Raw genomic sequence first — 109,208 nt, 5'->3', positions numbered from 1 at the left:
AAACCAAATGGAACTTTGTTTTCAACCTGACCATCTCAGTTGTTTATTAAATTTGATAGGATGGTATAAGGTCAGACATGGAGTAACTAACTACCATATTTAAGCCCTCACGGAAATGGTCAGGATGGGATATCTGATGATTTCTGGCGTGGAATGAGGACCTTAGGGGAGACGTGGGACTCGGTCATGTGGAGAATTCAAAATTATGTTAACATGGATGAGTATTATTTTTTTATTCAGCATCAAACTCAAGAGCAGGGTAACCAAGCTTTGGCAGGTTGACTTTTAAAAAAGCCATTTGCTCTAAGAGCTGGGGGAGCAATTGTGAGCTCTGAGGGCATAAAATATTTCCTGTTACAGAAAACACCCGCTCACTCTGGACCGTGGTTGAGGGACAGGAAAGAAGCTCCTGGGCTACCGAGGACAAAGCAGGCCACACACCCTTCTTCTCATCCCAAAAACTTAAGGGATCTGTACTGGGGGGCAAAGGAGGTTCCGCTAGGTAAGCCCTAACTATGTCACCAGCAGTTTTTTCTTTTCTAGGTGGCTGTTTAGTGGGTCCCACAAAACTGTCAAGTGCCTCAGCCCAAAAGGCTGATGCTCTGGAGGAGTGAGCACTGGCAGCAGTGCTGCTAGTATCAGCTAACAGAGTATCATCAGACATATCCAGCTCATCTTCTTCTCCCTCCTCTAACTGTATTCCCATTTTCCTTTCCCTCTCACGTACCCTCTCTATCAATATATCCCTCCAGGTGGTGAGAGTTTTTTCCTGAGTGCTATCTTGCCTTTTATTCTGGGGTCACAAATTGTGGCTAACATGAACTCGGGGCGAGAGTTGATGAGCTCTTTTATGCACCAACTGAGTTGCTCCTTCAGTCTCCTCAGAAGGGCATCAACTTCAGCAAGTACATTGCCACCAGGCCATCGTTCCCTATTGGAAAGGAAGGAATCAATTTTATTTGAAAGGTGTGCAAAGAGGGGAACCACTTCTGCCAGGCTAGCACTCTCTTTGCTTAAATTGTCAGTGACATCTTTAAAAGGCCTGAGCACTGTGACAACTTGGTCAATCATGACCCAGTCCTCCCTGCCTAGTGGTCTGGCAATACCAATAAAATGTTCACATGACATTGCATGAATTGCCCTCTGTTGCTCAAGTATACGTTCTAGCATATGTAAGGTGGAGTTCCACCTCGTTCCAACATCCTGTTTGAGGCAGTGCTCCACGAGGCCTGCCTTTCTCTGTTCCTGCCTGAGAAGGTGGCTATCCTTCACACTACGGTGGAAGTGACCAGCAATTTTGCGGCACGACTCTAAAAGTGCTGATAACCTTCCACTGTTAGTATTATCATCAAGAGCACACCTAACGACTAGATGCAGGATGTGTGCACAGCAGCGCACACCAACAAACCTTCCATCACGGATAGCCTTTGTCATGTTAGCTCCACCATCACTGACAACAAATCCCATTTTGACATTCGTGCCTGCCTGTTCCCTTAGCCACTTCCCTATCATTTTCTGAAGTGCATTTAGTATATTCTGTGATGTGTGCTGCTGATCCATCACCTCAGCATGGAGGAGGAAGGAGTGCAATCCTGTCTTGTGCACTGTGGCAGTGGCCACAGCGCTTGAGGTTTTTCTTGACCTTGCAGTTGTTTGTGGTGGTGGTTGTACATCTTACGACACATTGGGCTGCCACCAATGGGCAGTCAAGGACAGGAAGGCATGTAGCACTCCATAAATCAGTTGTAAAGTGAACTGCTTAGCCAGCAGCCTTCCCCAGCAAATCCTTCAAAACCCCAACACATGACCGGTACAGTGAGGGCACTACCATTCTACTGAATGTGGTGCATGAAGGGACCTGGTATTGTGGTGCCACAGCCTGCATCAGCTGCTTGAAGGGCTCTCCTTCCACAAAACTGAAAGAAGCCCCCCCCAACAGCTATAAGTTGTCAGATGAGGCGCGTAAGTTTACGGGATTGCTGTTTTGACATACCCCGGTAATGTACCCCTCCAAAATGTTCAATAGTGGGCTGTATGGATTTCTTTACCATTTTAGTATGACCTGCAGCTGCAGAAGTGGCTGTGACTTTGACACTGCTGCTGGTAATGGTGGTGGTAGATGGGGGAGCCACACCCATTTCTTCCCTCAGCACCACTGGCCTTTGGTGGGTAAGCATGTGTTGCTTCATCACAGCGTTCGTGAGATGACCCAACAGTCTCCCACGGCTGACTTCTCTGCTGCATAGTTTACATGCAGCTGTGCGGCCATCACCAACTGTCACAAAATGCTGCCAAATTTTAGAACGACGGGTGCTGCCACTGTGTGGTGAAGATTTTTTAGAGCATTTCCTCTTCAGCTGCAGATGCTGAAGCAAGTTGCTTAATTTGGGTTGTAGCCTGGCCTGTGCACTCTGCTATGCTGCTGTGTTTTTGTTATAAAACGGGAGGTGGCCTCATGTCAGGGATAGTGAAGGAGGTTACTTGACCAACAGTTTTGCTGGCAGCTCTAATGTTAATGGGAGACTCAACCGGAACAGGAGAGGCAGGTGCCACCGGTGCTGTTCTTTCAGGGGAATACAACAGTGGGGAATCACATTTAATATGGGAAGGAGAATATTCTGTCACATCAATATTTGGTTCCTGATCGAGATTAACCACTTGACGACCGCCTCACGCCGATATACGTCGTCAAAATGGCACGGACAGGCAAAATCACGTAGATCTACGTGATCTGCCTTCCGCGGGTGGGGGTCCGATCGGACCCCCCCTGGTGCCCGAGGCGGTCGCCATTTCTTCCCGGGCGATGAGAGGTCAGGGGGAGGCCATCCATTGTTGGCCACCCCCTCCCGATCGCTCCCGGCGAATAAAAACGCTTCCTTTCCCTCTGTAATGTAAACAGAGGGAGAGGAAGTGATGTCATCCCTCCTCGAGCCGGTCTTTTCGATCCGGCGCCGAGGAGAGAAGACATCAAGTAAGTCTGCACAACACTACACTTCCAGTAGAACACGCCAGGCACACTTGTCACCCCCCATCACCCCCCGATCACCCCCCGATCACCCCCCTGTACCCCCTGTCACACTGACACCAATAGCAGTTTTTTTTTTTTTTGCATTGGTGTCAGTTTGTGACAGTTATAAGTGTTAAGGCAGTTAGGTTAGCCCCCTTTAGGTCTAGGGTACCCCCCCTTAGGTCCAGGGTACCCCCCTAACCCCCCCTAACAAAGGTAAACCCCGTGATCACCCCCCATCACCAGTGTCGCTAGGCGATCGTTTTTCTGATCGCTGTATTAGTGACACAGGTGACGCTAGTTAGGGAGGTAAGTATATAGGTTCGCTGTCAGTGTTTTATAGCGACAGGGACCCCCATATACTACCTGCTAAAGGTTTTAACCCCCTGATTGCCCCCTAGTTAACCCTTTCACCAGCGATCACCGTATAAGTGTTATGGGTGACGCTGGTTAGCTAGTTTGTTTTTTGTAGTTTATTATAGTTTATTATAGTTTATTATAGTTTTAGGGCCGTTTATTACCTTATAAAGGTTTAACCCCCTAATTGCCCGGCGGTGACATAAATGACGTTTTTAGGGTCAGATAAGGTCTGCGTCGCCCCAGGCAGCGTCAGGTTAGCGCCAGTACCGCTAAAACCCACGCACGCAGCATACACCTCCCTTAGTGCTATAGTATCTGAGCGGATCAATATCTGATCCAATCAGATCTATACTCCCCAGCAGTTTAGGGTTCCCATAAACACAGTGTTAGCGGGATCAGCCCAGATACCTGCTAGCACCTGTGTTTTGCTCCTCTGCCCAGCCCTGCCCAGCCCACCCAAGTGCAGTATCGATCGATAACTGACACTTACAAAACACTAAGCACACATAACTGCAGCGTTCGCAGAGTCAGGCCTGATCCCTGCGATCGCTAACAGTTTTTTTGGTAGCGTTTTGATACAGTCGCTGACAGTCAACAGCTTTTTTGCCTGTGAGTCTCACTAGTGTACCCCTAAATTTAGAGCCCAAAATGGCAAATCGAAGGTACACTAGTGAAGAGGCCTACACGTTTCTGAGCATGACAGATAGTGAAGAGGAAGTCACTCATCTGTCAAGTTCAGGCTCAGAATACGATCCTGTAGAGGACAGCGGCTCCATGACAGATAGCTCTGACGACGGAGTTGTGGTCCCTGCTAAGGTCAGGCGTACCAGACCCCAATTTTCTTCTTCTGTCCTTGAAGTGCAAGAACCGCAGGGCTCTCGTATGGAGCAGAGAAGTACTAGCGCCGCTATTCCTTCTGGTGAACTGGCAAGCACCAGCGGCCTAGTACACCCTGGTCGTACATCCAGCACTGCAGTATCACGTGGTGACGTGGCAAGTCCCATAAGTGCAGTTCAAGCTGGCGAGGTGGCAAGCACTAGTAGTGTCCTGCTGCCACCAAGAAGACAAAGACAGGCCTGTCGTGTCCATAGTGCCCTTCCTGCTGCATTCGCCATTTCGAATTGGGAACCCACCACTTCTGCAGCACCCGTACTTCCCCCTTTCACTGGCCAACCTGGAATTCAGGTGGAAACAGTTGACTTTACGCCACTGGATTTTAATTCACTGTTTTTCCCCGAAGATCTCTATAGATCTATTGTGGACCAAAGCAATTTGTACGCTGGTCAACACATCGCCACTATTCCCCAGTCTTCCCTTGCCAGAGATTGGAGACCAATTACGGTCTCCGAATTTAAGATCTTTCTGGGCCTTTCCCTCCTCATGGGCTTGAATAAAAAGAGTAAGTTGCGGTCATATTGGTCCACTGACCCAATTTACCATTCGCCCTTGTTCTCTGCTTCCATGGCCAGGGCACGATACGAGCAGATTTTGCGGTTCATGCACTTCAACGACAATGAACTCTGTCGTCCTCGTGGAGACCCTGCATACGATCGGCTCTACAAAATTCGGCCCCTCGTAAACCACTTCAGCCAATGTTTTGCAGACTTGTGTACCCCCCCATCAAGTTGTCTGCGTTGATGAGTCCCTGATTAAATTTTCTGGCCGCTTGTCATTCAAACAGTACCTTCCCAGCAAGCGTGCCAGATACGAGGTCAAGATGTATAAGCTCTGTGACAGGGCCACAGGCTATACATGTAGATTTATGGTTTATGAGGGCAAAGATAATCACGTAGAGCCGACAAACTGCCCTGACTACATAGGAAGCGCTGGCAAGATAGTGTGGGACTTGGTGTCACCCTTATTCGGAAAGGGGTACCACTTGTACGTGGACAATTATTACACGAGCGTGCCACTTTTTAGTCACTTGTTTGATCATCAGATTGGAGCATGTGGCACCCTGCGACCTAATCGCCGGGGCTTTCCCCAGCGGCTTGTAGATTCCCGTCTTAGGCTGGGGGAGAGAGCCTGCTTGCAGTGTAATAATTTGCTCGCTATGAAGTGGAGGGACAATAAGAATGTTTTCGTTCTTACCTCCCTTCATGCAGACACGACGACCCAAATTACTACGGCGACTGGTGTTTTGGAGAAACCCCTCTGTGTCCACGAATATAACCAAAATATGGGAGGGGTGGACCTCAACGACCAGTTGTTGGTGCCGTACCTAGTTGCCCGTAAGGCCAGACGCTGGTACAAAAAAGTGTCTGTTTATTTATTTCAATTGGCTTTGCTGAACGCTCATGTGCTATACAGAGCTTCAGGACGGACTGGATCCTTCCTTAAATTCCAGGAAGAGATCGTCAGAGCCCTTCTGTTTCCAGACGGTGCTCTACCTCACCTTCCCCAACCAAATGCAGTAAGCCGGCTGCATGAGAGGCATTTTCCTTATGCCCTCCCAAGTACCCCTACCCAAAAAACCCCCCAAAAAAGATGTTGTGTCTGCAGCAAGCGCGGATTTAGGCGTGACACCCGGTGTTATTGTCCCTCCTGTCCTGGCAATCCTGGTCTTTGCATGGGTGAATGTTTTGAACGCTACCATACACTAGTTGAGTATTAGCGTAGGGTACAGCACTGCACAGACTAGGACACACTTTCACAGGGTCTCCCAAGATGCCATTGCATTTTGAGAGACCCAAACCTGGAACCAGTTACAAAAGTTAAAAGTTACTAAAAAAAGTGTAAAAAAAATAAAAAAATAAAATAAAAAAAATAAAAAAAATAAAAACACAAAAAAAATATAAAATAAAAAAAACAAAAATAGTTGTTGTTTTATTGTTCTCTCTCTCTCTATTCTCTCTCTATTGTTCTGCTCTTTTTTACTGTATTCTATTCTGCAATGTTTTATTGTTATTATGTTTTACCATGTTTGCTTTTCAGATATGCAATTTTTTATACTGTATATTTTTTCTTTTTTCTTATTTTTTTTTTTTTCTATACTGTTTACTGTGTTTTGTTGGTAACCATTTTATTGTTACTTTGTTTTATTGTTAACCATCATTTGCTTAGCAGGTACGCCATTCAGTTGCAGCGCGGATTTATTTATCTTGACAGCAACAGCGTTTGCTCCCACGATATATAAAGCCGTGACTCCAGCGCTGTCGGAGGTGATTTCACCACCACAGTTACATACTTCAGCATATATGCCGAAGCGTGGGGGCAGCAGTGGGTGGAGGAGCGATTTGCTCCTGCCTTTTGCGGGAGGATGCCCCCATGCTCGGCATATATATACGGTGCATGTATGCCCATAATTAGAAGTGGGTGGATGAAGGGAGGTATTCTAATGGTGGGCATACCCACCGATCAATATCTTTTTTTCGTTCAGCCCACAGGCTGCATGAAAAAAAAAGTTTACAATGTATGCCCAACAAGGACCAGCAACGTACTGGTATGTTGCTGGACTTTGAGTGGTTATACCAGAATGATGCCTGCAGGTTTAGGTATCATCTTGGTATCATTCTTTTCAGCCAGCGGTCGGCTTTCATGTAAAAGCAATCCTAGCGGCTAATTAGCCTCTAGACTGCTTTTGCAAGCAGTGGGATGGAATGCCCCCCCCCCACCTTCTTCCATGTTTTTCTCTGGCTCTCCTGTCCCAACAGGGAACCTGAAAATGCAGCCGGTGATTCAGCCAGCTGACCATAGAGCTGATCAGAGACCAGAATGGCTCCAAACATCTCTATGGCCTAAGAAACCAGAAGCTACGAGCATTTCATGACTTAGATTTCGCCGGATGTAAACAGCGCCATTGGGAAATTGGGAAAGCATTTTATCACACCGATCTTGGTGTGGTCAGATGCTTTGAGGGCAGAGGAGAGATCTAGGGTCTAATAGACCCCAATTTAAAAAAAAAAAAGAGTACCTGTCACTACCTATTGCTATCATAGGGGATATTTACATTCCCTGAGATAACAATAAAAATGATTAAAAAACATAAAAATGAAAGGAACAGTTTAAAAATAAGATAAAAAATCAAAAAAATAATAAAGAAAAAAAAAAAAAAAAGCACCCCTGTCCCCCCTGCTCTCGCACGAAGGCGAACGCAAGCGTCGGTCTGGCGTCAAATGTAAACAGCAATTGCACCATGCATGTGAGGTATCACCGCGAAGGTCAGATCGAGGGCAGTAATTTTAGCAGTAGACCTCCTCTGTAAATCTAAAGTGGTAACCTGTAAAGGCTTTTAAAGGCTTTTAAAAATGTATGTAGTTTGTCGCCACTGCACGTTTGTGCGCAATTTTAAAGCATGTCATGTTTGGTATCCATGTACTCGGCCTAAGATCATCTTTTTTATTTCATCAAACATTTGGGCAATATAGTGTGTTTTAGTGCATTAAAATTTAAAAAAGTGTGTTTTTTCCCCAAAAAATGCGTTTGAAAAATCGCTGCGCAATTACTGTGTGAAAAAAAAAATGAAACACCCACCAACCATTTTAATCTGTAGGGCATTTGCTTTAAAAAAATATATAATGTTTGGGGGTTCAAAGTAATTTTCTTGCAAAAAAAATAATTTTTTCATGTAAACAAAAAGTGTCAGAAAGGGCTTTGTCTTCAAGTGGTTAGAAGAGTGGGTGATGTGTGACATAAGCTTCTAGATGTTGTGCATAAAATGCCAGGACAGTTCAAAACCCCCCCAAATGACCCCATTTTGGAAAGTAGACACCCCAAGCTATTTGCTGAGAGGCATGTCGAGTCCATGGAATATTTTATATTGTGACACAAGTTGCGGGAAAAAGACAATTTTTTTTTTTTTTTTATGCACAAAGTTGTCACTAAATGATATATTGCTCAAACATGCCATGGGGATATGTGAAATTACACCCCAAAATAAATTCTGTTGCTTCTCCTGAGTACGGGGATACCACATGTGTGAGACTTTTTGGGAGCCTAGCCGCGTACGGGACCCCGAAAACCAAGCACCGCCTTCAGGCTTTCTAAGGGCGTACATTTTTGATTTCACTCTTCACTGCCTATCACAGTTTCGGAGGCCATGGAATGCCCAGATGGCACAACCCCCCCCCAAATGACCCCATTTTGGAAAATAGACACCCCAAGCTATTTGCTGAGAGGTATAGTGAGTATTTTGCAGACCTCACTTTTTGTCACAAACTTTTGAAAATTGAAAAAAGAAAAAAAAATACATTTTTCTTGTCTTTCTTCATTTTCAAAAACAAATGAGAGCTGCAAAATACTCACCATGCCTCTCAGCAAATAGCTTGGGGTGTCTACTTTCCAAAATGGGGTCATTTTGGGGGGTTTTGTGCTGTCTTGGCATTTTATGCCCTTCAAAACTGTGATAGGTAGTGAGGAGTGAAATAAAAAATTTACGCCCTTAGAAATCCTGAAAGCGGTGATTGGATTTCGGGGCCCCGTATGAAGCTAGGCTCCCAAAAAGTCCCACACATGTGGTATCCCCGTACTCAGGAGGAGCAGCAGAATATATTTTGGGGTGTAATTCCACATATGCCCATGGCATGTTTGAGCAATATATCATTTAGTGACAACTTTGTGCAAAAAAAAATAAAAAATTGTCACTTTCCCCGCAACTTGTGTCAAAATATAAAATATTCCATGGACTCAACATGCCTCTCAGCAAATAGCTTGGGGTGTCTACTTTCCAAAATGGGGTCATTTGGGAGGGTTTTGTGCCATCTGGGCTTTTTATGGCCTTCAAAACTGTGATAGGTAGTGAGGAGTGAAATCACAACTTTACGCCCTTAGAAATCCTGAAGGCAGTGCTTGGTTTTCGGGGCCCCGTATGCGGATAGGCTCCCAAAAAGTCCCACACATGTGGTATCCCCATACTCAGGAGAAGCAGCTAAATGTATTTTGGGGTGCAATTCCACATATGCCCATGGCCTGTGTGAGAAATATATCATTTAGTGACAACTTTGTGCAAAAAAAAAAAAAATTGTCACTTTCCCGCAACTTGTGTCAAAAAATAAAATATTCCATGGACTCAACATATCTCTCAGCAAATAGCTTGGGGTGTCTACTTTCCAAAATGGGGTCATTTGGGGGGTTTTGTGCCATATTGGCATTTTATGGCCTTCAAAACTGTGATAGGTAGTGAGGAGTGAAATCAAAAATGTATGCCCTTAGAAATCCTGAATTCGGTGCTTGGTTTTCGGGGCCCCGTACGCGGTTAGGCTCCCAAAAAGTCCTAAACATGTGGTATCCCCGTACTCAGGAGAAGCAGCAGAATGTATTTTGGGGTGTAATTCCACATATGCTCATGGCATGTTTGAGCAATATATCATTTAGTGACAACTTTGTGCAAAAAAAAAAAAAAAGTGTTACTTTCCCGCAACTTGTGTCAAAATATAAAATATTCCATGGACTCAACATGCCTCTCAGCAAATAGCTTGGGGTGTCTACTTTCCAAAATGGGGTCATTTGGGGGGGGTTTGTGCCATCTTGGCATTTTATGGCCTTCAAAACTGCGATAGGTAGTGAGGAGTGAAATCAAAAATTTACGCCCTTAGAAATCATGAAGGAGGTGCTTGGTTTTCGGGGCCCCGTATGCGGCTAGGCTCCCAAAAAGTCTCACACATGTGGTATCCCCATACTCAGGAGAAGCAGCTAAATATATTTTGGGGTGCAATTCCACATATGCCCATGGCCTGTGTGAGCAATATATCATTTAGTGACAACTTTGTGCAAAAAAAAAAAAAAAATTTCACTTTCCCGCAACTTGTGTCAAAAAATAAAATATTCCATGGACTCAACATGCCTCTCAGCAAATAGCTTGGGGTGTCTACTTTCCAAAATGGGGTCATTTGGGGGGGTTTTGTGCCATCTGGGCATTTTATGGCCTTCAAAACTGTGATAGGTAGTGAGGAGTGAAATCAAAAATTTATGCCCTTAGAAATCCTGAAGGCAGTGATTGGTTTTCGGGGCCCCGTACGCGGCTAGGCTCTCAAAAAGTCCCACACATGTGGTATCCCCGTACTCAGGAGAAGCAGCAGAATGTATTTTGGGGTGCAATTCCACATAGGCCCATGGCCTGTGTGAGCAATATATCATTTAGTGACAACTTTTTGTAAATATATTTTTTTTTTTGTCATTATTCAATCACTTGGGACAAAAAAAATAAATATTCAATGGGTTCAACATGCCTCTCAGCAATTTCCTTGGGGTGTCTACTTTCCAAAATGGGGTCAAGAAATGACATAGGCAGTCATAAACTAAAAGCTGTGTAAATTCCAGAAAATGTACCCTAGTTTGTAGATGCTATAACTTTTGCGCAAACCAATAAATATACGCTTATTGACATTTTTTTTACCAAAGACATGTGGCTGAATACATTTTGGCCTAAATGTATGACTAAAATTGAGTTTATTGGATTTTTTTATAACAAAAAGTAGAAAATATCATTTTTTTTCAAAATTTTCGGTCTTTTTCCGTGTATAGCGCAAAAAATAAAAATGGCAGAGGTGATCAAATACCATCAAAAGAAAGCTCTATTTGTGGGAAGAAAAGGACGCAAATTTCGTTTGGGTACAGCATTGCATGACCGCGCAATTAGCAGTTAAAGCGACGCAGTGCCAAATTGGAAAAAGACCTCTGGTCCTTAGGCAGCATAATGGTCCGGGGCTTAAGTGGTTAAAAGGTAGGGTATAATCTGAATCTTCCATGTTTACGAAGGAGGATGTATCACCATCAGATGTTGGGGGGTACTGCTGAATTCCCGTTTCTCTCAGATAGCTAATGGGAAATGTGCCTAAAAAATCTCCCTCATTACTTGTATGACCTGCAGATGTCATTTTTTCAGTGGTGATGGTGGTGCCAATGTGAGTGGTGGTGGTGGAACTATGAGCACGCAAAATGTCTTGCTCATATTCTATTATTTCACGTTTAGGCTGCTTAGATGGATGTTCAGAATCAAAAGCCTATGTTGGTGGTACTGTCAGGCCTTTCCTGTAAAAAAGACTTGGTGTCACCACATTTCTCAAAGTGCCCATAGCGGAGGTGGTGGTGACACAACTGGCACTAGTAGTAATTGTGCAGGTTGTTTTTTGGGGAAGATCCTGAAAAAGGCGACGACATGCAATAGATGCTTACTGCTTCCTGGTCTCAGAGCAGGACCTCTTAGCCCTGCTAGTAGGGGATTTTGAACCTACAGTTTCCCTCTCTGACCTTTTCTGTTTGGAGGGTAGCCTTAGCACAGCACTACTGCTAGTTAAAGTATCAGAGTTTGGCCTTTTGCAGCTGCTAGCTCTGCCTGAAAGCTGTGGCTGAGGCACTGAAACAGGACAGGCAAGCTGCTCCTCCTGCTTCATTTGCCTCCCCTTTGAAAAGTCACTCCTGTGAGACCTAACAACACGACTACTGGAACGTTGTGTAGTACTGGTGGTGGAAGTACGACTGTCTGGGCCTGGCAATACAGATGCTGACATACATGACACAGACAATGGTGGTACAAAGCACTCACAGGTGCTGGTAGTGGTTGTTGTTGCTGTGTCATTGCTGCTGCTGGTAACAGGAGGTGGAACCTCATGTTGAGAGCTTGAACAAAAGACTGGACTCTCTTCTGCTGCTTCTCAAATGTCTCCCCTCCTCTGCTCAAACTCCCTTTCTCACTCAGTTACCACCAGGCAGGAATGCAGTAAAGTTTTACCCTTAATCCAACCTCCAGCACAAAATAAAGCAGCTGATTGGACTGTAAATTACTCCATGACAGTAATCCAGCCCCCAAGGAATCAAGTGATTGACTTAAAGAACTGTACGTTTTTAATATCCGGAATAACAAATGAATTCGCACTGAAATTGAAATTCATATGAATTGTGCAACTCTCAGACATTCGGATGCATTCGTAAGCATTCAAATTCGTCTGTATTTTGCAACTTTCGGACTTTCGGATGCATTCGTAAGCATTCGAATTCGTCTGTATTTTGCAACTTTCGGACATTCGAGTGCATTCGAATTTCCGTTCAAAACGATTACGAATGCATTAGGCCGCGTTAAAGCATTATTGAATTATGCCGAAGACATCCGCTATTTATGGTAGAATTTAGTTCGGATTCGGTTTTATTTGTAATTGTTTTGTTCGGATATTCAAATGCTTCCGAATGTCCGAAAGTTGCTATATTCGGACGAATTTTGATTCGTTACGAAACGAATTGCACAAGCCTAATGTACAGGTCTGCCCATTTGCCCAGTCATGCCATTCTGCTGACGTATAAGTACATACGGCGGTCGGCAAGCGGTTAAGTTGCATTAGTGAAATAAATCAACTTTTGCACGATATTCTAATTTTTTAAGTATCACCCGTATGTGGCCATAGCACAGAGTGTTCCTGAGTCCAGAGGTGTTTTTAGCCGTCTAAAGGCCGTGCACACGATCAGACTTTTTGACAACAAACATGCAAATTAGCTGTTTTGGAGCAACATCCGTGTGTACGCTCTATCGGACAAATTTTTCTGTTTTCATCGGACTTTTGTTGGCTTTGCGAACGCACAAACTTTCCGGCAACAAAAGTCCGATGGAGCAAAGTCTGATCATGTGTACACAAAACCATTGGACTTTTGTACAAACTAGAGTATGCAGCCGCCAGAATGTTTCCAGCGCGATCCCATCGCGCTGGTTCTTGGCGACAGGGTACTGTACATCTCGCGCTGGCTGCAATAGGAAAAACACATTTTCCTATTGCAGCCAGCGTGAGAGGGAATTCCCCTCTGGGAGCATACCAGGACCTTAGGTTTGGTATGGATTTTAAGGGGAACCCCCTACGCCGAAAAAACGCCCCAAAATCCATACCAGACCCTTATCCGAGCACGCAGCCCGGCCGGTCAGGAAAGGGGATGGGGACGACCCCCCCCCCTCCTCCTGAACCATACCAGGCCGCATGCCCTCAACATGTGGTGGCGCCCCCTCACCCCAAAGCACCTTGTCCCCATGTTGATGAGGACAAGGGCCTCTTCCCGACAACCCTGGCCATTGGTTGTCGGGGTCTGCGGGCGGGGGGTTTATCGGAATCCGGGAGCCCCCTTTAATAAGGGGGCCCCCAGCCCCCCACCCTATGTGATCGAGTATGGGGTACCCCTACCCATTCACCTAGGGAAAAAAGTGTCAATAAAAAAACAGACTACACAGGTTTTTAAAGTAATTTATTTGGCAGCTCCGGGGGTCTTCTTCCGACTTCAGGGGTCTCTCCGGCCTCTTCTCCCGGTGTCCGGTTCTTCTCCGCTCTCTCTGGCCTCTTCTCCCAGTGTCTGGTTCTTCTTCCGGGCTCCTCCGCTATCTTCTGCTCTTTTGCCGCTCTCTTGCTCGCGGTGGCCCGGTCTTCTTCTTCATCTTCTTCCCTCTTCTTTTCTTCCTATGTTGACACGACACTCTCTCCCGCTGTAATGCTGTGTGAGCGCCTCGCAATGACTTATATAGGCATGGGGCGTGGTCACCGGGTGATGTCATCTGGTGACCCCGCCCCCTTATGACATCACAGTCCCAGGGCATGCTGGCACTTTTTTCCCTAGGTGAATGGGTAGGGGTACGATGTACCCCATACTCATTCACATAGGGTGGGGGGCCGGGATCTGGGGGCCCCCTTATTAAAGGGGGCTCCCGGATTTCGATAAGCCCCCCGCCTGCAGACCCCGACAACCAACGGCCAGGGTTGTCGGGAAGAGGCCCTTGTCCTCATCAACATGGGGACAAGGTGCTTTGGGGGAGGGGGGGGCCGCAGGGCCCCCCTCCCCCAAAGCACCCATCCCCCATGTTGAGGGCATGTGGCCTGGTACGGTTCAGAGGGGGGGTCGCTCACTCGTCCCCACCCCCTTTCCTGACCGGCCGGGCTGCGTGCTCGGATAAGGGTCTGGTATAGATTTTGGGGGGGACCCCCACGCCGTTTTTTCTGCTTAGGGGGTTCCCCTTAAAATCCATACCAGACCTAAGAGCCTGGTATTCCCCCGGAGGGGAACACATGCCGGTTTTTTATTTAAAATTTGGCATGGAGTTCCCCCTCATGATTCATACCAAACACAGATCCAAGTCGGATCCCCGCACCAGTGTGAACCCGGCTCGCAAGGTGTCAATCTCGCCGATAAAAGCGGCAAGATTGACACAATATCAGACAATACAGAAGTTGACCAAAGGGTGGTGGTAAATAGCTGAAAAACCATGTGATTTGGTAAAAATTGGCTGAAAAGGTTCTGCCGTGTGTATGCAATACAAACTTATGGCCAACGCCCTTTGTACAAAGCCACGGGAAAGTTTGTACAAAGTCCTATTGTGTTTATGAGGCTTAAGAATGCTGCAAACTATCTGCAGATATGTGCCTGTGTGAATGTTAACTAAAATGCTAACATTCACAAGGGAGAAAAAAGAATTGGGAACTTCAGGGTTAAATGATTCAAGCTTTGCGGTGTACTTTGATTGGACAGGGTTGGTTCTGGCCCAGGTTGGGCTTGTTAGTGCAATCAGCTATTTAGTGACTAAAGCCCATGAACTATATAAATCAATGCAGACAGACAGGCCTGTGAAATTATTTTGGTGGAAATGGCTTTGTTTAATATGATTGGTAAGTGATTGACAAGACCTGTAAATGGTATCTATGCGTGCAGCTACAAGTTTTTGATTTGTGTAAGGCTATAAGAAATGTTTACCCATGTCATATCTGTGCACACACCCACTTTAATTTTGGCAGCTCTCCCAGTATCGTGCTGTGATATTCAAGTGTGGTAGTTTGCCTTGCAGCTTTGTATTTTTAGGTTTAACGTCTGCTTTTGTATTTGATAAAGTTATCTGAGTCCTAATAAATGTATTGTCCTTTTCCATGAGTGCTGAGGCCTGTAGCCTGAGACTGTTCTATAAAGACCCTATACTTGTAGCACTACCCCAATAGGAGTTGCTGATGTCCCCACTGCTGCAAAGCCAGTCACACAGTATTTCATCCTTTCATACAGACACAGAAATCCAGTCCTTTTTGGCTGGGTTTTTTTTTTTTTTTTTTTATATGGGGGATAACTTGGATGGGGTAAGGTATTATGGGATGCCCACCTTTAAAAATGTTCAATCAAGCCAGAGACAACTTCCTCCCTATTTACAGATTCCTCCTTTCCACCTGCACAAACTTGGTTCCCTTGTACAGCTTCTGCTGGTTCTGGACAGTGGCGGATTTATAGGGGTCGCTGATATCACCATGGCGACCGGGCCCCTTGCTGCAGGGGGCCCTTGAGGGCCCCCTGTACTCTTCGATAGGAGGAACGGCAGGGTCGGCTGAGACCAAGCTCCCCAATCGTCAGCCGAACTGTAATCGGCACTGACTTTGCAGGGAGCTTGTCAAAGTGAGTGAAAGCAGTGTGTGCTGTGCTCTTTGACTCCCCCTACAGTGCAGTACCCGCCAGGAAGAGCTAAGGTAAAGGTCTGCCTTTTTTTTAAGACTACTGTATGTATGTGTATGCGTGTGTTTATCAGTTGCGGTGCGTCCATAAGGGCGCACAGGCGCCACTCCCTCTCTAGCATGAACCTATCCATGGCCATCGCTGCCACCCCCATATTTAGGTGTCCGGCCCCTTGCCGGGCCCCTGAATTACAGCGGCGGGGGGTGTTTTTGAAGCACCTGATTAGAGCCATAGGCTCTAATAGGCTTCAAAATAGGTGAACTGCGAGTACCATGCTTGGCGCTCAGTCCACCCAGGTGTGTTAGAAAAGCGAATTAATATTCACTTTCTAACACTGAACCACCTTTCCGCCAATCAGGTGTGTGGGTCTGTTACCCGTCACCTGATTGGCTGAAACGATAGGCGCGGCTATTAGACATCTATCTGGAGGAGAGGACGGCAGGAGACGCATGGAGGACCCCGCTCATGGCCGTTACCTGCTGCCCCACCGAGACAGGGTAACGGCTGGGCAGACAGTGGGGGGTGGGGGGGGGTGTGATTCACACTGGCCGCTTTTGGTGGGTACAGTGGCGGCAATTTTTTTTTTTTCCTAAGTTTCTCAGTTTGCTTGCGCCTCCCTAAAAAAAATTTTGAGCACCAGCCCGACACCCAACACTTTTTTAGGTATATGCTCTTAATCCTGACCCCCCAACTCCCCCCCCCCCCCCCCCCCCCCCCCCCCATATATGTGTACAATCAGAACCTTTTTTTTTTTAATTTTTTTTTTTTTTTTTCTTCATAGTACCAGCAAAAAAATATGCTGTTCCTCCGAAAAGCGATCCATGCTCAGTTCGCTTTTCAGAGGCATTTGACAGCCGGTAAAGAGGCAATATGTTGCCTCCTGACCGCCTGTTTTAACCCCTTAATCACTTGCCGACTACTATACTGCGGCAGAAGGGCTCGTACAGGCAGAATCACGTGCCTGTACGTTCCCCTTTAAGAGGCAGGCACGCGTGCACCAAGCTCCGTGAGTCGGGTCGCGGGTCCTGCGGACTTGATCGCCGTGGGGATACCCGCAATCGCCTCACGGGGAGGAAGAACGGGGAGATGCTAATGTAAACAAGCATCTCCCCGTTCTGCCTAGTGACAGTGTCGCTGATCTCTGCTCCCTGTCATTGGAGCAGAGTTCAGTGATGTGTCATACAGCCATGCCCCTCACAGTTAGAAACACTCCCCTAGGACACGCTTAACCCCTACACTGCCACCTAGTGGTTAACCCCCTTCACTGCCAGTGTCATTTACACAGGAATCGGTGCATTTGTATAGCACTGATTGCTGTATAAATGACAATGGTCCCAAAAATGTGTCAAATGTCCACTGTGTCTGCCATAATGTCGCAGTCACAATAAAAATTGCTGATTGCCGCCATTTAAAAAAAAAAAATTTATAAAAATGCCATAAAACTATCCCCTATTTTGTAAACGCTATAACTTTTGCGCAAACTGATCAATAATCGCTTATTGCAATTTTTTTTTACCAAAATATGTAGAATACGTATCGGCCTAAACTGAGGAAAAAAATTGTTTTATATATTCATTTTTTTTTTTCAAAATTGTCGCTTTTTTTGTTTATAGCGTAAAAAATAAAAAGCACAGGGGTGATTAAATACCACCAAAAGGCTCTATTTGTGGGAAAAAAAGGACGTCACTTTTGTTTGGGAGCCACGTCGCACGACCGCGCAATTGTCAGTTAAAGCGACGCAGTGCCCAATCGCAAAAAGTGCTCTGGTCAGGAAGGGGGTAAATTCTTCCGGGGCTGAAGTGATTAAATGCATCATCGCTATCCCGCAACTACATGCAATGCACACAGTTGCGGAGTGGTTGCAGTTCAGACCCATTCACCTAGGGGTATACTACAAGGGTGCCCTGACGGGAAAAAGATTGAGGGACACCGACAGAGGAACAGATCTCTCCATTTTTTTTTTACTCCTACAGCCGTTGAATGCCTGTGGGAGGGAGAGGAGGAGAAGTGGGGGGAAATGGAGAAATTGATTCCTTTATATGCAGCCACCCACTTGTGACCGGGCCCTGTTCCGCCATTGGGCTCGGAGAAAAGAGCCCTGTCAGGGGGGCCCTCCATGGTTTCTTGCATCAGGGCCCTGAAGGTTCTAGTTACGCCAGTGCTCCTGGAGGAACTAACAGTGTCTGGTTCAGCGACAGCCCATTAAGGCTAGGAACTTGCAGTGCCTTGGTAAAGTAGCCCATGTGCAGCATCTTGCACAACCTCCTGCTTCCCCCATAGACATTGAACCCAGTTCTACTGCTTGCAGAAGTGCTAGCCCACCTGGCTGTTTTCTCTTCCTAGTCTCTCTCGATGGATATACACCGCTGTCTTTAAGAGCGCTGCTACAGCTGGCAGTCTTTCCCCTTGTCTGTGTGCACCATGCTAATCCTACTCACTGTCTCTCCTTGCTCTCTGGTTGGGGTCCAACTGCCTCCCGTGGTGGGATCTTTCCAGTCCAGCCTCCCGAGCTCAAGCCTGAGGTAAAACCCCCCCCCCCCCTCCCCAGCAGGGGACCCTCAAGGGTCACTGACCGATTCTCCTCAGCACTGCTTCTCCATCTTCTGAATCCCCTGCTAGCCTGGCTCTTCCCTGCCAGGCCCCTAAATATTCAAGGCAAACCCTTCTTTTTTTTTTTTTTTTTTTTTTTTTTTTTTTTTGGGGGGGGGGCGGGCACAGAGTAACAGTTAATGGGGTGTGTTTTACCTTTTTAATGTAGGGAATGCATTCAGGTAGTGACATTAGAACCCCTTTTAATTGGCTGGAGCTGCCAAGTGCTGCTAAGGCCTCATTCACATGGGTGCTGAGGCACTGTCTGCATTTGTGGCTGCTTAACTGGAATGAATGGCTGTGTCTGTTGCCATAGATTTGAATGGGCTGCCTGCACACAGCAATTGGCTCCAATCACCTGTTTCTCGTCGCTGACCAGCCCTTCCTGCTGCTATTCGGCCATGTGAATGATTCCTGCTGCTGTATTTTTGAGTGACTAGCTATGGTCATGGAGTTCTTTCACTTCAATAGGCTGCCAGTGGCTCCATCTATTTGTGGCTGTTCAGATGAATAAATGCGGGATACACACATGCATGCAGTGGTAATCGCTGGTTGTGATTCACAAATGGCTGTGGCCGCTGACAACCTGTTAAAGTGTAAGGGCTCCTTGGCCACAGCTAGCTGCTCACACATGTCAAACACAGCAGTGAGAATCAATAGATCGCTACCGCTGGCATTCACGCTGTTGCTGATGTAGCACCCTGATGGTTAGGCAGGGTTGCTAGTAAATCTACCTGCCAGGTATAGTTGCCTTTGCCAATTAGATCAATTGTTTCCACCCTAGTTCTGAAATTGCTGCACTTATCTTGTCACTAGATGGCCTGGTATCTGGTGACATTAGATAGGACAAGGACAGGTTAAGAATAGCTTGGGTATCTCAGTCAATGGGCAGGGATTTTCTTGGGTCCCTTGGCCTGCTGGGAGAGCCTATTTGGGTGAGGTCAGGTGATCGGGGTGTTAGGCTGCTAGGCCAGAGTCTGAGGCCTGTCCCAGGGACATCTGGCTGCTAGACTGTCTGAGGGCTTATCCAGAAGCAAATAGCAGCGTAGGGTTGGGACTGCGGCTTGCGATCCAACCAGAAGTAACGGTTCTGCCGGGTGATGAACCTGTCTTGGTCGGAGGTAGAGGGGAAGCCATTGCCACGAAGGAACCCAACCACCTTATTACCAGGGACCACAGCAAGTACCGGAGCAGTATTCTGACCAACCTGGGACGGTGAAGAATTGGGAAACTTCAGCAGGTGTCAAGCGAGAGACCCAGCCAGCAGAGGTGATGCTTGCAGAGCAGCCTTGTGTACCAAGCCAGGGACCGAGCAGGCCAGTGGGGTGACACTTGAGTATCTGAGTGCCAAGCTAGGGACTTAGCAGGGAAGGGGGGGTGACGCTTGAGGAAGATACTCGGTGAGAAGGTTGGAAGAGCTTGGAAGATCCAGTGGCAATGGATCAGCAAGTCTAGTGAGAGACTGGGAGCTCAGTGGAGTGAAGATCTACAAGAAGTGATTGTAGAGGAGTTACTGAGGTTCGATACAACTTGTGTTAGAAACTGTCCTAAGACTGTGCCATAGGAGACAGCAATCCTATACATGCAGATGTGGTGTCCTGCTGGGTGCTTTTCCCTGCATGGCTATCTATAGAAGTCTTGGAGTCTGCTAATTAACATTGCAACTACTAAAGGGTGTCCTGGCCCTAAACCCCCTCTCCCACAGTTCTGTTCAAGAGAAAATAAATCTTTGTATTCAAGAAGTGTCTGGAACCCATGAATATACCTTGTAACCCACTCTACACAGGATATCGGCTGTCCCTAACTCTGTAGGTTCTCATTAGACCAAAGGGGACCCGGGACCTTGCTACACTAATGCCCCGTACACGCGGTCGGATTTTCCGATGGAAAATGTCCGATCGGAGCGTGTTGTCGGAAATTCCGACCGTGTGTGGGCTCCATCTGACATTTTCCATCGGATTTTCCGACACACAAAGTTGGAGAGCAGGAGATAAAATTTTCCGACAACAAAATCCGTTGTCGGAAATTCCGATCGTGTGTACACAAATCCGACGGACAAAGTGCCACGCATGCTCAGAATAAATAAAGAGATGAAAGCTATTGGCCACTGCCCCGTTTATAGTCCCGACGTACATGTTTTACGTCACCGCGTTTAAAACGATCGGATTTTCCGACAACTTTGTGTGACCGTGTGTATGCAAGACAAGTTTGAGCCAACATCCGTCGGAAAAAAACCTAGGATTTTGTTGTCGGAATGTCCAAACAAAGTCCGACCGTGTGTACGGGGCATAAGTGTGTGGTGTTTGTTTTTGGTTTGGTTTTTTTTTTTCTTTTTTTTTTTTGCTGCTGGCCATGTTGAGCCAGGACATGCAGAAGAGTTGGTGGAGTGGATAACAAAGCCGTCCTTATCCTCCTCCTCTGTCACCCAGGCTCAGAGTAGTTTGCCTTCCTATGCAGCTGCCAAAGAGGCCTATTCCACCGGCTCCTTGTCCAGTCACTCCTTCTGTAGCCCCACCATCTTACACAGAGGAGTCCCCCAAACTATTCGATCAGTGTTGGGTACATACTGCTGGAGGTTGGGCAGCGATGTTGGTTCCCAGGTTGAGGAAGGGAGTAATGTGAGCCTAGAGAGGGGGTGCCCAAGAAGGACAAGAAACTGGCAGTCATGTTCCAGCTGCAGCATACTGCCAGGTTTGCTCCAGAGATGAGGGAGGGGATGATGAGGTCACTGACTCTACTTGGGTGCCTGATAGAGAGGAGGAGGTGGCACAACTCCAAAGAGGCAGGATGTCCTCTAGGGGGCAGCCACCCTACTGCATCACACGGCAGAGCTCCGCGGGTGCAGGGCGCTGCTGACTCGCCACTGATTTTGAAAAGTTCCTTGGTGTGGGCCTTTTTTGACACTTGTGCAGCAGATCACATTTCTGAAGTGGATCAAGCATGGCCAGAACAGCAGCCGCTTTGGCACCACATGCTTGTCCAGACATATGACAACCTCCCATGCAGTACATTGGCAACAGCACTTGAAAGACCCACATCAAAGAAAAAGGCAGACTTCTCCTTGCTCCTCATCTGGGATCTCCAACCTCACTATACAGTAGGGCAAAAAAGTATTTAGTCAGCCACCAATTGTGCAAGTTCTCCCACTTAATAAGATGGAAGAGGCCTGTAATTGTCGTCGTAGGTATACCTCAACTATGAGAGACAAAATGTGGAAACCAATCCAGACAATTGGTCTTATTTCCCCTAATTGTCTTTCAAGACAGGCACGAGAGACCTTGGCTCCTCCCCTCTGTAGGAAACACTGCGCCATCCATCTATAAATTTCCTCCTCCCCTGCTGGCTTCTCAGTTATTTGTTTCCTCCAGAGGGGAGACACCACTGGAACCAAGCCAGGAGAGCCAAAGGGGGGGGGGGGGGCACTCAGGCAGCATGTCCTAAAAGTGGAGTAGTGACTCCTTGGACAAACCGGAGAAAGATTTGTTGTGCAGTTTCTGGGACCCAGCTATGGCAGTCAGCACAGCAACTAACCTGGTTAAAAGTTTTGTTTTTGTTGTCACCCCCGCATCCCTGAGCGCAGGTGGAGGTGGGGGGGGGGCACCTTTTCAGCACCGAGCGCAGTGGGATGAAGTGCAGGTCTAGCAGTCCCATACCCTCAGCAGTGTGTTAGCAGCAATACAAACCACGCCGGGTATTAGGACTGCACGGCCTGTGGTGGGTGACATCATGTCTGGACAAAGGCGTGCACTTTTGGGTTCGCGGCTTCTGGTTCCGACCACGAACTATGAAAAGGAGCCAGGCATGGGCTGGAGAGGAGCCGTACATGCTGTAGAGACAGCAGAGGCTCCAGAGGTGACACTACAATGGCGGACACAGAGGGATCAGACCAAACTGCTCCAGCAGAGACTAGCTCCAGTCATGTGAAGGTAAGGGGAACCTAGGGTGGAACTCCCCTGGCCTGAACCCACCACCCCCTCCCCTTAACAATGGGGGGGGGGGGGGGTAAAGGACCCTCTGGTGTCAGAGGGTGGTTCATAGGGCCCCTGGTGAGGCAAGCCCATATGAAGATGCTGCACTCCTGCAATTTTGCAGGGGAGGGTGCTAAGTATTAATTTTATGTGGGGGTTTTTCTTTTATGTCTTTTCAGAAAACAGACAAAACCAGGGCCCCTCATAATTCAAAAAGGAGGTGCCCTTCTTGTAAATCTACCCTTAGAAATTCCTGGGAGAAAGCATTATGTAAAGAATGTATTAGTAAATTAGTACAAAAGCATTCCATGGAGCAGAGTGAGCTAGCGGCATCTGTTAAAGAATTATTCAGTCCTTTCGAATCCTTAAACCTTTTTTGAAGGGTTTCAGATACTACAGCTTCAGACTGCTCCTCCCCCAGTACAGGCAGCGTTACCAAAGACGCAAGCAATACCCTCCACTAGTGCAGGCCGTTCAGTAGCCCCTAGAGAGCAAGAGGAACCTGACAGTGCAACATGAAGCTCTGGATGGGGATTCCAGAAAGCCATCCCAATACAAACTCTCATTAGAAGAGGTCGACCATCTTTTAGGGGCCATTTATACCACATTAGGTATACAAACTGAAAAGAAACCTCTATCCTTGCATGATCAGATGTATGAGGGCTTAGGAGAACAGGAAAAGAAGAATTTTCCTGTTCATGAGGTCTTAATAGAGGCAATTAGAGTCATTTTTTTTTTTCTTTTCTAAGGCCTTAGAGATTGTTTCCCTTCAGAGGATCCAGCATCAGTATGGAACAAAAATCCAAAATTAGATGCAGCTTTCTCACAAGTGTCGAGACACACGGATTTAGCATTTGAGGATATGGGGGTACTATCTAAGGCGATGGATAAAAGGATGGACTCTTTATTAAAAAAGTCATGGGACTCAACAGTGGGCAGCCTAAAGCCAGCTATGGCGGTCACTGTGGTGGCTAGGAATGTAGAGTTCTGGTTGAACCAAATACAGGCACACACTGAAGAAGGAACTGAAAAAGAGCAGATTCTATCTTTTCCCACACTCCTGCGAGGCATTGTGTATATCGCAGACGTATCAACAGAGCTGGTTCAGATGGCAGCCAGATCCTCCGCACTAGCCAACTCTACGAGAAGGGCCCTATGGCTAAAGACATGGCGGGGGACTGCGTGTCCAAAGCCAAACTCTGCAGGATTCCATTTACAGGGGACCTGGTGTTCGGGCCAGGGTTGGAGAAAGTGCTGGACCGTACAGCAGATGGAAAGAAAGTGTTCCCATTGAAACGCAAAGCAACTTGGAGTCAACCACAACAGAATAAAAGGAGGCAAAGAAGGGACACAAGATCCCACTTTACAACACCCAAGGCGGATAACCAGAGCAAACCTTGGGTTCAGAGAGGGAAAGGCAAGGGAGGAGTGATTTTTCGTCCTCCTGAGCAAACCCACAACAAAAAAATGACAAGGTAGTCAGTGGGAGGAAGACTGGGGGCCCTCCTCCCACAATGGGAAGTAATATCCTCCAACCGATTTATTTTGAGAACAATAAAAGGGTATCATCTAGAGTTCTCAAGATCACCCCCAAACAGGTTCTATACCACCAATTTCCAAAAAACAAGGAAAAGGCCAGAGGGTTAATGAGATCCATAAAGGAGCTCAAAGAACAAGGAGTAATTGCCAAGGTACCGAAGAAAGAGGGCAGGGTTTCTACTCCCACATATTCTGAGTACAAAAAACCTCAGGGAAGGTCAGGCCAATCCTCAACCTCAAACCCCTAAATGTGTTCATAAGAGGTTCAGAATGGATTCTATATATTCAGTGAATTGCGCTATTGCCTCCAAACTGTTATCTGGTTTCCCTAGACTTAAGACGCGTACCTCCACATCCCAATACATCAGACATTTTTAAGGTTAACAATAGAAACAGAAAAGGAAATCATGCACCTTCAATTTCAAGCTCTACCCTTTCCTCCTCACCCAGAATTTTTACAAAGATTCTGGCTGAAGCTCTGGCACCATTACGAGTCAAAGGCATATCCATTATTGCCTATTAAGACAACCTTCTCCTTTTTGCAGAAATGCCCAGGAAATTACCAGAAAATCTCAATTGCATGCAGATATTCTTAGAAAGTCTAGGTTGATAAATTTAGAAAAAAATCCAATCTGCAACCCACTCAACAAATAAATATACCTAGGATATAGCAAAGACTCAGCTCAACAGTGTTCCTACCCAAGGAGAAAATAGAAAAAATTCAAAGGGAAGTAAGCATAATACAGGCCAATCTACCATGTGCCATAAGGCAGATAATGTCAACGCTGCGGTTACTAACGTCTGCAATCCCAGAGGTACAATGGGCAGGCCTGCATTTTTGGCCACTGCAGATGTTCCTGTTAAAGATATGGATACCAAAGTTCTAATACCAGCAAAGGTAAAAAGAACCTTGTGGTGGTGGAGAACAGGAAGTGTGAACAAAGGACTGCTATGAAGCCTACCCATTTCCCAAATCTTAATCAGACGCAAGCAGCGTAGGGTGGGGAGCACATCTAGGCTCTCAAATAACGCAAGGGACTTGGGAAAAGGAAGAGAGGATGAGATCATCCAACTGGAAGGAATTGAGAGCAGTATGGTTTGCACTTCAAACCTTCCAGAAGGAGTTGAGGACATCATTTGCAGGTCTGGTCTGACAATTTGTTGGTAATCTCCTACATAAACAGAGGGGAACAAGAAGCGGAACCCTGTGGACTTAAGCAGAGGAAATCTTGAACTGGGGAGAGGAAAACCTACACTCATTGTCAGCAGTCCACTTGAAAATGGCATATTTCCTCGGCAGGAAAAAGTGAGAGTAGGCGATTGGGTACTAAAACAGGAGGTATTCAAGCTGATTACTCAAAAATGGGGAATACCTCAGATGGACTTGTTTGCCTCAAAAGAGAGCAGAAAAGTCAGTGCTCTCCCTGAAAAGAGGATGGAGCGCTCGGGGTAGATGCGTTAGCACAGAGGTGGGCATTCAACAAATGTTATGCCTTTCCCCCACCAGTACTGCTACCAGCAGTAATAAGAAAATTGCGTACAGAGAATACAACACTAATTCTCATAGCACCTCACTGGCCCAGGAGACCGTGGTCCTCTATGCTCAAAGAACTTGTGGTAGAACCCCCCTGGTCATTACCAATCCAGGAAGATCTACTCTCCCAGGGCCTTGTACACTGCCCCAAGTGGAAAGGTGGAACTTGGCTGCATGGTATCTGAGGAGGAGCTGCTGGAAGCAAAAGGGTTCTCAAGCCGTTTAATAGATACACTGCTGAAAAGCAGGAAGGTTGAGACGCGTTACCTCTACCAGAGGGTATGGAAGTGCTTTAACAGATGGTGCACAGACAACCATTTCATCACACAAAGCTCAATGGCAGTCTTATGCCGCGTACACACGGTCGGACTTTTCGTCTACAAAAGTCTGACGGACTAAAGCTGGCTGGTAATCCGATCGTGTGTGTGGGCTTCTCCGGACTTTCAACGGACTTTTTCAGCCTCAAATCCGACGGACTTTAGATTTGAAACATGCTTCAAATCTTTCCGACGGACTCGAGTCCGGTCGAAAAATCCGCTCATCTGTATGCTAGTCTGACGGACAAAAACCCACGCTAGGGCAGCTATTGGCTACTGGCTATCAACTTCCTTATTTTAGTCCGGTGTACGTCATCACGTAAGAATTCAACGGACTTTTGTGTGATCGTGTGTAGGCAAGTCTGTTCGTTAGAAAGTCCGCCGCAAGTCCGCCGAAAGTCCGTCGGACAGGCTGTCGGACTTTTGTAGCTGAAAAGTCCGACCGTGTGTACGCCCCATTAGAGTTTCTACAGAGCGGTATAAACAAAGGACTAAGCCTTAGCACATTAAAGAGTCAAGTGTCAGCACTTTTGGTTTACCAGGAAAAAAGATTTGCTTCTAATCTGTGGATAATCGGACTCTTTAGATCTGTGAGCAGACAGGATACACAGTACAGTCTTTCCAAAGTGGGATCTGTCATTAGTGCTGCAAACTATGACAGCAGACCCCTTTGAGCCATTAGATAATTTCAGCCTGAAGATGCTGACTCTTAAAGCAGTCTTTTTGGTAGCAATTACTACAGACAAATGGGTCTGTGAGAGGCCCTATCAATCAGACCCCCCCCCCCCCCCCCCTTTAAAAAAAAAAAAAAAAAAAAAAAAAAAAGATTTTTCCGGATTGCATAATCTTTAACATGGATCCAGGAAATTTCAGAGGCCAAGAAATTGTGTGTTGCCTTCACTTTTGTCCGAATCTCTCTAAGGAACAAGAGGTAAAGTTTCATAATTTAGACGTCCGGAGATGCGTCTTGCATTATTTAGAGGTAACAAACTATTAGGAAGACGGATTCCTTTAAGTTCTGGAGCGAAGGGCACAAGGCCTCAAAACACCATAGCCAGATGGCTAAGAGAAGCCATTGAACAGGCTTATAAGTTAGGAGGCATGCAGATCCCTGAGGTTATCAGGGCACACTCCACAAGGTCAATGGCAGCGTCGCAGGCAGAGACAGCTGGAGCAACGCCAGAACAGATTTGTAAAGTGGCAACCTGGTCCACCTTTGCCACCTTTTTGTAAGACACTATAGAGTGGATCTTTGGTCAGCTAAAGATCAGACCTTTGGACACAAGGTCTTACAAGCCATGGTCCCGCCCTAGGGGTAAGTGCTTGTTTATCCTCTCAGGTGGCTGTCCTGAAAGACAATGGGGGGGAGGGGGGGGGGACAGTTACTTGTAACGTTCTTTCCCGGAGTCAGGGGTAAACCGATAAGCAAAGTTGATGCTGAGTCAAGGCATTTATGCTAAACCCAGGCACCCTTCAGAATACATGAGCCTATCCAAACCAATTTTATGGACCTGATGCCTCATACTCACGGGGCCACAGTGTTCTAAACAAACCTTATATAGCAATCAGGAGGCTCACTTATTTTGCATGTGGATCTCACCAACTACTGGGAGGGGATGTAATCCCATGGCATGAATGGACATCACCATTGTTCCCGAATCACAGATTGCATCCCAGAGGATACACTAAGGCATATTTGTTTTGCCGCTGAGGTGAGTGTTCTGTGAGCACTTAGCGGTGGTGTGTTTATCACAATGTCACAAGACCATCAATCAACTTTGTTTTTGTCACGGGAACATCCCACACTCAGCTTGAGTGCTCCGATCATATACCACTTCCTCCCAGTCTGGATACAGATATCAGCTATTCCAACCGCTCATAAGCATAAAACAAGGTGACACTTGTTTCACTGCTAACATGGACTGTTCATTTAGACTCAAAATTACAAGACTTTATATGACGTTAGAGGAGGTTCCCCCCTCCTGCTCATATTACTCTAACAATACAACTGTAACCTAATTAAATTGCAAAATTGGTAGCCTGATCCCCCAACCAGGCTGCCACAAGAAAATGAGGGCAATTGGACTATCACGGTACAGTAGAAACAATACAACTTGGAATAATATAACAGGATATAAAAAATTACAGAATTTTATTGATGCCAAAAAACGGTCATTTACAGATAAAAAAAAAAAACATGGTAGTGGTACAAATATATCATCAGTGAAAAGATTAACCCTAGAGGGGGAAAATCATAATAGGACAATAGATCAGATGTCATTTTCCTCTACTAGTTTCGTGGGCAATGGCCGCTTCATCGGGAGGGTATCTGTGACAGGATCAGAGAGACAATATAATGATCAAAAGACATACAGGTAAAGACTTGTAAAACAGCATCATGATTAAAAGGGGTGTTAATGGGGATAGGAAGGGGGAAGGAGCAAAGCTGCTTACCCATGTCCCAGCAGCCACCAAGCGCAGAGTGCCGCCACCAAGGGAGGTCTCCCACGGCGTGGGGGGGGGCACAAATAACGACTAAAATCTGGATACATAGAGTAAAAAGCATGAATATCGTGTGGCCTAACCAAGCCAAAAGTGTGGGCCAATGAGGAAGTGAATGAAAGGGTGAGTGACTGTGGGGTGAACATCAAGATAAAGGTAATAGGGTGATGGTGAAGTGTGCATTTGAACAACGTGAGAAATTTCAAATATGAAGTGAAAAATAAGTGAAACGGGAGGTGCATAGATGGATTGTGAGGTACATGGGAGTGGAGAAGTGAAAGGATCCTTTCACTTCTCCACTCCCATGTACCTCACAATCCATCTACGCACCTCCCGTTTCACTTTTTTTTTTTTTTTTTTTCCATTGGCCCACACTTTTGGCTTGGTTAATCCACATGATATTCATGCTTTTTACTCTATGTATCCAGATTTTGGTCGTTCTTTGTGGCCCCCCGAGTCACCGTGGGAGACCTCCCTTGGTGGCGGAACTCTGTACTTGGTGGCTGCTGGGACATGGTTAAGCGGCTTTGCTCCTTCCACCTTCCTATCCCCATTAACACCCCTTCTAATTATGATGCTGTTTTACAAGTCTTTACCTGTATGTCTTTCCATCATTATGTCTCTGATCCTATCAGATACCCTCCTGATGAAGTGGCCATTGCCCGCGAAACTAGTAGAGGAAAATGACATCTGTGATCTGTAGTGCTGGTAGATTTTAATCTACCACTGATGGTTAAATCTAGTTGGTTACTTATTATAGGAAGTTATATTTGCCTCTGTTCCAGCTTGGCTGACGTTGCGTGTAGTGCCACACTGTGCCGGAGGGTGTCGTTGTTGCCATGGGCCAGTGTTGGAAAAGCAATGCGTTGAAACATATGAGTGCTCCTCTGTCCCGGAGATAATTCGGTGGAGGTGGTTCTCCGAGTTGCATTCTGGGAGAGGGTATTTACGGGACAGACGCCATGTTCTGGGGTTCGTTTTCAGCCACCTGCTGGCCCTCCTGGCCGACAGGTATGTGTTAGGAGTACCACCTCGTGGTCCTCCGTTCCGGAGGCCCACGTCGCTGCAGCATGTGGGTGGGCCCAGAAGCCTGTCTGGGGCCTACCACAGCAGCAGAGGAATGGTCCTGAGCTGTCTGTCCTGAGTGAAGAAGCTGGGCAACTGGGAAGATCCCAGGGGAGGACCCGTCATGGAAGGATCATGCAGAGTGCTGGTCTGGAGAGGGGCCTGGTGACTCGATTGGAGGACGTATCCTGAAGTAGTCTTAAAGCATAGTACTGCCAGGTTGCCTTGAAGGTTCAAGTACTGTGTGACATTTATCACAAACCATTACATCCTGTGGCAGAGGATCATACGGCTTTTATTCCAAACAAGTCTGTGGCAGAGACTTTTGTTCGTGCTATGTACTGGCTGCTAGACAAGTGAGAGAGGTCTGTCCAGGCGGGCAAAGATTGAATCCCACAAGGGGAGCGCATTCAACTACAAGTGTTCAATTACAAAGAATGTTCTGAAGAATACGAAGGAAAGGTATTTGAGCTTCCCTGCAGCTTTCTTTCTGCCTCTTTCCTGCTTCTTCCTTTATTTGTTCATTAAAGCATTGGAAAACCTACTCAAGTGTTTGGTGCTTATATCGTCCAGAGGTAAACTCAACGGAACCCTAGACCCGGTGCAACGGAGGTATCGAGAGTGACGGTAACAAGCCTGCTTTAAACCAGCAGCTCCACTGAGAGTTAGTGCTACAGATCTATTGTCCTATTATGATTTCCCCCTCTAGGGTTAATCTTTTCACTGGTGATATATTTGTACCGCTACCATGTTTTTTGGCATCAATAAAATCTTCTGTTATTTTTTTTATATCCTGTTTTATAATCCAAGTTGTATTGTTTCTACTGTACCGTGATAGTCCAATTGCCCTCATTTTTTTGTGGCAGCCTGGTTGGGGATCAGGCTACCAATTTTGCTATTCAATTATTCCTGGATGATGGTACAAGTTCTTATCAATCCCTATTCTGGTACCCACCATAGAGGCCACATTTTTCTTTCTGTAACCTAATTAACATGAGCTAGCTAACTAATCCCTTTAAGCAGCTGATGTGACTCTGTGCCCATCAGGATTTCACGACAGGTCAGACTTGTTGTCACCGAGCTTCACACAGTACATTAAACACAATAGCAGGAGCTAATTACAATTAACAATACAAACACCAATGAGTTGAATACTCTTAGAACCTGTGGTAAGCCAGACTAGACTTATTTACATTAAACACATTATAGCTGACACCAGACAGGTGAGTGGAGTTGATGACATTAGCATCTCCTCACAGTATGAGTCCCAACAGTATGACTCGGTCACTATTGCTAATATGGCAAATACAGGGTCCCCAGAGTCTGTCCTGGGGGACAAAGACCTGAAGCCAAAGTAACACCTCAAGGGTACCCCAAATGCCAGGGCCCATAATCAAAAGGCAAGAGGCTTGCATTCAGTTCTCTCCAAAAGCCTGTCCCGGCTAGGTCTGTCAGTTTTCTTTTCTGTTGAAGTTGATCAACATCTTACCTGCCACACAGTAGCACTATTGGACTTTTATTAACCTTTTTATTTTTCTTTAATACACCCTATCTTGGACTTGCTTCATCCAGTCACTATTGTGATACATTTTTTACCATCACTATCTTCACTATTCTATATTACCATCACTGGACTTTTACTTATTGAACTGTATACACTTAAATAGACACCACTGGACACTTTCTCAAAAAAAAAAAAAAAAAAAAAAATTTATTTGCAAAATATGGTGGAAAATAAGTATTTGGTCACTTATACTGATAAGTTCAAAGTCACACTCCAAACTCCACTATGGTGAAGACCAAAGAGCTGTTGAAGGACACCAGAAACAAAATTGTAGACATGCACCAAGCTGGGAGGACTGAATCTGCAATAGGCACGCAGCTTGGTGTGAAGAAATCAACTCTGGGAGCAATAATTAGAAAATGGAAGACATACAAGACTAGTGATGATCTCCCTTGATCTGGGGCTCCACGCAAGATCTCACCCCGTGGGGTCAAAATGATCACAAGAATGGTGAGCAAAAATCTCAGAATTACACAGGGGGACCTAGTGAATGACCTGCAGAGAGCTGGGACCAACGTAACAAAGGCTACCATCAGTAACACCCTACACCGCCAGGGACTCAGATCCTATAGTGCCAGACGTGTCCCCCTGCTTAAGCCAGTACATGTCTGGGCCCGTCTGAGGTTTGTTAGAGAGCATTTGTATGATCCAGAAGAGGATTGGGAGAATGTCATATGGTCAGATGAAACCAAAGTAGAACAGTTTGGTAGAAACACAACTCGTCGTGTATGGAGAAGAGAGAATGCTGAGTTGCAACCAAAGAACACCAGACCTACTGTGAAGCATGGGGGTGGCAACATCATGCTTTGGGGCTGTTTCTCTGCAAAGGGAACAGGACAACTGATCCGTGTACATGAAAGAATGAATGGGGCCATGTATCGTGAGATTTTGAGTGCAAACCTCCTCCCATCAGCAAGGGCATTGAAGATGAAACGTGGCTGGGTCTTTCAGCATGACAGTGATCCCAAACACACTGCCCGGGCAGCAAAGGAGTGGCTTCGTAAGAAGCATTTCAAGGTCCTGGAGTGGCCTAGCCAGTCTCCAGATCTCAACCCCATAGAAAACCTTTTGGAGGGAGTTGAAAGTCTGTGTTGCCCAGCGACAGCCCCAAAACATCACTGCTCTAGAGGAGATCTGCATGGAGGAATGGGCCAACATACCAGCAACAGTGTGTGACAACCTTATGAAGACTTGCAGAAAACGTTTGACCTAAGTCATTGCCAACAAAGTATTGAGATGAACTTTTGATATTGACAAAATACTTATTTTTCCACCATAATTTGCAAATTCTTTCAAAAATCAGACATGTGATTGTCTGGATTGGTTTCCACATTTTGTCTCTCATAGTTGAGGTATACCTATGATGACAATTACAGGCCTCATCTGTTTAAGTGGGAGAACTTGCACAATTGATGGCTGACTAAATACTTTTTTGCCCCCCTGTACGTCCAGTCTCAAAAACATGCACTGAGGAATGGAGGTATAGCAATAGGTGTTCGAGGTACTTGCAGCCAAACTACTATCAGTACACTGCCATCTGATTTTTAGTAGGGAAATTTCCCTACCCCAGTTGCTAAACCGTAAATTCGGTCCCAGCCATCCACATGCTTGGAGTCTGAATGCTAGTTTTGGCCAAATTGCTAGCACTGCAACTGCTGCCTTTTCAGCTAGTAGACGCTGCCCCCTTTCGTTAATTTGTGGAATGTGCTGTACCTCAGTGGCAGGTTCCAAAACACCATTTCTTTTCATGGAAGGCCATTCCGGCATGTGGAAGGCAATGTTTTGGCCTCGTTGGACAGGGCGGTCAACAGTAAGGTGCATATTACCACTGACTCATGAAGGCATGGGCAGGGACATTACCTTTCCTATATCTTGCACTGGGTAACTGGCAGCTGGGAAGGATGCAGGACAGGGTTCAGTATTGTTGGAGCTTGTTCCACCACGCCCCCAAAATGCTAGTGGTGATACTGCCACAGCTCTCTCCTCCACCCCCTCTTCTTCTTCCTCTATGTCTATGGCCTCTTCTGCAGATTTGTCCTCTGAACCAGTGTTGCTCCGTAAGCGTTCAATGGCTTACGCAAGCACTCAAGCAAAAAGATGCCATTGCAGTGCTTGAGTGGGTCTGCTTAGGGGACACAAGCCACACTGGGGCAGAGATTCTGTCAGCTCTGCAGGGGCAGGCTCAGAGGTGGTTGATGCCACGCCAGCTTCAGCCAGAAATGGTTGCATGCGACAATGGCACCAACCTGCCCTCAGAGGGACACTTGTCCCATGTTTGGCACACGTCCTGAATTTGGTGGTGCAGCGTTCTTGAGCAGGTACCCAGGCTTACAGGATCTCCTGAGGCAGGCCAGAAAAGTCTGGTCATTTCCGCCAGTCATACACCAGTGCTCGGCTGGCTGACATTTAAAAGGAATGCAACCTGCCTACCAACCGCCTCATTTGTGACATGCCCGCCAGGTGGAACTAAACGTTGGCAATACTGCAGCAGCTGCACTCACAGCAGAGGGCCATCAATGAGTACCTGTGAGTATGGCACCAGGACAGATTCAGGGGAGCTTAGCTTCTTTTCGACACGCCAGTGGCTACTGATCAGGGATGCATGCACTGTCCTGTTACTATTTGAGGAGGCCACAAGGATGATGAGCAGTGAGCATGCATGCATCAGTGATACTGTCCCTCTTGTTTTCCTGTTGGAGCACATGCTTAGTGGAATAATGGACAGGGCACTTGAGGCAAAACAGCGGGAGGAAGAGGAGGACTTCCTGTCAAGGCCCCCTTTATCCAGATAGTATTCCTGCGGGCCCGCCAAACACACAGGAAGAGGAGGATTGTGTCAGCATGGACATGGAGGATAACGCTCAGCAGCAGTCAAGGCATGGTTTTCAGTCCCCAGAAACCCAAGGAGTTGTACGTGGCTGGGAGGAGGTTGTTACAGATCCTTATGCCTCGTTTCCACTGAGCGGTTCGGGTCAGTACAGTTTGGCCTAGAATGTTCCAGTCTATTCTGGTGAGCGGTTCCACTGCAAGTGGGACCACAAGGGGCCATACAGGGTTTAGAAAAAATGCCTCAGCATAGCACAGCAGAGGGTTTTCTGTCAGCCAATCAGTGGAATGTATTGTAGCTCCGCCCTAACCGAACCATTCCATTTTCTATGGCCCCACATCTGAAGCAGGACACTGAATGGAGCAGTACGTTTCGGTTGTATGGGCCGCTTTTATAATGGAAACACCCAAAATAGCGTACTGTACCGAACCGATCCTCTCAGTGGAAACGAGGCATTAGTGACCCAGAGGACTTGGAATCGAATGTCCGTGCAAACTTGGGCTGCATGGCCTCCCTGATTCTGAAAGCCTGTGAAAGGACCCTAGGATTCGTGGTATCAAGGAGATGGATCATTACTGGCTGGCAACCCTTCTTGATCCATGTTACAAGGGTAAGGTTGCAGAAGTCATCCTGCCTTCAGAGGGAGCAGAGGATGAAACCACTTCAGGTGGCCTTGAAGGGTTTGTGCAATGAGTTTCCAGACCCTGGGAGGTTACAATTTCCTGGTGCATGGAAACGTGTTGCTGAGGTTTTGTTCAGTCAGAGGAAGAGCAGTGGAGAAGGTGGCCGGCTGACGCCTTTTAGACCATTTTTCAGTCAATGCCAAGGTCTGATCGGTTAAAGCAACAATCTCCAGTGTCTGCAGTACATGGTGCAGCAATATCTAGGGGCAGGAGCAGACTTGGAGACCTTTCCAACAGACCATCCACTGGGTTACTAGGTCTTGAGGATGGACCACTAGCCAGTACTTGCTCAATATGCAATTGGGCTGCTGGCCTGTCCTGCATCCAGAATTCTTTCTGAACGCACATTCAGTGCTGCTGGAGGGTTTGTAATGGATCATTGAGTGTGCCTGTCCAGACTCCATTGATGGGCTCACATTCATAAAAATGAATCGGTCTTGGATCAGCAGCTATCGAGCACCTGATGCTGATATAACCAGTTGATTTTTCTATGGATGTGGGATCCCTTGAAGACTGCCTGTGCTGAGTGATTATCCTATTCCTCCTCAATCTTGATGCTAGCTTCCAACAATATTTTTGGTTTAGGGCACCACTGCCTAAGGCCCAATTTTCCTGTTCCTGTTTAACAGGGGCATGTAATTACAATGTTTGATATATTTCACAGCAGGGCCCATTCCTGCACCCACCAAGAGTAACTGGGGAGGGGGGGGCCCCATGCATTTTTCTCCAATGATTTTCATCTATATTGCTGGGACCCAACAATACATTACAGCCGCAAGCGGTTTTAAATGACTTTTTTTCCTTTTTAGAAATGTCATTTTGCTGTGGTATTGTTCTAAACATGGGAAAACTGCTACTTTTACAGGCATACTATAGACGCCCCCCAGGCACGATATTTAAAGGAATATTTCATTTTTTTTTTGTTTCATTTTAAGCATTATTAAAATCACTGCTCCCAAAAACAGCTTTTTTTTTTTTTTTTTTTTTTTTTTTTTTTTTAATGGCAATAACTTGCACATAAGCCTTTAAAATTAGCACATTTGCACAAACTTTTTGCATGTTCTGCTGCAAACCGAACCAGGGGGTGTTCGGTTCATCCCTAATAACCATCTTCTGAAGGCTTTGATCAGTACTATCTGCTAAACAACTATTGATGCTTGAGGCATTTGACTTGGTGATCCACCTTAAGTCTGCTCTTCAGCCTTCCTCTAGGAGGAGGCCTAAGTATTCTAGACCTAACCCAGGCAAAAATTTTTACTTTAGCAAACTACTTGCCTCTCTAAAATCCCATGCTCAGACCCATAAGATCAAGTACATCCATCTGAGAGATTCTCCTTGAGGGTGCTGGGCCTAATGGTAGCCTCATTCCAGGCTGTTCTCTTGATTTAGTTCCAATAAACGCCTCTTCACCTTCTGTTGGCCTAGTACAAACCCATACCTCTTGATCTGTCCATGCTTCTCTCTAATCAAGCAAATTCCTTAGTGGGTTCAAAGTGGCTGTCTTGGTGGCTATCATAGTTTGTCAGACATGTTTCTAAGTTGACGGCTCTTAACAATGCAGGGAGTCTTTCCTGATTCTTCACAATAAAGTGGTCTTATGTCAAAGATCATCTTTCTACCCAGGGTGGTCTCAGGCTTCCACCTTTAATGAGGACACTGTCCTTCTTTTTGCTACCTGCTTCCCCCATTCTGGTCCTTCTCTAATGTGATCTATGCAGTGTATATACCACATGATATTTTAAAAGAGTGGTTTCAATCAGGCACTGTCTTCTACTTTTAGTGAAAGGGTTGGGCCCCCCTTTAGAGTTTGCCATACTAAGTATCGATAATCTACCCTGCTGAGCTTTTATGTCCTGACCTTGGCTCATTTTCAGTGTCATTAGCTGTGTGTGTGATTTTATAATTTTTTTTATTTTTTTTTTTCTCCTATCCAAAGGTTCCATATTTCAGCCATCAGAGAACAGACCGAATTATGCACCCATTCATTATTCTTCAAAGGAAAACTCTTTGGGGAGGGCTCATAAAGGCAAGCTGAGTAAATCGGACATTGGCACACCTAACAACTTCAAGTGAGTATTTCCTAAGGAGGTCTTCTCTAATAATTTGGGAGAAATGACACTGCTGCTCCTAGCAACGGACCCCAGCCAACATTACATTTTAGTGCCAGCTGTGACAAAGGCGCATTTTAGTGCCAGCTGTGACAAAGGGTATCGCTGGAAAGGAGTATCAATGAGTTGGAGCCCTCTCTTGTAAAGACAAGGTCACTTAGGCCTAAATGTGCTAAATGAGTGTCTCTTTAAGGCAAACTCTAGTACTAGTATGATTTCTTAAATACAAAAGTTGCATGGTATGTCAAATTAAACATCTGTACCGTCCCAAGCTGTTAGTCCAGATGTGGTCTGTTGTGTTGTCTAGCAAGTCTGTGCTCACAAAAATTGGGTAAAAGCTCTACAGGAAGAGGAGATATACTGATGGTGGTTACTGGGTGCTGGGGGGGCTTGGATGGGTAGTGACCTATAGGACAGACTCTTCTTCTCTTTTTTCTTTTTCTTTTTCTTTTTCTTCCTAACCTTTAAATACACATACAGCAGGTAAAATTATTGAACAAGTCACCATTTTTCTAAGTACATCTATTTCTAAAGGTACTATTGCCATGACATTTTCACCACATGTTGGTAACAACCCATGTAATCCATATGAACAAAGAAACCAAAACAATTGCATTCATAAATTAAGTTATGTAATGAGATGGGGGAGGGGGGGGGGGGGGGGAGTATCAAATGCATGAAGTAAGGGGGGTGCAAAAAAGACATGGAAAGCCAAGACACCAGCTGAAATCTATCAGTTTTTTTAGAAGGCAATCCTGACCCTTGTTAGTTATCCTGCAGCAGGTTGGCTTCCCTGCATGAGCTGTAGTAGCTATACGTCGGGATAGCAGGCGCATGCCCGCTGCACAGCGAGGTCGCCGATGCTCGTGGCCGTCATTATGACCGTCAGCCACAAGTGATCGTGAGCAGGAGACAGAACAGACGAGTGTGTGTAAATACACACTTCCCTGTTCTGTTCTGACAGGAGTGACAGATCGTGTGTTCCTATTAGCCAGGATCCGTCACTTCCTCTAGTCAGTCCCCCTCCCCCTTCAGTTAGAATCACCTCCCAGGGCACACAGTTAACCACTAGATCGCCCCCTAGTGTTAACCCCTTCAATGCCAGTGACATTTTTACAGTAAGCAATGCATTTTTATAGCATTGATTGCTGTATTAATGCCAATGGTCCCAAAAATGTGTCAATTGTCCGATGTGTCCGCCATAATGTCGGTCATGATAAAAATCGCAGATCGCCGCCAGTACTAGTAAAAAAATACTAAAAATGCTATCCAACGCAAACCAATCAATATACGCTTATTGCGATATACATATTGGCCTAAACAAAAAAATTGTTTAAAAAATATGATATTTTATTATAGCAAAAAGTACAAAATGTGTTTTTGAAGAGGCGGGGAAAATTGTGGCTTTTTTTTTTTTTTTTTTTTTTTTTTTTTTTTTTTTTTTTTTGCGCAAAAAATAAACCAGAGGCAATCAAATACCACCAAAAGAAAGCTCTATTTGTGGGGAAAGTCAACTTTGTTTGGGTGCAACGTCGTACGACACCGCGATTGTCAGTTAAAGTGGCGCAGTGCCGAATTGCAAAAAGTGCTCTGGTCAGGAAGGGGGTAAATTCTTCCAGGGCTGAAGTGGTTAATATCCACTAGTTCAGTCTCAACTGATGGCCTTTAAAGAGGTGTCTCATTATTAAGGTGTCACACAAACCTCCCATGATGGGTAAAGGCAAAGAGCACTCAAGACCTTTGCAACCTTGTTGTTGCAAAACATACTGATGGCATTAGTTACAGAAGGATTTCTAAACTTCTGAATGTTCCAATGAGCACTGTTGGGGTATTCCTGGTAAAGAAGCCTTCAGGGAAGTATCACTTGATCTTGAACAAATCAATACGGTACAAACATTTCAGGATGGATACAATCTTTTTGATTACAAAGTTACTGACTCCAGGCTGTTTCATGGCTTGTAAAGACAAGGTCACTTAGGCCTAAATGTGCTAAATGAGTGTCTCTTTAAGGCAAACTCTAGTACTAGTATGATTTCTTAAATACAAAAGTTGCATGGTATGTCAAATTAAACATCTGTACCGTCCCAAGCTGTTAGTCCAGATGTGGTCTGTTGTGTTGTCTAGCAAGTCTGTGCTCACAAAAATTGGGTAAAAGCTCTACAGGAAGAGGAGATATACTGATGGTGGTTACTGGGTGCTGGGGGGGCTTGGATGGGTAGTGACCTATAGGACAGACTCTTCTTCTCTTTTTTCTTTTTCTTTTTCTTTTTCTTCCTAACCTTTAAATACACATACAGCAGGTAAAATTATTGAACAAGTCACCATTTTTCTAAGTACATCTATTTCTAAAGGTACTATTGCCATGACATTTTCACCACATGTTGGTAACAACCCATGTAATCCATATGAACAAAGAAACCAAAACAATTGCATTCATAAATTAAGTTATGTAATGAGATGGGGGAGGGGGGGGGGGGGGGGAGTATCAAATGCATGAAGTAAGGGGGGTGCAAAAAAGACATGGAAAGCCAAGACACCAGCTGAAATCTATCAGTTTTTTTAGAAGGCAATCCTGACCCTTGTTAGTTATCCTGCAGCAGGTTGGCTTCCCTGCATGAGCTGTAGTAGCTATACGTCGGGATAGCAGGCGCATGCCCGCTGCACAGCGAGGTCGCCGATGCTCGTGGCCGTCATTATGACCGTCAGCCACAAGTGATCGTGAGCAGGAGACAGAACAGACGAGTGTGTGTAAATACACACTTCCCTGTTCTGTTCTGACAGGAGTGACAGATCGTGTGTTCCTATTAGCCAGGATCCGTCACTTCCTCTAGTCAGTCCCCCTCCCCCTTCAGTTAGAATCACCTCCCAGGGCACACAGTTAACCACTAGATCGCCCCCTAGTGTTAACCCCTTCAATGCCAGTGACATTTTTACAGTAAGCAATGCATTTTTATAGCATTGATTGCTGTATTAATGCCAATGGTCCCAAAAATGTGTCAATTGTCCGATGTGTCCGCCATAATGTCGGTCATGATAAAAATCGCAGATCGCCGCCAGTACTAGTAAAAAAATACTAAAAATGCTATCCAACGCAAACCAATCAATATACGCTTATTGCGATATACATATTGGCCTAAACAAAAAAATTGTTTAAAAAATATGATATTTTATTATAGCAAAAAGTACAAAATGTGTTTTTGAAGAGGCGGGGAAAATTGTGGCTTTTTTTTTTTTTTTTTTTTTTTTTTTTTTTTTTTTTTGCGCAAAAAATAAACCAGAGGCAATCAAATACCACCAAAAGAAAGCTCTATTTGTGGGGAAAGTCAACTTTGTTTGGGTGCAACGTCGTACGACACCGCGATTGTCAGTTAAAGTGGCGCAGTGCCGAATTGCAAAAAGTGCTCTGGTCAGGAAGGGGGTAAATTCTTCCAGGGCTGAAGTGGTTAATATCCACTAGTTCAGTCTCAACTGATGGCCTTTAAAGAGGTGTCTCATTATTAAGGTGTCACACAAACCTCCCATGATGGGTAAAGGCAAAGAGCACTCAAGACCTTTGCAACCTTGTTGTTGCAAAACATACTGATGGCATTAGTTACAGAAGGATTTCTAAACTTCTGAATGTTCCAATGAGCACTGTTGGGGCCGTAATCCTGAAGTGGAAAGAACATAATTTCAGTGAAAAGAATTCAGAAGAGTTGTCCAAAAGCCAAGGGCCACTTGTGGAGAGCTTCAGAAAGACCTGGAATTAAGTGTGACGGACCCCCGTACTCAAGAGGATTGTCTGACATATAAGCTTCCCTTGCCTGGTACCAGCACGATCCAAGGTCACTTGGCCCATCCGGTCACTTGTTGAAGTGTGAAGAGAAGCATTAATGCAGGCACAAAGATGTACACACAGGGGACACCCCCCCCCCCCCCTCTTCTTTGCATAATTACACGGGGGTTTAAACTTTACCTCCACCAGTAACATGACACACAGGTGTATTCAACTTTCCAACACACTGTCTTTTGAAAGGGTTGCTGAAGAAACTTCCCATGGCCCCCCCCTCCAGGATCTAATGCACATACACATACCAGAATACTTTCTTATCGTACATCATGGGACACAGAGCCATAGTTACTATGTGGGTTATAGGCCACCTTCAGGGGATGGACACTGGCACGCCCTAAGACAAAGTCCACTCCCTATATAACCCCTCACCCTACTGGGAGTACCTCAGTTTTTCTCAACTCGCCTTTCAGGACAACCTTGGAGAGAGCGTAGCTTCACAATCACAGGAAACACATGCAGCCTTTAAATCCCTCCTCTTCCACCATGGCCTCAGTTTCCTCCGCCATGGTGGAAGCAGGTGCAGGGAACCAGGGAGCTATACTCTCTCCAAGGTTGAGGAGTGTCAGGCTTACCTTCTGCTTTCTTCTACAGACCAGCCAGCAACCCCCCCCAGGGGCGGGGGGTGTCCCCGGTCTCTCCATCTCAGGGAAGTTAGGGCCCTCAGGAGGTGCGGTGCCTCTGTGCCCGGAGTCCGCTGTATCTGTTAGCCCTGGAGATGGCTCTGGTGCTTGAGCGGGTGCCGCATCTCTGCTCCGGGTCCTGGCCGGCGACAGCATCAGTTCCAGTGACGCAGCTTCCTGAGGGGGCGTGGCACTGCTGGTTCTGAGCGCCTGGAACGCAGAGACCAGAGGGCGGGTCTGATGCCCATCATGCCCATTTCCGGCCCTCGCTGATGCGGGGGCTGGGAAAATTTAAAAATCCTGTGGGTTTCTTTTTGGCTGCTGTTTTCCCTTTACAATGGAGGTGAGCAAAACAGCCATGGTATATGCAGATGCCCTGAGCACTGGTCAAGCCCAGGTAAGTGAGGTACAATGGTGCCTTTTTTCTGACTCTTGTGGGCTTTGATTTGTCCGTTTCCTCCCTGAGTGGAGCCTGTAGCTGCAGGGTCAGATGTCACTTCACTCGGACTCTGCAGCGTGGACTGGGTGACTCCCTTTAAATTCTGCTTGGGGGTTTTCTGTCTCTCTCTGGCCTGGTGATGGGGTCTGTTAGGCACTAGTGTTCCATATTGGTAGGGACACTAGGTTTAGTTACATTTGTTTGTCGTTGCAGGAAAAAGCATTAGGAAAAACTAAGCATGTAAATCCACCAAGCCAGAGGAAATGTCCTTCTTGCAAGAACCTTCTTAGAGATTTGTGGCAGAAGGCTATGTGCAGATCCTGTATTAAAGACCTGGTGGAGGAAGAAACATCCCAGCAATGCAAGGACTTATTCTCCTCTGTAAGGGAACTTACAAACTCGTTGAGTTCCATCAGGTCCATTTTGGTACAAAACACAGCAGCTCAGGTTGAGCCCCAGAATCCACCACCTAGTCAAAGCATCCTCATCCAGACTAGTGGAAATGGAGGACTTGGGTGACGATGGAGGAAGTACTCTTCTCTCACTCAGGGACTCGGATAAGGAGGAGGAAGACGATAGCTTGTACCGGAGGTTCTGCTATCTCTAGAGGAAGTGGATAACCTCTTAAGAACAATCTACACTACTCTTGAAATTCAGGAAGAAAAGGTACAATTGTCAGTACACGATAAAATGTATCAGGGTCTGGATGAATCTAAACAGTGTTTCCAGTTCATAAGGTCCTATCAGTCAGTAAAGAGAGAATAGAAGAACCCTGAGAGGGCTGCTTTTTTTTCTCCAAGACCCTTAGGAGAAGGTATCCATTCGAAGATAAACACTCTGAAGTTTGGAACAAGAAACCACGGGTAGATGCGGCCTTCTCGCAGGTTTCTAGACGCACAAACCTTGCGTTTGAGGTCATGGGGGTATTGAAGGACCCAATGGACAAGAAGGCAGACTCCCTTTTTAAAAAAGCTTGGGATGCTACATCAGTCAGTCTCAAACCTGCTTTGGCTCCCATGGTTGTAGCAAGGAACCTGGAATGCTGGGTGGAAAAGCTGAGAAGCCATGTTAAGGCAGGTACACCGCGTAAAGATTTGTTAGATTCTTTTCCTTTGATACTAAAAGCTGTTAAGTATATGGCTGATGCATCAGCTGAGTCACTTAAGTTGGCGGCAAGATCATCAGCACTGGTGAACTCAGCCAGATGTGCGGTCTGGCTAAAGACCTGGTCTGGTGATACAGTTTCCAAGGTTAAGCTGTGCAGTTTACCTTTTTTCAGGTGATTTTCCTTTTTGGTCCAGACCTTGAAACACTCTTAGATAGGACAGCCGACAAGAAATAGGCTTTCCCAGCCAAAAAAACAGCCGATTAAAAATTTTCATGCTGTTCAACAGCCCCATAAGAGTAAGAAGCAGGACCGCAAGAGCCATTGGGTCTACCAAAGGGGTAAGGGAAGAGGAGGAGTTCTCCCCCCCCCCCCCCCCAGACCAGCCCTCTAAAAGTAAGTGACAACCTCACCCTAGTAGGGGGGAGATTGTCAGCTTTTTACCTACAGTGGAACATTACATCTCCAAGTCTGTTTGTAAAAAGCATCATAGCTCAGGGATACAGGCTGGAATTTTCAGAGTCACCCCCGAGCAGATTTTGTTACAGCCCTACCAAGAGATTGGGAAAAAGCTTCTGCAAAGATGAACCTACTGCAGGATCTGATCCAGCAAGAAGTAATTATCCAGGTCCCAAAAAATCAAGAGGGCAGGGACTTCTACTTTTATATTCCTGGTAAAGAAGCCTTCAGGGAAGTATCACTTGATCTTGAACAAATCAATACGGTACAAACATTTCAGGATGGATACAATCTTTTTGATTACAAAGTTACTGACTCCAGGCTGTTTCATGGCATCTCTGGATTTAAGAGATGCTTATCTTCATGTTCCAATAAATCCGTCTTCTCAACGTTTTCTACGCCTGGCAGTGGATCTGGGGAACTCAGTATGGCAACTCCAATTCAGAGCTCTACCATTTCATCCTCCCCCAGGATCTTCACAAAAATTATGGCGGAAGCTCTGGAACCTCCTGAAGTTGCAAGGGATTTCAGTTGTCTCTTATCTGGACGACCTGTTCTCAGATTCCTAAGAACGAGTCCTATCAAATCTCCGGACGGCCCAGGATCACCTGAAGAACTTGGGGTGGCTCCTAAATTTGGAAAAATCCAATCTGGAACCCTCACAGGAGATGAACTTCTTGGGGTACACCATAGACTCGGTGCTTAAAGTCTTTTTACCGCAGGAAAAGATCCAATCAGCAGTGAAACAGGTTCAGAACAACCTATCAGTATCAGGTCAGCTATGGTGGTGTTGGGTCTTCTTACAGCATCAATTCCCGCCATTCAGTGGGCCAGATTGCATTCAAGGCCCCTCCCAGTTAAACATTCTGCACAGTTGGTCATACCAGGAACCATTAGAAAAACAGGTAAACCTTTCCTCAAAGGTCAAGAGGGCTCTCTGGTGGTGGAGAAATCCACCCAACCTGACCAAAGGCCTCTCTTGGGTCTTTCCCCTGGACAAGTGTCTGATGGACGTGAGTTCCTGGGGCTGGGGAGCCCACCTGGATGGTCAGACCTCTCAGGGGGTCTGGTCCAAGTCGCAAGCCCAAAATTCCTCAAACTGGCGGGAACTGAAGGCAATTTTTCTGGGTCTCCTAGCCTTTCAAGATTTAGTGAAGGGCCATCATGTTCAGGTACTGTCAGACAACACAACTGCAGTAGCCTACATAATAAAAATAGAGTTGGGTACCTGGAAACTCTTTTTCTAAGAAGTCTTCCAGGGCAGCATCTGAGAGATAGGCGGCTCCTCCTCCCTGAAACAGGAAACACATTAGTCCACCATGATAAATTTCAGTCTTGCCTGCGTGCCTCAGTTGTATTAAAGCACCGAAGGAAATCTCAGTAAATCCTAAAAGCTCCCCCGTTGTACCTGGTATTTGTCTTTTCAAGGGTGGGAACTAGTGCTGCCCTGGAAGACTTCTTAGAAAAAGAGTTACCAGGTACCTAACTCTATTTTCTCGAATCGTCTTCCAGGGCAGCATCTGAGAGGATGTATCAAGCAATACTTACTAGGGTGGGGATAGAAACTGGAGCACCTTGCGACCAAGTGCCTGGTCTTGGTCAGACAGTTGGTCTATGCGGTAGTGCCTTGCGAAGGTACTGAAGCTCGACCATGTCTCTGCCCTGCAGAGTTGCCCCTGCTTTCTCTGCGACCAAGGTAGCCCAGGCTCTGGTTGTGTGTGTGCTCTGATCCCGCTTGGCGGAGTGAGGCTTTGTGACTCATAGGTCGTCTGTATGGCCATTCTTATCCATCTGCTGATGGTATTCTTGGAAGCCTGTTTCCCTTTGTTGACTCCTGCATAAAAGGACAAAAAAGGGAGGTCGTTCTTCGCCAATCCTTCGTTCTTTCGAAGTATATTTCCTACATCGCGTTTGTTGTGAGTGTCTCTTTTCGCTAGCCATAGTTTTTGGAAGCAAAAGTATGATGATATTTTGGGTTCTATGGAATGTTGAGGGGACCTTGGGCAGAAAGGCCGGGTCTGGAGAGAGAATTATTTTGTCTAAATGTATTAGGCAGTATGGTTCCATTATAGACAGTGCTTGGATTTCGCTCACTCTTCTGGCTGATACTAGGGCCACAGTACAGTCTTTAAGGTGAGGTTTTTGTCTGAGCTATCTTCCATCGGTACAAATTGGAGGGGAAAGAAATCCTCTAAGTACTGTGGGCATGTCCCAAGTTGGAGTTCTATTCATTTTGGCTGGTCTAGCTCTTTTGAGTGACATCAGGAATCGCTTTATCAGCGGGTTCTCTGCTAGTCTTGTGTCTATGAACGAGGAGAGAGTGCTGCAACATGTACCTTCAGCGTACTTGGGGAAATATTTTTTGTCTGCTCCATCTTGTAGAAAATCCAGGATTGTTGGGATTATTCCTCTTTTTTGGAATATGGTTTGTTTGTTTCTGTTCCAGGAGACAAACTTTTTTCCCCCACTTCCTCGTAGATCGCCCTAGTTTCGGGCTTCCTGCTGTTTAGGATGGTATTGATCCCATTGTCTGACAATCCTTTGTTCTGAAGTCTCACCCCTTCACTACCCAGATCGAAAGCTTCAGGATTCTGTGGTTCGGGTGGTTGACTGGGCCCTGCGATAGGAGATCTGGTTGGTCTGTCAGTGTCAGCTGAGGCTGGATGCTGAGGTTTTTCAAGTGGCTGAACCATGCCCTTTGTGGCCAGTGCGGTGCTATTAGTATCACCATTGATTTCTCTCTGCCTTTATTTTTTTGAATCACCCTTGGTATTATGGCAGTTGGAGGGAATGCATAGCATAGTTGCCATACCCAGCTCTGGTTGAAGGCGTCTACGCCGCTGTTGCCATCTATGGGGTCCAGAGAGAAGAATGTTGGTGATTTTGCAATCGCTTTGGAGGCGTATAAATCTACCTCGGGTACTCCCCACTTTTGAGTGACTTGTGCGAAGGTCGCTTGGTTCAGAGACCACTCCGTCTGTTTTATGGTCTTCCGGCTCAGGAAGTTTGCCAGCGTATTGTCTGTTCCTTTCAGATACCTGATATTGACTTTGATTCTGCCCATAGTAGGATTTTCTCCGTCAGCTTCATTAAGCTTCGGGACTTTGTCCCACCTTGCCTGTTTAGGTATACCACAGTCGTGACGTTGTCCGATTGTAACTTTACGTTTCTCCCCTGTATTGCTGGTTTGAACACTTTTAATGCTTCCCCCACCGCTTTTAGCTCTCTCATGCTTGAGGAGGCTTGGGACCATTTGGAGGTCAATTTTCCCTGTGAGCAGAGGCCCTCCAAGTGTGCCCCCCAGCTTAGGGCACTGGCATCGGTGGTGATCCCGATTGGCTTGGATTGGGCCCATTTGCGTCCTTCGCTGTATCGAAGTAGATTGAGCCACTTTGTAGTGTTTGACTGTGGTTGGAACAGGAAAGGACCTGTCTAGGGATGAGTGGCTGCCATCCCACTGGGACAGAATGTAGTTCTGTAGAGGTCTCATGTTAATCTGTGCCCAGGTGATAGCTGGAATAGAAGACGTCATCAGTCCTAGTACAGTCATACCTTGTCTGAATGTTATGGCATTGGTCCTTATTAGGAAGGTTACTGTGTGTGTGTGTGTGTGTGTGTGTGTGTGTGTGTGTGTGTGTGTGTGTGTGTGTGTGTGTGTGTGTGTGTGTGTGTGTGTGTGTGTGTGTGTGTGTGTGTGTGTGTGTGTGTGTGTGTGTGTGTGTGTGTGTGTGTGTGTGTGTGTGTGTGGTTTTTTTTTTTTGTTTTTTTTTTTTTCCGTTCGTTCTTTTCTTCCATTAGGAAGGTTTTCGTTAGTCTGGAGTCCAGTGTATATAGCCCAAATATACCACTCACTGGCTTGGGGTCATCTGTGATTTTTCTGCATTTATTATCCATCCCCGGTTTTGCAGATAGGACATACTTGTGCACAGGTTGCTTTCTAGGGCCTCTGCTGAGTCCGCAAAGAACAGTAAATCGTCTAAATATGGTATTATGCCAATACCTAGTTGTCTTAGACCTTTTAACGCTTCTGCCATTATCTTTGAGAAGATTTTTGGTGCAGAGGAGATGCCGAAAAGGAGAGCTGTGTATTGAGGGTGCAGTGTAGTTGCTGGCCCTTGTACTGCGAACCTCAGGAATTTTTTGGATGACCCTCCTTTATGGGGACATGTAGGTAGGTATCCTATAGGTCTATTGTCGCCATAAATGTCTCCCGTGGAAGGATGTCATGTCTTTGGAGTGTGGGAGGAAACTGGAGTACCTGGAGGAAATACACGCAAACTCCAGGCAGGTAGTGTCGTGGTTGGGATATGAACCAGCGACCCTTTTTACTGCTAGGTGAGAGTGCTACCCACTACACCACTGTGCTGCCCTCCCTAGGTGTGTCACTCTCCAGAAGTTCTTGAAGCTGGGTTAGCCAGATTGATAAAGTCCAGGCTGTGCAGGTGGAAGCTATTGCCGGATTTCCATGGGGTCACTTAAGGTACCGGCATCGTCAAAGGCCAAGTCAGATTTATTTGTGACTTTTGCCAGAGAACCATCCACTTTGGGGCATTTAGCCCAGGTTTTGGTGTCCGTCTCTGCAAACGGGTCTGCGTTTGACTGTGGCTGGCATAAAGAGTTTCTTCTCTGGGTCTTTGCACTCCTATATTTAAAAAAAATAAAATAAAAAAATCTTTGAGTTTGGTGTACAGGGAATGTACTATGCTTTCTGGGTTGTAGCTCTTTATACATCTTGTCATGTATTGTAAGTTCTGCGGATTTATGTTCTTTAATACCTAGCGTGTCCGCTATGGCTTTTAGAAGGCTATTCGTATCCCCTGATAGAAATAATGTTGCCCTCTGAAACCGCATCTTCCTCGTCGGAGTCTGAGCAAAGTTCATTCTCCGATTCGGATTCATCCGAATCCTCTTGTTCTGTCTGTTCCCTGTTACCTGAAGGAACGCATATCCGGTGGTAGACGGGGTATTGGTCTGACTGACGCTTGATGGCGCTTCTAACTTTTTAATAGCTGAGAGTAGAGGCACCATGGTGCTCTGTATTTCTTTCTTGAAAGAGCTGAGCAGATCTTTCAGATACCCTTGCGATTCTTTGGCCACCATTTTGCCTATACATTTTTTGATATAGGGGTGTGTTTCCAGATCCCTCCTCCCCCCATTCTGGGGAAAACCGGTGGTTGCACAAAGCACATGTTTTGTTGCTTTCCACTTCCCTTTCCTCAGGGGTCTTTGCCTGAAATCAAGCACGGAAAAGGTCCCCATGAGGTAGGCGGGTAAAGGCTGCCTGTAAGTAGGCAGTTTTACAGTAAGGTTAAGACAGAGGTGACGCTTGAGTATTCTGGCTTACCTTGGCGCTGTCCTGGCTTGCAGGATCTGCAGGGCAGGGTGGAGAAGCGTCAGACATGGTCAGCCACCAGGATCCTCTGCTTAGAGGGGCCTTTTTAACTGCTTCCTGCTTAAACTCTGGCCCCGCCCCCAGCTGACCCCATGCAGGTTGGTGGATATACCTGCACATGCCGCTGCAATTGGTATCCTCCCTTCTGGGCCCAATAGGGAGGGGGACTCTGCTGCAGTATGCATGTATATTGATATATTTGCTATTAAAAAAATCTTTTTTTTTTTTTTTTTTTTTTTTTTTAAATCCCGCCCCCGGAAGTGATGTAACCGTAGCCCATTCTGTATCCCTGGAAGCAGGCTCCAGGAAAATGGCCGCTAACCTGGAAGTCTCTGGCGCCATCTTGGTACACCCCACCAAGCCTCCATGAGGAGAGACTTGTTTTGCAGTGTGTAGAGGACACCGATCGCGGCAAAAAAAGGCAATCAAGTGGGCGGCGGGTGCGGACATCACGGGGGTAGAGGAACAAAAAATAAGCCGTGAGGCACCTACTGGTCCGCAGCGGCTGTAATCAGGGGGTAAGGTATCCATGCACTCACACCACTGTACGCTCTTCATGTCTGGGAGTATGTTGCCAGAGTTTGCACATGGAGTTCCCTGGTGAAAAAACTACAGCAGGTCCCTTGAGCAGCGGCATGGGGGAAATGTCAGTGCATTATTGCAGCTTGGGGGGATGATTGCAGACCCCTCTGTAGGGGTGAACTCTCAGGCAGAGCAATACTGCTCAGATATGCTGCCCCTGCTCGCCCTCCCAAGGCCCGCTGGGCTGGATAGGATGCTGGCAGGGAGTCTCCTGCAACTAGCACAGAGACTGAAGTAAAATAACAAACTTTTCTTTTGCAGCTCCTGTGGGTCCGGAGGAAACGCAAACAACTGAGGCACGCAGGTAAGACTGTGAAATTTATAATGGTGGACTAATGTGTTTCCTGTTTCAGGGAGGAGGAGCCTATTTCTCAGATGCTGCCCTGGAAGACGATTCAAGAAACAAGGGGGAACAAGGAGCAAAAGGCTCCTAGAGTTGGCCAGTCAATTACTGATCTGGGCAGAACAGAACGTGGCCTCACTATCGGCAGTCCACCTGAAAGGATCTCAGAATCTGCTAGCAGATCTTCTAAGCAGACGGAAGTTGGAAGCAGAATGGAGCTTCAATTGAAGTTTTTCTGATCTCCAAAGCCTGGGGGCAACCCCAAATAGATCTGTTTGCCAACCAACAAAACGCAAAAGTGTGCAAATTCTTCCTCCACCGAGGAGATCAAGCGGTAGGCATAGATGCTTTTGCCCATCCGTGACATTACCAGCTGTTATGCTTCCCCCTCGCCCCCCCTTTCCTCTGATACCAATCTGATCATGATCACTCCTTTCTGGCCAAAAAGGCCATGGTTCGCGGCTCTGTTAAAGCTAGCCACGGAACCTCCTTGGAAGTTGCCGTCCAGGAAAGATCTTCTATCCCAGTGAACTATCCGGAAGTGTAATTTTCAGTTAACGGCTTGGTTTCTGAGGAAGGCCTTCTGAAGGCGAAAGGACTGACAAAGTAGTAAAGACCCTTCTTTCAAGTAGAAAAGGGGTCACTCAGGCAATATACATGAAGGTCTGGAAAAATTTCAACTCCTGGGGTGCGTATAAGGGCCTCCAGGTTAAGAGGTCGGTATCCATTCTTGAATTTCTTGAATGAGGGAATGGAGAAGGGACTGGCAGCCAACATCCTGAAAACTCAGGTGGCGGCTTTATCGGTTTATTTTGAAAGAACTTTATCCAAAGAAGCTTTCATTTCCAGATTTTTCAGGGCACTTGCACAAAATAGGCCAGTAGCCCTTAAAGATTTTCCCAGTTGGGATTTGTCTTTTGTTTTGCAGGGTCTCTCGGGAGCTCCGTTTTGAACCCTTACAAGAAGCATCCTTGCAGAATTTGGTTCTCAAAACAATTTTTCTGGTGCCCATCACCTCTGCATGAAGAATCAGTGAGCTCCAAGCTCTGGCAGTTACAGAACCTTTTCTGAAAGTTTTCGCAGACAGTGGTCCTTCAAACGGACCCAGCATTTCTTCCTAAGGTTTCTTCTACCTTTGATCAGTCACAAGAAATAATCCCGCCCACTTTCTCTACAAATCCGTCCAATCCAGGAGAAGTTTTTTATACTCTGGATGTGAAGAGATGTTTTACTTACAGTAACCAAAGAATTCAGAAAATTGAATGTTCTTTGTAGTTTTCTCAGGCCCACGCAAGGGAGAGAGCTTCCAAAAGTACATTGGGCAGATGGCTTAGATCGGCAATCGGAGGCCTATAAAGCAAAAGGAGAAATGCCCCCTTCAGGTATTGCTGCTCATTCCACAAGATCTATGGCAGTTTCCTGGGCTGAAAGGGCTGGTGCTATGCCTGAACAAATATGTAAGGCTGCTACCTGGTTCAATATTCAACGTTTCTCTGACATTATCGGTTGCATTTACTGTCCGCTGCAGATCAAGCCTTCTGCAGGCAGTATTCCCACCCTAGGGTAAGTTTCTTGGGTATCCTCTCCAAGGTTGTCCTGAAAGGTGAGTTGAGAGGCATAGTTAGACTTACCGGTGACACTATTTCTAAGAGCCTTTCAGGACAACCGTTACTTCCCTCCTTTTGTTTATCTTAGAAGTGGTTTTAAGTATCTATCATGGTGGTTTTCTGTGCTTTGTTTTTTAGTTGTCGGAGGCCATGGTGGAAGAGGAGGGATTTAAAGGCTGCATGTGTTTCCTGTGAAGGAGGAGCTACGCTCTCTCTAAAGTTGTCCTGAAAGGCTCTTAGAAATACCATCACCAGTAAGTCTAATGATGCCTTTTTGCCAGTGTCTAAGTTTGTCAGGAGTAAAGATGTGCTGTGCTGAGCTCCACTGGAGCAATCCTGGCTGGGGATAGCCATGCAGCCAGATCCATTCAAAGTGTCTTAGGCAAAATTGAATGGTACCCAGGCCTCGTGTCCGAAGAAACGAGGTTTTGCCTGTAAACGCTTCTTTTTAGAGAGCTGGACCCCGGGATCCAGTACTTTTGGTATTAAGGCCATATAGTTTGTTTTTTGTGTGTGTGGTTTTTTTTTTTTTTTTTTTTTTTTCTGGCGGTGGTTCTATTGCAGGTCTAGGATTGTGGGTTTCCTTGAGGGTTCCCAGCTCCTTATGAAACCCACTGTAAAGGGTGAAGATTGGGTTTGTTGGTTTTACCACAAAACCCTGCGAAAGGAAAGGTAAGTGGAGTTTTCTAAGAAATTTTGAATTTTCTTATGTCTCCTTTTTAAATTGGTGAATGTTTTCATGCCTGTGTCACCACTGGGGGCTGTATGGAGCATATACCAGCTCACGCTGTGTCGAACAGCAGCTTTCTTTCCTCCAGTCAGCAGCAGACCTCCGGTAAGTTGGGGGGGGTTTCCCTCCCCACCAGACGCCCCCCCCCCCACCTGTGGTGTTTTCTCCCTGTCTTCACGAGCAAGAAGCGTCAGAAAAAAACTAACAGCATGCCACCCTAGTTGGCGGCTTCCAGGCTCCCTCCTTGCCATTTTCCCCTCTCACAGTATGATCCCATAGGATCAGAGGCCTGCGCTCGTGCGGAAAAGCTTTTTTTTTAAAAAAAGAGGGGCGTAGGTGACGGAGGGGGGCGGGGCGTTGGTGTCCAGCGCGGGAAAGTGTTTTTAAAAGCACCATGTTTACTGTTTACTGCTGCAAGCTGTGGAGGGACACAAGAGCAAAGAGGGGCATGAAAGGTTTGGTGGCATTCCTTTTTGACACATTTACTATTGCATCAGGCTGAGCATTAATGGCAGCGGCAGGGCTGGACTATTGCTCAAGTAGTGGATGCGTTCCCTCTGGTAGTACCTCTGCTTTGTGCATTGGGCTATGGTTGGAAGGGGGGGGGGGGGGGGTAAATGCACCTCAAAGGGCTCTAGAAAGACTTCTACAGCCACTAGGAAGCCTAAAACATCTCAAAAGATGGCATCCTCTCCTGAAAGTGATATGACTGGTCAAAGTGAGCCATCAGGGACGTCGGGTGTTGCAGCTGCTTTTAGCACTGCAGCCCCTGTATATATTACTGAAGAGGTGTTTTCCTATACCATTTTAAGCTTAGAACAGAAAATTGATGCCTTTAATCGCATCCCAGAGTGGGACTAAGCGTAATAGGTCCCCGTCCATTACCCAGGACCCTCAAACTGAGAAACAGAAGGCGAGAATTTTTTTTTTTTTTTTTTTTTTTTCCCCCTCTCAGGGGACCAAGAAGAGGCTCATGACTCCTCAGAGTCTAATACAGATGGATCTGGTTCACAGGAAAGGTTGTTGGTACAATCTCTCACTGAATTGGTCCGCTCCACATTTTTGCTGCCAGTAGCGGAGTCAGTCGATGAGCCCACTTCTTCTTGTTTGGGTTTGCTAAAGCCTCCCCAAGCTATTCATGCTTTTCCTGTCCATTCATTACTGAAAAAGCTTATGTATTCTGAGTGGGAGCACCCAGAAACACTTTTTTTTTTTTTTTTTCTCCACAGAAGTTTTCAACACTTTATCCTATGGAGGAAGGGTTTTTAAGAAATGGGGGGGATGCCAGCAATTGACGCTGCTATATCCTCTGAACAAAAACTTGACTTGTCCTGTAGACAATGCTCAAATGTTGAAGGATCCAACAGATAAGAAGTTGGCATTCTTATTTAAAAAACATATTTCTCTGGCAGGTTCAGTGGTTCAGCCTGCGCTGGCAGCGATCGGAGTATGTCAGTCCTTAACCACTTAAACCACTTAGTGTTTACAAAGTTAAGAAAGTTACTACTCATGTATGTGTTCGCTTCTGCACGTGAGCTCGTCAGGGCCGGGGCGTTTAAATAAAATCAAGTAAATTTTTTTTTTTTTATTCACTTTTTTTTTGGCCTCCCTTTTATGCCTATTACAAGGAATGTAAACATCCCTTGTAATAGGAAAAAAAAGCATGACAGGTCCTCTTAAATATATCTGGGGTCAAAGTCCTCAGATCTCATATTTGGACTTAAATGCAAAAAAAATCCAGAAAAAGTGCCTTTAAGAGGTATGGGCAGAAGTAACATTATGACGTCGCTTCCGCCCTGCTATAGTATGAAGATTGGTGAGGGCCCATCTACCCCTCACTCATCTCCATACCCAGCCACGGACAGGTCCCGATCGCCTCCGCCGCTGCCACCAGCTCTGGTAAGCTGAGGGTGGGGCAGCACCTCTCCTGCTGCCGATAACGGTGACCTTGCGGCAAATCCGCCCCAGAGACCACCATTATCATAAACACACCCGACTCCTGAAGAGATGGATGCCTCGGTTGTGGCAGCAGCTGCTGCCGTTACTGAGATATCCATCTTTAAAGTGCCGACGTATATGTACAGGAGCTGGTTGGCAAGTGGTTTTAAGACCAGTTTAAAGAGGTGCTCAAGATTATTCCTGATAAGCAGGCCCAAGATTTGGCTGGGATATCAGAGGCATTGTTTTACAGTAGACGCTATGAAAGATTCAATTCTCCAAGCCTCACGGCTGATGCTCAGGCTGGTGCATGTACATAGAATTCTATGGTTGAAAAATTGGTCAGCTGAAGCACCATGCAAAAAGCTCTTGGCTAGTTTTTCCATTTCATGGTGAACGGTTGTTTGGAGACTATCTGGATAAATGGATCCAAAGAATTTCTAATGGGAAAAGTTCTTTTACCAGTTAAGTTTAAGCATTTTTCTTTTAAACAAGCTTCTCCAGTGCCAGGAGCATCTGCCTCCGGGCAGTCACGACGGCCTCTGGCGTCAAGTTCAAGAGGTAAACCTCAGTGTCAAGATAAACAATACTTTCGCGCCCGTGGTAGTAGTAATGTGAACTTACAAAAATTGAAAAATTAATAAATTGAATATAAATTAAAATTGAAAAATTGATAAATTAAAAGTTGGCATACATAGAGGATCGGTAATTATACTGACCCAAAGAAGTGTATCACCCTTGAATGATAAAAAAACAAACTAAAAAATACAAATGCAAGCTGCTCCCCTTAATTTGAATGAAAACAATCAAATAAGGAATGGTATACAGTAGGGGGCGCTAGAGACCTGAAACCATATGTATCTGTCACTAGATACACACACAATCCACATCAACCGCAGTGAGTTATAAAGTACTGCTTGTGCTAAAGTGAAAATATACCAAATACATAGTATATGGAAAAAATAAACCTACAAATAAAAATAAAAGTGAAAAGTGATATTAAGATCAAAAAGGTTCTTAGTGCAAGTGTGATAGATATATTCGTAATGGTTGATTGTCCCAATCCATTGAAGAGCTCAGAGCAAACGGTTGAAAAACAACATCACAGCAGACACATAGATCTTCAAAGATGCAACAAATCTTGCGATGATATAAAGGTTCCGTCACCAAAGAGGAAAAATCACCTGAGGATAATAGATATCTGCTTACCAGATACCAATGACTCCTTTAACTAAAAAGAGTCATTAGCGCTTGTACAGGATTGTGCCTGTTCACATGAAGGCTGGAAGGCTGGGTGGTACTTTAGGCATAGATCCCTCCCGTCCCATTCATTCAGGATAGGAAATATGGGAAACAAAAGGGAATCTCCATAGTGTAAAATCGTTTAATAAGTAAAAAAGAAGAACAATAAAATAGCCAAATGGCCTCTTACATTGATCGGTGCCTACCCGGCACTGGGACTGCTTGCATGTCAGGGTGAATGGTGTCCAAAACCCTTCGCATCACATCGCACATGCGGCGTGCGTTCCACCCTGTGCGTCTAGCTAACCAGATGATCCGGAAGTTGGTAGGATGAATCTGGACATGTGACCACGTACCGCTCCGACGTACGTTTCGTTTGTGAATGTCTTCAGGGAAGCGTACATTGGTCACTAGGTAACTGGTTTATGGGGAATAAGGGCGGGTAAACTGGCTTAATACGAATACTCCGCCTCTTTGACAATAAAGTTTAATTGCTGAGCATTGTGCACAGACTAGCCAGGGGATGATGGCTCCCTCTAGTGGCTATATGTCTTAATGCTCCAAAAAATTAAATTAGAGAAAGAATATGATAATTTGTTTATAGACATTGAAAAATATATAAGAAAACTAAATATAAGGAAACATTTTTCAGGCCACAGAATTAACCCCACCACTAAAGAGACTGAGGGCCCATTTGTACATAGCACTCTGAAAAACAACTCTGTTTTTAATCCTAAGAAAGGCTCAAACCAATACATTGAAGTGTTTAGGAACATGGTCCAGGATGAGGTACGCCTAATAGAAACATCCAAACAGCAAAATAACCAAAAAATATGGGAGGGCATTAAGAAATTGGAGGAAAACAAACAGATAGTGGTAAGACCCGCAGATAAGGGGGGAGGGTTGGTAATACTAACCAAAGAAAATTATAATAAAGAACTGCAAGGATTACTGAGGGATACTACAACATATAAGATACTCAAATCTAACCCTACCACAAAATTAAAAAAGGATCTATCAATATGGATCAGTAAAGGAATTAATAAAAAAAAATTAAACCAGAAAGAAGCAGATTACCTTAACCTGACTACACCCAGAGTTCCGGTACTTTATATAGTGCCGAAAATACACAAAAACAAGGAGAACCCACCAGGCCGCCCAATAGTGAGTGGGATTGGCTCTCTGTACTCGAGGGTGGGGGAATATCTTGATACTTTCCTCCAGCCTCTTGTCCCACAGAGCCAATCCTATCTCAAAGATAGCAGGGAGCTCATCACCTTGCTACAATCCGTGGTAGTCACTGACCAAACTTTACTAGTGACAATAGACATCGAGTCACTGTATACCAACTTACGGCAGACAGATGTGTTGGAGGCAGTAAGGTGGGCCTTCACAAATAAGTCCACCCTAAAACAATCGCAAATTAAATTTTTATTAGAAGGACTATCTATGGCCATGGGGAACAACTATTTTTGGGCGCTCAATGAGTACTACAACCAAGTAGGTGGAGTTGCCATGGGAGCCCGTTATGCGCCAAGTGTGGCGAACATTACATTAAATAAATGGGAATCAGAAACCATTTACAATAACAGACCCAAATCACTTCTGCTGTACAAAAGGTACATAGACGATGTCGTCATTTTGTGGGAGGGAACAAAGGAAAGTTTCGGGGAATTTATGGATTGTATGAATCATAATGAATACAATCTTAGATTCACAGCAGATCTTCACTTATCAACAGTAAATTATTTGGATCTAACACTTTCCAAACAGGGTTCCACTATAAGTACAAAAACCTTTTTTAAAGAAACTGACCGTAACGCCTATGTCCCCACACATAGTTGCCATCACCCGCAATGGATTGGGGCTGTACCTAAAGGGCAGTATATGCGCATACGGCGCAACTGTAAAAATGATATAGTTTGTTTTTGCACAAGCAGATACCCTTACTGCCAGATTTCTGGAAAAGGGCTACCCAGCCCATGTTTTGGAGAAACTGGTAGTTCAGGTGTCAAATATGGACAGACAAACCTTGTTGGTTCCCAAACCAAAAAAAGAATATAAAGATGAATGCGCATTTTTGTCGGGCTTTCATCGGCAATATAGAACAGTGGAGGGTATCTTTAAGAAATTCTGTTAAAAGATAAAGATTTACAGTCCTCTTTGCCAAATAAACCAAAATTTATATATCGTAGGGCCCCTACCCTCAGGAATCGACTAGCCCCCAACGTACCGGACCCACCTAAGAAACCATCTACGTTTTTGGATGGATCAGGTTTCTACTATTGCACTAGGTGCAATGCATGTAAAATAACAAGGAAACCGGGTTCTAAGAAAAAGAAATCCCAATTTAATTCTGTGGTTACCCAGCAACAATTTAATATCAAACCACTAATTACGTGTGATTCTGACCACGTGACGTATGTATTGGAATGTCCATGTTCCTTACAGTACGTGGGCAGAACCACACGTCAACTTAAAGTAAGAATCAGTGAACATCTTACTAATATAAAAAATGGCTATCCCAACCATAGTGTCTCTAGACACTTTAAAATGTACCATAATAGTGATCCATCACTATGTACGTTTTATGGGATTGACAAAGTAGCAAGGGACTGGAGGGGTACTCACATGAAAAGGACAGTGTCCAGAAATGAAACATATTGGCTCTATAAGTTAGAGTATGCAACCGTATGGGATGAACATAGATATAGACCTCCAATTGTTTTTTAACAAACGATTAATCACAAATGTACCATTATGCATTTATGCACCTTGATGTCACTAGCTATGGTGTAATCAAGGGTTCATATATTAGGTACTTTAATATTAATTCAATTAATATGTGGTTTATGTGGTTACCATTTTTTATCAATTTTTGTAATTTATTATTTTTATTAGAATTTAGTTTTGGTGATATTAAAATAATATACATTGTGGTTTCAATGGAGAGTGTTGAGATGTGCTTATCACATACCAGCCATTGTGAAACCGAGACTGAGACTGCTTGGAATGACGGGATTAATTCCAGTCCTTCCCAATTATGACAAATACCATTAGTTACAATGAGATTATTTATGCAGCATATTTATTCATAAATTTACCATGTCCAATTGTTTTCTGCCATTTTACTAATTGACAGATAAGGCGAGTATTACTGTTATAAAATTATCATATTCTTTCTCTAATTTAATTTTTTGGAGCATTAAGACATATAGCCACTAGAGGGAGCCATCATCCCCTGGCTAGTCTGTGCACAATGCTCAGCAAATAAACTTTATTGTCAAAGAGGCGGAGTATTCGTATTAAGCCAGTTTACCCGCCCTTATTCCCCATATAAACCAGTTACCTAGTGACCAATGTACGCTTCCCTGAAGACGTTCACAAACGAAACGTACGTCGGAGCGGTACGTGGTCACATGTCCAGATTCATCCTACCAACTTCCGGATCATCTGGTTAGCTAGATGCACAGGGTGGAACGCACGCCGCATGTGCGATGTGATGCGAAGGGTTTTGGACACCATTCACCCTGACATGCAAGCAGTCCCAGTGCCGGGTAGGCACCGATCAATGTAAGAGGCCATTTGGCTATTTTATTGTTCTTCTTTTTTACTTATTAAACGATTTTACACTATGGAGATTCCCTTTTTGTTTCCCATATTTCCTATCCTGAATGAATGGGACAGGAGGGATCTATGCCTAAAGTACCACCCAGCCTTCCAGCCTTCATGTGAACAGGCACAATCCTGTACAAGCGCTAATGACTCTCTTTTTAGTTAAAGGAGTCATTGGTATCTGGTAAGCAGATATCTATTATCCTCAGGTGATTTTTCCTCTTTGGTGACGGAACCTTTATATCCTCGCAAGATTTGTTGCATCTTTGAAGATCTATGTGTCTGCTGTGATGTTGTTTTTCAACTAACTGTTTGCTCTGATCTCTTCAATGAATTGGGACAATCAACCATTACGAAATATATCTATCACACTTGCACTAAGAACCTTTTTGATCTTAATATCACTTTTCACTTTTATTTTTATTTGTATGTTTATTTTTTCCATATACTATGTATTTGGTATATTTTCACTTTAGCACAAGCAGTACTTTATAACTCACTGCGGTTGATGTGGATTGTGTGTGTATCTAGTGACAGATACATATGGTTTCAGGTCTCTAGCACCCCCTACTGTATACCAAACCTCAGTGTCAACCCCAGGGTCAAAAGAGGCCCTGGGGAAGGAAGCCCACTTAACAAAATACTAAAACCTCTTTATGAAGTGGTGCCCTCGAGTGGGGGGAAGACTTCTGCAGTTCTTAAGGGTCTGGCAGGAACAGTGTCGAGGCAGATGGGTGGCTTCCTCAATATCTCTAGCTTACAGACTAAAGTTCCCTTGTTTTCTCAGATCAAACGTTCCCAGAGACCCAGGAAAAACTCCCTTTCTGGCTTTGGATCATCTCGTCTCAAAGTGATATCAGTGGTCCCCATGGAAGAGCAAGGGTTAGGGTTTTATTCAAACCTTTTTATGATGCCAAAACCAAACAGATGTCAGACCCGTTTTAGATCGAAACCGTTTTTTAATACCCACTCTTTTCGCATGGCGTCAATCCAATCAGTGGTCACAATTCTACAAGGTGGAGAACTGCTAGCGTCAATCGACATCAAGGATGCTTATCTATATACCTATTTTCCACACTCATCAGAAATATCTATGCTTTAAGATAGAAAATCTTCATTTTCAGTTTGTAGCTCTGCCTTTTCGGTCTAGCTACTGCACCTGGAGTGTTTACAAGGTTCTGGCTCCCCCTTTAGCCAGATTTTAGCCAGATTAATGGCTCAGCGGATTACTATTCTGGCTTATTTAGACTATCTACTCTTGATAGATCAGTTAGTAGCCCGCTTAAACCAGAGTTTGGTCTCCACAGTCAGCTGGAATACCTAGGCTGGATTCTCAACCTAGAGAAATCCTCCTTAAAACCATCAAGGAGATTGCAGTACTTGGGCCTGATCATAGATTCAGCTCAGAAGAGGGTGTTCTTCTCCCCAGGTAAAGATTAGTTCCATAAGGGAACTGATTTCAGGTGGTCAAAGCAAAGAAGAATCCTTCTATTTGACTTTGCATGAGATTGTTGGGAAAGATGGTAGCATCATTCAAGGCCGTTTCTAATGCGCAGTTTCATTTGAGCCTGCTGCAAAACAGTATCCTGTCAACTTGGAACAAATATCCAAGCTCCAGACTTCCTGATGCGTTTATCCCCCAACTGAGGCTTTGATGGACTTTCTTGGTTGATATCCAAGAATCTTCAGAAAGGAAAGTCCTTCCTACCAGTTACCTGGAAGGTGGTGACAACAGATGCCAGCCTTCTGGGGAACCTTCAAAAATTTTGAAGACTGGAAGAATGGGCCAAAATCACACCTGAGCAACATTCGATTAGTTTCTCCATAAAGGTGGTGTCTTGAAGCTGTCATTACCAACAAAGGATTTTGTATTAAATTTCAATTAGTGCAATTTTTTTTTCATTCTATTTTATTACACAACTGTAATTTCTGAACTTTGTTTTGGTTTCTTTGTATGTATCGGTTAACGACCTGTGGTGAGAATGTCATGGCAATAGCACCTTTAGAAATTTACCTAGAAAAATGGTGATGTGTTCAATACTTATTTTACCCACTGTACATGTACTCCCCCCCCCCCCCCCCCCCCCCCCCCCGCGAGGCTCTGACCTAAAGAAGCAAAGCCCTGCCTCCACACAGAGCAGAAGACAGCATGACAAGTCAACACGTACATATGAATTATCGCCTTCCATTAGCATGGAAGAACTGATTTCAAAGGTTGTGTTGGAAAACCAAAGTTAGGCTTTACTTGCATAGAACTGCAAACAGAATTGTAGTCAGGGCCCGCCCTACCATGGGACCCAGTGGGCCCATGGCCCCAGGTGGCATTTTAAAAGGGGTGGTAGCCGGCAGTGACAAGTTGTATCTGTGCGGGCTGTCTCCAGAGAGCAGCCTTTGTGACTGCTGTGACAGGCTGCAGCCAATGTGTGCAATCTGTGCTGCCTGTGAGACCGTTACACACTGAACAGATATTGATGCTTGCCAGAGGTGCTGAGCATGAAACTTACATGTTATGTAACTGATAGCAGAGAGACCAGCTGTCAAAATTGAGCGTTGCTGTTGGGGGTGGGACCAGCAGTTATTAAACACCAGCTGCTACGTGTATGTGGCCCCACCCCCTTAAGCAGCCGAATCATTGGCTGTTTAATAGCTGCTGGGTCCCACCCACCACATCACCACTGAATTTTGACAGCTGGTCTCTCTCTGCATGCAGTTACATTACCTGTCAGTTTCACTAGGCGTCAATATTGGCTGAGTGCCACCTCTCTGAGCCTATTAGTGCTGTCAATCATTGCTGCCAATCAGTGCTTTCTATTAGTATCAATCAGTGCCAATCATTGCTGCCTGTCAGTGCAGGGATGGGGCGATTAACTCAGCAGCCAGGCACATTGTCCATGGGGGGCTGGCCTGGTGGGGCCAGCCCCCCATGGACTGAAATCTGTTTAATTCCACATGCCAATCTTTAGTGTAATCGCCACACTATTTACAATAAACTATTGGAGGTAAAAGAAGTGTCAGTAAAAGGCCTGCCACTAAGCACTGTTATGTGTTCCCACACCACAAATAAAAGTGCAGTGCTAAGTTCTTACTGATCAAGAACTTAACAATAATGGTGGAATCATCTAATGTATGGAAATCTCAATGGGTTTCAATATTACAACAATACGCAAACTGGCTACAAGGGGGAGTTCAGAGGGTGGTGATGGAGTACTCAGAATGGTCAGAGATGGGTAGTGGGGTCCCCCAGGGTTCTGTGCTGGGACCAATCCTATTATATTTTGTTCATAAATGACCTGGAAGATGGGGTAAACAGTTAAATCTGTATTTGCAGACGATACTAAGCAGGGCAATAACTTCTCCGCAGGATGTGGAAACCTTGCAAGAAGAGCTGAACAAATTAATGGGGTTGGCAAATGAGGTTTAATGTAAAATACATGTGGGTGGCAAAAATATGAATGCAATCTATATACTGGGGGGGAGAACCTCTGGGGGTCCTAGTAGATGGGCTCAGCTATTCCAAGCTGCTGCTGCTAACAATGCAAACAGAATATTGGCATGCCTTTTTAAAAGGGATCAACTCCAGAGATAAAATGATTCTCCTGATCTACATAACTCTGGTCCAGCCACACCTAGAGTATGCTGTCCAGTTCTGGGCACCAGTCCTCAGGAAGGATGTACTGGAAATGGAGCGAGTACAAAGGGCAAATAAGCTAATAAAGGGTCTGGAAGATATTGGTTATGAGGAAAGGTTGCGAGCACTGCACTTTATTCTCTCTGGAGAAGAGACGCTTGAGAGGGGATATGATTTCAATTTATAAATACCGTACTGGTGACCCCACAATAGGGATAAAACGTTTTTGCAGAAGGGAGTTTAACAAGACACGTGGCCACTCATTAGAGGTTTAACCTTAAACTACGTAGAGGGTACTGTAAGCGGCAAGGATGTAGAATTCCCTTCCACAGGCGGTGGTCTCAGTGGGGAGCATCGATTAGTTTCTAAAAACTATTAGATAAGCACCTCAACGACCACAACATACAGAGATATACAATGTAATACTGACATATATAATCACACACAGGTTGGAATTTTTTTTTCCCTATTTCGTCTTTCAGGACAGCACACTTGAGACCTTGGCTCCTCCCCTCTTAGGAAACACCGCCTCCACCAGACCTTTAAGTCGCCCCTTCCCTCCAGCCCATCAGTTTTGGTGTTTCCTCCAGCAAGGAGACATCACTAGGAACCTGGGCTAATTCAGCTGGGGAGGCTGAGGCCGGTGTAATCCTGGAAGGAGAGATGGAGGTCTCGTACACAGGACGGATGGGGAATCTAGTTACCTGCTGTAGCATTGCACTCCCTGTCCTCCCCTTGGGGAATGTGGAGGCCTGGGCGTTCGTTTCTCTGCTGCCTGGGGAGGGCGATGCGGAGGTATCCAGATCCCCCCTCGCTCTGGGGAGTCAGCATGGAGCTCAGCGCTGAGTCGGATGACGGGCGACGTCATTTCCGGCGGGGAGGGCACTTCCGTTCGACGCACGGCTTCCGGTTCCTGCCTGCGGGACTGAAAACAAACGGCATGACGGCTGGTGCAGGCTCCATTAAGGCTGTAGTGACAGCCAAAGGAGCATCCTGAGGCGGACCACTCCTCTGGCCAGAGAGATGTCAGAGACTGATGGTTCCCGTTCTGTGCCGGGTGATGCCAGCACCAGCCACACTAAGGTAAGTGGAACCCTGGGGTGGTGTTCCCTTACCATGTTCCCACTTAGCTCCACGGGTGAACCCCCCCCCCCCCTAGTAGTCAGAGGGGAGGAGAGACGCGTTTGGGACCCTGGTGGTGGTTGGTCCTGGGGGGGTGCACTCCTGGTGTTGGTCACATGATTTTTATTTTTTAAAAAGACTGTTGCTGATGCTGGCGGGGGCTTGTTTTGTCGTTTCAGGACAAATCTGCAGAAAAAACCAAGCCCTTGCATGTGTCCAAAAGAAAGTGTCCATCATGTAGGAGTACTTTAGGGGAGTCCTGGGGGAAGGTTTTGTGCAATAAATGCATTGAAAGCTTAGTCAGGGAACACTCTATGGAACAGAGCTCTGACCTGGCAGCTTCTGTTAAGGAGCTTTCCAGCACTTTTCAATCTTTTAAAGCATTGTTTGAAATTTTAAGCCTATACAGCCCCCAGCCGGTCCACTGCCAGCGCAGCAAGATGTCGCACCTGGTCCTTCAGGTCCCTCCGTCAGTGAGGAGTTACCGGGGGGCTCCAGAGAGGCTTTGGAGGATGAACCAGATAGTGCATCCTCACATTCCTCAAGAGAATCAGATGGAGGGAAGGTGGACGGCAAGTCCTCCAGAACCTCCCGATATATAAACTCTCCTTGGAGGAAGTGGAAGAGCTCTTGGGAGCAATCCACACCACCCTAGGCATCCAAGAGGATAATGGCTAGAAAAGTTTATAGGGCGCACAGGACTAACTTAGTCCAGGTAATGTCTCTATTAGAGATCGGCAGTCCAAAATAAAAAGGAGAGTGCTGGTAAGGATGATGAGGATGGTGGGATGGTAATCTTCAGCAAAAAGGGCTGCAGCTTTAAGAGACTGAAGCAGGATCTATAATGACACAAAAAACAAAGGCGCCTCTAAGTGCAGAAGATAAACAAGTTTAATGCCCCAACTGGGTTCAAAAACACTTACAAGATGGAAGGTGTAATCAAGCACATCGTGGGTAAGGCTGCATTGGAAGGGGTCACGGTCAGAGGAAGCCTTCAGAGGGGATGGATGTAGTCACTGGGATAATGAGAGTTTAAAAAAAAAAACATAGATCTGTTTTTTTTTAACTCTCATTATCCCAATCCTTTTTTTATTATTATATTACTCTTCTTTTCCATTGCCCCGTTCTTAAGAATGCTGTTGCAGGTGTATTTATATATCTATGTATTAAATGGACTCATCGTTATCAAATTTTGTTGTCCCCGCCCCCCAGCCAATCCACTGCTAGTGTGTGTGTGTGTGTGTGTGTGTGTATATATATATCCTCCCCAGTCATCACTATAGCCATAGGTTGAAAAGAACGATTGGTTCCGAAACGCGTCCCTTATTGATGACATCACATCCCCTCTCTGGCTGTTTGCTTGCGGTTCAGGCTGGTTACAGAGCCGCTCAGCGGATGACATCACTTCCGGGTTCGCCGTCTTCCCATGCTGACGACGCCGGCTTCACAGCGGCTCCCTGTGCTCCACACCGCTGCTGTCAGTGACTACATCCATCCCCTCTGAAGGCTTCCTCTGACCGTGACCCCTTCCAATGCAGCCTTACCCACGATGTGCTTGATTACACCTTCCATCTTGTAAGTGTTTTTAAACCCAGTTGGGGCATTAAACTTGTTTATCTTCTGCACTTAGAGGCGCCTTTGTTTGTTTTTTGTGTCATCCAAGAGGATAAGAAATCTGTCTCTACATGACCGAATGTACGTGGCCCTTGGAGAGCAGAAGAAAATTTTTCTGGTACATGAGGTCCTAGTAGATACCATTTAAAAAGGGATGGTGGGACCCAGAAAGGATGCTGTTGCTGTTCGGTCCGGATCTGGAGGCGGTTCTTGATCGAACGGCCGATTAAAAAGGCCTTCCCCTTAAAGAAGAAGTTGGTGGAACAGCCTAAAGAAAACTCGTTTACAAAGGAAGTTTAATTTTCTGAGAGCAGAGTCGCAGAAAAAGTTTGGACCAACAAGGGCAGAGGGTGCAGAGGAGCGATTTTTCGCCCTCCTGAACAGCCCTGAAAAACCCAATGACAAGTTAACCCCAGTGGGAGGAAGACTGGGGGGCCTTCCTCCCACAGTGGGAGTCGGTTACCTCCAATCCTTTTTACACACACACACACACACACACACACACACACACACACACGCTGCTAGTCACGGACTTGCCAAAGTGCAGAAAAGGCAGCGGCATTACTAGCCTCACTGGAAGATCTAGAACAGCAGGATGTAATATCGCGTGTCCCATCTGGAGAAATAGGCAGGGGTTCCTATCCCCACATCTTTGTGGTTTGGAAGCCTCGGGAAGTTCAGGCTCATCCTGAACTTGAAACCCCTGAACCTATCAATCGCCTACAAGAAGTTTCGGATGGATTCCATTTTTTCCATAAAAAACAATACTTCCTCCAAATTGCTACATGGCGTCCATAGATCTAAGGGATGCTTATCTGCACATTCTGATCGCAGAGGACAGTCAGAAATTCCTCAGGCTGGCAGTAAGGTCCAGGGAGGAAGTAGTGCATCTTCAGTTCCAAGCCCTCCCCTTTGGGCTATCCTTGTTGCCCTGGATTTTCACCAAGGTTATGGTGGAGGCTCTGGCTTTTTTGTGTCTTCAGGGAATTTCTGTAATCGCATACCTGGACGACCTGCTCCTTTTTTTTGCTTCCTCGCCAGAGCAGCTTGTCCAGGATTTGCAGGTAGCAAAGGATATATTGGAACACCTGGGATGGCTCTTAAATTTGGAGAAATCCAGCCTGATTCCATCCCAGAGGATCACGTTCCTAGGTTACATCCTGGACTCAACCCCAAGGGAGAGTTTTTCTTCCCGAAGAAAAAATTTGCAAAATAGACAGAGCCTTGGCAGTTCTGCAGGGCAATCAACAAATCTCCATAAGAAAGGCCATGTCAGCCTTTGGGTTGCTGACAGCTGCCCTCCCTGCAGTAAGGTGGGCAGGATTGCACTTCCGCCCTTTACAGTTGTTCATTCTGGGAGTTTGGGACCGCACTCAGAAGTCCCTGGACTTGGCGGTTTTCATTCCAGTATGGGTAAAGAGATCGCTGTGGTGGAGAAAGGCAGCAAACCTATTGCAGGGTCTGGAATGGGTGCTGCCTGTGTCCAGAATTGTGACAACAGACGCGAGCGTCACAGATTAGGGCGCACACCTGGGGGTGACTCTGGCGCAGGGTTCCTGGGGAGTCGAGGACGCAAGACAGTCCTCAAACTGGAGGGAACTGAGGGCCATTTGTCTGGCTCTCAGAGCCTTCCAACATGAGCTCCATGGGGACATGTGCAGATCCGCTCAGACCATTCCTCAGCAGTTGCTTACGTCAACCGACAAGGGGGCACCAGAAGCAGTTCCCTTTGGGCTCTGACGGAAACAATTTTCAGTTGGGCCGAGGTCACGGTGCTCTCACTATCAGCAGTCCACCTAAAGGGGGCATTAAACCAGAGCAGACTTCCTCAGCTGGAGGAAGTTGAGGGAAAGCGATTGGGTTCTAAGTAAAGTCATCTACAAGATGATTATCCAGAAGTGCGGGGGTCCCATGTGTGGACCTTTTCGTTTCAGGAGAGAACACGAAAGCTCCCCTCTTCTCCCTGAACAGGTGGGAGGGGGCGATTAGAGGTGGACGCTCTGTCTCAGAGCTGGCATTTTTCAAAATGCTATGCCCCCCCCCTCCCCCTCCTGTCCTGTTGCCTGCGGTCTTGAGGAAATTCCAATTGGAGGACATGACCCTGATCTTGATAGCGCTACACTGCCCAGGAGGCCATGGTTCTCTGTCCTAAAAAAAAAAAGCTGGCGGTGGAACCACCCTGGATATTGCCGGTCAGGGAAGATCTACTCTTTCAAGGCCCAATCTGCTGCCCTCAGGTGGAATCTAGCTACTGAAGAGTACATGCTGAGAAGTAAGGGGTTTTCCGAAGGATTGGTAACAACTCTTCTAAATTTCTAGGAAAGAAGAGACGCGCAGAATCTATTTGAAGGTCTGGAAGAAATTAAATTCTTGGTGCGCAGAGAGCTCCTTTAGTGTTCGCAGTGCTGGAGTTCCTACAGAGTGGGGCAGATAAGGGTTTGGCCCTTAGTACCCTTAAGTGAGGTGCCAGCTCTAAGTGTATTCCTTGAACAGCTAGCAGTAAATCATTGGATATCGAGGTTTTTTTTTTTAAAGCTTTAAGAAGGCAGAGACCAGTCAGCTCTCACCCCTTTCTGGTATGGGATTTGTCCTTAGTATTGCAGGCCCTTACAGAGGGTCCTTTTGAACCTATTGAGTCTTGTACGGTGAAGTTTTTAACCCTCAAGATGGTTTTCTTAGTAGCCATCACTACTGCAAGGAGGGTTAGTGAGGTACAAGCCCTCTCTAGGAGGGCACCTTTCTTTCAAGTTTTTCCGGATAGGATTATTTTTAAAACCGATCCGGCCTTTTTTCCGAAGGTGGTTTCTGAATTTCATAGAAGCCAGGAAATCTGTTTACCCACTTTTTGTTCAAATCCTGTGGAAGAACAGGAGCATGTCTTCGACAAGTTAGTTGTCAGAAGATGTGCATTAAAGTACCTGGAGGTTACGGAGCAGTTTAAGAAATCTGTTTCTTTTTTTTTTTTTTTTTTTTTTTTTCTCTCAGGGGCAAGGATGGGTTCCAAAGCCTCTAGACACACACTATAGCCAGATGGCTAAGATTGGCTATCAGTCAGACCTATATAGCAAAAGGGGTTGAAGTTCCGGAAGGTATTAGGGCTATGGCAACGTCACAGGCAGAGTGGGCTGGTGCCACACCCAATCAAATCTGCAGAGCAGCAACGTGATCAAGTTTTAAGACTTTCGTTAAGCACTACTTATTGTCTGCCCGCCCAGGACCAGGCCTTTGGGCATAAAGTTCTACAGGCAGTAGTAGTCCCACCCTAGGGTAAGGGCTCGCTTATCTTCTCAAGTATGCTGTCCTGAAAGAGGAAATGGGGAAAATCGAAGTTACTTACCAGTAACGTTTTTTACAAGAGTCTTTCAGGACAGCACCGATACCCACCCAAAATGTTGTCTTGCCACTAGGATGTGAGAACATTAGGAATATGAAGGTTGTTATGATGTGTTCTTATGTCTCCCTAGACTGTCTGGAGGTTCTCATGCAAAAACTGATGGGCTGGAGGGAAGGGGCGACTTAAAGGACTGGTGGAGGCGGTTTTTTCTTAAGAGGGGAGGAGCTGAGGTCTCAAGTGTGCTGTCCTGAAAGACTCTTGGCAAAAATGTTACCGGTAAGTAACTTTTTTTTTTTTTTTTTTCTGAAAGTAAGGGCTTTCTTCTGGCCACTCTGCCATAAAGCCCAACTCTATGGAGCGTATGGCTTATTGTCGTCCTATGTACAGATACTCCAGTCTCTGCTGTGGAAATTCTGCAGCTCCTCCAGGGTTACCTTGGGTCTCTGTGCTGCCTCTGATTAATGCCATCCTTGCCCGGTCCATGAGTTTTTTTTGGTGTGCAGCTGTCTCTTGGCAGGCTGTTGTGCCATGTTCATTTCCATTTGGTTATGATAGATTTGATGGTGCTGCTTAGGGATCATCAAAGATTTGGATTATGTGGTGGGTTTTTTTTTTTTTAATCACCTAACCCTGACTTTAGTATTTCTCACCAACATTGTCCCTTGTTTGGAGAGTTCCTTGGTCTTCATGGTAGTGGTTGGTTAGTGGTGCCTCTTGCTTAGGTGTTGCAGCCTCTGGGGTCCTTCAAAAAGATGTGTTGACAGATCATGCGACACTTAGATTGCACACAGGTGGACATAATTTCACTAATTTATGTACCTTCTGAAGGTAATTGGTTGCACCAGAGCTTTTTGTGGGCTCCATAACAAAGGGGGTGAATACATATGCACATGCCAAATTTTTTTTTTTATTTCTGAAAGTTTTTATGTAGATATATTTTTCTAATTTTTACTTCACCAACTTAGACTAATTGTATTTTTTGATCCATCACATGTAATTCAGGTTAAAAAAAAAAATTGAACTAAAGGCTGTAACAATACAAAATGGGTAAAAAGCCAAGGGGGTGAATACTTTTGCACTGTATGTAACTTCACATAGTACACATTAAACTGAAAATAAGACCAAGTAGAGATGAGCCAAACACCCCCAGTTCGGTTTGCAGCAGAACATGCAAAAAGTTTGTTCGAACACCATTAAAGTCTATGGGACATGAACGTGAAAAAACAGTGCTAATTTTAAAGGCTTGTATACAAGTTATTGCCATAGTGTTTGGGGACCAGGGTCCTGCCCCACTCCAGCCCATTACCGGGCCCTTTGGGTCTGTTATGGATATTAAGGGGAACCCGCACCCAAATTAAAAAAAAAAAATGGCTTGGGGGGGGGGGGGGGAGAGGGGGCCCAGGCACTATATACTCTAAACAAAAGTATATATACTATACGGCCTGCCCTATATACCCTGCAGAAAATTGGGCCTTAGGTGTTGGTGGTATCAGAACACTGTAAGCCCTCAGTTACTCTTGATGAGTGCAGGAATGGGCCCTGCTGTGAAATGCTATATTAAAAATTGTGATTACATTCCCCTGTTAAACAGGGACAGAAAAATTGGGCCTTTGGTGATGCCAAAACACTGTAAGCACTCAGTTATGCTTGTTAGGTGCAGGAATGGGCCCTGCTATGAAATATTAGATCAAAAATTGTAATTACATGCCCCTGTCAAATGGGGGGGGGGGGGGGGGAGGAATTGGGCCTTAGGCAGTGGTGCTGGTGCCCTAAAACAAAAATATTGTTGGAAGCTAGCATCAAGATTGCGGAGGAATAGGATAGTCACTCAGCATAGGCAGCCTTCAAGGGATCCCACATCCTTAGAAAAAATCAGTTACATCAGCATCAGGTACTTGATAGCTGCTGATCCAAGACTGATTCTTTTTTTTTATGAATGTGAGCCTATCAATCAGTCTGTGGACAGGCTGTTGGAAAGGTCTCCAAGTCTGCTCTTGCCCCTAGATATTCCTGCACCATGTAATGCAGACGCTAGTGATGGTTGCTTGAACCGATCAGACCTTGGCGCTGAGGAATGAAATTGTCTTGAGGCATCGGTCAGCCGGCCCTTCTCATTGATGGCCCTCTGCTGCAAGTGCTGCTGCTGCAGCATTGCCAACGTTGAGTTCCACCTGGCGTGCATGTCACAAATGAGGCGGTTGGTGGGCAGGTTGCATTCCCTTTGAATATCAGCCAGCTGAGCACTAGCATTGTATGACTGGCGGAAATGACCAATGACTTTTCTGGCCTGCCTCAGGAGATCCTGTAAGCCTAGGTACCTGCTCAAGAACCGCTGCACCACCAAATTCAGGATGTGTGCCAAACATGGGACATGTTTCAAGTGTCCCTGTCGGAGGGCGGAGAGAAGGTTGGTGCCATTGTCGCATACAACCATTCCTGGCTGAAGGTGGCATGGCATCAACCAACTCTCAGCCTGCCCCTGCAGAGCTGACAGAATCTCTTCCCCCAGTGTGGCTTATGTCCCCTAGGCAGACCAACTCAAGCACTGCATGACCTCTTTTTGCCTGAGTGTTTGCGTAGGCCCTTGAACACTTACAGAGCACCGCTGGTTCAAAGGACAAATCTGCAGAAGAGGCCATAGAGGAAGAGAAGGGGGTGGGGGAGAGGGCTGCTGCAGAATCGCCACTAGCATTTTGGAGGCATGGTGGCGGAACAAGCTCCAACAATACTGAACCCTGTCCTTGGCTACTAGCAGAGTTACCCAGTGTGCCGTGAAGGAAAGGTAACGTCCCTGCCCATGCCTTCTAGACCAGTGGTCATCAACCCTGTCCTCAGGGCCCACTAACAGGCCAGGTTTGCAAGATAACTGAAATACATCACAGGTGATCTCATTTGCTTCTCAGTGATTGCAGTATTCTAGTCTGCATCTCCCCAAGGTAATACATAAAACCTGGCCTGTTAGTGGGTCCTGAGGACAGGGTTGATGACCACTGTTCTAGACCATGAGTCAGCGGTAATATGCACCTTACTGCTGACCGCCCTGTCCAAGGGCCAAAACACTGCCTTACACATGCCGGAAGAGAGCTGGAATGGCCTTCCGTGAAAAGAAATGGCGTTTTGGAACCTGCCACTGAGGTACAGCCCATTTCACATATTTACGAAAGGGGGCAGAGTCTACCAGCTGAAAAGGCAGCAGTTGCAATGCTAGCAATTTGTCCAAGCTAGCATTCAGATTCTGAGCATGTGGATGGCTGGGGGACCGAATTTTCTTTTTACGGTTTAGCAACTGAGATAGGGAAATTTGCCTGCTAAAATCAGATGGAGGTGTACTGATAGCAGATTGGCTGCAAGTACGTGGGACACCTATTGCTATAACTTTAATTCCTCAGTTAAGATTTTTTGAGAGGATTGGAAGTATAGTGGGGTTGGAGATCCCAGATAAGGAGTAGTCCGCCTTTTTCTTTGAAGTGGGTCTTTCAAGTACTGTTGCCAATGGACTGCATGGGAGGTTGTCATATGTCTAGTCGAGCATGTGGTGCCCAGGCGGCTGCTGTTCTGGCCACGCTTGATCCACTTCCGACATGGGTTGCCAACCACAACGGTGCAATCTGCTGCACATGTGTCAAACTCCCACATCAAGGAACTTTTCAAAATCAGCGGGGAGTCAGCAGTACCCTAAACCTGCGGAGCTCTGCAGTGTGATGCAGTAGGGTGGCTGCCCTTAAGCTGCCCCCTAGAGGACGGCCTTGTTGGAGTTGTGCCTCCTCCCTCCTCCCATCAGGCACCCAAGTAGTCTGACTTCATTATCCCCTCCCTCCTCGTCACTGGAGCAAACGTGGCAGTATGCTGCGGCTGGCGGAACATGAATGCCAGTTTCTTGTCCTCCTTGGGCACCCCATCTCTAGGCTCACGTTACTCCCTTCCTCAATCTGGGAACTGACATCAGAGCCTTCTAATTGCTGTGCATCCTCCAGCAGCATGTACCCGACACTGTGGTCAAATAGTTTGGGGGACTCCTCCGTGAATGATGGTGGGGCTACAGGAGTGACTGTGGAATAGGCCGCTTTGGCAGCTGCATTGGAACGCAAACTACTCTGAGGCTTTGTTATCCATTCCACCAACTCTTTCTGGCTCAATAACATGGCCAGCAGCAGAAAAAAGGACAAGAGTGCCCCACGGCCACCTGCAGAGGATGCACTATGTCCATGACCAGAACTGTTGACTGTAGACAGAGCCTGCTTGCCTTTTTTTTTTTTTTTTTTTTTTTTTTTTTTTTTTTTTTTTTGTGAGCGTCTGCCTCTCCTTGGTGGCCTTCTGGACATGATGTATATTTTGTTTTGCAACGCCACATTGCACTGTGTACACCACAGAATGCACTGTAGATATAGGCTACACTGACTGGATGCTGTAGTGTGTGTGTGTGTGTGTGTGTGTGTGTGTGTGTGTGTGTTAATTATATTCTATTACTAACTGAATAACCTGCCTGCTTAATCTAAATCGCACTATCTCTCCGTCCATGCCATCAACACTACACAGGGCTGCCGTGTAGGCAGCATTATATAGTGTGGGGCCTGGACTTGGTCCCCCTAAGCCATGATCAGGTGCATGCTTTGGCCAATCATCCTACGGCAATACACTGCGATCTCGCCGTGCATTATGGGGCGGGCGCACAAATTTCCTGTGAATGCCCCATAATGTTCATTCTTCTGTGAACATCCAATCCAGTCGAACTTGTGTTCAACCCAAACATCGAGCTTATCCCTACATACAAGTAAAAATTGACACTTGGCAGGGATGGTGGAAACCTCTCCTATAGATATTGGCTATACAGATCAACCTCAAGTGTAACAACTTTTTAGTTTTGGAGGTTCACACCATTCTTATAGCACTTTGGATTTTTTTTACTTTTTAGAGTACACTGGTGTGCAGTCCTGTTGGAACAGGAAGGGACTATTCCCATAAAGTTGGGAGCATGAAATTGTCCAAAATGTCTTGGAATGCTGACGCCTTGAGAGTTCTCTTCACTGGAACTATGGGGCCAAGCCCAACCCCTGAAAAAAAACAACCCCACACCATAATCCCCCTTCCACCAAATGATTTGGACCAGTGCACAAAGCAAGGTCCATAAAGACAGATTAGCGCGTTTGGGGTGGAGGAACTTGACTGGCCTGCACAGTCCTGACCTCAACCCGATAGAACACCTTTTGGGATGAATTGGAGTGCAGACTGTGAGCTAGGCCTTCTCGTCCAACACCAGTTTCTGACCTCACAAATGGGCTTCTGGAAGAATGGCAAACATTCCCATAGACACTCCTAAACCTTGTGGACAGCCTTCCTAGAAGAGTTGAAGCTGTTATAGCTGCAAAGGGTGGGCCAACTCAATATTGAACCCTATGGACTAAGACCGGGATGCCATTAAAGATCATGTGCGTGTAGAGGCAGGTGTCCCAATACTTTTGACAATATTGTATGTATGTCAAGCATATGTGTTTTGAGCTTTGGGCTGCACACCGTACTGCAATAGGCTGCATATGCCTGTACCTTAGTAGCTGCCTGGCCGTGCCCTACCTGTCAGGTCGGATCAGTCAGCAGGAGCAGGGCCGATCATGGTTGCTAGAATTGGTCGACTACTAACAACCAGTGACGTAGGCGGCCGCCCCAGCATTTACAGCGCTCAGCCGCTGCACCTAGTCAATTAGTTCCGCCTCCACTCACCCACTCCATCTTCAGCATGGCTCAGAGCCTGAGGGAATGTCTGAAGTGAGCTGAGCAGCTGTCCACAGTCCACCTGCACAGCACCTTCTGCTGTCTGAGGTGTTGCAGCCTGCCTGTCACTGTGTGCATGTTCTGGAGGCTCAGCATTGACCCTCACCCTGTCCATTCTGCTACCAGCAAGTTCTCCATAGCAGCATTGTCTGCAGGAGTCTGACTCTGAGTTAGGGATGAGCCGAACACCCCCCGGTTCGGTTCGCACCAGAACCCGCGAACGGACCGAAAGTTCGCACGAACGTTAGAACCCCATTGACGTCTATGGGACTCGAACGTTCGAAATCAAAAGTGCTCATTTTAAAGGCTAATTTGCATGGTATTGTCCTAAAAAGGGTTTGGGGACCCGGGTCCTACCCCAGGGGACATGTATCAATGCAAAAAAAACTTTTAAAAACGGCCGTTTTTTCGGGAGCAGTGATTTTAATGATGCTTAAAGTAAAAAAAAAAAGTGAAATATTCCTTTAAATATCGTACCTGGGGGGTGTCTATAGTATGCCTGTAAAGTGACGCGTGTTTCCCATGTTTAGAACAGTCCCTGCACCAAATGTCATTTTTAAAGGAAAAAATCTCATTTAAAACTGCTTGCGGGTTTAATGTCATGTCGGGTCATGGCAATATGGATGAAAATCAGTGAGACAAACGGCATGGGTACCCCCCAGTCCATTACCAGGCCCTTTGGGTCTTGTATGGATATTAAGGGGAACCCCGCACCCAAATTAAAATAAGGAAAGGTGTGGGGCCACCAGGCCCTATATACTCTGAACAGCAGTATACAGGCGGTGCAAACAAGACAGGGACTGTAGGTTTGTTGTTAAGTAGAATCTGTTTGTAATTTTGAACATTTTTAACGTGTTTAGCTCCAGCCAAAAAATCTTTTCTAAGCTTTTTGGAAAACATAGGGAAGGGTTATCACCCCTGTGACATTTGTTTTGCTGTCTTTCCTCCTCTTCAGAAGATTTCACCTCACTTTTTTGTCCCAATGAAAAATGTTTTTTGAAAATTTGGGTTTTTTTGTGGAACAAGGATTGGAAAGCATCAGTGGAAAGGAGAAATTGTTTTCCCATATTAACTCTTACAGGAGAGAATTTCCCTTCCTAGGGGTAGATTTCATCTCACTTCCTGTTGTCTCCTTCCGTTTGCAAGTAGGAGTCGTTTGTAAGTTAGATGTTTGAAAGTAGGGTCCTGCCCTATATACTCAGCAGAAATTTGGGCCTTAGGTGTTGCTGTGGCCACAACACTGTAAGCCCTCACAGGGCCCTGCTGTGAAATATTAGATCAAGAATTGTAATTACATGCCCCTGTTGAACAGGAGCTGAAAAATTAGGCCTTAGGCACTGGTGCTGGTGCCACAACACTGCAACCCCTCACAGACACTCTAGTTGGAACGCAGGAACGAGCCCTGCTGCAAATTAATTGCCCTCTCTTATTGGCTTGTGACTGTCTGCCTCTCCTTCTTGGCCTTCCAGACATACTAATGGCCTGTAGCTGCACTAAGCTGGGATAGAACACCTGTAATTTTCTTCAAGTAGCTTTATATACTGTAACCAGACAAGCCTGCCTGTCAGTAGGAAGATAACAGGAACGGATCTAGCTGAACACTGTGAGCAGGACGCACTGTACTAAATGTAAATAGTCTAGCTGCCTGACCGTGGTACTAATAGGATCAAATAGAACACCTGTAATTTTCTTCAGGTAGCTTTATATACTGTAACCAGACAAGCCTGCCTGTCAGTAGGAAGATAACAGGAACGGATCTAGCTGAACACTGTGAGCAGGACGCACTGCACTAAATGTAAATAGTCTAGAAGATAACAGGAACGGATCTAGCTGAACACTGTGAGCAGGACGCACTGCACTAAATGTAAATAGTCTAGAAGATAACAGGAACGGATCTAGCTGAACACTGTGAGCAGGACGCACTGCACTAAATGTAAATAGCAGGAACGGATCTAGCTGAACACTGTGAGCAGGATGCACTGCACTAAATGTAAATAGTCTAGAAGATAACAGGAACGGATCTAGCTGAACACTGAGCAGGACGCACTGCACTAAATGTAAATAGCAGGAACGGCTCTAGCTGAAAACTGTGAGCAGGACGCACTGCACTAAATGTAAATAGCAGGAACGGATCTAGCTGAACACTGAGCAGGACGCACTGCACTAAATGTAAATAGCAGGAACGGATCTAGCTGAACACTGTGAGCAGGACGCACTGCACTAAATGTAAATAGCAGGAACGGATCTAGCTGAACACTGTGAGCAGGACGCACTGCACTAAATGTAAATAGCAGGAACGGATCTAGCTGAACACTGTGAGCAGGACGCACTGCACTAAATGTAAATAGCAGGAACGGATCTAGCTGAACACTGTGAGCAGGACGCACTGCACTAAATGTAAATAGTCTAGAAGATAACAGGAACGGATCTAGCTGAACACTGTGAGCAGGACGCACTGCATTAAATGTAAATAGTCTAGATAGAAGATAACAGGAACGGATCTAGCTAAACTGAATACAGTGTATATATATATATATATATATATATATATATATATACACAATACACTGTAAGTGCAGCTAACTGACTGACTGTTCTGCCTAATCTATCTAACTCAAATCAAATGACACTGTGTCTCTCTCTCTCTCTCTCTCTCTCTATCTCTCAGCACACCGGAACACACACTACACAGGGCCGCCGTGCAGGCGGCCTTATATAGTGTGGGGTGTGTACTAAATCCCCTGAGCCATAATTGGCCAAAGCCACCCTGGCTTTGGCCAATTACAGCTCTCTACTGACGGCGCTGTGATTGGCCAAGCATGCGGGTCATAGTGCATGCTTGGCCAATCATCAGCCAGCAATGCACTGCGATGCCGCAGTGAATTATGGGCCGTGACGCGCCACACGAATTTAGCGCGAACGGCCCATAACGTTCGCAATTCGGCGAACGATCGAACAGCCGATGTTCGAGTCGAACATGGGTTCGACTCGAACACGAAGCTCATCCCTACTCTGAGTATTGTAAGTACACTGTTGCACATCACAAGTTGTTGTTTGAGACGTGAGAGCCTGAGAGGGACTTGCCTTGCCTAGCCCTGAGTAACCACTTCAGCTGCAGAAGATTTTCCCCCCTTAATGACAGGCCCATTTTTTTGCGATACAGCACTGCGTTGCTTAACTGACAATTGTGTGATGCTGTACCCAAACAATTTTTATTTTTTTACCACAAAGCTTTCTTTTGTTGGTATTTGATCACCCCTGCAGGGTTTTTTTTTTTTTTTTTTTTTTGCGCTATAAATAAAGGGTGGCAATTTCAAAAAACCCAATATTTTTTGCATATCATTCTTGGGCCCAGGCAGCACAATGTGTTGGGTCAGCCCCGATTGTAGTCCATTGTGTATCTAGCTGTTTGCCTGGTGTTTCACTTTAAAATGGCATAAACAGAGGCCAGTCTTCATACTAATCTTTAGTATACCTCCGCTATGGACACACTAATAGTGCTAGAAATTCTTAACCTTCTTTACAGCTGCAGCCCCAATATGTTATTAGAAACCCTATTGTATTGATCCAAGGAACTACATCTATCCTAATGTGTAAAATAACATTGGTTCCTAATATTTTCTATTTATTACTATAATGTGGATAAATTCATCATTCTTAAACAAATCATTTAAAAAAAAATCAAATGTCATCTAGGTGAAAAGTTAAGTTAAAAATGAATCTGAATAAAGCAGTGTCCATCTTGGTTCATATAGTCCATGCACATCCAAAAAGTGCTATATTCAAATATGGGGGGATTCTTAATTCAGTAAAATTCTCCTCCTTTGCTCCTCCTTGTTTCCCCTGACTTGCCAAAAACAGATGACTCATTGAGTCAAACAAGCACAACAGATGGATGGTCTCTCCTTTTATAAATTTCTTGGCTCAAAGCAGCATATTCATAACATAGGGAGTATGATGGAGATTTCTAGTGTAGTAGACTTAAAATATTAAAAGCATGTGTAAACCTCAAATGGCTGCCTTGGCATGCGGGTCGGCTGTAAAACGCTCGTCACTGACTGTGCTTGCTTGATGCGTTTCGCCCCTACCACTGAGCGTCTTCAGAAGCTGAGCCTCTGTTTATGCCAATGTGTGGACGCTTGCCAGCAGCCCAAAGAGGTGAGACCACATGCATGGGATCTCACTGGAACATGCTAAATTCAGTACTCCTAGGTACAATCCTCCAATATTGAAACCGAAAGCTGCAGTGTCCTGTAAAGGACATTTTGGTGTATGCACACAATCTTTGGTTTACATATAAACCTACATTATCAAAGGATTCCCAGAGCACTGCAGTAACTGCTTGCCTCATGACTAGTTTTTTGTGCAATTGAAACAATGGAAAGTGCAGGTTGTCACCGGGACAGGAAGTAAGATTCCCCTGTCAAGACTGAGAACTGAGTGAGGAAGAGCAGTTGTCAGTAGTCTAATGTTCTTTCTGCTGTTTAGCTAAGACTCAATCAGCTGCGTCTGCCAAGCGCTGCCTGCACCTATCATCTGATGGCTGAAAATGAGTATACAATATCCCATTGTCTAACTATAAAAAGAAATGCAAAAATTGCCTCCTAATTTTTATCCCTGAACATAAATAAAAATTTATATAAATCTTCAGTTGTACAGGGAAATTCTAAGTCCTCCATGACACAGCGGTGATTAGCTTGGTCTTCAGGATTCTAGTCATGTATGAAGACAGATGGCAGCCAGTAGAAGGTGCCCTTTTTTGTGTAAAACACAAATTCATGGATTGCTTTTAATTTATGAAATGGTAGATGAGGTAATCACAAGATTTGCTGCAAAGCCGTCAACCTCTTCAATGCATTAGGTCTTTTTTAACACCTCAATTTTCAGTGTAATGCTGTAGTTAAGAAAATGGGTTTTGCTGCAAGTGTTCTACTATAAATGTGGCTTTATATAATTTTTTTTTTTTTTTTCTCTGCAGGCATATTACCCATGTTGGTTTTAGCTCCATGTCCGGGCTAAATGTAAGTTCTCATATCATCATTAGTAATTTGAAGTGTATAGCAACTTGTTTTGGCTTTCACCATTTACTGAACTTTTGGTCACGGCCTTCCTCACTCTTTCACTGAGAATTTTCATGTGCTAAACTCCTCCTGGTTTTTGTTTTGCCACTCCACCCTATCTCACTGCTTGGCTAGGTGAGGGCAATGTATGGTCAGCCAAATGCTGCTGGTAATAGAGCAGACGCTGCCCAGCAAAAGCCTCAGTCCATGCACCAATAAGTCTAGAATGTCATTTTGGAATTCCTTGAGAAACTTTAAACAGGAGAGGGGTTAGGGCATGGGATACTCCAAAACACTGCGCAGTAACAAGAGGAAACTCTTATTGTTCCCATTCCAGGATTCTGTTGAAGACTGGGGAATGACCAATACTATGAGACCCTTTTTGAGCTGTCTCTCAAAGGGACAGGTGCACATTTTCCAGCTTTCTCTAGACAGTCTAGTGAGGGAGACCATTCTTCTCCAGACCCGATCTCTGTAGTCCCATAGCCAGCTCCTCAGGAAGATCACTCCAGGCCCTCAGCCCTGACACCTCAGCGACCTCAAGAGCAGATGCAGTCCACAGGCTACCTCAGGGGGGCAGAAGTCCCACCTAAAAGGCTTGAAACCCTACTGGGGAGAGAGCAGTCTCTCTCAGGGGGCTTCAGACTATTTTGGCCAGGTCATGATAAATATTAGGGGTGGTCATTTAAAGCTCCCTCACTATGTTCTGGAAGCTGCTCCCTTTACTATTGAAGGAACCAAAGAAAACATGTGCATAGCAGTCTATGCTATGGAGGTGTTACAAGGAAATTTACATTACACCACCTAAAGGGCTGCAAGTTGCAAATGCCACGTATCACTAGACTTATCACATCCCATGATGGCACACCTGAGACCTCTCACCTTTTGCTTTCATTGTCGGTATATAACTTGTGCTTCAGCTCCTGCATAGTGAAAGATTGATACTTCAGCACCTGCAGCCTCCTGGGGTGTGATGCAAAAACCCCAGGTGGCTTAAGGTACATCACCTGGACAAATGAAAAAGTGAGGGTCATAATGCTAAAACTATATATACAGATTTCAAAACATGAACATTCTTGGTGATTGTGTTATAGTGGGAAGTTGATGCTGAACTTGAGGTCTGCTCCCACAGCTCATAAGTAAATTGGTGAATTATAGGGCTAGTTTAACATCTGTGTGGTACATTTTCATGACCGTGCCTCAAAGATGCAGATTTTTAATGCACCACACAACAGGTTTGAAAAGTGGGAAGTTTATGGATTAATACTTGGATCCACTGACCAGGGATAAGTAGTTGGTGGACTTTTGACTTGCTTTACTGATTCACATACTGCTTTTAGCTCCATGATTTGTGTTATGAGGTTCAGTTGGTCTATGTTGGGCCATATTTCTCTTAAATGCGCATTGCCTTTCATAAACTCCCACTAAAAGGACTTGGTTTGTGTGGTGAATATGAAAATCCTGATCTTGCTGTTCTAAGAACTGTATTTGCTTCTGAAACCGTGGTGGTTTTTGTTTTTGTTTTTTATTACAGGCCTTGGTATGACAAATTTTTTGCCTTCTCTATGCTGAGAAGGACACCTTCTTTTCTAGATGGTGCACATTCCTAATTCCCAATAGGGGTAAAGCACACTTATTTTTATTTTATTTTTTTTTACACTTGAATCTTAACCAGCCATACAACGGGAGTTCTAGGCAGTTGGCTTGAAGGTACAACTTTGGATTTTTCAATTCCAGAAGTTTTAATATAAAGACTGCTTTTATGTGAGTAGAAGTTCTTATTGATCCTATACCAACTAGGCAGCTACTCTAGATGTCGAAGGAAGCTTTTAATATGGAAAACATGGCCATACCCCAGCAGTAATTTTTATTCTGTAGTTCAGAGCATCACGTGTATTTTCTCTCATGTCCTCACTTCAATATTTTTTTGTACAGCTGGACTCTGATGTAGACATGAAGGCACTGATCAGTCTGGCAGGTGTCCAGGAGGAGCATCTTGACAAGGAGAGTTCTCATACAATCTTCAGTATATTGAAAAAGGAAGGTACCATGGAGCATGCCCAGAAAATGCCAGGAAGGATGTGTATGTCTATAGGATATTTAAATGAATTGCCACTGTCATGTTACCCATGCACATGAGGTGTCTCTATCAGGGAGGTTATCTAAATTGGCATCTAACAAAACTAATTCATGGCCAGCTTAAAGTGTTAACCCAGATATATATATATATATATATATATATATATCTCTATGCCAGCCCCTCTATTAGAGCTAGGTATAGCACACTGTACCCACCTTTTTATAAAAACGAGGCACGTGAATACCAGTTTAGAGCGCTCTTCAGGCCAGTCACAGGACTCTGGATGGCTTCTGCAGGAGTTGTGACTAAGAGACAGACACGGAGCTGACAGCTGAGGGCAGAGCTGCAGGGACTGAGGGACATACACTGACCACAGTGGTCAGGGCTCAGCCCTGACTCTCATGGTCAGTGCAGAGGGGGGGGGAAGAGATACAGGAAGTCGCAGGCTCAGCGCCAGGTGCGTGGGGGTTTTTTGTTTTTTTGTTTAGAGGCAGATTGCACAAGCACTATGCGGTTTAATCTGCTTTAAGGAACCAGGATCTAAACTACAAACATGTTAGCTTTAACCTTACGGGAGGCTGGTTTTATGAGCGTGCTTTTACAGCGGACTTATTTTAGAGTGGTGTAATGTGCATGCACAATTCAAGCTTACAGATGCTGACCTAAATGGGCATTTTGGGCTGCATGCTTTTTGCTTTGGTGTGTGTGTTTGGATTTTTTGCTTCACCCAGGCTCATTGGCTTGGTGTCTGCTTATGTACAGTACCCATGGGCAGTGATCAGAAAAAATTTGTAACCTGTTTTGGTTACTGTCTTAAAGTAAAACGAGGCCTGAATGATTCCAAAAAAGTTTCCTTGCAACTAGGGCAAACAGCTTCCGTCTGACTAGGTGTATATTGGCAGAATGACAGGAATGTGACAGGGTTGTGTGGGTTTTGAAGTTGGCCTTTACAAACTGTAGTTACTGTGCAGAACCCTTGACTATGTTGGCAAGCCGTGAATGCAGTTAACTTAATTTTACATACCACATGTCAGGTTAGATTTTTAGTTGCCAATATGCGGTTGGGCAATTCTAATGACGTGTTCTGTTTTCAACGCGATTTTATTTTGTTTAGTAGGAACATTCCCATTCATCAGATTTGGTTTTGTAGAAGGAAGTTAATGTGGTCACTGCATGACTCCCTTGATGCTCCACTCCAGCCACTAATTTTAAGATATTTACCCTCACTACTTGGTCTGACACATTGCACCTGTACAGTAAATTGATATCTCCTAAATGGGCCAAAAGGCAGTTGGGTGGTTCTAATCCTTCCTTACTGTTCTGGGGACATAACGCTCCTGATACTGTCAAATAGCCAGGAAAAAGGGAAATCTCCCAAACTGCCATCAATTTGGGATGATAGGGTTTTAACTTTGGCACACACTTGTCAAGACAAAACAAGTCTTGCTGGAAAGCTTTTAAAATGATTAAGAACTTCAAAATCTATCCTTCAAAACTATGAAGTTCAAAGTATTCAGAACCCCTTCACTTCAAACTTGTGTTGCAGCGTGATATTTTACTTTTTTTTTTTTTTTTTTTTTTTTTTTTTTTTCCTCTCTTTATGCTCAGTACTCCAAAATGACAAAGTAAAAACAGCATTTTAGAAATGTCTGTTTGTGTTTTGTTTTTTTTTTTTTGTTATATTAAACAAAAAACAAAACTGCAATATGTAGACTTTAAAGTGATTGTAAACACTTTCCAATACCCAGTGAAGTGAATATAGTCGTCTAGCCTCAGGATACACAGGAATCAAACCAATCTCCCTACATAAGTTTTACATATATATCTGAATTCTTTGGAAAGTGCAGCTCGTGTTAGAAATCTTGTTTCCCCATTCAGCAGTGGGTGTGGAGTCTGAGCTTACACTGTGTGTGAGCTGATTGGAGGAAAGGCGCACACCCCCACTCCACATAGGCAGAGGAATGAAAGAACATGCAGAGCTGTACTCTGAATAGACAAGCTCTCTGCTTGTCTACCTATAAGCTCCCTCCCCAACACAAATTTTCAGCTGCTGTTATCTCATGTGTCTGAACGTATCAGAAGTGACTATTCTGATAACTGGAATGGAGCAGCCGAAAAAGACACGGCACTTAGAGCTTTGGAAAGAGCTGAGTAAACACTACAGATATACAGTTGGGTCCATATATATTTGAACAAAGGCACAATTTTTTAATTTTTCTTTTTTTTTTTTTTCAGGTATTTACCAAAACATATTCGTGCTATAGTTATATAATGTATATGGGCTGAAAGTGCACACTCTGAGGTTTAATTTGAGGGTATGTACATCTAAATTGGAGGAAGGGTTTAGGAATTGCAGCTCTTAAGAATGCCCCCCCCAAGGGGCCACAAGTAATTGGACAATTGAATCAAAAGATGTTTCATGGCCAGTTGGCTACTCCTTTTTTAGTTATTTATTCATCAATTAAGAAGATAAAAGGTCTGGAGTTGATTCTAAGTTGTAGTATTTGGAATTTATTGCTAGGAAATCTTATACTCTATGACATTAAAAAAAAAAAAGTTTACATTCACCTATCTGAGAGTCTGCGCTTCACATTAATTTGGATTGTTTCATTTTAATTTTGGCTCTGTATGCCACCAGAATAAAGTGTGAAAATTGTGCGGTGTCCAAATATATGGACCTAACTATGTGCTTAGTTCAAATTTCATGAATGTGGTTTACAACCACTTTAAGTATTCAGACCCCCTTATTTTGGTACTTTGTTGATACAACACCTTTGGCAGTAATTGCAGCCTCATGTCTTTTTGTGTATGACACAACAAGATTTGCACACCTGGATTGGGGCATTTTCTACCTTTCTTTACAAATCCCCTCAAACTGTCAGTTTTTCAAGTTTCTCCGGAGATGTTCAATAGGGTTCAAGGCTCTGGCTGGGCCACCCTAGGGAATTCAGGGCTGCCCTAAGCCACTCTTGTGTTGTCGTGGCTGTGTGCTTAGGATCATTATCTTGGCAGGTAAACCTTTTTGGTCCAGTCTAAAGGTGTTTTTTTTTGTTTTTTTTTTTATAGGGAGGTTTGTGACGTTCCAAATCATGTCCAATCAACTTATCACACGTGGACTCCAGTCAAGGTGTGGAAAGTTCTTGGCAATGAGAGAGAAATTGGAGGCACCTGAGCTAAAATTTCAAGTGTTGCTATGTATGTGTATTTTTATTCGGCACAGTGAATGTTTTGGCTTTTTATTTTTTTACTCTTTAAAAAAAAAAAGTTCCGGCCAATTTATGGTGTGTGCTGGCCAATAAGGGCTCTTTTCTGTATATTGAATGCCTAATGAATTGGCTAATGGTAGCTGGCACACTTGGGCTTAATTTTAATCCTCGTGCTATCCTATTTAAATCGGTGTGCAGTGAGATGCAGTTTAGCCCTAATGAGGAAGTCCGCTGAATGAAACCTGTCAGAGCGTAATCGCATGCAGACTGGAAGTGATGTAGGTTCGCTAGCCCAGATGTGATGTTGCTGCAAGGTGGTGAGACTCCTGTATTCCAGCTCACTGACAGGGAGCGGGTCGATTGATGGGTACTGGACGGTCATGTGTGTTTTTTGTGCAATATCAAAAGCCTGTGTCATTAAATACCAGGAGTGAATTTATTTTTGTAAAGCCATCTTTGCAGATCATGTAATTGTGAGGCAGTTTAGTCTGGTGAGTGAGCTGAGCCTCCTCACACTTTTGGGAGTGGTGATAACTTGTGCACACGCATTGTGGATGTTTTTTAAAATCGTGCTTTTTGAAGATATGTGGACACAACTTTTTCCTATTCACCTGTAAAGTGGTGAACTATGTAATTGGAACTGATCGAAGGACTTTCTTCTACACATTTAATTTGTGTATTATGATTTGTGTTTTTTCATGTGTTGCACCACCTAGGGTCTGTATTATTTTTTTAGAGACCATTTTAGCGTTGGGGCAGCAACACTTTTTAGTTGTACTCACTTATTTAGTGAGCTTTGTGTGTTTGTAGTTGGGTTTTAATTCTAAAAAATGTTTTCACTTTATACTGAGTGTAGATTGAAAAGGAAAAAATGGTTTTAAACAATTGTATCTAGCTGCAACATGACAAAAGTGGAAGGGGTCTGAATATTTTATGCATGCACTGCACATTATGTGCTTGAAGCATATTTTGGTCATTGATCAAATCTAAATCCTAAATTTTTGTTTTTTTGTTTTTTTGTTTTTTTTGTTTTTCAGCATCTGTGGAAAAGCCCAATACACGCACCAGACTCCGATCTTTGTCATCTTCTAGCATTACACCATCCAAAAAGAGGAAGAGTCCTAATAAACGGTTTCCACATGCAACTAAAATTGCAACAGCACTACCAGACCATACACCTTTCAACTATGTTCAGTCACTGAGCAAAGTCCCTCCATCCTCTTCTGCTCCATCTTCCAGCCACTTCTCAATGAGACTCCCTCCAGCTACGCCTCCTTATCTAAAAGAGTTGTCTCAGACTTTTTCCTGTATCCCTTCTGTTCATCCTCCATCTAAGGATATACCTGTGCTACCACCTCATCCCCAATTTATTTATGGAATAAATTCCAAAAACCTTGCACCCCATCCTATCTCATCGAGTAACGAAAAAACTCCTGCAATGGCTAGTTTTTCCTTGCCTCCTAATCCAAATAACATTGCAACTGAAGATGAGTCTTTGCTACAGTCTCAACATTCTTTCCCTCACTTTGGGAGAGATGTTACTGCCTCCCTTTCTCATATACCCAGCAATGAGTCTTCTGTTGTAAAATATGAAGACATTCCAACTCTTCCTGACCCCCCTGTGTTTGCTAAAAGTGTCAATTCAGAAACTGTTATCACTCCTCCCTTGTCTTCAGAATCTCTACTGAGTGCAGAGATAGCTCATGGAACTGTACCATCTGCTCCTATTCCATTTAAGTTACAATTTGACAACAACCAGACTCTACAGTCCTCCAAAGAACAATTATTGTGTAAGCGCTTGGACCCACCACTGAGTCCTCAGGCTGAGAATCTTGACAATGACTCTGCTTCAGAAGAACTGGTGGTTGCTAGTAAATATCTTGGTCAGCAAAATGAACAAACATTCTTCTTGGACCAAATCCGGCAGGGCGTGCAGCTGAAATCAGTAAGGTTTTAGCACGAGTCCCCCTGTATGTGTGTAAAATGGATCTATATCCATGTATACTAGAAAGTGTGTGTGTGCATACCTTCCTGCTTCCCCCCCCCCCTTTTTATTTAAAAAAAAAAAAAAAATCCTAATTTTACAGCATTTCTTCACACCTGCCTAAAAAAAAGTATATTTTTATTTAACCACTTGCTGCCCGCCCACCGTCAAATACCAGCTGGGTGGTGTGGCTCTCGTTCTGGGTAGATGTCATATGACTGCCTCCCAGAACGACCGATTTCACATGCCCACAGGGGCGCGTGGCGATGGTGGCCGCACCGTGTTGCTAGGACACAGCATGACCCTGATCTCTGTAAAGTGTCCAATCACCGCCGGTCACATGTAAAAACTGATGCCGGTAATCGGCGAGAGCTGCTCAGTGGCATATCCTCACAGGATATCTAGGGATGTATTTGGGGCACTGCTCATAAGTGCTTGCTATCGGTGCTGCCCATCAACGCCACCCCATCAGCGCCAATCAGTGAATGAGAAAAATTACTTATTTGCAAAATTTACTGACTTTTTTTCCAAAAAAAATCTCGCCAAAAGAGCTCTATTTGAAGAAAATAAAAATTTCACATGGTTGCAGTGTAGCATGAATGTGCAATTGTAATTCAAGGTGTGACAGCGCTGAAAAATGGCCTGGGCAGGAAGGGGGTTAAGTGCCCTGTATTGTGGTTAAAACAATTTACAAAATGCAAAGTGAGGAAACTGAAAAATTGAAATCAATCAATATTTGGTGTAACCACCCTTTTGGCTTCAAACATCATCAATTCTTCGATGTATACTTGCACACAATTTTTGAAGGCACTCAGCAAGTAGGTTGTTCAAACATCATGGAGAATAGGGATGAGCTTCGTGTTCGAGTCGAACCCATGTTCGACTTTAACATTGGCTGTTTGGTCGTTTGCCGAATTTTGAACGTTATGGGCCGTTCGCGCCAAATTCGTGTGGCGCGTCACGGCCCATAATTCACTGCGGCATTGCAGTGCATTGCTGGCTGATGATTGGCCAAGCATGCACTATGACCCGCATGCTTGGCCAATCACAGCGCCGTCGGTAGAGAGCTGTAATTGGCCAAAGCCAGGGTGGCTTTGGCCAATTATGGCTCAGGGGGTTTAGAACACTCCCCACACTATATAAGGCCGCCTGCACGGCGGCCCTGTGTAGTGTGTGTTCCGGCGTTGAAAGAGACAGACAGTGTTATTTCATTTGAGTTAGATAGATTAGGCAGGACAATCGGTGAGTTAGCTGCACTTAGTGTATTGTGCATATATATGCATCCCAGGTGTTTGTGTGTGTGTATGTATATATTATTCAGTTTAGCGCTAGATCCGTTCCTGTTATCATCTTACTGGCAGGCTTGTCTTGTTACAGTATTTACAGCTACCTAAAGAAAATTGCTGGTGGTCTTTTGATTCTATTAGTACCACAGTCCGGCAGCTAGACTATTTACAGTTAGTGCAGTGCGTCGTCCTCAGTGTTCAGCTAAACCTACAAGTTAGTGTAGTGAGACCTCTGCAGTGTTCATCTAAAGCTACAAGTTAGTGCAGTGCATCCTGCTCAGAGTTCAGCTAAAACTACAAGTTAGTGTGGTGCGTCCTCAGTGTTCAGCTGAACCTGAAAATAACTTTTGCGAGGTCTGCACAGTGTTCAGCTAAAGCTACCTGTAGAAGGTTGGTGGTGTTCTCATACTACAGGCAGGCAGTTGATTTTGCTAGCTGCAGTATCAGGATAGAGATGGAGAGATAGATCCCAGCTTAGTGCAGCTACAGGCCATTAGTATGTCTGGAAGGCCAAGAAGGAGAGGAAGACAGTCACAAGCCAATAAGAGGGCAAGCAGGCTCTGTGTCTAGAGCTGGTCGTGGAGACGGTGCATCCTCATCAGCATGTGGCCGTGGGACACGCTTGGCCTTTTTTTCGGCAGCTGGCTGTGTTGAGCCGCAACATGCGGAAGACTTGGTCGAGTGGATGACTAAGCCGTCCTCATCCTCCTCATCCTCTCACCCATGCTCAGGGTACTTTGTCTGGCAAAGCAGTGGCCTCTTTCCTTGGCTCAATGTCATCAGTGACTCCTTCCCTAGCCCCACCATGTCCTCCTGAGGAGTCCCTCGAACTGTTTGACCACAGTGTTGGGTACATGCTCCAGGAGGATGCCCAGCGTTTGGAATGCTCTGATACTGAGCTCGATGCAGGCAGTAACATGAGCACGGACAGAGGGGGTGCCCAAGAAGGACAGCAATCTGGCAGTCATGCTCCCCCTGCTGCAGCATACTGCCAGGTTTGCTCCAGTGATGAGGAGGGAGGGGATGATGAGGTCACTGACTCAACGTGGGTGCCTGATAGGAGAGAGGAGGAGGAGGCGGCACATCACCAACGAGGCAGGATGCCCTCCAGGGGCCAGCCTAAGGGCAGCACATTGACTGTATCACACCCCAAAGCTCCACATATGCAGGGCGCTTCTGTCTGTGCGTTATTCCAAAAGTTCTTTGGTGTGGGCCTTTTTTGAGATGAGTGCATCAGATCGCACCGCTGCTATTTGCAACATATGTCTCAAGCGTATCTCGCGTGGCCAAAACATCTCCCGCTTGGGTACCACATGCTTGACCAGACATGTTGACCTGCCATGCAGTTCGTTGGCAAGCGTATCTAAAAGACCCACACCAAAGAACAGAGGACCTCTCCTTGCTACTCTGCACTGAGAGGAATGAAGGTGTAGAATTGGGTGTCACAGCCAAGTACTTGTGGGCAATCTGCTTTTGGTACACCAACGTCAGATTGTACCAGGCAAATTTCCCTGCCTCAGCTGCTGCACCACCGAAAGAAGTTTGCTCCCAGCCATCCACATGCCCAGCGGTTGAATGCTAGCTTGGCAAAATTGCTAGCACTTCAACTGCTGCCTTTTCAGTTGGTAGACTCTGCCCCCTTCCGTGAGTTTGTGGAATGTGCGGTTCCTCAGTGGCAGGTACCCAAACGCCACTTTTTCTCACGGAAGGCGATTCCGGCTTTCTACCGGCATGTGGAAGGCAATGTCCATGCCTCGCTGGACAGGGCGGTCAGTGGTAAGGTGCATATTACCGCTGACTCATGGTCCAGCAGGCATGGACAGGGACGTTGCCTAAGTTTCACGGCGCATTGGTGACTCTGCTGGCAGCTGGGAAGGATGCAGGACAAGGTGCAGTAGTGTTGGAGGTTGTTCCGCCACCACGCCTCCAAAATGCCACTACTAATGATTGTGACACAGCTCTCTCCTCCACCCCCCCCTCCTCCATGGCCTCTTCCTGTGCTTTTTCCTCGGAACCAGCGGTGCTCCGTAGCCTTTCAAGGGGCTATGCAAGCACGCAGGCCAAAAGATGCCATGCGGTGCTTGAGCTGGTGTGCTTGGGGGGGACAGGAGCCACACTGGGGCAGAGGTTCTGTCAGCTTTGCAGGGGCAGGTTCAGAGGTGGTTGACGCCACGCCAACTTAAGGCAGGAATGGTGGTTTGCGACAATGGCACCAACCTCCTCTCTGCCCTCCGACAGGGACAAATGACCCACGTGCCCTGTTTGGCTCACGTCCTTAACTTGGTGGTGCAGCGGTTCTTGGGCAGGTACCCGGGCTTGCAGGATGTCCTGAGGCAGGCCAGGAAAGTCTGTGTGCATTTCCGCCGGTCATATAATGCCAGTGCTCGGCTGGCGGACCTCCCAAAAGGAGTTTAACCTGCCCAAGAACCGCCTAATCTGTGACATGCCCACCAGGTGGAACTCAACGTTGGCCATGCTGCAGCGGCTGCACACGTAGCAGAGGGCCATCAATGAGTACCTGTGCAACTATGGCACCAGGACAGGGTCAGGGGAGCTTGTTTTTTTTTTTTTTTCCCCCACGCCAGTGGGCCATGATCAGGGATGCATGCACTGTCCTGTCACCATTTGAGGAGGCCACGAGGATGGTGAGCAGTGACAGTGCATGCATCAGTGACACTGTCCCCCTTGTCCACCTGTTGGAGCACACGCTGCGTGGAATAATGGACAGGGCACTTGAGGCAGAACAGAGGCAGGAAGAGGACGACTTCCTTAGCTCTCAAGGCCCCCGTTATCCAGACAGTGTTCCTGCGTGCCAGCTGATCACACAGGAAGAGGACGAGGAGGAAGATTGTGTCAGTATGGAGGTGGAGCCTGGCACTCAGCATCAGCAGCAGTCTTTAAGGGATCAGTCCCAAGAAACATATGGACTTGTACATGGCTGGGAGGAGGTGGCTGCGGACCATGTCATCCTTGGTGACCCAGAGGACTCGGGACCGAATGCCTCAGCAAACCGACGCTGCATGGCCTCCCTGATCCTGCAAAGCCTGCAGAAGGATCCTCGTGTTTGTGGTATCAGGGAGAAGGACCAATACTGGCTGGCAACCCTCCTTGATCCACGTTACAAGGGTAAGGTTGCGGACCTTATCTTGCCATCGCAGAGGGAGCAGGGGAGGAAACATCTTCAGGAGGCCTTGCAGAAAGGTCTGTGCAATGCGTTCCCAGAGACTGGGAGGTTACAAACTCCTGTTTCTGGACAACGTGTTGCTGAGGCTTCGGTCAGTCAAAGGAGCGGTGAAGGTGGCCGTCTGACCGATGCGTTCAGACAATTTTTTTGGTCCGCAGCCCCAAGGTATGATCGGTTCCAGCAACCATCGCCAGCGTCCGTTTTACATGGTGCAGGAATACCTAGGGGCAAGATCTGACTTGGACACCTTTCCCACCGAAAATCCTCTGGGTTACTGGGTCTTGAGGATGGATCACTGGCCAGAGCTTGCACAGTATGCAATTGAGCTACTGGCCTGTCCTGCATCCAGCGTTCTTTCGGAACGCACATTCAGTGCTACTGGAGGCTTTGTAACTGATCACAGGGTGCGTCTGTCCACTGACTCGGTCGATCGACTGACCTTCATAAAAATGAATCAGACTTGGATCACCAGCTACCAAGCACCTGATGCTGATGTAACCGAATAATTTTTTTTTGAAATTTAGATCCCTTCAAAGACTGCCTATGCTGAGTGACTATCCCTGAGTAATTATCCTCTTCCTCCTCAATGATCACGCTGATAGCTCGTAAGAACATTTTTGTTTCTGGGTGCCACCACCAGTGCCTAAGGCCCAATTTTTCAGCCCCTGTTTAACAGGGGCGTGTAATTACAATTTTTGATGCAATACTTTGCAGCAGGGCTCGTTTCTGCGTTCCAACTAGAGTGTCTGTGAGGACTTACAGTGTTGTGGCACCACCACCAAAGGCCCAATTTTTCTGCCCTTGTTCAACAGGGGCATGTAATTACAATTCTTGATCTAATATTTCACAGCAGGGCCCATTTCTGTGCCCACCAAGAGCGAGTGAGGACTTTGGTGCTGGTGCCACAACACTAAGGCCCAATTTTTCTGCCCCTGGTCAATAGGGGCATGTAATTACAATTCTTGATCTAATATTTCACAGCAGGGCCCTGTGAGGGCTTACAGTGTTGTGGCCACAACAACACCTAAGGCCCACATTTCTGCTGAGTATATAAGGCAGGCCCCTACTTTCAAACATCTAACTTACAAATGACTCCTACTTGCAAACGGAAGGAGACAACAGGAAGTGAGATGAAATCTACCCCTAGGAAGGGAAATTCTCTCCTGTAAGAGTTAATATGGGAAAAACATTTCTCCTTTCCACTGATGCTTTCCAATCCTTGTTCCACAAAAAACCCCAAATTTTCAAAAAACATTTTGTCCTCCTTCAGAAGATTTCACCTCACTTTTTGTCCCAATGACAGACAGCAAAACAAATGTCACAGGGGTGATAACCCTTCCCTATGTTTTCCAAAAAGCTTAAAGATTTTTTGGCTGGAGCTAAACATGTTAAAAATGTACCTGTTCAAAATTACAAACAGATTCTACTTAACAACAAACCTACAGTCCCTGTCTTGTTTGCACCGCCTGTATACTGCTGTTCAGAGTATATAGGGCCTAGTGGCCCCACACCTTTCCTTATTTTAATTTGGGTGTGGGGTTCCCCTTAATATCCATACAAGACCCAAAGGGCCTGGTAATGGACTGGGGGGGTACCCATGCCAATTGTCTCACTGATTTTCATCCATATTGCCAGGACCCGACATTACATTAAACCCGCAAGCAGTTTTAAATGAGATTTTTTTTTTCCTTTAAAAATGACATTTTGTGCAGGGACTGTTCTAAAGACGGGAAACACGCGCCACTTTACAGGCATACTATAGACACCCCCCAGGTACGATATTTAAAGGAATATTTCAATTTTTTTTTTTTTTTTTTTTTACTTTAAGCATCATTAAAATCACTGCTCCCGAAAAACGGCCGTTTTTTAAAAGGTTTTTTTTGTATTGATACATGTCCCCTGGGGCAGGACCCGGGTCCCCAAACCCTTTTTTAGGACAATACCATGCAAATTAGCCTTTAAAATGAGCAATTTTGATTTCGAACGTTCGAGTCCCATAGACGTCAATGGGGTTCTAACGTTCGTGCAAATTTTCGGTCCGTTCGCAGGTTCTGGTGCGAACCGAACCGGGGGGTGTTCGGCTCATCCCTAATGGAGAACTATCCGCAATCTTCTGTGGATGTAGGCTGCCTCAAATCCTTCTCTCTTCATATAATCCAACACTCTCTGTTGAGATCATGGCTTGTTGGGGGTCAAACGTTACTTCGGGGCTCTTTGTTCATCTTTACGCTATAGTTCTTAATGACATTAGCTGTATGTTTGGTTCTATTGTCCTGCTGCAGTATACATTTGGGTCCCATCACATGCCTCACTGATAGTATGGCATTATGGATAAATATCTTTAAGTATTTATCAGCTTTTAGGACATCATTCACAGGGGAATGTTGCGGACCATAGATGCAGTGGTTGGCCAAGGTAACTTAATGCAGCAGATGAAACACTTCATACTTGCTTCCCTTCATCAGAAGATGTCGTGCCATCAGGACAGAACTGGCAGAAACCAGTGGAACCTAGGTACACCATCTGTCAGTCTGACCAGAAGTGGTCTTCATAGAAGAACTGCACCCAAGAAGCCTTAACTTTTGACATGGAAATTAGGCTAAGCGACTAAACTATGCACAAAAACATAGCAACTGGGGTGCAGGAAAATGGCAGCAGATACTTGGACTGATGAGTCAAAACTTGAAATATTTGGCTGTAGCAGAAGGTAGTTTGTTAGCAAAGGGCTGGAGAGCAATACAATAAGTGTACGCAGGCAACAATGAATCATGGTGGAGGTTCCTTGCAAGTTTGAGGCTGCATTTCTGCAAATAGAGTTGGAGATTTGGTCAGGCTCAATGGTGTCCTCAATGTTCAGAATTACAGGCAGATGCTTGTCCATGCCATACCCTCAGGGAGTCATGTTATTGGCCCCAAAATGATCCTGCAGCAGGACAACTAACCCGATCATACAGCCAATGTCATTAAGCACCATCTTCAGCACAAAGACTAAGTCCTGGAAGTGATGGTTTGGCCCCCCCACCGAGCCCTGATCTCAACCTACATTTTATCTGGGATTTCATGAAGACAAACTGATTTGAGGCAGCCTACAGCCACAGAAGATCTGTGGTTGGTTCTCCAATGTTTGGAACAACCTGCCTGCTGGGTTCCATTTTTTTTTTTTTTTTTTTAACTGCATTCAAACCAGCATTAATTCTTCTAGGTATGCTTGCAAAGGGTGGTCACACAATTTGATTAAAATTTCTCTTCTGCTCATTAACTTCTCCATTTTGGAATATAATACGATTTCTTATCGTGTTCCTAATTTACGTGTGTGTGTGTGTGTGTGTAAATTGTATTATGTTAATCTCTCAAATAGTATACCTCTCACATTTTTGTGAATTATCTTTTTTTCATGTGACACTGAAGAAATGACGCTTTGCTACAATGTAAAGTAGTGAGTGTACAGCTTGTATAACAGTGTAAATTTTCTGACCCCTCAAAATGACTCAACACAGCCATTAATGTCTAAACTGCTGGCAACAAAAGTGAGTACACTCTTAAGATAATGTCCAAATTGGGCCCAAAGTGTCTATTTTGTGTGGCCACCATTATTTTCCAGCACTGCCTTAACCCTCTTGGGCATGGAGTTCACCAGAGCCTCACAGGTTGCCGCTGGAGTCCTCCTCCACTCCATGGCAACATCAGGGAGCTGGTGCATGGTGGGGACCTTGCACTCCTCCACTCTGTTTTGCGTATGCCCCACAAATGCTCAATAGGGTTTAGCTCTGGAGACATGCTTGGCCAGTCAATCACCTTTACCCTCAGCTTCTTTAGCAAGGCAGTGATCATTTTGGAGGTGTGTTTTGGGTCGTTATGTTGGAATGCTGCCCTGCGGCCCAGTCTCCGAAGGGAGGGGATCATGCTCTAATTCCGTAATGTCACAGTACATGTTAGCATTCATGGTTCCTGCAATGAACTTTAGCTGCCCAGTGCAGGCAGTACTAATGCAGCCTCAGACCATGACACTCCCACCACCATGCTTGACTGTAGGCAAGACGCACTTGTCTTTGTACTCCTCACCTGGTTGCCGCCACACACGCTTGACACCATCTGAACCAAATACGTTTTTATTTTGGTCTCATCAGACCACAGGACATGGTTCCAGTAATCCATGTCCTTAGTCTGCTTGTCTAAAGCAAACTGACTGCAGGCTTTCTTGTGCATCAGCCTTAGAAGAGCCTTCCTTCTGGGATGACAGCCATGCAGACCTATTTGATGTAGTGTGTGTGGCGTATGGTCTGAGCACTAACAGGCTGACCCCACCCCTTCAACCACTGCAGCACTGCTGGGAGCACTCTTACATCTATTTCCCAAAGACGACCTCTGGATATGACGAGCACATGCACTCAACTTCTTTGGTCAATCATGGCGAGGCCTGTTCTGAGTGGAACCTGTCCTGTTAAACTGCTGTATGGTCTTGGCCACCGTGCTGCAGTTCCGTTTCAGGGTCTTGGCAATCTTATAGCCTAGGCTATCTTTATTAAACATGTGCAATTCGTTTCAAATTAGTTTTTTAACAAAATATCCAAATTAACGAAAACCTGTTTAACAAATTTTTACGAATATTCATAAATTCGAAAATTTTGTAAATTTGTTCACTTGTACATTCGGAAATAACCTAATTTATTACTAACTATTCAATTATAGGTATTGTAATTCTTTCAAATTTGGCTGTTGGTGAACGTAACGAATATGAATTTATCCAAAGTCATGAATTATCCGAAATAACGAATGCCGCATCTAAACGAATGAAATGTAATGAATTAATAAAAATAATAAACTATTTATTATTTGTTCCATTTGTTTAGATGCAACATTTGTTCGGATAAATTCATATTCGTTACGTTCACTAACATCCAAATTTGAATTAAATTACAATACCTATACCTAATTTTAATAGATACTATTTCAGATTTTCTAATTTTGAATTTCCAAATTTGTGAATTTACGACTATACAAATTTTCTAATTTATGAACTTACAAAATTTATGAATTGCAATCATAACGAATGACCCGAAAAATGAAAAAAAAATCCCGAAAAATAACATTTTTGGCAGTGCACATGTCAAGCAACAATTCATTTTTTTTTTTTTTTTTTTTTTTCAGATCCTCGGTTCTTTGCCACGAGGTGCCATGTTGAACTTCCAGTGACCAGTATGAGTCAGAGCAATGACACCAAATTTCACATCTGAGACCTTGTAACATTGACAAGTCACAACACCGGGGAGGGAAAAAGACTAATTGAGCCCAATTTGGACATTTTCACTTAGGGGTGTACTGACTTTTGTTGCTAGTAGTTTAGACATTAATGGCTGTGTTATTTTGAGGGGACAGCAAATTTACACTGTTATACAAGCTGTACACTCCCTACTTTACGGCAAAGTGTCATTTCTTAAGTGTTGTCACTTGAAGATGTAATAAAATATTTACAAAAAAATGTGAGGGGTGTGCTCTTGTGAGATTATGTATGTTCAGGCTAATCATTACCTGCTGGGTTATACTTCATTAGGTGAATGGACACTGGTAGACCAAAGGTCTTCAGATAGGAAGTGATCCCCCTATAACCCCTCCCATACAGGAAGCTTATTTAAGCTGTGTATGCCAAACACGTGGTGCTTCCAGAAGGCAGCTGTGGGACACAAAGCAGGCTCTGAACAGATACATGCAGTGGTTCATTTCTCCTTACCTGTGTCGAGGGGTCAACAGGTGTTTGGCAGGCTAAAGGTCCTTAGCAGGATTGTTGCATAGGGGCTTGGTGAGCCCTATTAAAGCGTCTCCCTTTTTTGAGGTGTTTTAACTACACCAAAGTACTGTTTGCAGCATTGAATGCCTTCCAAAAAGTAGTGAGACTAACACCACAGGGAAGGGCACACCTTTGTCATCAGCAGTTCCTGATAAACCTAGTCGTATCCTTAGTGTTGTATCCCCTGAAAGACCAGAGGCTCCCGGGCAAACTGAGCCGCTGTGCCTATCTGGTATTGTGCCTACAGTCAACGCTGCTGTTTCACCCTTTATCATTAAGGATAAACTGTCCTCAGCCGTAGCCGGGTTAGAGCACAGGATTGTCGGCATGATTTCCTCCATCCCGCGGGGTGGCAGGAAGCGTGACAGATCCCCCCCTCACCGGAGTCTCCTTGTCTGGAGCAGGAATGGGTTGAGGATGGGGATGAGCTTAAAGCTCAGGATTCAGAGGAATTCTCGGCAGATGAGTCTGCTTCTGAGCAATCTGGACAAGATGTCCACTCGATGTCTGCCTCTCAGTAGCAGAGTTTTTTTTATTCCTGACTCTGACCGAAATGGATTTTTCTGCCTTTAAGTTGCCTCTTGCAGAGGTGACTGAGCCCCCCTGGTCCTCTTTGGGCTCTCCAAGACCTTTTCAGGTCGCACAGACTTTCCCACTACACTCCCTGTTGGAACAGGTGGTGTATGCTGACTGAAACATCCTGACAGGACTTTTTTGCCTCCTAAAAATTGTTTTTTTTTTATACCCCATGGATGAAAAGTTTGTCTAAAAATGGAGCATGCCAGCCGTAGATGCAGCAGTCTCTTCCTTAAAGAACTTAACTTGTCCAGTAGATAATGCACAGGGATTGAAAGACCCTGTTGACAAGAATTTGGAGTTTTTAAAGGCCTCCTTTTCTTTGGCCAGTTCAGCTATTCAGCCAGCTGTTGCAGCAATTGGTATTTGCCAGTCCGTAAAGGATTAAGTCAAACAGCCAGATAGGCCTAACCAGGAGGATGATCTGCCTGAAAGTAAGACAGATATTCCTCGAGTGCTGTTTTGCTGTTTATGCTTTAAGGGATTCAATACAGCAGGTTTCTTGTCTGGCTCTCGTCAGTACATATGCGCAGACTTTTATGGCTTAAGAACTGGTCAGCTGAGCTTCCTTGTAAAAAGCTATTGGTAGGTTTCCCGTTTCATGGGGAACGTTTATTCAGTGATCAGTTAGACAAATCTATACCCAAAAGATTTCCGGAGGGAAGAGTTCCTGTGAAGAAAAGTACCAAACGTCACACTTTTAAAAACCCAGGGACTGCTTCCTCAAATGTCTCATCAGGGCGGTTTTGCCACCAACAGGGTGCTAGGGCCAGGGGCAAGCTGCAAGGCCAGGACCAGAAAAGGCCCTGGGTCCAAAATTCTAAACCCAGCACCAAACGCTCCTTTTGAAGGGACGCCCCCACTCCATCGGGTGGGGGGAAGGCTGCCGAGCTTTGCGGACATTTGGAAAACAATTCACGGAGTGGGTCACCTCAATTATATCTTGCGGTTATGAGGGTTGCCCCCCAGAGGTTTCTAAGATCTAGCGTTCCCTTGGTTCCTCCAAAAAGAAGCATATTGCTTCAGGCACTACATCAAGGAGTGATTGTAGAGGTTCCGGTATCTGAAAGGGGCACAAGGTTTTACTCAAACCTGTTTACAGTTCAGAAATCAAACTGGGACACAAGGCTCATTTGGGATCTAAGGTCCCTGAACAAGTATCTATTGATACAATCCTTTCGGATTGAGTCTGTCCACTCAGTAGTAACCTCACTCCAGAGGGGGGACTTTTTAGCCTCCATCGATGTATAAAGGTACGTGCAAGTACGCATCCTATCTTTCAGCCTCATCAGAGGTTCCTACATTTTTCAGTAGAGGAATGTCACTTTCAGTGGGTGGCTCTACCCTTCGGGCTTGCTACAGCTACCCAGGTGTTCACAAAGGTCCTAGCACCAGTACTGGGTCTTTTAAGGGCCCAAGGGATCCTGGAGCTTGGGTATCTGGATGACGACCTGCTCAGATATCACTCAGTAGTGGCTCTAGAACAGAACATAATATCCACAGTGAGGTGTTTGAGCTGGGCTCAAGGCTGACTTTGGCATTTATGATCCAGCCTAAGCTTTTCAAAGCCTAAAATATTTAGGTCTGATTCTAAACGCTGTCCAAGCAAGAGTATTCCTGCCACTCGTAAGGATCGGTGGCCTGAAGGATCAGGGGAGTCAAATGGCACCAGACAACCCTCCATTCGGCTCTGTATGAGTCTTCTAGGGAGGATGGTATCCTCCCTCGAGGCAGTGCCCTATGCCCAGTTCCATTCCAGGCCTTTACAACAAGACATCTTGTTAGCTTAGAACAGAGGAAGAAAAGCACTTGGTTATCCAATGTGCTTATCTCCTCAGGCATGCTATACTGGTGGTTGCAGGATCAGAACCCACAAAAGGGAAAATACTTTCTCCCGGTAACTTGGAGAGTACTGACCACAGATGCCAGTCTCTCAGGCTGGGGGGCGACCCTAGATGGGCTCACAGCCCAGAGGAAATGGTCAGGGACAGAGCAGACCCTGCCCATCAACGTCCTAGAATTACAGGCAGTATGTCTGGCCCTATGGTCCTGGATGGTGGAGCTTCAGGACTGCCCCATCAGGGTTCAGGCCAACAATTCCACGGCAGTGGCCTATATAAACCAACAAAGTTGGATTTTACAGGTAAGTATGACTTAAAAAAAAAAAGTGTATGTATGCATGTATGAAATTTAGTATGTATGTTTCATTTTCTAATGGGGGGGGGGAGGGGGAAATAAACTGTAAAATTTTTGCAGACTTTGCTTACACCCCGAGTCTGAGCGATGTTATATATATATATATATATAATTTTATTGCTAAATTTCAAGATTGGATAATTAGAGGTTGCACACTTTGATCTGTTTTGTAAAAGTAGGCTAAAAATACGGGGTTTTTTTTTCCCCAAAGTTTAATTACTTTTATTGGGAAAAACTAGAAATCAGACTTAAAATACTATTAAAACTATACACTAAGATTAATAGGTAATGATAGGCAAAACATGTGTTTTATTCAACTTTGAATGATGCAATCACTTGTTTTGTTCGCTTGGTGATGACTTTTCTGTGATGCTCGACTACCCTCAACAAGAAATTTTTTTGTTCATCACTGACCGATTTTGTTATACTTCTTTCCTCTTTCTGCGGTATCATTGACAACCTTAAGAGTGTTCACATGGCTTCTTAGAGAATCACTGCAGTATTCTATCGCGTCGTGGATCCCAAACGATTCAAAGAACATCTTTGTTTTGTTAGTAACGAAATGGCTCAGGTCTCTTCCTTCAAAAACCATGTTTTTACCCTCTAATCGTTTCACTTCCCTTTTTTTCTTTTCAGGTTTGGTTTCTAAATTTTTAGTCATATTTTCCTTAACAGCCTGAGTAATACGTTCGTCCAAAAAAGCCAATCCTACTATTGTTTGACAGATCCCAAAGGTGTCTCTTAGCAACTGTGAGCACATTTTTTGACATCTGCATCTAGGTAAGTGCTCAAAAGCTGTAGCATATCCAAATCGACTTACGATTGCCTCATGTCAAAAGCGAACATATGAGGCTGAGAAAATGTGCCACCTGTTTCCTTCCAATTGTTGAATATTCAACTGTTTAGTGAAGGACAATTTTAAGTGCATATATTGCCTTTGCCATCCACCTTGCTTGATGCAGTGCCCCTGGGATCCTGAAACTGAAGTTGTTTTTAGACCAACCTCCTAGGTACAGGAGTGAGTTGTAATCACACTTTGTAGTCTTCTCTTGGATGACTTCTGTCTTTTAGGACATTTTTGGATGTAGTTGAACGTTTTCACTCGTTCTTCTAGAAAGCCTTGAACGGGACTTTCTTCATCCAGCATTGTTGTATATGACTTATCAAGTGAAGCCCACAGACTTTGCTTTGATAAACTGATCAATGTGTGCATCCCTTAAGTATTATCCAATCTTCTTGAAATTTGGTATATATCTTTTACATCAGACTCGGGACGTAAGCAAAGTCATATGAAAATCACATCTTTGAAAAAATGAAACACACTGGGGGTCCATCTGGGCTTGCCATCATTTGATGCTAGTTCTACTAACTCAAATGTTCAACCTCCGAAATGGAGACTGGGGTAAAATTCACTAGTGTACTTGGAGTAGGCTCAGCTTCACCCTTCTAGACCTAATGACTGCTTCTATTAAAGCTTGTGTGGTGGTGCGTCCTGGCTAAGTCTCCCCCCATGTCAAATTTTTCTAATCTGCTTTGTTCTAGGTCGGCCAGAATCTAAAAGTGGAGTCTGAGTGCTCCAGCATTGTTGGTGCTTTAAGGGCAGTCATTCAGAGAAGGCACAAAGCTATACATTCCTCAGGTATGACTTTTGCTATGGATGATCCATAACCTCATAAGATTGGCTAAATGCTGTATACTAATTATATACTGTTTGCCATAAGATTTTAACTTGGTGAAGAAACCATTGCAGCTTCTACAGCCAGATGTGCATATTGTCTGGACTGTACAGATCTAAAATGAAACCAGACAGAATAAACTTTTTACGCCAGTATCTGCATTCACTTTGTATGAACTTCTTGCACTTGCCTATACAGTAGCACTCAGAGGGAAGGTCCCTGCCAATTAGATGTGCTGCATTGCATGCAAATATGCTAACAAGACTGACTGGAGGAGAAGTTGTTATCTGTTTGCTGCTTCTTTACTGTCCAGCAGTAATGGGGGTATGATACCACTGCATTAGAGGCTGTTGAAGTACCACTTCTCCATTCCCTCTGTACAGTGGTCCTCAACACCGTGCCACCCACAGAAGGGAGGGTTAACTGCACCTGCCTACATGCTGCCTTCAAAATTACCCTAGAATGGTTATGTGGCCTTAAGCCTCATACACACGATCGGATTTTCGGCAGGGAATTGTGTGACAGACTGTTTGCCTAAAATCTGACTGTTGGTACGCTCCATCAGACAATTGTTGGCCAACTTTCCGCCAACAAATGTTGGATGGCAGGCTAGTAAACTTTCAGCAGACAACAGTCTGTTAGATTTTGTGTGTACACAAGTCCGTAACACAAGTTGAAAGTACAAACACGCATGCTCAGAATCAATGCTCACCAAACACGACATTAGCAGAAGGTGCCCAAAGGGTGGTGCTCAAGAGCTGAAATCCCTCGTAGTACATCACTACGTTCATGTTTGTTGGCAACAATTGTGTACCGTTTGTATGCAAGACAAGTTCACGGCACACGCCCTTCAGTAAAAAGTCTGATGCTTTGTTGGCCAACAATCCGATTGTGTGTACGAGGCTTAAGACTGGCATATCTACCTGAACAGCATGGGATAAATCAAAGATCACAGGTACAGTGCCCTATATTTATACCCTGCTAACACTTGGGTGTAGTGTAAAAGAGCATTTTTCTTTTTGCCTATGTTTCTGCAACTGCAAAATGTGCTTGCGGTGCCACAATTTCTCAATGGTGCCCCAAACACGGGTAGCAGTTATGCGGTTTCCACATGAGAAAATGTACTTGGTTCTTGTCCAAAATTTGGTACATGACCTTTTAGTGTTTTTGTAGTGGATGGGGTTGATTTGTGAAGGGGGAATTGAGCAGTTTACACTTGCAGGGAAATTATGTAGCTTGGTGGATGAGGTGTGACTCCTGACTTCCATCAGTCGATCGTGTGTGATGATTTTGATGTTAGCTTAGTAAATGTGGTAACTTCACTTTGCAGGAAAATTGTCCCTTTTTTGTAAAGTGAACACTATAGTTATAGTTAAGTGTACTTATTGCTGTGTTTTTTTTTTTTTGTTTTTTTTTTTTTTTGTTTTTTTTTCCCCTATTCTAGATGATGAAGATGATGTGGAGGAAGAATGGGAGGACTAGGCATTCACTATACTGTGAAATACATTGTGGCTTTTGAGGTGTCTGTTTTTTGTTGTATGCTATTTATGTAGATTTTTTTATGTGCTAAAAAAACTGTTTATAATAAAGATGAATAATGTACACTGTAGCATAAATATTTTGGGTCTGTATCTGTTGCACTTGGCACAGAATAGTGCTGTATTTTATAAATGGTTGGCTTACTCAGCTTTATTAAGCTTTGTTGCGAGCACTCTATTTACTGTTGTGGCACTAAATGAAAGTATAGTGTGCCATATACAGTACTACATTCTGTGCTGTATAATTACCACTGGTAATTTGCGTTCATTGCAATTTTTGTATTGATCCAACAGTTTTGTTTTTTTTTTTTTAAACTTTAAAGCACCAATCTACATCCCCCTCCCCATTTGCTCTTGCCATAGTTGCTAAGAAGTCCCATATTTCCATGATGTCTGGGGTCAGACTTGGTCCAATGGCTGTGGCAGTAGAGGTTCACATGTAATCGGTTGGAAATATACAAGTGAACCCCCCCTAGTACAGAGAGATGCAATTAGCGCACGTCCAGCTGTTGCAAAACTACAAGTCCCATAAGGCATAGCAAAACTGACAGCCAGAAGCATGAAACCCAGAGGCATGATGGGACTTGTAGTTTTGCAACAGCTGGAGGTCCGCCAATTGCTTATCCCTGCCCTAGTAGATGGTGCCAGTCTTCACCAGGGCTCCTGTAGGTCTGATGAAGTAGATCAGGTGGAGGTAGCATAACCGCTGAAGCAGATGAGGAACAAGCAGAAGAATGGTCAAATGAGCAAGCCAAAAGATTAGTAATGTTTAGTAGCTGAGATCAGACAGAAGCATGGGCTATTAACAAGCCAAAGATCTTTAACAAAGGTAAGGACGGCAACAGGTTTGCAAGGAGTAAGATGTTGATTGGGGAGCACAATAATCTGGCAAACTGGAAGTAGAGAGACATTGTTTAAATCGGGATGTTCATTGGAGGAATTGAAGAGTTCAAGGTTCACCAGAAATGAGATGCAAGGCAACATATTATACAAGGGATCAAGAAGGAAGCGGTCTAGCAGGTGGCACAGTGAGAAAACCTACAGCCAGACAACCCCAGAGCTCCCAGGTTTAGATCTAGGCCCTGATACTGGGAGGCCCAAAAGAATGGCAGAAGTGGTTCCCATGCAGCTATGATGAGATGAGCAGCTTCCATATTTACAGGGGAAAGCAGTAGTCCTGCTGCAGTTCTGCAGGCAGGGCACATGCACCTTTTTGCGAGCACTGGGTGTGTTGTATAGTCAGAGCACGCACAGGAGGTGGTGGGGTGGCCAACCAAGCCTTTGTCCTCCCTCCCAGGCACAGAGTAGGTTCTAGTCCTTGATAGCTGCAAAGGCATCCTTATTCACAGCTATTCCTGCCATTGTCCTGCTCAACTACAACTTGAGTCAGCTGAGTCATTTTTAGCACAGTATGAGCTATGCAAGATGCACAGTGATTGCATCAGAGGTGTTGACATACGAGAAGAAATATGCCCAGATGGTATAACCTGCTGCCAGGTTGGCTCCAGCGGTGAGCAGAACAGGAGGTGGCCTTGGATCCGTTTTGGGGGGGGTAGCAGGCGGATATCACCCAGGGGCAGCTCGCAGAGGTATCGAGCAGTTTCCTTATGCTGCCACAGGTGCAGGCACTTGCTATCCCCTGGTATATATTGTGTTATTGTCAAAAGTATTGGGATGCGTGCCTTTACACACACATGAATTTTAATGGCATCCCAGTCTTGGTTCATAGGGTTCAATACTGAGTTGGTTGACCCTTTGCAGCTATAACGTCTTCAACTCTTCTGGGAAGGGTGGCCACAAGGTTTAGGAGTGTATGGGAATGTTTGACCATTCTTCCAGAAGCGCATTTGTGAGTTCAGGCACTGATGTTAGATGAGAAGGCCTGGCTCGCAGTCTCCGCACCAATTCATCCCAAAGGTTTTCTTTCAGGTTGAGGTCAGGACTCTGTGCAGGCAAGTCAAGTTTCTCCATCCCAAACTCGCTCATCCATGTCTTTACGGACTTTGCTTTGTGCACTGGTGCCCAGTCATGTTGAAACAGGAAGTGGCTATTCCTGTAAAGTTGGGAGCATGAAATTGTCCAAAATGTCTTGGTATGCTTACGCCTTCAGAGTTCCCATAGTTCCACTGGAACTATGGGGCCAAGCCCACCCCCTGAAAAACATCCTCACCTTAGGAAACCCCCCCCCCTTTCACCACCAAATGATTTGGACCAGTCTACAAAGCAAAATCCATAAAGACATGGACGAGTGAGTTTGGGGTAGAGGAACCTGACCGTCCTGCAGAGTCCTGACCTCAACCTAATAGAACACCTTTGTGATGAATTGGAGTGGAAACTGCAAGCCAGGCCACCTTATCCACATCAGTGGCTGACCTCACAAATGGTCCCACAGACACACTCCTAAACCTTGTGAACAGCCTTCCCAGAAGAGTTTAAGCTGCATTTTATTGCAGCATGCTGAGTTGCAGTGTGATTGGGGGACACCGGAAACTGTCTCCTGTCTGTCCTTACTATGTAGTAAAATGTCACTGCACACTGAATTAGTGACGTTCCCCCCCCCCCCCTTATAACTTACTGTTTTTTTTATTGACTCATAGTGCGTGGCCCCAGGAGGCGGACATGTTCTCTCTAGCAGTGAGCTCTGCTCACTGCTAGACTCTCCTACCTTTTAACAGCACTTGGGGCACCAGAACCCCAACCAGTTTGGGAAACTCATAATGCAGTGGGCTTGTCCAAAAAAAAGCCTCCCTGCCTGACTATTTGTCCCAGTTGGGGTGCTCGCCTTTGGTGGCACTTCAGTCTTCCTCAAGATGGTGTCGGGCTGGAGGGACCTTGTGCATGAGGCCCAGATGCAACGGCACTCGGCATTGCCTCAATTGGCAGCCACCTTGCCACATGTAATCGCTACTCCATAAACAAACCAGGCTCTGGATCCTTACTCTTCACACTCACAGGAAGATGTACTACAGTCAGAGGGTTGAGTTACAGCAGTTATCCCCCTGCCTACCAAGGAGATGGCCTTGAATATGCTAACTCCCCTGCTTCTTCCATGGACAGAAATATGGCTGAGATTGCAGAGTTGGCTCTGAGCCAGAATAACTGTCTATGAACAACTGCCCGTGCCACTAGCTCCATATTCTGGGGATGCTGTTCTGTTGGCCTGCTTCTCAGTGTTACTCCAGCAGGAGCTATTTAAATCATGCATGTCCATAACTGCAGAAATGAAGAATGATTCCCATAGCACTGGTGAAAGGCTAGATACCATAGTCTAAGATGGAAAGTAAAGTTAAAAGGCTTAACCAGAATTCTACCATGATCTCTTTTTTACAAAACCAACTGCAGCAGGCTAAGTCCAAAAATGTAAGACCTGGAAAACAGGTCCAGACGGTATAACTTCAGGATTTGTGGCCTGCTAGAATTAGTAACTGACCTGGATGACACAGTACGTGATTACTGATATTTCTCTACATCTTGAAATGGACAGAGTGCATCGTCCTTTAATGGCTCCCAGGCCGGGCGGTCTACCTAGAGCATCCTGACACTAAGTTTTACTTTTCTCTCTTCTAATGCTTCTCCACTCAAGTGTACCCCTGCTCCTAGCATCTCAGGCTTTCAGACTGGGCGACAGATTCTTGGATGAGATGTTGGATATTGTCAACAGGCGAGTACAGTCTACCAAACCTTTAAGTTCCTTTTTAACCTCTAAAATCCTAATATTGACTCACAATGTACAGGGACTTAATTCTCCTACCAAGCGCACAATCGCCTTCCAACATGATCACAAACTGAGCATAGACATACTCCTTCAAGAAACACATTTTTCCTTGTACCTCAGCCCCCAAATACTTAAATATGAGAAAGTGATTTGTGTAGCTCAAAATATCCCATTAACTCCTACCACCATAAAGACAAAGAAGGGGAAGATACATTTTGGTGGCAGGAAAAATTAATGAACATGCTATTGCCTTATTTCTTACTATTCTCCTAAAGTAACGTTTTTTGAGAACATGCTCACGGTGCTGATGCCCCATGTGCTGTGGCATGTCGTAATAGGTGGAGACGGTAATGTGTCTCTTGACTAAGTTCTCGACAGATCTAACACACAAACCGATTTTGAAATGCACTCCGAAACAGGGCTGTAAATTGGCCCAGATATTACACTGCCATGACCTTATAGATATCTGGAGAGATCTCCTCCCCACAACCAGACAGTATATTCCTTATTCTCGGTCCATAAAACATATTTGCGCATAGACCACATCTTTACACTCTCACCACTGCTTCCCTCTATTTATTCAAATAAAATACTTACCACATTATGATCCGATAATTCGCCGGTCCAGATTTCAATATCCGATCTCTGGGTCAGGCTGAGGCCCCTCCACATGGTGTCTCAATGCCTCACTGCTTGATGACCTCACTATTTACACTGATTACTGATAATCATGCAGCTGATACCTCCCCTGGTATTAACTGGGCAACACATAAAGCAACGTTGATGCAAACTGCTTTAAATAGCCTCCAGAACTAAACGCATCCACGCACAAACACTACAGCAAGAGGAGGCATTAGGACGAATCATGCCGGAGCAAAATTCTAATCTCCCATTTAGATTCAAGGCATTAAATTGAAGTGCTGCGCACGGCATTTAGGGCACTTTCACACTGGGGTGGGGGGGCGTCGGCGATAAAGTGCTGCTTTTTCCCATCCTGCGAGCACACCGCTCCAGTGTGAAAGCATTCGGGCTTTCACACTGGGGTAACGGGAGGCATTTTTAAGGCGCTTTTTAATAGCCCTTTAGCGCCTGAAAAACGACTCCGTGTGAAAGAAGCCTAAATCTTAGCCTTATCACTAATGTGGAGAAATGCTTATGTTGGTCTAGGCATTGCTTCTATGATTTTGGGAGACAAGCCTACTACATAATTATATAGGAAACCTCGACCGTACAATCCAGCCTTGCCAAAACTACGTGTGCTAGAGTGGAAACCGACCCAAAATCCACAATTGATTATTCGAGAATTTTCTGGGTTTTTATACTAAACTTTATGCTTCACCAAACCCATTTCCTAAAGCTCAAGTAGTTATGTTTTTACACGATATCCCCCTTCCCCAGATGTTTCAGGACCATATAGAGTTGATCGAGGCAACTATCAAGTCTGAACCAGTTGAAGGCACCTGGTCCTGATGGTTTTACTGGCTATTATTACAAAAAGTATTTAGTTATTGACATCTCATTTATGCTCCTTTTTTTCAATGAGTTGAGAAAAGGGTCCCCCCTTGACTATACATAAAAATGCCGCTTTCATTCATGTTATCCCTAAACCAGGGAAGGACCTTGGGGACTGCTCCAATTATTTTAACCTGATTTCACTCATCAACGTGGATCACAGATTGATGACTAAAATTCTGGCTCCTAGAATGAATAGCTTTCTGTCTAGGTATATTCATCCGGATTTGTTCCCTAACTGTCAGGCGCCATACCAAACCCTCCGATTGATAAATATAATGGCAGCGTTGCAAGGCTTTTGACTTTTAATTTATGGATATATTATATTTAACCATATTGCAAACGCTGTACAGCTCACCTACAGCCAGACTCCTGGTAAAAGGGTATAGTTCACATGATCTAGAGATTTACAGAGGTACGTGACCAAGGCTGTGCTCTATCCATGCTGCCTTTAGCTTGCCAAAACATCCAGGGATGACGAGGCGCAGGAAGAACCCACAGCAGCTGCACAAAATGCTGAATTTATTCTCAGCAAACCAGCGTGGGCTACAACAAAATGGTGCCGGTGCCTGGGAACAATGCCCAGAGCACAAGGCTGCGGCGCACAATAACGGCCGTGGGGGGTAACCCACGGCCCCGTCCACAGTCAAGTCATACAGCGAGTCCCTCTGGGGCATCCAGCCCATCCATGAGAAGCCCAGCAAAGTCTAAACCAAGGAGGCATTCCCCAGCTAGGCCACGAGCTGACACAGGCATGGAGGTAAGCGGGCTACAAATTGCTGATTCCTCTCAGGATAGACCCTCCAGCGATCCCATAGCAGAATTCCCCACATCAGACAGACCTATCTCTGACACAATGCTAAAAGAAATGCTACTGTCACTAAGATCCTCACTGAAATCAGACATGATCAAAGGGATTAACAAGTGCCAGAGGGAAGTCCAAGCTATGGGACACAAGGTAAATCAAGTTGAAAGGAAGATGGATGAGTATGCATCATCATCATACAATGTGCTAGTTGATGCCCATACAGCACAGGGGGGTGAAATCGCATGGTTGAAAGACACTCGCAGATTTAGAGGACAGATCCAGAAGAAACGACCTCAAAATTAGAGGCATATCAGAATCTGTCCCACCTAACCAACTCCTACAATATGCCCACACCCTATTCTCAACGTTGGTTCCAACACTGACTGCACAACACCTTGTAGTGGACAGAATCCATAGGGTCCCTAAACCCTCTTTCCTACCTGAAGAAACACCAAGGGATGTATTATTAAGGGTCCACTACTACCATGTGAAGGAACAAATTCTACGTAAGCCTGACAGCATACTTCCACAATATGCCACTATACGTCTACTACCTGAACTATCCAGGCACACATTACAATGCCGCCACAACCTGACGACAATCACCAAGGCCCTAAGAAACCACAAGGTTTTCCACAAATGGAAATACCCTGCAACTCTCTCCATTACTCATAATGGGACCACCACATCAATCAACACGCTAGAAGAAGGGCTCGCAGCCCTAAGACAATGAGGCATACTCCCAGACCAGGCATCATACCCTCCACCTTCATCAAGGCCA

At 45.3% G+C, this 109,208-nt stretch overlaps 1 protein-coding gene across 1 annotated transcript; it reads left to right on the top strand.

Moving 5' to 3' along the window:
* The first annotated feature begins 23,481 nt into the window (after positions 1–23,481).
* Positions 23,482–102,461, top strand: LOC141102887 (uncharacterized). The gene is made up of 9 exons (XM_073591923.1): positions 23,482–23,731; positions 25,038–25,159; positions 26,568–26,635; positions 36,220–36,414; positions 78,800–78,842; positions 80,817–80,964; positions 85,205–86,112; positions 100,721–100,817; positions 102,299–102,461. Exons 1-9 carry the CDS (start codon positions 23,482–23,484, stop codon positions 102,334–102,336), a joined length of 1,869 nt encoding a protein of 622 aa, XP_073448024.1. The 3' UTR covers positions 102,337–102,461.
* The last annotated feature ends 6,747 nt before the right edge of the window (positions 102,462–109,208 follow it).

The sequence above is a fragment of the Aquarana catesbeiana genome, linkage group LG07, assembly GCF_042186555.1.
Source record: "Aquarana catesbeiana isolate 2022-GZ linkage group LG07, ASM4218655v1, whole genome shotgun sequence".
NCBI lineage: Eukaryota > Metazoa > Chordata > Amphibia > Anura > Ranidae > Aquarana > Aquarana catesbeiana.
The sequence above is the reverse complement of the archived record's forward strand: the minus strand, read 5'-3'. Positions and strand labels throughout refer to the sequence as shown.

Coding starts and splice junctions, on each gene's coding strand:
- LOC141102887 (XM_073591923.1), top strand. CDS start 23,482: ATGGCGGGGGACTGCGTGTCCAAAGCCAAACTCTGCAGGATTCCATTT. Junction 26,636..36,219: donor ATCTCTCTAAGGAACAAGAG/GTAAAGTTTCAT, acceptor GCTCATTTTCAG/TGTCATTAGCTGTGTGTGTG. Junction 36,415..78,799: donor GGCACACCTAACAACTTCAA/GTGAGTATTTCC, acceptor TTTTCTCTGCAG/GCATATTACCCATGTTGGTT.